This window comes from Cryptomeria japonica, chromosome 10 (assembly GCF_030272615.1).
Source record: "Cryptomeria japonica chromosome 10, Sugi_1.0, whole genome shotgun sequence".
Lineage (NCBI taxonomy): Eukaryota > Viridiplantae > Streptophyta > Pinopsida > Cupressales > Cupressaceae > Cryptomeria > Cryptomeria japonica.
In genome coordinates, this window is record NC_081414.1 from 200279521 (window position 1) to 200423699 (window position 144179).

Genomic DNA, 144179 nt, shown 5'->3' on the forward strand with positions numbered 1-144179 from the left:
CAATTCCAAGATGGGCAAGAACATGTATTTCCAATGCCTCGAGGGAGAGTCCCAAGATGGGTACGAACATGCATTCCAAATGCCTTGAGGGACCTTGCTTGTAGATGGTCTCTAAGCACCCTAGTACAATAATTTTCCCTCAATTTGGTTTGAGAAGTAATAGGGATAAGACCTTGATATATAGGGTTTTGGAATTGTATTCTTAAGAAGTAAATGCCTACTAATCTAGACATTTAATTTGAGATGTTATAATCTTTAATAATGCATTCAATAATATTGATTAATTGTTGATAAACAACTTGCCTCCAAGTAGGGGACATTACACCCCCCACCTCTCAGTAGTAAATTGTGTATTACTCTTCTCCACTACCATCTCCAAAGCAATAAGGCAATGGCCCTTCCAAACAAAAAGCCATTCTATTAGGTGGACAATTTTCTCCAAAGGATGCAACAGTGGACAAACCTTACGGGCAGAGGCTCTAGAAACAAGATGGAACAGAAAACAGTTCCGTCTAGCATATTTAAAAATTGAATTTCGACTAATTCTCTAGCAGGAGACTCTGCATCTACCCCACTTGCCCACCCCGTCTATTCTAGACAAAGTTTGGTCAAGTATACTTCTAAATCTCCAACAGAAGTTCTAAATCAATTGTTCAATCAATCCCTATTATGACACCGTTTAAAGTAGGTAACTCTTCTTGGTATATAGGTTTGGCACCCACAAAGGAAATAGATATTGGTGATAACAAACCAGATTCTATTTTGGACAAAATCAATTAATTGTGTTCAGCATTCTATTTTGGATGACAATTGGATGGATAAACAAGTCGCACGGGAAATATGGTTCTTGGATCTCACTTCAAAAAAGATTTGGTGTGAAATTATGTCCCCCACCCCTCTCTTGTGCATCTCTTTGATTGGTACTCCTTGCAGCTCATCAAAGTATCATGTATGAAGGATAGTTTGTGTTATGTTGTTTTCTTTAGCGTTCAATATATATTCTCAATGAATACAAAAAAAAAATTAAAGATAACATTAATAAGAAATAATATGAGATAACAATCAAACAAGAAAGAAAAAAACAAGTTCCACTTTAGAAACTCAAGTAAACAGCAATAATTATACTGAGAAGACTAATTTTAATGTTTAACTAAGGCCGTCTTCTAAACTACACAATAAAATATAATGGCGTTAGTTTCAATATGCAGTCAGAGAAATATTTCTGGCCTTTCAATTTGCACCAATTAACAACCTTTCCGCAAATCAGGCCAAGTTATAAATGCACATAAAGTTTATAGATATTCCCCAAAATTTACAAATTCACATCAACTTTCCGTTTTCCTGAATTTCTTGTGTAGCATATACATTTCATACAATGACAAAAGATTCACAACTCTTCTATTCTTGTAAAGGAAAATTCCAGCGCTCCAAATTTCCCCTGCCCACAGTATATAACATTGCATTTGCACATCAAACTTTCCTTGTCAAACAGTCAGCCCTTAGAAAAGGTTGAAATCACTGTCCCCAAATGATGATAATGACTTCTTAGGATTCGTTTGTTGATGTGAAAAACTCATACTTTCATCCAGTTTGTCTAACTGAGATTTAACCCATGATGGGTTACCATAACTTCCAATCCATAGTGATTCACCTGTAGTCTTGTGCTTGAAATCGGGAGCTTTTGGATTTCTCTGTAGACTCACATTGTCAGCATGCCTATCTTTTTACTGAACCAACACCAATGTGCGGGAAAAGAAAATCACAGAATAAAATATGATTCCTAAATTTATAGAACGGAAATGTGTTTACTTACCTTATCCTTTCTGTTGTCCCACCATTCAGTTGGATTAAGAAAAAATGCCTCCCACAACTTTTCTGTCCCCATAACCTTGCTGCCTGGAAACAAAGGTTTCATTCAAGTTTGTTTAGGCACCTTACATTCAGATTTCTTCTTAAGTAATAAAGCAATTGTTGAAACTTGAAACAAATGAATTCTATCAGGTGTTGTGGCAAAAACAACAATAGTATTTCCCTGAACAGAACTCAGCTCGGCATTCTAAAACAAACACTAACAAGAACGCATCTAGGTAATATATAGCTGAAAAAACAGCTTGCATCTCCTTATTGGACCTGAAAATGAAGCCACTTTAGTTTTCATTACTCTGATGTACAAGATTCTGCATTCTGTTGTCCTTCCAGCGCTCTCCATAGTTCAAAACCTAAATTTGTTTTTTTTTTTCTCTCCAAATTATGGAAGTAGCTAGAGGGAAGATGTTTAAGCATTTTAGTTAATAGGATATGTTTGTTCTGGATAAAAAGCACTTACTTTCATCATCCAGTTTGTCTAACTGAGATTTAACCCATGATGGGTTACCATAACTTTCAATCCATAGTGATTCACCTGTAGTCTTGTGCTTGAAATCGGGAGCTTTTGGATTTCTCTGTAGACTCACATTGTCAGCATGCCTATCTTTTTATTGAACCAACACCAATGTGCGGGAATAGAAAATCACAGAATAAAATAAGATTCCTAAATTTATAGAACGGAAATGTGATTACTTACCTTATCCTTTCTGTTGTCCCACCATTCAGTTGGATTAAGAAAAAATGCCTCCCACAACTTTTCTGTCCCCATAACCTTGCTGCCTGGAAACAAAGGTTTCATTCAAGTTTGTTTAGGCACCTTACACTCAGATTTCTTCTTAAGTAATAAAGCAATTGTTGAAACTTGAAACAAATGAATTCTATCAGGTGTTGTGGCAAAAACAACAATAGTATTTCCCTGAACAGAACTCAGCTCGGCAATCTAAAACAAACACTAACAAGAACGCATCTAGGTAATATATAGCTGAAAAAAACAGCTTGCATCTCCTTATTGGACCTGAAAATGAAGCCACTTTAGTTTTCATTATTCTGATCAACAAGATTCTTCATTCTGTTGTCCTTCCAGCGCTCTCCATAGTTCAAAACCTAAATTTGTTTTTTTTTTTCTCTCCAAGTTATGGAAGTAGCTAGAGGGAAGATGTTTAAGCATTTTAGTTAATAGGATATATTTATTCTGGATAAAAAGCACTAAGTTTTTGTAGAAAATCGATTATTAGAGTAGCATAGCAAGTTCTAATCAGGAATGGATTGGTTTCAGTGAATGTCCAAAAGGGTCATGCATTTGATTTGTGAGATCAATTGAACAATTGTGTGCACTCCGATTTTAACTTACTCATATTCTCTTGGGATATCTGGATCAACCATCAAGTACCATAAAATAGGACCGTGTCAATCAAACGACAGAATTCTCTATACAAAAAATATCTTTAAACTGTACCATTGCATCTATATTACCTTCCTCCAACAGACAGGAGTCCATTAGCCAAATCCTTATATTTCTTGAGAATCAACAACCTACGCAATCTGCCTAGGGGTGCCTTATATTATGTTTCCAATCAAGAGAACATTTTCTAGAAGTATTAAGATAATTTATAAGCTTTTGGATTTAAACTGTGTTGATTCTTTCTTTTTTTTTTGATAGGTCAACTGTGTTGATTCTTTTTATATCAACATTTTGGACCCCACACAATGATCTATGATCAGGTTAAGAAATGTAAGGAAGAGATATAAAATGAATTCCAATTTAGTCTATTTCAAAACATGAGAAGACAAGGATAGGAGAAAGCCTTCATCTCTATTGAAATTGCTATCTGAATGTTCGCTAATCCCTGTGGACTTCCCTCAAGTGCTTTTTAAATAGTTTTCTTTAGCAACTAGGATCTTGGTATCTTCAATACAAATGTGGTGCATATACTTGTGAGAACATTCTGCCAGGAACAATTTGTTAATTCATTCATTTTCAATGTCAATATCATGTTCTCTAACCTTAGTGGCCAAAGAGCGGCCAGTTTCCCTGATGTTGGGAACCCTGCAAGAACAATCCACTTTATAGAGCCCCGAGATATGGAGAGGGTCTTCTGTTGTGTGGTTTAAAGAACAATGGAATAAGTTGTCTTCTAGGGATTTTGGAGATCTTATTTGAAGTTTTCAATATAGGAAAGCAACAGGGCACAAGTGGATTCCTCGTCCTTCTGATGGTTCCTGAAGACAGAAATTAGCTTTTTTAACTGCTCTAGAGATTTGCTTGTGAGTGTATACAATCTTCCTGTAGATCACACATAAGTAAGCAAGTTATTGGTAAATAAAGTATTCATCACAGATCGATGAGCTTGAGTAATAATTTTTTTTAGGAACCTGGCCTTTTGAGCTCAATGATGATGAGATGATGCAAGAAAGTAAAAGTACCTATTGACGGCTTTTCTATATACCTAATGAGACAAGGAACCATCTTTTTGATGTGAGAGGAGGATATCAAGGAAAGTAAATTGCCATCAATTTCAAGCTCTTTGATAAATTTAAAGCCTTTTGAAATGTTGTTATGAGAACAGAATTCTTCCAATTTATTCAGGCCATGTTGTCAACAGTGTGTGTGTCATCAACATACCTTTTCCACTATTTTGATTTAAGAGGAAAAGAATCTTAAGGCTTTATCTCATCATATGATAAAAGAGTTAAAAAGAAATAACTCAATAGTATATAAAGTGGATTGCTCCTAAGAGTTTCTTTTGTCAGGAAAACTGACTGATCTATGGCCACTAAGATTAGAGAGCGTGATGTCAACAATAAACATGAACAGCTTAAAAAATTGACTCTCATGGAACATTATTACAGGAGTACGAGCCATAGATATATTGAAGACACCAATATCTTAGTTGCTTAAGACAGCTATTTTAAAAGGTGCCTAAGAAAAGCAACAAAGATCAGCAAGCATTTGAACAGTCTCAATAAAGATGAGGCTAGTGAGTAAACCACTCATTGCATCCTAACATTCGCTCCCTAAGAAACCCAAAGACCCAAGCTTCTAGTTTTTTTTGTTGCTCCGCCCCCAACCTCGCCCCTCCCTTTTCTACCTTTCTACTCTCCCTCATTATTTTCTGGACATCGGTTCTCTTTCAAGGTCCTATTTACCCTTACTTTATCTTTGTTCTCTTTTCTTCCATTAATTTCCTTGGCTTTCCTCACTCTTCCTCTTAGTTCTTCTCTATGCACCTCATGCTTCCCCATTTCATATCCATTTCCTTTCATATATCCTCCTTTTTTCGTTAGACCACAACCCCTTTTTACTTGCTCTTTCTTTGGTTTTCATCTCTCCTTTCATTCGTTTCATTTCTATTTTATTATGACTGTTCTTTATTTTGATTTTTTTGTTATTTTTATTACTTAGTAATTATTAGTTCTTGCCAAGGCAGGATACTATTACATCCATTCATTTTCATTTTTTAATTAATTCATCCAATCAATACATAGAATTAAAATTTCACCATAACATTATGTAGTCTGTGTTTAATTTTTATTTTAAATAATTGTAAAAAAGTCAATTTTATTTCTCCTCATTGGTTAGAGTAAGCACAAAATTTAATTTTACCTAAAAAATTACCCATTTTTCTGCATTTAATTCAATGTCGGCAATTTTGAATTTTTATTATTTAATAATTCTCAAATTTTGAAATGTAGTACATACTAATACAACGGAAGGGCAACATATCCTCATTCTTAATCTTTACTTTTTACGCAGAAGCTTGAAATAATTAATTTCGGTTCACCAGCATGTGGGAAAAGACCAAAATGGAATCTCATGGCAGCAAATGGGTTTAGCATTTAGAAAAAAATATTGTCAAAATATTATTCTCATTCCCCCTTATCCCTTCACCTTTTATAATTGATGGCATTAAATAGAATATTATAGTTAATGACAATTTTCAACTAGTGGGATGTGTTAAATAAGGAAAGTATTCATGATTTTTATTTTAGTTCATAAATATATAATATATATAGTATTTTTTTGGATTCATTGGTGTAAGTTTTTAATATATATAGTATGTTTGTTTCGGTTTTTAATATTTTTTTACCTAAAAAAAATTCTGATGGGTTTTAATATTTTTTCCCTTGAAAAAATCTGTGGGTTTTAATAATTTTGTCCTAAAAAATTATCTGTGGGTTTTTCAATATTTTTTGTCCCTGTAAAAAAAAATCATGGGAGGGTTTATGATTTTTTCCTCAAGAATTGTACTTTGTTGCAGTCTGTTTTTCGTCGCACCTGGAGTTGTTGTGCGAACATCTGCACTAGTCACTTATTTGCAGTCTATTTTCGGGCATCTTGCTCATTTGCAATAGTTTGGAGGGTTTGCCGATTTTTTCCTCAAAATCATGACAGTTGTTCTTGGTGTGTCTCTTGTTACAGGGAGGGACAGCTCTCCAACATCAGGTTGGATGGTTGGTGTTGTTTTGGGTATCTCCAGAAGTTCTGCAGTTTCTGGGAGGGTTGGTGGCAGACTCATCTCAAGTGGCAGAGTTAGTGGCAGGCTCGTCTTCTATTGCAACGTGTTCTGAGAAGAAGGGGCCAACCTTCTCTGTTATTTCTCTTGGTAGGTAGAACGATGACTATTAAGGGAGGATATTAGAATAATATCTTTCTCTTTGTGTTATTAATGGTCATTTAAGTTGTTTCTAATTTCGCCTCTAGTTAATGATTGTTTCTTTTAAAAACATCATCTTTGTAACTCTATTTAAAGGAGCTTTGTCTCCTTGATTAATTGAACAACACCAATTCTTTGAAATCCATATTCTTTTGCATCTCTCTCTCTCTCTCTCTCTCTCTCTCTCTCTCTCTGTGTGTGTGTGTGTGTGTGTGTGTGTCTTGCCTCTTCTATCTTTCCCAAGATATATATCCTTCCCATTCCTATCTCTCCCTCTTTCTACACCCATCTCTTCCTCCCTCCCTATCAATCCCTTTTTCTACTTTTCTCTGCTCAATTTCTCTCTCCCCCTCTCCCTCACTTTATATCTCTCATATACACACACTCTCCCTCTATCTTTTCCCCTCTATCTCTCTCTTCCCCTCCCTTAATAGCTCTCTCTACTAGTTGTTGTCACCTTCTTTCTCCCCCTCTCCCTCTCTTTATTTCTCTCACTCATATACACACACACTCTCTATCTTTTCCCCTCTATCTCTCTCTTCCCCTCCCTCAATACCTCTCTCTACTAGTTGTTGTCACCTTCTTTCTATCTCACTCTTGCCCCCTCTATCTCTAAACTAACCAAATCCTTTTCTATTTCTATTCTAAACTACTATTGGCAAGAACTATACGCATTGCTTCCCTTCTTTTATTAGTAACATTATTATTTATTATGTATGATAGTTTCTCTTCTTTAAAATATTATCATTTACCCTGAGTTTTGTTTTTAATCCATCCTTTCTATTGTACATTATTTTATCCACCTTTTTCTGGTATATTTTGCAACCCTTACCATGCTTCCTAAAGAAACGGAGAACCAATTTATAGGCAACTTGTACATTGTAAAGGCTGGGTTATTTTCTCCATTTTTCACTTTTATGATGAATCACAGAGTGTGAACTGCAGCATTGATGTTAAAAATTCTTACACAACTTACTCCAAAAAGCTTTCACACCCAGGTCTTCTTCTACATCAAGGCCTGAAATTCCACCTTTGTGTCATTCTCACATTCAGGTTTTTCCTTGGCCTTCGCATAGATGTGAGGTTTTGATGCAAAAAGTTGTTTCCACTTCATTATTTTCTCTCAAAGAATTATAGAAAAGAGTTTCTTGCTCATTTTATAAATTTCTTCTCTACGGAATGAATGTGAGTTATTTTGTCTGAGGACAAAAACCCTTATGACTATATAGTTTTAAGGATGAAAACCCTCCTAGCCATGTAACTGATTTCATCTAGAGATCACCTGAGATGAATGCATCTAAATTTTGGCATTCGGTGATTTAATATTGTGGGTTACAAATTTTAGAGAGTGAAGGGTTTCTAGTTCGTTTAGATTTTCATATTTATTTGTGAACGACTTTTACCATTGATTATATTGTGAAGGTTTCACTATTATATCATAATAATTTTTGGTTTCAGCATATTTCATTATCATTTACTATATGTTGTTGTAGCTCTATATTTATTTGTGAAGGACTTTTAATATTTGCTTCTATTGTGAAGGTTTCACTATTATATTATAACAATATTGGGTTTCAAAAAATAGTGTTGTACTTCTCTAAATTCCAAGTTGTACCTTGTTGGGCCGATGCTTTTAATAAGCTATGCTATTAAATTGAAATATTAAAAAAGTATCGTCCTATCCTTTAAATCGTGCCAATGCTAAGCCAAATAACTTTGAATCATCTTTTTTATTGGTTTGGCTTGTTCAATTTATATCGCTATCTAAAGGACATATGTATTGGCCTCTTACAACTTTTGTAGGGCAATTGAATATTATATTTGTTAATCCCAGCCGCCACCCATTGAAGAGGTTTGATCACTTCACAAAAATGTGAAATGTTATTGTACAGCCAAGCACTACCTAAGGGAGAAATTTTCTGACAGATCTACGACTTTATGAACTTTGGTCTACTGACTATTTCTTCTATTGCAGCCTGGTCAGTTAAAATTATTTAATATTATTTCTGATATACCTGCTTCATTCAGAATCTAGCTTACCGGGATCACCCCTAGACACCCCTAGTTCGGGTCTGGTACAGTCCGGGTCCGGTCCGGCCTTGGTTCGAATTTCCCAAAGGGGGTTCGACCTGGTTCGAACCCGAGTGGACCAAGATCAAACCAGGTCAAACCCGGGCGGTCCCAGGTTGAACCCGGACGGTTGGGCGGCCCAAAACGGGGTTTTTTATGCTTTTTTTTTTTTTCAAATCCGCCATGTAAAAAGTAAATTTTATACCCTAAAAGTGACTTCTAAAACATAATCTTGTCTCATTTCTCCTCATTTGTGTTGCAAACAAAAGTTTTTTGACAGCAGGATGAAGAAAGGGTGAACAAAATTTGGCTTCCAAGATCAAATAGGAGGAGTTGATGACTGATTTTTGAAGCTTCAACAAGTGTTGCAGCATCATTTCCATACATTTGCAAGCTCCCATTGGCTACAAGAGGTAGGTTTTTTAACATTTTTTTCCAACTATTTTTGTTTCACAAATTGTCAAACATGAAACATTAATTGTTTTTCATTATTTTGTTTTTATTTTTGAATATGTTTATGTTATTTCTTGCCATAGGAACTAGAATGGCATCTACCTCTTCCTCCTTTGGCAATGAACAAACAATTACAAAACAAAGAAATGATCCAAATTCTCCCTTATGGAAGTATGTTGACATTTTAAACCCACTTCCAAGAGGTGGGGGATTTCGTTGGAGATGCCAAGGATGTGGTATTGAACGTAATAGTTCATATTATCGGGTAGTAGGCCATTTGTGTGGAATAAAAGGAAGAGGCATCAAAAAATGCCCTGGAAAAGATGGTAAACCTATACCAAATGAGACAGTGATGAAATATTTTAAGGAGCATGAGGAGGCAGAAGAGAGAGAAGGTCGTAGATTGAATCAAACCGCAACAAAGAAAACAAGGGGAATGCAAGCCCCATCTAATCCCGATGTTGTAGTACAAGACCACCCCTTCTTTTCCACAAATGAACCTGAAAATGAACCACCCTTGACACACAAAAGAACAAAGGGGCCTTTAGAAACCGCATTTCAAAATGAGAGTAGAGACATTGCTGACCAAGATATAGAAAGGTGCATTTGTGCAAATGGGTTGGCTTTCAATGTTGTCCGCTCCCCATATTGGAAGCAAATGATAACAAGTGTTAATGAAGCTCCAAGAGGGTATAAGGGCCCAAGTTATGAGAAGGTACGTGGAACATTATTGGACAAAGAGGTGAAGAGGGTTGAAGATGCATTGAAACTCATAAGGGATTCATGGGCTGAGACAGGTGTAACAATTGTTTCAGATGGGTGGAAAGATGCTAAAAATCGTCCCTTGATCAATTTCATAGCGGTGTCCCCTAAAGGGGCAATGTTTTTGAAAGTTGTGGATTGTGAGGGCCAAGTAAAAGATTGCCAATTTATTGCAGAAATTCTCATCTCCGCTATTGAGTTAGTGGGACCCCGCAATGTTGTCTAAGTCATAATGGACAATGCAAGAAATTGTAGAGTTGTTGGTTTGTTGGTTGAGGAACGCTATTATCACATCTTTTGGACAACTTGTGCGGTCCATTCACTCAATCTTATGCTACAAAGGATTGGGACTAAAATAAAATGGATCGGAGATGTGTATGCAGAGGCTGAGGACATCCAGATGTTCATCACAAACCACCACATGTCTCAAGGGATTTTTAGATCCTTTTCGAATTTGGAGCTATTGAAGGTCAGTGAAATAGTAATTTAATTTTACATTTTCTAATTTTTTTAATTTCAATGTTCATTATATCATTGTGTAAGCTATATTGTGTATTCTTCTTTAAAGTTTGGGTTTATTTTTTAATCATTTTGGCATTAATTTGTGTTATAGGTAGCTGAGACCCGTTTTGCATCAAACACAATCGTCTTAAGACGACTTGTGAAAGTTAGAGTGGCACTATGCAATATGGTGATCAGCAACAATTGGATTGTATGGAAGCAGAGTAGCAGTGAGAGGGCAGAAAAAATTAGGGAGAGAATATTGAATGAGAAACGGTGGGATCTTGTTACATATCTCCTAAGTATCACTGAGCCCATTATGAGTATGATTCGCTATACCGACATGGATAGGCCTTGCATTGGTGAGATTTATGATGGCATTGACTCAATGCTTGAAAAAATAAAGTTCACTATAAATGCAAAAGAGAATGACCTCGAGGAGCAATGCTTCAAAGAAGTGAAAGCAATTATTGTAGAAAGGTGGAATAAGATGACCACTCCTTTGCATCTTCTTGCCTATGCCTTGACACCAAAGTACTATAGCAATCAGTTTCTTGATAAACCAGGAAGGATTTAACCATGGAGAGATCTAGAAGTATCTGATGGGTACAAAGCAGCATTTCTTAGACTATATCTTGATGATGATTTATGAGATATTGTTACAAATGAGTTCATAGAATTCGCAAATGGGAATGGTCTAAGTGTTGAGGCACTTCGTCATTGATCCAAGAAGGATGCTCATAGCTGGTGGTACTTCCATGGTGCATGCTTCCAACACCTACAACCCCTCGCTGTAAAAGTTTTATCACAAGTAAGTTTAATTAATTAAAATTTATCACAAGTTTATTTATAGTTTACTTTGTCTTCATAGGTTGCTCGTAATTTTTAATTTTAATTTTATTAATGTGTAACTTTAATTGTTTACTTTGTCTTCATAGGTTGCTAGTTCATTTGCTTCAGAAAGAAATTGGAGCACATACTCTTTCATCCACTCAGTGAAGTGCAATAGGTTGATATCAAAAAGAGCGAAGAATTTAGTATATGTGCATTCCAACCTACGTCTTCTTTCACACAAACAACGTGACTACACACAAGGGGAAACAAAGATGTGGGATATAGAGCCAGAGCATACTGATTTGGATGCTCCCGCTTCTTAGCTTCTTGTTGCATTGACACTTGATGACTTGGAGGGCGAGCAAACTTATAATGCAAGTGCAAGTGGCTTTGGCTCATCTAATGTCAATGTCAATGATGAGGAGGATGAGCAGGATGAGGAGGAGGAGGATGAATTAGCTGATCCATTTGATGATTAAACTTTATATTGTTGAAAGTTGAAACAATGATACTTGAATATTTTGTCATTTTGATATTAAACTTGATGTATATGATGCTATTATGGTATGATCATGATGCTATGATTACAAGTTTATGTTTGTTTTGTTGTTTATATGATGCTATGTGACGTGCTAATCTTAATTCATGCTTACAAGCTGCACAAATATTAATATATATTACATGTTTTTGTACTAACGAACCCAAATGAACCCAAACCCCTTTTCAAAATGTACCCAAACCCCTTTTCAAAATTTTGCCGAACCTATGTACCGGTGCCCGAACCCTGAACCAGAAAACTAGTTCAGAATTAATGTATTTTATTGCTATATGGGAATGCTTCACTGAAAGGATGAAGACTAACAATACTGTTTAAAAGACTTGGCTACTTATATATTATTCTCTAACCATCAAACACTTCTTCTTACTGGTCATATCTTGGAAGTAGGGTAATAACAAATAACTATTAGTTGGATGTCTTGCTATGAAGGAGCTACTGATTGCATAATCGATTACTTTTCAAAACTCTCAGTAATCATTTGTGAATTCTTCTAGTGTTGCTATGACATTTGCATTTGAAGCAGCTGTACCATGAGGTGCAGCTTGTTCAATACATCAAACCTCTTGCCCAGCATGTAACAACAGTAAATAGAAATATTCATGAGGCTCATCAACTAGTGATTGTAATTTGATATTGGTGATTGTTAGATATCATAATATATAATAAAATAATCAACTTTAATATTACTTATTATTCATCATAATTTGGGTCTATTTAGTATTTTTATTATTTATTTAATAATAAATATTTCATTTGTAATTTTGTATTAATTCTATTTTAATATGCTCTCATTCTATTTTAATATATTAATATTATATAATTATCAAAGAAACCAAGGGATGCATCCCCAACCTTTTTTGGCACAACCCCGTTTCCGAGATGTTCAACACCTAGGGGAGGTCCCTAAACCATCCCCAATTTTGGCAAAAACGAAGGGGATGTCATGGAAACATGGGGGCATCCAAGAGAAGAAAAGGGGATGGCCTGCCATCCCCAAGACAAGCAGGGATGTCTGTGCATCCCTCAACCATTCCAGGATGACTAGCCATCCCCAACAAAAAGCAACGATTAAAAACAAAAACACTCTCAAAAATTTAAAACAATATTATTTAATTCCTTGTTGGTGGGCTTCCACACCCTAGCTCGCGTTAAATGAGGAAAAACAACCTCATTTCACTTGCATTTCATTTTTTGTTTGCCTAAATATGCTGTGTTCAACTTAATAATTCTATGAATAATTCTGAAAAGAGACTTATCTTGATTTTCTACTCTCATTACTGATTTCAGAATTCTTCCTAATATTGACTCGTCTTTCTCTCCCTTGATAGATCCTTATCTATGATCCGAATTGCTATCTGCTTATTCAATTCTCATTCCCTATAGCCCTTAAAGTCTACAACAATCTACTCATAAGTCTAAAACAAGTCTCCTCATAAGTCTGAAACAAGTCTGCTCATAAATTTGAAACAAGTCTACTCATATGTCTAAAACAAGTCTTCTTATGAATCCGAAACAAGTCTGCTCATAGTGTTTGGAATAAATCTTCAAAAATTCTGCTCACAAGGGTTCCTTAGATCTGCTATGACCTCTGCTTAATTCTTCCTTGAATAGGAAAGATATTCAATTGATTGCCTGATTAAATGATGTCCTAAATGACCTCTTATTTATACCCATTATTACACCCTTCCACTTACGGTTGCATCTCCGCAAATAGGTAGGCCGAGGAGGAAAAATAATTCTTTCCTTTATTTGGATCAGCCTTGCACTTATTTATTTGCCTATATTTGATTATAATTTTTTTCAATACTGTGACTAGGGTTTAAGACAGAGCATGACAAAATATATCGCAGCAAGGTTTGAAGGAAAATGATTTTTTTTTAACCAGGTTTGAAAGAGTAGATTAAAGAGCAGTTGAATGTTGGGCATCATTGATAATGAGAACAATTTTTTGAAATAGGTAGGTCATTATATCATTTAATTTAGTTTTCAAATTTGCTTCAAAGTTCAGAGTTTAATGTCTGATTTTTTTTTTAATTTTTCCATTTAAAGTTGCCTCATATCTCACAAAAAAACGAGTAGCAGTAATAATGACAATAGTGACAACGAAGTAGAAACAAGTGAAATAACTGTAAGAGTTGCAACCTCATCAGACAGTGGAAGTGGTGTGTGTGGAGGTGAACAGTCACCAAATCCATTTGAGTGCCCTTCCGTTGCCTTGAAACCTTATACAAAGATTTCCTCTCACCCAAAGAAAACCTTTTCTCCAACTTGAGAAAGCCATAGATGCTAGATAAAAAAAATTATGAGGGAGTAGGGTATTGTTGTGTCACATTTGCAAGATAGAATTTAGAGAAAGCTATAGAAGGGTATGGTCTCATTTCCTGGGTGTTAGAAGCTGTAAAATTAAAATCTGTCTACACATGAAGGAGGATAAGAAGGTAGAGGTTCATAGATTGCATATGGCGGTGGAAACAAAGTCTAAAAGTGTAACAATGCCAATACATTCTTCTAGAAATGGACAATCATATATGCCTATGCCATCCATGGTTGGTATTGGTAGTAGTGATATTGCCACCAGAGGAAAAAGGAAGATTAGTAGTAGTGAGAGGCCAAGCGCAATTGCAAGTATGTTTAATGTATAGGTACGAGATGTGATAAAGGCTTCCACTAGCAAAAACTTTATGCCAATGCCATCCTATTTCATGTGGCTTGTTCCTCTTTGTTTCAAACAAATGATCAAAGATGTAGCCTTTATTGATCCCTCATTTGTCCCCTGTGCATATCATAAACTATGCATTGCCCTCCTAGGCAAACAATATTCTAAGGTTAATTTACGAAAGGAGAATATGAGACAAACTTGGATCAGAACATATGATGTCCCCTTCTAGTTGACATCAATCATCAAGGTAGATTAGCCTATCATTTTGACCCTCATAGGCTACTGAGTGTGGACAGAGGGTCTTCTTCCGTTGGTATCTTCCCAAGGATTTAGTATGCTTCGGTTTGGTTTTCGTTTGGCATTATTAGGACTTCATTTGCTATACTTACTATTTATAGCAAGTCTTGGGATGTTCAAGAAAGGCCCTTTCTATTTTTAGCAAGAGCATATGGTCACATGGGGAATAGCAAGTTGGACTTCCGTTTCAATCAGTATAGCGAAATATTAAGTGTTTTGGGAGATATTAATGTTTATGTGGCCAAATTAATAATAAAATCATTAAATGAGGTGAATATAAAGTTATAACTTAACTTTATATTGTTAATGTACGATAGCTTTGGTAAGATAAATGATTGAATGAAAGATAAATGAAGTCTCTCATTCAATCATTTATCCTATCGATAAATTATAATGAAAAACTTCAAGCTATTAATCCTTCATTTGATAACCATTCTTCATTTGTATATGATCAATCTACTTAGTTCGATCAAATGCTTAACTATCGATAATCATCCTATAGCATAGAATCCCGATTAATATCGGTTATATTATTTGTGTTCACCAATTATTAAATGGGGCTAACCAATGTATTCCGATTTATATCGGTTAATATATTTAACAGTGAACAATAATAATTATCGGATTAACTAAACACCGATTGGTATCGGGTGGCAATGTAAGCTTGCGCCAATTGATATCGGGTTAAGTATGCACCGATTGATATCGGGTGGCAAGGTAAATACGCACCAATTGGTATCGGGTTGTTAAGTTAAAGCATACACTGATTGGTATCGGTTGTTAAGTTAAGCATACACCAATTGGTATCGGTTGTTAAACATGCACCGTTTGTAATTACTGCGATAAGCAAAGGGGGACGATCAAGTAATGCCTCGATCGGTCATGTCTAAAGACATGACCGGTCCAGGCATTGCTTGATCGTACCCAGCTTGCATATACATATCAATTGGCATTTGTGAGAAGGACATCGAAATCAATAAATGCTCCTCTCACCTGGCATACAAAAGAAGATAGTCAGATTTATCATATAAATAGATAATACATAGATCAATAAAATGTACACTAGAATATAACTTGCATATTGAATTGAGAATTGAACATCATTTACATGGTATCAGAGCTATAGTTAAATCGAACCTGAGGCTGTTCAATTTTGTGGAAAAATTCAAAACAAACATATATTCAACATCACAATTCTTCTAATGGCTAGCACTATCAGATTTGAAGATAGACTCAAAGGAGGTGATGACTCCTCAGCATGGAAGTTCAGAATTCAGATGATTCTAAAAGAAAATAAAGTCGAATCATTTCTAAAAACTAAAACTGCAGAACCTGACAAAACAACTTGGAGAGAGGGAAATGAAAAGGCCATCAAAATCATAGTTGATGGGGTGAGAAATAATATTATGCCCATCATAAGGAAACATGAAACAACCTACAACATGTTCAAAGCACTTGAAGATGCATTTGAGATATCTAATGCTAGTAGAACCTTGGCTTTAAAAAGAGAAATAAATCACATAGCCATGATCAAAGGAGAATCAGTCAATGCCTACTTCATGTGAATATCATCCCTAAGGGATGACCTGGCAACTCTTGGATATGAGATCCAAAGCAAAGAATTAACACTCATTGCTCTAGATGGGTTGCCTAGCATATGGGAAACATTCGTCCAAGGCATCAATGCGAGGGATGAATTTCCAAAATTCGATAGGCTAAAGGTTGACTGTCTCCAAGAGGAATCAAGGCAAAATAAGAAAGGGATCAAGCAAAAGAATATAGATGAAGATCTCCAAGTTCTAAATACAAACTCAAACAAGAAAAGCAAGCAGAAACAATTTAGAAAGAGAAAAGGTCGTCATGGCAAGAACACCTTCAAGAAGGACCTTTCACAAATTCAATATTACAAATGTGACAAATTTGGGCACTATGTTGCCAAATGTCCAGAAAGAGCTAAACAACAAGCCACATTTGCCAAAGCAGGAAAATCTAAAAGGGAAGAAGACCCCGAGAAGTATGTACTCTATTCAGCACTCACAAACCAAGCATCAAACAAAGTTAACTCCTAGGTGATCAACAGGGGCTCATCCAGACACATTACAAGATTCAGAGAAGTGCTAGACTCCATGGAAGAGAATGATGAGGAAGTAACTATCGGAGATGGCTCCACACATCCAGTCAAAGGAGTTGGAACCTACACCATCAAACTAAAATTAGGTTTATCATTACAACTTAAAGGAGTATTGTATGTCCCAGGGTTCAAGAGAAACCTAGTCTCAACATCAGCACTGGAGGACGATGGATACAGAGTGACCTTCATGGACAACAGAGTATTGGCTTGGCCAAAAAAATCATCCATCAAGAAAGCTAAAACTATTGGTCAAAGGCAAGGCTACTTGTATGAGCTATGCACAGAGCCCAATTTAGTCCTAATCCATGAAACTACAGATGCTAATGAAGTATGGCATAGAAGACTAGGCCACCTGAATTTTAGAGCTTTATCATCAATGGGAGACCTTGTCACAGGCCTACCTAAGTTAAAGCAATATCATTCAAGGGCATGCAAAGGATGTGCCCTAGGTAAAAATACTAAGGGTGCTTTTCAAAATAGTACTAGGAAAACAAGTAAAATTTTTAAGTTAGTTCATCTTAATGTATGTGGACCCATGTCCATACCTTCTTAAGGGGGATTTTTGTATTATGTAATATTTGTTGATGACTACTCTAGGAAAACTTGGATCTACTTTCTGAAATGTAAAGATTTAAAAGAGATCCTCAATAGGTTTAAAGAATTCAAATCACTAACAGAGAACTACTCAGAAAATAAAATTAAAACCCTAAGAACTGATAATGGGGGGGAATACACATCAGAATTATTTAAAGATTTTTGTAAAAATTCAGGGATTAAGAGGGAGTTAACAATACCTTATAATCCTCAACAAAATGGGGTAGCTGAGAGGAAAAATAGGATATTCGGATGCCCTGTCTACATTCATGTACCTAGGGAGAAAAGATTAAAATTAGAGCCTTCTGGAAAAAAGGGGAATCCTTGTAGGATATAGTGAAACCTCCAAGGCCTACAGGATCTATATACCTGGTCAAAAGAATATTGAACTAAGTAGGGATGTGATCTTTGAAGAAGACTTAGCCTTCAAAAGAGCCCAAAGCTCACTAGAGCCTGAAGTCTATATCTCTACCCCTAGCATAGATGAAGATCCTACTCTTGAGCTTCAGAGGGAGAATCCTAAGGAAACTATAGGTGAAACTTAAAGTCCACCTAGAGAAAACCTCAAAAAAAGACCACTATGGGCCACCAAGACTGTAGCAGAAGCTCAGAAGTTTGTTGCTCCTTCAGGAACCTTCAGGGAAAGCAAAAGGCCTAATAAATTCACTAGCTATGTTGCCCTTATGAATGATCTCTCTAAAGCCGAACCAAACAATGTATCAGATGCACTTGAACATCAAGTATGGAAGGATGCCATGTCTGAAGAGTATCAGTCCATTATGGAGAATGATGTTTGGGAGATTGTTCCTAGGCCAACTAAGAAATCTGTTATCTCATCTAAATGGCTTTTCAAGATCAAACATGCTGCAGATGGCAGTATTGAGAAACACAAGGCCAGATTTGTAGCTAGAGGGTTTTCACAAAGGGAAGGAATAGATTATGAAGAAACATTTGCACCTGTTGCCAGGTATACATCAATAAGAGTTGTACTAGCCATTGCAGCAGCAAAGGGGTGGAAGGTACACCAGATGGATGTTAAGACAACATTTCTAAATAGTGAGATCTCAGAAGAAGTCTACCTAGAGCAACCTAAAGGGTTTAAAATTCATGATGCAGAGTCTCATGTGTGTAGACTCAAGAAAGCTCTCTATGGACTTAAACAGGCTCCCAGGGCCTGGTATGAAAGAATTGACACCTATCTCTCAAGACTAGGCTTCACTAAGAATGATGCAGATCCTAATCTCTACTTCAAAAGAAATAAAGGTGATATGCTAATATTGATTTTATATGTTGATGACTTATTAATCACGGGAAATGATCACCTTATAGATCAATGCAAGAAAGATCTATCCAAAGAATTTGATATGAAGGACTTGGGACTCCTTCATTACTTCATAGGATTGGAAGTATGGCAAAATTCTGACAACATTATACTAAACCAAGGAAAGTATACCTTGGACATTTTGAAGAGATTCGGAATGCTAAACTGTAGGCCTATGACCTCTCCTATGGAAACCAATTTACATAAACTTAAAGAAGCAGCAGCAGAGTCACAACCCACTGACCCTACTCAATACAGAAAGATGATTGGGTCCGTGATGTACCTGGTAAATACAAGGCCAGATATCTGTTATGCAGTAAATGCTCTAAGTCAGTTTAAGTGTGAACCTAAGGAGATACACCTGGTTGCAGTAAAACACATTATGAGATACCTACAAGGTACCCTGAACCTTGGTCTCAAATATGAGAAAGTGCATATAGACCTACATGGATTTACAGATTCGGATTGGGCTGAAAGTGTGACTAACAGGAAAAGCACTTCAGGGTGTTGCTTCAGTCTAGGTTCAGCTATGATATCTTGGATCAGCAGGAAGCAGTCTTTTGTAGCTCAAAGCTTCACCGAGACTGAATACATTGCAGCTTCTATGGCTGCCCGAGAAGCAGTATGGCTTAGGAAGTTGCTTGTGGGGTTGTTTGGAGAGCCTATGAAACCCACTGTTATACATTGTGACAATCAAAGCTGCATAAAACTCTCAGTAAATCCAGTGTTCCATGACAGATCCAAGCATATTGAGATTCCATACCACTATGTGCGAGATATGGTAGACAGGAATGTGATCCAATTAGAATATGTTTGTACAGGATATCAAACTACAGATATTCTGACCATACCTCTTTCCAGAGTGAAGGTTGATCACTTCAGAAAAGGTTTAGGTATGATAGAAAGGTAATTTGCTTTGTAATTTGTATTTGCATATCAATAAGATGTTTAATGTGTAAACTTCTTTGTCATGATAGGACATTTTTGCATTTTATCCCCTGGGTTCACATCTAAAGAGGTGACGATCTCTCAAGATAATGAACACTTGTATGAAGACATTATAAGGTGACGATCTTATGATGTCCAGACCAATTATCATGTTGGATCTCTGGTGTGTCATGGATGTGCCATGATTGTGTTGTGGTAAAACATTTGTATAAGATGATGGTGCACATACCACAACTTGGATAAGATGAGAATTTAATCCTTCTCATATGATTATCCTTAAGTATTGCATGTTTAGGCAATACTGATATCACATGCTTAAGCGATATCCTGTCATCACAAGATTGACGTGATAGACATTTGTATCACATGTTTAGGTGATACTTCATATCATGTGATTAGATTATATGATTTTCTAGAGAGTCAGATTGTGTAAAGAATACTAACCATCATTTGAATTGTGATGCTTGATATATTGTTTTTCATTTATCTTACCTAGCTAAGAGGGAGTGTTAATGCATGATAGCTTCGGTAAGATAAATGATTGAATGAGAGATAAATGAAGTCTCTCATTCAATCATTTATCCTATCAATAAATTACGATGAAAAACTTCAAGCTATTAATCCTTCATTTGATTACCATTCTTCATTTGTATATGATCAATCTACTTAGTTCAATCAAATGCTTAACTATCGATAATCATCCTATAGCATAGAATCCCGATTAATATCGGTTATATTATTTGTGTTCACCGATTATTAAATCGGGCTAACCAATGTATTCCGATTTATATCAGTTAATATATTTAACAGTGAACAATAATAATTATCGGATTAACTAAACACCGATTGGTATCGGGTGGCAATGTAAGCTTGCACTGATTGATATCGGGTTAAGTATGCACCGATTGATATCGGGTGGCAAGGTAAAGCATACACCGATTGGTATCGGGTTGTTAAGTTAAAGCATACACCGATTGGTATCGATTGTTAAACATGCACCGTTTGTAATTACTGCGATAAGCAAAGGGGCACAATCAGGTAATGTCTTGATCGGTCATGTCTAAAAAGACGTGAACGGTCAAGGCATTGCTTGATCGTACCCAGCTTGCATATACATATCAATTGGCATTTGTGAGAAGGACATCGAAATCAATAAATGCTCCTCTCACCTGCCATACAAAAGAAGATAGCCAGATTCATCATATAAATAGATATTAAATAGATCAAGAAAATATACACTAGAATATAACTTGCCTATTGAATTGAGAATTGAACATCATTTACATATATCGTAAGGGTCTAGTCATCATGAGGAGGGGGCCGAATTTATTATTATTTATGAGCACATAACCCAAAGTCAATTTCATTAATGATGCCAATGAAACATTATTACATTTTAATATTAAAAGGGTGCTTTTTTGGAAGAGGTTTGAACTTCTCCTTGGAGAATATATAAGCTTGAAATGAGAAGTTCGATTCATCATTATTGCATCTATTTTCGTTATACTTGTTTGAGAGAAGAGACCAAGGGTTTCAGACTTTCATCAGCCATTGGAGAACGGGAAAATCTTAAGTGTGCAGCCATTTGAAGGAGAGAAATATCTTCTGAATTTGGTATGCAAGAGGGCTTCACATCAGAAGCTCTAATTGTGCTCAAATTGAAAGGTGTTTCTTCAAACTACATCGATTGAAGGAGGGAATAATATTGCAGATTGTTTAAGGCTGCTTGGGCGACACACAACAGCTATTACACAGCATTCACAAGCCGTCCTTCATATTTTTTCTGCCGAATCCTGCAAGCTGGGCGCTCCATGTGTACGCAACGATTTTGGCAAATACGGGTGAATAAATTCCAAATCATTCAATAAGGGAGGCATCTCATTATTGGAAGGCCAGCGCTGCAATTTGGGAGCAAAGTAAGAAGTTATTGCAGCAGATCACCCATATACATCAGGTTCTTCATTGTTGTTACAGTTGCTTTTTTGGTTCCCTATTCAATAAAGACTCCAAATTCTTGATTCAAGGCTATGTCTTTGTAATAATTGCAAGCTGAATGTATCTCAGTCGATTTTCAATTATATGAGAATTTGTATATGTTGCATTTATTTTATATGTCAAAACCCTCATAAAAAGTTAAAAAATCAGAAAACCAAACACAAAAAAATTACACTTGCATTCAAAATATGAGATTTCCGGCATTAAGAACAGGGGTCTTTACAGAAAAGGCTGTTCTATTATGATGGATGGGTGGACCAATATTAGACACTGATCACCGATCAATATCAGTCACATGCCCAAGTGGCTCTTATTTTATTAGATTCGTGGACTATTCAAGGGAGCATAAGAAATTAAACTTTCAATTTAGCATTTTGAGAGAGGCCATAGAGGAGGTTGGGGTTTCAAATATTGTCCAAGTGGTAACTAATTCAACACGTGTACAAATTGGCTGGTATGATGGTGGAGGGTGCTTACAAGCACATCTTTTGGACCCCATGTTGTGTTCATGAATTGAAAGATATAGGGAAAATACATTGGGTGAAGTAACTGGTGGCAAAACCTAGAGGTATTCATATGTTCATTTACAACCACCACGGCCCACTTGCTCTCTTCAAAACGTTTTCAAAGAAGGAATTCCCCAAACTTTTGGTGAACAGATATGCCAGTTACTTCATTTTGTTAGAGAGGATGCTTAAGGTGCATGAGCCCCTACAATTGATGATGGTGAATTCAAAGCGGAGTAGATGGCCTAAACCAATCTCTAATGAAGGAAAAGGCCATCAAAAAAAGGATCCTTGACGATTGGTGGTCCATTGTTACTAATTTTACTAAATATGAAATTGTTGATTTTCTTATCTAAATTTCTAATTTATTGTTCAATGTTTCTACTTTCAAAGTTTCTCACAACACAATTTTTTTTTTCAAATTTTAGTTTTCATTTTGCATATATGTTTGCTCTTTCATCTCACCTATTATAGATATCATTAAATATGCTAATACGGACTCTCCTAGTCTTGGAGAGATATATGAGATATTTGACAACATGATTAGAAAGATAAAGCAAACAATTTTGGCTCATTATCCTAGTCTAGGATTATATGAGCAGCATATTAAGCTCATTGTGATGTGGAGGCAGAACACCATGAACACCCCACTTCATATGTCAGCCTTTGGTCTATAACTAGGCATATCCATGTGGCATTTAAAATACTTAATATATATATATATAATGACAAAAAAAATAACAAATAACAAATAAGCTGGCATTTAAATTGAGAATAAATTAATCATAAATTCCATATGGCCATGGGATAGCAAGAACTAAGCCTCTGTCAGGTAGGCAACCCACTGTGGATGACCGAACATCTGCCACAAGTTGGGCCAAGGGGGAGTGTACCGCTCTTGGGCCTGATAAGCGCTACGGGCATCCTATTGCACCTACTTCTCCTTGGTCTCACTAGGGAATGAGTATGGACTTATCTCATTGATAACAGTATAATCTTAAACAAATTGACTAATAATAGATGTATACTTTACATTCACCACTAGTGTGGGAGAGAGATAGACCAATGAGGTCAGCAGAAACTAGGCCTCTGTCAGGTAGGCAACCCGATGTGGATGACTGAAAGTCTGCCATCAGTTGGGCCAAGTGAGTGTACCGCTCTTGGGCCTGATAAGCACTACAGGCGTCTCATTGTGTCTAAATCTTTTCTCTTTCATTAATGATGAATAGGGGGTTAAGCATAGTCCATTTAATTAATACTTGAGGCAAGTATCCAAACATTGTGCTATCTATCCTCTTTGTCGATATGGCTAATCAGACTCATTATATTTACTCCATTTGAAATTCTTAAATAATCTACCTGAGATCACAAACTAGATTGAGTGTTTATGTTTTTGCATCAAGCTGGTGTTGATTTGTGTTTCTACTCATAACAAGAAAGAAATTTCAAAATGTGTGTATTCACATGTATACTCCGTGTTTGCATATATGTATGCTTCGTGTTTTTCATGTGTATGCTCTGTGCCTTCCACGTGTATGCTTCGTGTTTCCCATGTATATGCTTTGTGTTGTTTAACTCATGTTGGTAGATGACTTAGTTGAGGATATTAAAATAAACATTTGCTTGAGGACAAGCAAATTCGGGAAGGGCAGACTATATTGTCCCCACTTTGAAATAAAATTCAATAATAAATGATAATAATAAAATTAAAATATTTAAAATTAAATTAAAATATAAAATAAAATAATTAAATATAATTAAATATGATTAATTAAAAATTAATTAAGTTAATGAAAAGTCAAAAGAAATGAAAGGAAAGGTTGTGACTCCCTCAACAACGAGATATAAAAGGGAGAAGAGAACCTCATTTGAGAGGGGAATAATTTAGAAATGAGAAGTGCAGATCTGATTTAAATGATAAGTGCAGATCTGATTATGAGAGGTTGTGTCCCTTTCAAAGGGCAGAAATAATGAAGAGTTGCACTCTATCAAAGGGAATGGTGAAAGGGTGTGTCTCTTGCCAAAGGGCATACATGATGAAGAGGTGTGACCTCTCCCTCACATTGAGAGATATAAAGGAAAGGAATCAAAAGCATCTAGTAAGAGCACCATGGATCAGATCAGATCAGAACTGTTATTAAGTTACAGGCAGTAACATCCTTGTTCTTGGTGGTATGCATGGGGATGTGTTTAATAAGTATCCTTAATATTAAATATATGAAGCCCAATAATGTTCTTATGCAGAATTAATAGTAATGCTAATATGGACTGCAATATGTATGATAGTCATACTTAATTTCATATACGTATTCATAATACATAAGAAATATATATACTTATAGTCTAAATCATGTTATTACTTTCTGTATTTAACAAGATGGGATTGAGATGTTCCAAAGAGGGGCAGTCTAAATCCAAGCAATAGGTTAAGTCCCAAGATAGGGTGGCGATCAGCGACCAATAAGCCTTCAGGGTATAGACCCGAGATAGGTAAGGGCTTGGATCTGTAAACTTTGAGGGAACCTATTGTAGTTGGTCTATAAGCGCTTTGGTAACATATGTAAACTGTCATGTCCCCTTTCTAGAGTGGACATCGGAGACGGAGGAGTTGGCCTATCATTGGAGTCTCGTAGGCTAGCAGAGGTTGATTGGGACTCATTCAGTGCATATAGTGATTGGATTTTGGCTTTACAGGCAGTTTGGAGCCAGTTTGGAGCAGTTCCTAGATTTTAGGGGGTATCCCTAAATTTTAGGAGGTCGTGACAGTTGCCAGTCGTGAGGTTATTCATGACCTTTTAGATGGTTTCAGTTTCAAAGAGATTGGGCTTGTTTCCTAAATTTTAGGAACATCCCTAGATTTTAGGGATGAGACTACCAGTGAATCCTTGATTTCCGACTTCAGTCACAGACAGGTGACAGGATGATTTTAGGGTTTGTAATGTCAGTTGGGCATTTTGTGGCTATTTGGGTTATATTTTTAATATTTCCTAAGTTAGCGTTTAATAATTAAATAAGGCTAAGTTGTTAGCCATTTTGGAGTAATAAGGGGATTTTTGGTCTCATCTGGATGCGCATCCTATTGTGTGATAGCTCGTTGGAAAGATCTTGAAATTCTTTAAATCTTTCTCTTTGGTCTCAGGGCAATTCAGTGAGCGGATTTCTGTCTATGGGGAAAAAGGTCATTTTCTAGTAACATGACCACTTTAAAATAAGAAATTATAACATTTCCACTAGACCACGCCACTTGGAGACAATTAGGGTTCGATTTGCAATTGAGAGGGGTTATAAGGGGATAGGAGCTTCATTCTATGATTATCTTTTACACATTTTACATCTTGGATTTGAGATTTGGCTCTGGAAGAGCTTTTCAGCATCTGGGACGCCAACCCCAATGCCTTGCCTGTTTGGGACGTAGCCCCCAATACAGTGGTTTGGATTTGTTTGCAGCTATTAGCATCTTGGAGATTGTACGGCATTCTTTCTGGAGGTTCAGCAATTCTGACAGAGTTCAGCGTGGGGTTTGGGGTTTCTAACCAGTTGGGTGTACTTGGCAACCATACGGCTGTACCTGGCAGCCACTTTCCTTCCCACGTGCAGCACTTGGAGGGCTGGAATCTTGCCACAACTTCATTCCTAGTTATGTTACTCTTTCAGCATCCAGGTTGGAATTATTCCTGATTGTAATCTTCCTGAAATTATTGGAAATCTTCATCTGGTCAAATATTTGATTTTATATTCAGAAATCTGCCTTGAATCGAATTTGTTTTGGCTGTATATGAACTTCATTTTCAGTACTTTGTTCATGTACTTGTACTTCATTATTTACTTGTTGAAAAATCATCAAAATACAAAAAGAATTCAACCCTTCTGCAACTTCTGTCTATTTCTGAAAGAAAATATTAATAAGCAGGAAAAATCAATTTAAATAAATAAAAATTACAGCAGATTGGTAAAAGAGATCCATCAGGGATCTTTCATAAACCCTTCTCCCTTAAAACTGAAGTAGTAGTAGGGTTTGATATCTATATTAAGCACTATGAATAATGAAATTAATCAGCTAATGAGGAAAATAGACAAGCACTTGTTAATAACTTATTGAAGAAAATCTATCAATTTTAGTATATTTAAATAGATCAGGTAGGGGACATTACAGATCCTCAAAAATTAACAGTCTCAACCTCATTGATTCTATTTTGTCGTTCATCCCTACATAAAGAATGGGTCTAACAATGACATGCCACTCAAATTGTTGCAAATGGGAAGGGTGAGTACAAGGATGAGTACTCTTAAAATCTAATAGAATTCTAGCACCATCTCTTGTCTTAATCAAATTCTCAAATTCAAAAAGCTCAAGAAGAGGCATATGGTTCTTAATAAAATAATTCTCTAACTTACAAATTCAAGGAAGAAAAATAACTCCTATCTCAATTCCAAGCTTCCATTGTTGAGATGGACCAACATTATGATCATTGTCAATAAAACTATGACAAACATAAGCCATACCTATATCTTTCACATTCCAAATTTGCCACTAACCTAGTTATCGAGCCAAGAAAGACTAGATTGACAAATTGAACAACAAGCTTTGCACATCTAGATTCTATAACAACTAGGTTCAATTCTAGGCCGAGGGGCAAATTTCCTAGGGGGACTATTACAACAACAACTCGATTATTCTATGTAATGTCCCCTTCTCAGCTGTAGCCAGTTTAGTTGGCCATTAGCCTTATTCCGGAGACACGTAGGCTAGTTACAAGTAGAAATTAGGGTTTCCTATTTTCTAGGAGAACTCCTTGTTTTTCAGGGGTGCATTTGAGGGAGTTAATCAATTTGGATTTCGGATTCCTTATGGGTTTTCTGAGAGCTTCGCAATGATGTAACATGCAAGTGAGCCTGAATACATTTCCAAACTTACTATTTTTAGTAAGTTGCAAAGATCACTCAGAATGTGGTGAAAATGACTTTTGGCACATTTACTATTTTTAGTAAGTGCTATTTATAGCAGTACTATTTTTGGCAGGTTCATGTGTTCGAGCTCAAATATCTATTTTTAGCAATGCAGTTCGGTACCTTGGCCTCAGCTCAATGTAAACAATTGTCAATTTTTGACGAGGGCATATTTTAATGGCCGTGGCTTACATGTACTTCATCCAAACTTGGACGACTTAGAGAAGGAAATATTATTTTATCCTAAGTCTTTTGGTGAAATATTTCACCTTCATTTCGAGATGCCATAGTGCAATTTTACTAATGTTATTTTATAAGCCTTAAGTTATCCAAAAAGCGCCATCAATAAAGGTTTTTGACTTGGACGCCATATCCTAAGGGAATGAAATGAAATACCAAAGCCAAATTACGAGCAAATGAAAGTGCATTTGATTTGGGTGCCATTTGGAGTGAGTTTGAATTTGAATTTGGCTTGGTGAGAGGTTATAAATAAAGGCCTTGGGCTCTCATTTGGATCATCCATGAACATTATAACGAAGTACTGCCGAAATGTTGTTGGAACGCTTCGAGGAATGCTCACCTCCTAGATTGTATGCTTAGCTTCTCCCATGAAAGATTGTAACTAATTGAGATTTGGGACTATTCTTCACTGAAAAGAATGGATGGATTCATTGCAAAGTGTGTTCGAGTTTTCTGATTTTGGAGTGTTGTGTGTGTGTTCCAGGTTGCTAGTTTTGGTGTGGCTGTAGCTTATTTTCATTCATATCTCTCTGCACGTGCGTCCGTTCATTCTGGGTATCAGCTCATTATTTTTCTGTGTTATAGGTTGTTGAGACATGGAGCAGCTAGGACTCGAACCTACGACCTTCCATACACTACTGGAGTCCTCTACCACTGAGCTACTTGCCCCTCTTGGACCAGTCCATCGTCGGTCCAGGTGTGGCTTATTTCCAACACTAGCACCCCCCCTTAAGCCACTCCTCTCGTGTGCTTGGGGCTCCTAGCATGGACCTGGCTCTGATACCATGTTGAGACATGGACCAGCTAGGACGCGAACCTAGGACCTTCCATACGCTGTTGGAGTGCTCTACCACTAAGCTACAGGCCCCTCTTGGACCAGTCCATCGTCGGTCCGGGTGTGGCTTATTTCCAACACCAACATAGGCAATCATATCTGCAAGTTTTTTGTGTCTATCTTTGAGTCTTAAACTTTTAAATGCAAATCGAATTTTCTGCCCGACCGTACCCTGTTGTAATTGCCTTGGGATGCATGCAAAATAGTTTGGGGTTTGTTTGATGTGTTTTATCAGTCCTAGCTTCATCGCCTATCTTCTAGCTTTCATTTGTATCTGATTTGGGGTCATTCTGTTGAGTGTGAGCAAAGTTGTGAATATTTTGGTGAGTTTTAGGTTGCTGGTCTGCGTTTTTCGAGCATGTGCTTTGGATATCAGAATATGAAAATTGATAGTGGAGTGTGTTCTTGGTGTGGTTGGGCTGTGTTAGCTTTGGAGTGCTTATATTATCATTTGCAGTGATGGACACTGATGTTCTTCATCTAAAATCTTATGCTCTTAATTGTAAAGCTGATTAGTAGTAATAATAGCTGCTTCTTTCTAGATTGTAACATCAGCCACTGAATAAGTGGAAGAGGTTGGCTTGCCGCCTTTCTTTGTAATAGTGTCCTCCCGCTAAATAAGCGGACGAGTAGATTGTAATTCTATTTTCTGTCCTCCCGTTGAATAAGTGGTCGAGTAGATTGTAATTTCATTTTCAGTCCTCCCACTGGACATGTGGTCAAGTGATTGTTGCTCATTTCAATTTCTTAGATTTTGTAATTTGGCTGGTTGCACTGCCAAATTGCCGTGGAAATCTCTATCACCCGTTGGACAAGCGGTAGGGGCTGCCTTGCCGCTCAGCATTGTAATTTCAATTGAGTATTGGAGCTAATGATCCCTTATTCACCGTATGCTCTCACCTTTCCACATTGGGCTCTTGATGATCAGAAAGTGGAAGGGTTCTCTTTCAACAGTATTGAGTTTATATTTCTTAACCTTAACGGGTGTTTGTGAAAAAAAAAGTAAGGGGATATTTTAGTGGTATCAGAGTTGGTTTTCCTGCTAGCCTATGTGTTTAGAGTGATCCGAGTTCTCTGTGAGTGACAGAGACATCTGATACTACAATAGAGAACAAATAAGACAGCAGTATCAGATTCCACCCCTTCTAGTTGAAGAGACTTTTTCAGAGGTTTTGAGAAACAGAGAGATAGTAGTTGATTCGATTGATTCAATGGCAAAGAAAACATCAGATCCGAATGGGGCTCCAGAGAGAGTTGAACGAAAGTTTGACACTATGATGGACATGATGTCCCAATTGTTGGCTAAACTCAATTAGAACCATGGTGGGACTCCTAATCAGCCCGCAAATGGACCTAAGGCCAGCACCTCTAACAACCCTGGAGGAAATGCAAATGGAAGCAACCAAGGGAGTAACAATGGAGGAACACCTGTTGGGTCTATTACAAGACCTTTGCAACCCGTCTTCCTTCCAAGAGAAGCACCACCATGTGAAGTGGAAATCCCAATGGTCGATGAGATAAGGGATAGTTACATGGAGTATGCTTCTCTCCCAACAAAGATCGAGAATATTCTCACCCTAGACCAATTAATGAATCAAAAGAAGAAGAGAAGTCGAAGGTATGACAACCGTTCTTCTGCTCCGAGAGACTATCAACAAGCTCTTGGAAAGGTGACTCTAGCGCATTTTGATGGGAGTGATAAGTGTTATGCAGCATGCTAGAGCGTGGGTTCAAAAGTTGGACAATTATTTGTCTTTGAGACCGATGTCGGAGAAAGATGCAATCAAGATTGCCACCTTGCACTTGGATGGGGCTGCTCATGAATGGTGGTACCATGGCTCGGTGACTCTTGGTCATTCCCTTATTGTGACCCACAATGAATTTACTAACAAGTTCATTGAGAGATTTGATACCAAAGACCCTGAAGTGAAGTTTCGAGAACTCGCTCAGTTGAGGCAACAGGGATCCTTAGACACCTACATAGCTGATTTCCAAAGGCTAGCTGTGATGGTGCCAAACATTACGGAGAAGAGACTTGTGGTTCTCTTTATTGAAGGATTGGAAGAGCCATTAAGGGGTTGGGTGAAAGCATTTGATCCACCAAAGCTGCATGAAGCCATCAAAAAGTCAAGGAGTATGGAGTTGGCTGCCCCTAAATCTAAATTTCAGTCTAAGCCTTTCCCTTATCGAAAGGATAATTTTTTTTTTCAAATCAGACCAAGAAGTTTCCTTCTCAGATGGATGATGAGCTCTGCCAAGAGCTCCAAAGGAAAAATTTAGGTTACTCTTGCAAGGAACCATGGGCCCCGGGTCATAGGTGTCATGGAAAGGGCAATGCACATCAAATGGAAGCCTATTCTGTTGATGGACCAGATTTTGAAAATTCAGGACAGCAGACTGACATGGAGGAGAATGAGTATGAAGAGGTTTCTGAGACTGAAAGTGATCAAGATAGCGGGCGTGTAGTTGCACAATTGTCTAGCCTTCACAAAAATGAGTCATTCGGAGTTCGAGTAGTGCTTGGAGAGCACGGAGTCATTGCTCTTATTGATACTAGAGCAACTCACAATTTCATTGATGAAAGGATTGTTGCAAAGAGACGCTTGATACTCGTGAGGTTGAAGGATTCAAAGTCATGGTAGCTGATGCTTCAACTATCTCTTGCAACCGAATGGTCTCCAGTATGTCTTTAATATTGGGAAATTATGAAGTCAAGGATGACTTTTTTGTGGTGAGCATTGGAGGAACTGATGATGCAGTACTTGGCATTCAATGGCTACAATCTCTTGGTGAGATCACTCTCAATCTGCAAATAATCTCAATCTGCAAATAATGGAGCTTAAGTTTATGGCTAAAGGCAAGAAAGTAGTGCCAAGAGGGATGTGTAATGGAGGCCCTCAAATTGTGTCATTGAAAAGGATGGAGAGGCTGATCCGTCATGACTAAGTGGACTGGGCAGCAGAATGCATGACCATGCCATCCAACCCACTAGAAGAAAAAAGAAACTATCCTTCTGACATTCAAGCATTGATCTCCAAGAGGAGTAAGGTCTTTGAAAGTCCACCCCCTGGGAGATCTCATGAGAGAGGGACTGAGCATATCATTGAGCTAGAAGTAGGAGCCAAGCCGGTCATCACTACCCCCTACCAATATCCAAAGAAGCAGAAGGATGAGATAGAGAAAGCAATAAAAGAACTTTTGGATACTAGATACATTAGGCTGAGTAAGAGCCCTTTTGCTTCAGCAGAGGTGCTAGTGAAGAAGAAGGATGGGACCATGCACACGTGCGTGGATTATCGGGCTCTCAATCAGAAGACCATCAAGAATTGGTACCCTATTCCTAGAATTCTTGAGCTCATTGATGTTTTCTTTCCCAAGATTGATCTCAGATCCGGTTATCATCAGATTAGAATGAGGGAATCTTATATTGAGAAGACAACCTTCAGATGCTACTTTGGGCTTTTTGAGTTCCTAGTCACACCCTTTGGATGAAGTTCGTGTTTAGCTTCTCTGATGACATCCTTATTTTTAGCAAGTCATGGAAGGGGCACCTGCAGCATTTGGATGAAGTTCTCAACATTTTGTAGTCTGAGTCAGTGTTTGCTAAAGAGTAAGTGTGATTTCGAGATGGAGTTGCTTTACCTTGGCCATATCATCAGTGCAGAAGGAGTTAAGTTTGATCCTGAGAAGATCAAGGCAATAGTTAATTGGCCTCCACCTGAGAACTTGACACATTTGAAGGGGTTCTTGGGTCTATGTGGCTTCTACAGGAGGTTTGTGAAGGGCTACTCTCAAATGGTTGTGCCCCTCATGGATCTCACTAAGGAAGTGTTGTGACGTATTCACACATCGCCCCATTATAAATGGGGACCCCTGCTCTTTGCTTTCTAGGGTTTGCTTTCTTGGTCTTTTAGGGTTTTTGCCTGTTAGCCTTTGCGTGATGAGTGTTGTTAGGGGGATCGCTGCATAGCAGACTCTGCTTGAGCTAGGATGAGTCAGTAGATGCTCCAAGTTAGGGTTTCTTTCAAGGTCTTCCTTAGGCTTGGTTTTGCTGGTGGTGTCCCGTTTGAGTTCGAGGAAGTCAGTGAGTGGTTGAGCAAATTTGGCTAAGACATGGAAGGAATGAATCAAAGATCAAGACTAAGGCAGAGTCAAGTGGAAAAGGAGGTGAATTAAGCCCAAAATGAGGATTTCGCTCCTGACCCTTCCAAAGGGTCCAGGGCGAATTTCTCCACAAGACACTCCACCTCAACTCGGGCTCTGAGCTAACCCTTTCCTAGGTTTGAATGAAGGAAAAAACACTTGTTTCAATGAGGGGATGTGAAAATGGAATCAGGATTTGAGCTCAAACATGATTTTCGCTCCTGACCCTCCCAAAGGGTCTAGAGCGAAATTCATGTAAAACCCTATTTTCCACAAAAACTGCAGCTATATGTCGACCTAAAGGATAAAATTGCATGATCATGAGGGAAGGAGGCCTAATGAAGTTTGTCCAAGGTATGAGGAGGAGAAAATAAGTGAGAAATTGGCTCAAAAGGTGAATTTCGCTCCTAACCCTTCCAAAGGGTCCAGAGTGAAATTCATGTTTCCTCTATTTTGCTTCTTAGCTTGACTAGGTTTGGAACTTCTAAGGCATGGTTTGGTAGGTTTTGATGCATATTTGCCTTGAAGAGGAGTTTTTAGACCTTAAGATAATGAAAATCAACCTAAAAGAAGAATTTCGCTCCTGACCCATCCAAAAGGTCCAAAGCGAAATCTTCCTTTTTTGCCTTCCTTTGGCCTTAAAACCTAGTTTGACCTTGCATAGACCCAGTTGGATGGAGGTTTGTCTTGATTGCGATGAAAGGAATTTGAATTGACCAAGTTTGTGTGAGAATGAGTTGAAAGGAAGATGAAAATCAACCTGGGAAGTGATTTTCGCTCCTGACCCTTCCAAAGGGTCCACAACGAAAATCCTTGGAGACCTCAATTTCTTCCTTGACTAAGCCAAGTTCTTAGTTTCTAAGGCATGTTTGGAGGTGTTTTGAATGTTCTAGCCTTAGGAAGTGAGTGAGGGTGGAAAAACTGAAGGATTCTAGCCCAAAACATGAATTTCGCTCCTGAACCTTCCAAAGGGTCAGAGCGAAATTCTTGAAAGCACTCATTTCTCCCTTAGCCAAAGTCGGGATCTTGGTGGAGATGCATGAGGAAGGATCTATGTTTGCCTCCCAAAGAGGATGAGAGTTGGAAAAGTCAAGGATCAAGCTCAAAGCATGATTTTCGCTCCTAACCCTTCCAAAGGGTACAGAGCGAAAATCTTTGTAGCTCTCATTTCCTTCCTAATTTTGGCTAAGTGTTGGTCTCTAGGGCATGTTGGAAGATGAATTAGTATGTTCTTGCCTTGAGATGGAGTTGGATGATTTTGAAGATCAAGATTTTAGCCTAAAAGAGAAATTCGCTCCTAACCCTTCCAAAGGGTCCAGGGCGAAATTCCTTGCAAACCTATTCTTTTGACCTTGTTTAGGCTTAAGACCTTGTCCCTTGGGTGAAGAATGATGTTTAGTTGCCTTCTAGAAAGGATTGGAGTTGAAGAGATGAAATATCAAGTCAAGAATGAGATTTTCGCTCCTAACCCTTCCAAAAGGTCCAGAGCGAATTTTCTCAAAACCTCTCTTTGCTCTCACCTTTGTGCTAGATCAAGTGTGGGCTAAGGTATAATCAAGAAGGAGATGTCCCTAAGAGTGACTTCAAGTTGCTAGAAATCATTGAAATTGAAGGAATTGAGCCAAATCAAGAATTTCGCTATTGACCCTTCCAAAGGGTCCAGAGCGAAAATTCTACAATCACTTGTTTTCCTTGATTCAAGTCAACTTTGAGTTCTTATTGCTTGGATGAGTGTGAGGAGAGGTGTTCTTTCCCTTTTGAAGTTGATTGAAGTTGAAAGATGGAGGAGTAAGCTCAAACCAAGGATTTCGCTCCTGACCCTTCAAAAGGGTCCAGAGCGAAAATCCCAGGATCACCTACTTTCTTTGCAAGACAAGTTAAAATTTTGATTTTTATGGCCTAGATAGGAGTGAGGCGATGTGTCCTTAGTCTTGGAGGTGAATTGAAGTTGAAGGGATGAGGATAAACAAGCAAATCATGAAATTCGCTCCTGACCCTTCCAAAGGGTCCAAGGCGAAATTGTGCAAAACCTATCTTTTCCCTCAAATTTGCCAAGTCTAGTGTGGATCAAGATTAAAGGTGTCCTTAGGCATGTCCTTGAATTGCCAAGAGTCATCAAAGATGGAGGAATAAGCCTAAAACAAGAAATTCGCTCCAGGCCCTTCCAAGGGGTCCAGAGCAAAATTCATAAAAAGTCATGAGAGAAGTGTGAATTTTGACCTAGAGAAGGAATTTTGCTCCTGACCCTTCCAGAGGCTCTAGAGCAAAATTCCCAATATCACCTAATTTTGTTCATGAAGGTCATGTTGTGGATTCCTAGGCTTTAGAGGAGAGAAGACTAGTGTATGCTTGCCTCAGAAGGTATTTTGGAGTGGAAACATGATAGATTTTGTCCTAAAAGGTGAATTTCGCTCCTGACCCTTCCAAAGGGTCCAGAGCAAAATTCTTAAAAACCTCTCTTTTGCCCAAATTTGCATCAAGATTGGTATTGGTTGAGAATGAGGGCATCCTTGGGCATGTATCTAAGCAAGTACGGTCACAAAGTGAGAAGAATTTGAGCCAGGAATGCAAAATTCGCTCCTGACCCTTTCAAAGGGTCCAGAGCGAAATTCTTATAGGACCTGTCCCTGGGGAAAATCTTGAGCAAGCTTCATTTTAATATCTTTTGTTGATGATTTAAGGTGGAAAATGCTATGTTGAAATCAATTTATTATATGTACTTAATCACGTTTTGGTTTATTTTGCAGAATGAGAAGACCAGGCCAGGGCAAGGACGACCTCTTCCAATCCAGCATCATCAAGGACGACCTCTTCTAGTCCAGCATTTCAAGGGAAGGTACACCATCCATCTTGCACATCAAAGACAAAGGAGGTTAAAGCAAGGATTCGTTGAAGAAGCCAATAGTTTCAGAAGAGTTAATTAAAGTTATCTTCTCAACATCATCAAATTGAACATCTACCAAGTTACAAGTGTCAGACAAGGTGGCATCCCAGTCATCACTCCTCCAGTTAGATTGGTCCACCTCAATCTGTCTAGATTCAATGTACCTGACTCATCAAAAATGACACTAACTTCGATGTACCTACTTCAATTATCCATTGGTCAAATATTCCAGAGAAGACATGTGTCCAAATAATGCGATTATTTCATTGGCCAAAATTGAGTTTGTTGTAACAAACCCTAATTAGGGTTTTCATTGTAAAATCTCAGCCATTGATCTCAAATTGATCTAAGCCATTGAATTGTATTGAGAGCATTATAAAAGGCTCAAGCTCTTCATTTTGTAGAGGCTAATAGTTAGTCAATAGTTAATAGTGGGTGAATAGGTAGTAGAATAGCAAATAGAATAGCAATTAGAGTAGATTAAGAAGAGAAGGCAAGACATTGTTGCCTTAATTGTAAAGACTTATTTTCATTGAAGATATGGTGGAATATGTTGTTTCTTTGCAATGTGCATGGTCTCTTGTTGAATCTTCATTTTAGATGTTAGATGATTAGATTGAATGAAGAAAATTGTTGAATGCACTTGTGTGGAATCTATCTAGTCCATACCACTAGCCTCTTACTGATTGTAAGTGCGCCCTGCGTGGTCAACTGACATAAAATGAGCTTAATCTTAAGTCGTTACACATCTATTGTTCATGCATTATCTTGAATGGTGACCATTGTCAGATGGTGTACGATTTGAACGTATTGGAAGCATGCCTTAGAAGATCATACTGAGTTGGTGTCGGATTGTTCAAGCCTGATGGTGAGACCCAGCCCAGTAGGACTCCACCTAGTCATTCATCCATCTTCTCGCATTCTAGGTAGTAGAGTAGACTTCCTAAACCCTGCATCTTTTGCCATTTGTTTGTCTTCCAGTTAGTAAATAGGACTTGTGATTCCAGCAAAATCACATCGTACCATAGAGAGCTTATCCACGAGTAAAGATCCTACATAACAAAACCTTCGAGTTACTTCGACTAATCCTTCGGCGAGATCTTCAGCAGTCGGGAACTTTGTTCAAGAGAGGATAAGGTACCTTTAGGTATTTTATTCTGTGTTTGGTCGTGTACAAAAGACACATCAACAGGAAGGAGATTTTGTATGGTCAGAAAAGGCACAAGTAGTGTTGGACAAGTTCAAGGAGATTATGAGCTCGTGCCCTGTTTTAGCTCTACTAGATTTCTCCAAGCCCTTTGAGCTACAATGTGATGCATCAGGAGAAGGTGTTGGTGTTGTTTTGATGCAAGAGAAAACATCCAATTGTGTTTGCGAGTAGAAAATTAAGAGGAGCTGAAAGAACTTATTCCATCTATGACAAAAAGATGCTTGCAATCATGCATGCATTAGCCAACTTCAAGCAGTACTTGGTGGGGAGCAAATTTGTTGCCAAGACGGATCACAATAGTCTTGAACACTTCATGCATTAGAAGGATTTGAGTGAAAGGCAGCAGAAGTGGGTAAGTAAGTTGCAAGCTTATGATTTTGACATTGAGTATGTCAAAGGCAAGAACAACATCGAAGCTGATGCACTTTCAAGAAGGCCCCATTTGAGCTCTTTGTCTGAGCTCGCTGCTGATTGGAGGGACTCGTTGCTTGTTGATTATGCCAAAAATCAGTTTGCAACCAGCATTATCGAGGGTACTTTTCATGATCAAAGGTACAAGGTAGTTGATGGGTTGATACTCTACAAGGGTAGAATCTTTCTGTTACCTGAATCTTAGCTCAAAAAGAAGATTCTACAAACTTTCCATGACTTTCAAGACCTATAAGCAGATTTGTGAGAGGTTCTCTTGGAAGGGCTTGAAAAATGAACTGTTGAGCTACATCAAGGAGTGTCACACTTGCCAGATGAAAAAAAACGAGCACATTCAGCCAGCTAGTTTGTTGCAACCTCTACCTATTCCAAATCATAAATGGGAAAGTATCTCGATGGATTTCATCAATGGGTTGCTGAAAGCTAATGGCAAGGATTGTATCTATGTGGTGGTGGATAGATTGACTAAGTTTGCTCATTTTTTTGCCATTACCAACTCATTTAAAGCAGCTCAGGTTGTTGATGCATTTTTTCATGAGGTGTTTCGATTGCATGGGCTGCCCAAGAACATTGTAAGTGATAGGGACAGCAAGTTCCTAAGCACTTTTTGGCAAGAGGTTTTCAGATTGTGTGGCATAGTGCTTACTCCAAGCACTAGTTATCACCCGCAGATTGATGGGCAAACAGAGATTGTGAACAAATGGCTGAAAGGCTATCTCATTAACTATGTCTCGAAACAGCAAAAAGCATGGGTGAGATGGCTACATTTGGGGGAATATTGCTACAACTCATCATATCCCATGTCCATCAAGATGTCTCCTTTCATGGCACTGCATGGTTACGAGGCCCCCAGCTTTGTTGATTTAATGTTTGGTGATAACAAAGCCCCTCAAGATAGGGATATGGTGCAGCAGTGTCAGGATATCTTGAAGAATTTGAAGAACAACCTCTAGCTAGCGCAGAATCAACAAAAGTTGTACGCTGATCAGCAGCGTGTAGAGCGTTCATTTGAGGTTGGAGACATGGTCTATCTTAGACTTCAGTCTTTCAGATAGTCTACTCTCAAGAAGAGTGGAGTAGAGAAGCTTAAGCCATGTTTCTATGGGCCATTCAAAGTCATCAGGAGGATCGGTGTTGTGGCTTATGAGTTGGAGCTAGCAGTGAGTAGCAAGGTTCATAATGTCTTCCACGTGACACACCTCAAGAATGCACTGGGACACAATGTTGTAGCCTCTTTAGATTTATCTCCCTTGGTTGAGGAAGGATAGTTGGTGTTGATTCCATAAGAGATCATTGATTTCAGGGAACACTACTTGAGGAGAAGAACAATCAAGGAGTAATTGGTGAAGTGGAAGAATTTGCCTGTGGAGGATGCTACTTGGGAAAATGAGGAGATTCTGCAACATACTTGCTTGCGGTTGCTTGAGGACAAGCAAATTGGGGGGGGGGGACTGTAATGTCCCCTTCTCAATTGTAGCTAGTTCAGTTCGCCATTAGCCTATTCCACAGACTCGTAGGCTAGTTGGAAGCAGAAATTAGGGTTTCCTATTTTCTAGGAGAACTCCTTGTTGTTTTTCACGGGTGCATTTGAGGGAGTTTATCAGTTTAGATTTTGGATTCCTTCTAGGTTTTTTGAGAGCTTCGTAATCATGTAACATGCGAGTGAGCCTGAATACTTTATCGAACTTACTATTCTGAGTAAGTTGTGAAGATCGCTTAGAATGTGGTGAAAATGACTTTTGTCACATTTACTATTTTTCGTGTAGCAATGCAAATTTTAGGTAGGTTCTTGTGTTCGAGCTCAGATGTCTATTTTTGGCAATGCAGTTCAATACCTTGGCCTCAACTCAATGTAGGTAGTTGTCAGTTTTTGATGAGGGCATATTTTAATGACTTTGGCTTACATGTACTTCATCCAAACTTGGACGACTTAGAGAAGGAAATATTATTTTATCCTGTCTTTTGGTGAAATATTTCACCTTCATTTTGGGATGCCATAGTGCAATTTTATTAATGTTATTTTATAAGCCTTAAGTTATCCAAAAAGTGCCACCAAGGGAGGTTTTTGACTTGGACGCCATATGCTAAGGGAATGAAATGAAATGCCAACACAAAATTAGGAGGAAATGAAAGTGCATTTGATTTGGGCGACATTTGGAGTGAGTTAGAATTTGAATTTGGCTTGGTGAGAGGTTATGAATAAAGGCCTTGGGCTCTCATTTGGATCATCCATGAATATTATAATGAAGTGTTGCCGAAATGTTGTTGGAATGCTTCGAGGATTGCTTACCTTGTAGATTGTATGCTTAGCTTCTCGCTTGAAAGATAGTGACTAGTTGAGATTTGGGACTGTTTTTCACTCAGAAGAATGGATGGATTCATTGCAAAGTGTGTGTTCGAGTTTTCTGATTTTGGAGTGTTGTGTGTGTGTTCCAAGTTGCTGGTTTTGGTGTGGCTGTAGCTTATTTTCATTCATATCTCTTTGCACGTGCGTCCATTCATTCTAGGTATCAGCTCATTGTTTCTCTATGCTATAGGCGATCATATCTGTAAGTTATTAGTGTCTATCTTTGAGTCTTGAATTTTTTAATGCAAATCGAATTTTCTGCCTGGCCATACCCTGCTGTAATTGCCTTGAGATGCATACAAAATAGTTTGGGGACTGTTTGATGCATTTTATCAGTCCTAGCTTCATCGCCTATCTTCTAGCTTTCATTTGCATCTAATTTAGGGTCATTCCGTTGAGTGTGGAAAAAGTTGTGAGAATTTTGGCGAGTTTTGGGTTGCTGGTCTGTGTTTTTCCAGCATGTGGGTTGCACATCAGAATCTGAAAATTGATAGTTTTGGTGTGGTTGGTCTGTGTTGGCTTTGGGAGTGCTTAAATTATCATTTGCAGTGATGGACAGTGATGTTCTTCATCTAAAATCTTATGCTCTTAATTGTAAAGCTGATTAGTTACTAACAGCTACTTCTTTCTGGATTGCAACATCAGCCACTGAATAAGTGGAAGAGGCTGGCTTGCCGCCTTTCTTTGTAATGCTGTCCTCCTGCTAAATAAGCAATCGAGTAGATTGTAATACAATTTTCTGTCCTCCCGCTGAATAAGCGATCGAGTAGATTGTAATTTCATTTTCAGTCCTCCCACTGGATAAGTGGTCAAGTGATTGTTGCTCATTTCAATTTCTTAGATTTTGTAATTTGGCTGGTCGCAACGCCAAATTGTTGTGGAAATCTCTATCACCTGCTGGACATTGCCGCTCGGCATTGTAATTTCAGTTGATTATTGGAGCTAACAATCCCCTATTCACCATATTCTCTCACCTTCCCACATTGAGCTCTTGGTGATCAGAAAGTCGAAGGGTTCTCTTTCAGCAGTACTGAGTTTATATTTCCTAAGCTTAATGGGTGTTTGTGATATTTGAAAACTGGAAAAATTGAAAAAAAAAAAAAAAACGGGGGCACATTTCATTCTAGACACCTACCCAAGCCTAGTTGCATTGCTTGAGTAGTGCCCTAGACAACCCATAAGGCACAAATCCTCAAAATGCTAAAAATTCTATATTTTAAACCATTGTTCATCTCTACAAAGTTTCTATCATAAATGTTTGTGAGTTTTCAAATCATGGGAAAAGAGGAATAAAGAGTACTCAAAGGGCATTCAAGAAGTCAAGGAAAGAATCATCATTGTCCTTTCACCCCTTTGATAAGGATAGGAACAACTTTTGTGATATTGCATATTGGTTTGGTATGATAACCAATAAAATAGACGGAGCCTTAATGGAGCGTATTGGTTTGGTATGTTATATGGAATCCATACTCATGCTTAGAAAGGAGAAGTCTACTACAAGAACTTTGTGACATCTTTGAGTGATATCCCATAAAGAATCTAGAATGGTACTCTTCCATTCAACCTATTTACCAATTTGTATGCAAAATTTGCTTGCACTGACATTAAGTCCCACTATATCCACTTATCACTCATCCTCCAACAAACTTACATCTTTGTGCAACTCAAGCCAATACTATTGCTTCTCCAAAATAGTCTATCTTATCCCAAGATTCCCAACCCACTACTATGAAATTCTTTGATGAGATACACAACTACTATTTCCAATATAGATATTATCTATCTACAAAGTAAGTTCCGAATGGGCCTCTCTCTTCAACCCAAGTCTTTTTGCATACCTTCCATGCATATGTGAAATCTCAATCTACCATATGCAAATCCTTCATGCTTGCACACCCATTAATTCAACATCTGCCATGGGCACCAAAACTTGTCTTCTCATCAAAGCATTTGTGGCTTGACTTGACTTGTCGGATCTATGTTTCAACAAAAAGAAATAACCCTACAAGTATTTCACCTACCTCATATGCCTTTGGTTTGGCTTCACTTGTACATTTTTTTGGGCAACAAGTAATGCCTCTACTTCCATAGATCTTGAATGATGGTATAAAACACCAACTTTTATACCAAGCACTTCTCAAAATCATTCAACTTCTCACTAAAGAATGTAATTAGTCTTCCTTCATAAGTACCACATCAAATATATTTATGCAAACATTACAATCAACTTGAGAAACCCTATTAAAATTAGGGAGCACCAACACAAGCCCTCTCTCACCTTGTGGAGTTTAAAACTCTTTGATGTGGCAATAATCCAATCAAGAACACCCATCTACACATAGTTAGTGGCATGCACACCACTAAAGTTTTTTATCATCTTCCTATGTGTTGACGTGGATGAAATCGCATCGCTGCAAACTCCATATGGCCAACGCAGAATAGAATGAACTCACTGAGTATCCTACCCTCTCTTGAAATAAGGAAATCCCTAATGCTATTTTCTACGATTTGATCAATGGGGATAACCTCAAGGTTTCTTTTGTCAGGTCTTGACTGCGGGATCTCTCAGTGGTTTGATGTGTTTTTTGCTGGAAACACAAGGGGGCTTACGTTTGATTGGCAATTCCATGTACGAATTCCCAGGGACTTCTTTTGGTTTTCTTTCAGGTGATGTTGGTTAATTTGAAGCTGATTTAGCAAGACTGCAGATTTCTAAAAAAAGGGGATAAAATTGGGAGGAAAGAAAGGAAGGGTAGGGAGAAAGAGAACTGTAAATGTTAACTAGGACAACAGATTTACCCAAGCAGACAGACACCTCCAGGAAACTAAATTAAGCATCATCAGTCATTTAGACACAATGTTTGCATAAACTTAGTGCAATCTTCAAAGGAGAAACCAGATTTTCATATTACCAAATACCATATTAGAACTTCTACATTCATGATATGTATATATTTGATAATCGAACTGAATCATAAAATAGCCCAGATTAACCATGCAGAAAGGAAAAAGCAATCAGCTATCCTCTAATGGTATGGACTGTGAAGGTTCTATCAGATGCTTGGTAAGAACTGCTATGCAAAATGAACAGACATAATTTAAAAGCTTTCTAATTTGAATGAAGAAGGAGACCATGCACTCACAAGGAAATTTGAAGGTAATTTTAATCCATTGTATTAATTCCTGCAAAATTTCTTCAGAGCTTTCGCAACAATTCAAGAACTTCCTCCTAAATGAGGGAAAACCAGTCCCCTTAAATAGGTTTCCAAAAATGGATGAATGGCCAAGATCTAATCTAAACAAGTGGCCCAGATTCATCCTTACAAAAAGAGGGACCCACACTCATAAATAGGGGGATAAATATCTACAACTACCCCAAAAGGAGCAATAACTACCAAAGGATAATTACAACTTTTGAAATAATCCAAAAAGGGGAGGTGCACAAAAAACTTTACAATATGTTGACCAAAAGTCAACTGTCACCTTTTTGGGACAAAAGTGCACTTTTTAAGACTTGGAGGGAAAAAGGCATTTTTGAGAAACTACTTTCTCTATCCTGGTTTCACATTCCTTTTGCAGAAACTGGTCTTCGCCATGCAGGTATTCTCGCCATAAATCACGACCTGCTGCTCGTTCCTCGCGGACATATTCCTGAAACTTGATGCATAATTGGAAGAGGGGATTAAAAGGCGGCATGGGAGGGTGGCGAATTTTGTATTGCATGCCTTCGAGATACTGGTCCACGTGCCTTAAACCGTCCTTCCAGCTGGAGCGATTACGCTCGAAGCACAATATGTCTGAATGGAACTGACCAGCAAAACTCAAGTCTTCGATGGAATAAGAAACCTTATCTGCTCCCAATCTTTCCTCCCAATCCGGCCGGATTACACTGTCGGACAGGTCATTTATCCACCCCGAAACCATTGATCGGAGGATGGTCTTGCCTAGTTCTTGCATGTTCCCCAGAATTGCCTCGCATGCATCATTTTCTTTGTCAATAATTTCCTGGCCGTCGTTCTTCATGGTGACGGTCCAATACCATTCCTTGAGAACACTGATGCTATGGGGATTCAGGATGTCAGGCAGTGTGGGAATTTGTGTATGTGTCCAGAAAAGAGCTCTTAGGAGGGGAAGGGTAGAGGCCGCTACTTCATGCATGTGAAGGGATTCTCTCTTTACTTCCAACAGCCTGACTAGAGTGAGCTCTCGATGGAGAGCCATTTCCTTTACTTCTTTGAGGATCTGTTCTCCCTTTTTCTTGATGTCCTGCACCCATTCCTTAACGGCCTTTGCGGTATCCCGGATTCCTTCAAATTCAGTTGTGGTCCTCTGCGCCAATGCCATTGGGGGAATATGGGATTCAGAGGGGTTGTGTAGTGGCCGTAGGAGCTTATCGATGTATCCCTCGGCTTGTTCAGCACGGGCCCGATACATGTCCTTTTCAGCCGTGATTTCCTCGAGCTGTCTGAGTATGTTCTGCACTGAGTCCTTAAATTCCTCCTTTTCTTGCTCTTTTGTAGCTCGTCCGATGGGGACAGTCGTAATGCTATAATCTGCCAGGGTTATTTGATCTGCTGGCTTGTTTACGGGCGGGGTAGCAATACGAAGAGTGCGGTTCCTTTGCTCATCCTTGGTTATCTTAGAGTATGTTCTTGGTTTCTTCTTCCCTTTTGCTTTTGCTTGATCCATTCGTGAGAAGATGTCCTCTAGATCAATGGGTGCCTTGGTGGCAGCCCTACGCTGAGCTCTGGCGATCAGCCACTCTTGAGGCACTGTCTGAGTTGAGGATAGGGTTAAGTTAGCACCTTGTGCTCCCATGCTTTCAACCGGCTGATCACAAATTAGCAGCTGTCCCGCCACCGGAGGGGTGGAAGAAGGAGGAAGCTCCTTGTTTGCATCTGAGTTCTCCCCTATTTCACTGAATAATTGTCTGACATCTTCCTGTGATGGTGGCCCCTTGGTTCCTTCGAGCTCATGGATCTCGTCTGTTCTTTGTTCCCCTTCGACAGTTGAGTCGTCCTTGGCTACATGGAGGAGTAGCAATTCGTGGCGGCTCTGCTGGGTAGGTTCATGCACTTCGATCCCCTGGGTGGATGGGATTTCTCCTTCCTCTATCTGGTCACCCGGCTTAGTCGGATTGGGGCCCTTTTGCTCGGTGTCCGGCATATCTGGAGCAGGAGAGTCATTGGCTTGGAATGCCTCTATGTCGCTCTGGGAAGGCGGAGCAGGTATGCAATCCAAATCTATGGCATCATCGGACGAACTGGGGTCCCTTGAAGATGAAGTGGTCTCTGGCCTTCTTATGGGAATCTTCTCCCTCCTTGTTCTCTTGGACGTCCGAGTCCCTCTGCAAGCCTTAGCTTTCTTCCTTTTCTCTGGTTTTTCAGCTGATGTCCTTTCATCTTCGGAAGACTGAGAGTCGAAACTGCCCATCAGATGGTAAGTAAACTGGACCCCTTCATGGACTAGCCTCTCGATCTGGTGTTGTAACCACTGATCTGTGTATCTTGCCGGGGCCGCCATGACTGCTTCGAAATCCGTGATTGGGTCTTGAGACCAATCAACGCCTGGCAAGAGATGCCTTACTGCTTCGAATTCTCGGACTTGGAGGCAGTTCCCCGAGTCTGTGAGCTGATCCGGGACCCGACGGTACTCAAAGAGTCGCATTTGCTGCACACTCAATCTAGAATATTCCCGTCGCCTGACTTCGTAGTCATCGGAGCAATTTTTCCAGTAATCTTCAATTGACTCCTTTGCTCTGTAGCGCCTACCGTAAGCCCTCTTTGCCAAATTGTCATGATCAAAACATTTTCTTGGAAAATGTTCCTGTAGGCCATAGGAGGCTAGCTCTGCAAGGGACTCTTCTGCTAGGGTGGGAGTTCTCAATTGGACATCATGGTTGCCTATGATCACTGGAAATGCGAATCCAGCTTGCTTGCTCTCTCGTAACAATATGCCGACAGGGCGTGATTGTCTTGCCACCTCCATGAGGACTACTTTATCGGTTGGGTACCGCGGAAGTCGAAGGGGGGCACCTTCAAAGCTAGCAATTCGGATGTAGGAGAATCTTGGGAACTGAATAAACCAGGCCCCATACCTCTGCACTAAAATGGTAGCTTGCTCCGAGAGCCTTATGTGTAACCCTCCCTGCATTAGCCTGACTAGGCGCATTGTGAAGGCGTCGTTGACATGTTCGTACTGTCCAACCGCGTAAGCCGGGCTACTCTTTTCCCTTTGAGCTATATCCTGGTAGTGCAGCTGCGGGTAGCAATCATAAACCTTTACCTGACCAGGCCCATTCCCGATCTCACCTTTCATTATTAATCCTGGCAGTGGCTGATTCTTTGCGAACATATAGACCAAATAGGAGGTCATGGCGAAATACTTCTTTGTCTCAAGCTCAATTAACTGAGCGTGGATGTTATCACTTATGATCTGGGCCCAGTCAAACTTAGACTTTCCGGCAAAGACCTGTTCTGTAAAATAGAACATCCATTCTTCAAAGTAGTTGGACTTAGGAAGTCCCATGACTCGGCTAAGTAAGGTGACCATATCGCCATGTTCATTATGAAAGTCACTTCTGGGGGTCTTTTTCACAATCCTGGTGCTTGAAGGCCTTTTTTCTTTGAACCATTCTTCGTTAATCAGTGCCTTGCATCGGGCTGGGTTCATATCATACTCCCCCTGTGCCTCGTCCATTGTTGTAGCTATGGGATTATTTGGAAAGGGGATATCAAATGCATCACCGATAGCCTCAGGGGAGAAGTCGGCGATAGTGATATCTTCCAGAAGCACTAATCTGGACTTTGGCTCGTAATGCCGAGCAGCTTCCACTACTAATTCATAGTTCTGGATTGCTGGAGGAAAACCTGCTGCTTGGGCGATGCCACTTTCCAGCATTTGCCTAGGCCTGCCATATGCATTGGGCGAGAAGACCCGATCCCTGAAATCCTGAATATCAATGTGGCCAAGGTCGGTGTCACCAATGTTGTCCCAGATGCTCTGGACCTTTGACTCTCTTAACCCTCCTCTCTGATACTGATACTTCATTCTTTCAACTTTCCGTGGGACGTCTGATTTGGATGCTCGTGAGGTTTCTGCTGCAGCGGGTGTTTTTGATGATTCTGCCGCTGATTTAGGCATTTATCCTGCACAGCCAGACATGGATTACAAGGTGATACGAGAATGACGATGCGGGTTAGATAATAACAGAAGTGTTTCAACAGAGCGAGATTAGTTTAAATATCATTCTAACAAAAAACAATACTTGATAGTGATTTTGTTGATTATTCTTTAATTCATGTGCATTTTGCATTCTCCATTCTCCTCCGTTCTTTGGTACAACTATTACAAGCACCACACAAGGGCTCAAACTTACTTTGATCAAACATAATTTCTACTATTCTTCTACTTATCTATTGAATTTAGACTCATTTTATGCAATGCCTAGACCATGGAATCATATCAATGCAATGTTATATGCTCTACATTAGCAGCAATCCCTCTAGCATCTCAAATCTGATGATGTCTATGAACTCCTCAATTTCTAACTCTTTTGAGTTGTGTAGCATCTTCTCTAGCACAAGCTCATGCACTATTGCATAAAACTACCATAAATTCCACACTACCTTGAGAAACTCCTTGTTGCTCAAGAAAATCACCTTGCTTGTCATTTCTCCTTCCTAAATTGGTAAGAACTCAAACTTTTTACCTTCATGATGGTGAATATGTTCTTCCACTCATTATAGATAGTGCTTTTGTCATATTTCCAAAATCCAAAGCATGCCCAACAACAAATGACATGTGTCCATTGCAATCACATCACACCATACTTTATTTGCAGAACTAAAAATGTTGAATGCAACTTGCATTGCTCAAAGTTTCAATCAATATAAGTTGTCCCTTCTACAACCAAGAGACTCTATTTGGTGTGGGATATGTGATAGGTTTTAACTCCAATTTCTAAACCATATCTCTCATAATTAATTGTGTGTGCTAATTCAAAAATTATCAGCTTAAAACACATACTAACCTTAATTGTACTCGGTGCCAAAGACGCTCTTCCTTGGCCATGGTTGATTTTCATCCTTGGCTGCTTTGATTAGCATTTTCGCATCATCAAATTTTCTCCATCTCTAGAGCAACACATGCTACTTAGCTCTCCTATTCAACTTTTGCAATATGCACTCTTTTTCCCAAATAACCTTGCTCACACTTGACTTCTCCACATTCAAATGATTAATGAAATGCTTGTCCACATCTAAAACAGGTCCCTTTGAAGCCACCACCTTTTTGGCCTCTCCTACCTCTCAATTTAAGAGGCCATGATCTGTATTCATCCTTGGCTTCTTTGATTAGCATTTTACACATCATCAAATTTTCTCCATGCTATAGAGCGACGCTTTCTACTTCACTCGTCTCTTCAACCTTTGCAAAATGTGATCTTTTTCCTTAACAACCTTGCTCCCACTTGACTTCTACATATTCAAATGCTCAATGGCATGCTTTTCCACATCTAAAATAGGTCCCTTTTGAAGCCACAACTTGTGTGGCCTCTTCTGCCTCTAACATTTAGATTTTTATCTCCTTTAGAGCTCTATTAGTATTGTTTGCATGCTATCCATCTCTTTTTGCACATACCTAAGTCACTCGCTTCCTTGTTTGCTATTTTCACCCCTAGTCTTGTCTCTTGCACTCCATTGTTTGCATGACAACTTCATTATTGAGCACAACCTAATAGGTATCTTCTAAGGAAAGTATACTCAACAAACATATCTTATCTTGAATTGAAATATGCAACCGATTGACATAATCCAAACCTTTCTTTGCATCATTGTCTTTGTGTGTAGCCCAAAGGTTGAGTTCATATATAAAATCCTTCAATACACTCTTTCATAGATGTCTCTCTTTGGGAAGAATTTTGGAGTCTTTTGAATTAGTCTAATGCGAAGTTTGGTAGCATAAACTTCCTTTTGAGTTTCTTGACCATGTGAGCTCACTTTACACAAAGTCTCACCCAATGCGACATGTCCCTTCAACTTGTGCTCATGTACTTGACTTTTGGAAGCCCTAAATTGTTTCAAACTCAAGCCTTATTATCTAGTCTATAAAATCTTCTCAATTCAAGTTAAACCTTGGTTTGTTTCTTCCTCTCGCTAAGGCTTTAAAAAACTTGTCTTTTGTGGCAACTTTCTCGTCAAATTCAATTTTGCCACTCCTCACATATCATCTTCTCTCTCATCCTCATTGATGTCCTTTGTCACAGCCATTCATCTTCTTTGCACAAACTCCATGACATAAAGCCTTGCACTAAGTGCTCTCATCATATCAAGTTGATCTAACTGCTTGATGTCTACTTCTCTTTTGCCTCTATGGGCAATAGTGCCTTCGATATACTTGCAATACAACAAACATGCACAAATGTTCTTTATTTTGTAGCTCGCACAATTCTCACTCACAAGAATTGACTACTTTGACAATGGTCAAATGAACAAGCATCTACTAATTTCCCGAAGTACACAATGAAAGCACCAAAAATAGGAAAAACACTATTTTATTAAATAAAAAAGATTTACATGCCCTATGGATACCTACAAATTGTATGCAACCCATTATTATATTAACCCAACTGCTACCCTCAATCTGCTTGCAAAGACTATCTGTTACAATCCATCGCCTTTAATTAAATTCAATTATGCCTCACAATGCATGCCAACACTCCTTCCATTGCTAACTTCAACCCCCCAATGTAATATCCCTTGGCTAATCTGACCCTATTTCACTTATTTGAGCCCCAAGGAATATTGTCAAACACTTGTCATGCATCCCAAAGTACACCTACAGCCATTAGGCATTTAAGCAAACAATTGGCATGAAAGCTAAATGGCTGATCAATGTTGAATGTTACCATGAATGTGGAATATGCAAATTATATCTCCATTAAACATATGCAACCTCCAAATATTTCATGATATAATCATAATAGAAAATGAGGCAATGAAGTAATGATTTTCTAATACAATGACCATAGATAGAAAACCTGGTATTTCAATGGCTGCCTTGATATATTGGTTTGATTCTCCTCATATGCAAATCCCTTGTCAAATATATATAGCTGTTCAACCTTTCTAAATCCCCTTCTATAGAACTCCAACTACTGTAGCGCACTGTTCATGCGCACTGTTCACGGCACTGTAGCGCACTATTCACGGCACTGTTCATGCGCACTGTTCATGGCACTGTAGCGCACTGTTCACGGCACTGTTCATGCGCACTATTCATGGCACTGTAGCGCACTATTCACGGCACTGTTCATGCGCACTGTTCATGGCACTGTAGCGCACTGTTCACGGCACTGTTCATGCGCACTGTAGCAGCAAGAACAAACTTGCAATCTGCTCTTAAAACCTTGAATAATTTGTTGCCAAATAAGGATGATTCACAACCAACTATAAATGTTCTTCAACAATAAACTTCAAACCTTTGTAGAAAACTTCACCAATTTGCACAAATGAAAGAACTGAAGTATTCTTTCCCACAACTGCAATAATTCAGGTGTTATTTCACACCTTCAAAATTGCTATCAATAGGAAGTTTTCGTTTCCTATGATCAAAGAAGAAAATTGCGAAAGCCCTAGGCTCCACAATAAAAATCAATTAAAATACTATTCATCAACTGGATGTCGAGAATGAACTCTTGCCTTTCCTTTTATTCTTTCCTTAAGAGAGCTCAAACACCTTCCTGGCCAATGTGGGATAAAAGATTTATTCCCACATTAAATTATTCACTTAACGCACTTTATTATATTAAAGTGACTTTATTATTATAAAGTTACTTTAGAACTTTATAATAATATTAAAATATTAAATAAATCACTTAAGTCACTTAAACTTTAATATCTCTTGATGTACTTGTCTAATTGCTAAACCGTCTGAGCCAGGAGTCGACTCTCCCTGTTCTCCATGTGATTGGATACCTGTCTAAAAATAGAAACCTTGAATAGTCACTTACTATAAATAGTAAGTATGTGGAACTGAGTCTAGAAATAGCTGCAAAGGCCCAATCAAGGTCGACACTGCCAATAAGCTCTACTCAGGTGTCTTTCTATTAATAGGAACCCTGACTCTCCCAAAATGGTAACTTACTATAAATAGTAAGTGTGCCAATCTGAGTCAAAAAAACCTGTGCAAAGGCCAAAACCTGAATCCAGCTGAAGAGTAATGTCTCTAATCACCAAGTAACTGCCACACGAGGCCCTCTATCAATAATTATTAGCCTATGAGGGTCAAATGATAGGCTAATTCTTACAAACTCTGATGCTCGCAAAATGGGGACATTACACCCAACACCACCCCTTTCCAAAAAAAATCCGATCCTTTATGTTGACACACTAATGATTGATCATACAAATGTGGAAACTGAAAGGTCACTTTTGCACCATGGGTCTGTAGTTGAAACTCCAAGATCCCACCTCAATTTAGCTTCTTTTGAATATATGTTGATTCCTTGACTATTTCAATAGTGCCTCTAATAATTTTCAAATCTCACATAGCCATAAAGAGACGTTTGTCGTTATCTACCAATCAACCAATAAGAAACTTTTGCACATTTCCACCTATCAAGCAGTGAACTGGATCATACTTGGCTACGCCTAGCGTACATGCAAACACACAACATCAAATTGACATGCCCTAAATGGCACAATAACTCTGTCCGAAACATAGAATTCTACTTCAGCCTATCTGCTTATGTGGCACCATTGTTTAAACCTCTGGTCTTCACATTACTATGATAGATTCCTTTAATTCCAAAATATAAACACTACAAACAGTTATAATAGTGGTTTGAGATTACACTCTATAACAAAATTGATTAATCACAATCACACATTTCATACAATACAATATGAAATTATAAAGCCTTTAAACTTTTCAATTACCCAAAACCACTCAACAAACTAACTAATATTATTAAATACCAGTGTTCCACGAGTGTTAGGGAAGGGGGGACGCAGGGATGCGTTTCCGGGATGGGGGAACCAAGGGCCTAAGTTTGGGGACGGTGGGGGGACAGCGGCGAGGGGGGTGGCAGGGTGGTGGTGCTGATATAGTTATACATATACATATAGTACTTGAAAAACTAGTTTTGAAAAGATGTATGACAGTATAACAGTATAAGAATTAGATTTCAAATGAAACTATAGGAAATACCAAGATTAGTAATTAGTAATTGCTAAATAAAATTTGACAAATGAAATTGTCAAATTGGAGATTTCTATTATATCGAAAAAGGAAAACGAAAATATGAATACCTGATGCCGTTGCAAAGTCTATAATAATAAAGATGATTACATGCTTCATGATTAAAATGAGTTGCCAAATACAAATACGTGTAGCAATAGCATTACAAAAGAGACTAGAGTCAAAGACAAAATGACAAAACTCAAAATGTAGCTAATGGAGGCCTCTAACCATCTGCGAACTCCTCCTCACTAGAACTGTTGGACTCCTGAAGATCAAGATCCCTCAAGCTCACACCAACTAGCCCTGCATCTGAAGTGGTAGCATCATCCTCATCAATCTGTGAAGGCTCCTCTGGCCCTACATCCCATCGTGCCGCTGGACTCTCCTTGTACACAAGTGTCTTGCGGTCCATGAGACGCAAAGCACTGTGTACAGCCACAAGCTTCTTTGCTCCCTTAGAGGTAAGTTTTTTCCTCTTAAGAGAGTGGATGAAGCTATATGTAGACCAGTTCCTCTTAGCACCTGAAGAACTGGAAACCTAGGATAGCAGACGGATGGCTAGAGTGGTGATCAAAGATTTCGAGCCATGACAATTCCACCACAAAAGTGGGTCCTCTTGTGCCATAGTGTCTATATCCATCTTTGCCGCATCTGAATAACCTCTAAGAGTGGCAAATCTTCCCCACTCAGTGCAAATTGTGCGGACATCTTTGGAATCAAACATCTTCTCTACGCACCTAAAGAAACCCGCCTTCACCTCATCATCCTGAATCGGTGTCACTCTACCCGGTCTAGCCTTGTACCACTTAGGATTCAAGGCAACGACAGCCATATGCAAAGGAGTGTTCAACTTGTCCCATCTACGTTGAATGATAGGTCGGATTTGCTCATTGTAGAATGCTAGAGAGGGGTCCTTCACTCACACAACAGCCCTCATCTGGTCAAGCATAGAGTCAATGCACTCATACACCTCTCCAAGGTTAGGTGCATCCCCATCCCCATATCTGATCACCTGGAATATTGGAGAAATGATGGAGACAATGTATTTCGCATCAATCCAAAACACATCACTCTTCACTATCTCCTTCAACCTTCTCCCCTGCTCTGTCTTGGCCTCAGCCCACCTATTCCACTCATTAGTCATAGCCATGAGTTGCAATGCCTCTTGCAACTCAATCATTCTCTCCAAGAGAATGAAATAGGATGCATATCTAGTCTCAACTGGTTTCAAGAACTCCTTCTTCGCGAAGGTCCTGAAGAGTGCATGTGAAGTGTGGTGGTTGCAGATAAACATCTGCACATCTCTCGCATTGATGACCACTCCTCTAATCCAGTCAATCTTCCCCATGTCCTTGAGTGCATTGTTCATGGCATGCACACAACATGGGGTCCACCAAATGTGTCTATAGGCTGCCTCAATGAGTCTCTCTGTTGCTCTACACACATGGGTTGCATCTGTCACTACTTGGACCACATTTTGTGGCCCAACCTCCTCAATAGCCTCCCTGAGGACCTGAAACTGGAAATCGACATCTTTACGATGCCCTGTACAATCAACTGCTCTAAGGAAGTATGGGCCCTCTACACATGTGACTATGACGTTGATGAGTGGACGATGGCTAATGTTCGTTCACCCATCCATAACTATGTTGCACCCCGATGCCACCCAACATGCCTTCATCTTATCCATCAAAATATTAATCTTGGAATAGCATTTATCCAAGATCGAGGTCCTCATTTTCGTCTCCCCTGGTGGCACATAAGATGGTCCTCCCTTTGCCACCATAGCCATCATCTCCCTATAATAAGGAGATCGTATAACATGAAATGGAATGCCATTGGCAAAGAAGAACTTGTCAATGGATTCATCTATCTCATCTCTTAGCTGCACATTAAACATATCAGCAATGGGGTTGCTCTGTGGTGTCTGCAACCTATATTTCCCAGACCTGGTGGCAGTAGAAGTGGAAGTGGATAGAGATCCAATCATCATTCCTCCCGTTTGCGAAGCATGAGAAGTATGTGGCGGACTCTGGTTGCGCTAAAGGGCTGCCCTAGCAAACAAAGTAGTAAGCATTGAAATATTTGTGTCATCTGGAACCCCCCAAAGCCTGTTAAACTCAATTCTGTACTGTATATTTTTAGCTTCCTCCAAAAACTTACAATGTTTCACGCCTTTTCCTCTCCAAAATAGAAAGTGTGCATTCACCCTACTAATGCTACTAGACCATTCAATGTCACAAATGTTGCACTTCCACTTCCTTGTTCCCCCACTTGAATGTGATGTGCCTTGTAATGATATTCTTGAAGCAAACTGTTTTAGAGGAGACTTAGGATCAAAATGACCCCTAGCATATGATGCCAACAACTCTGAAGGGCAACCTGTACTAGCTGGTGCACTCGCCATAGAACTAGATTGGGCTCCAAGATCAGCGCCATGGTCACCCCCCTCATTTTCAGGTTCATATTCTAAATCATTCTCACTATGAGAATGGATTTCCATCTCATCTTCACTCATGCCTTGGGAGCTCATTGTGAAATTGACACTGCATTTCACAAAATAAAAATAAAAATAAAATCAGCCTAGTTTAACAAAAAAAAAAATTCCCTATTCATCTCAAAATGAGATTTGATGTTGAATCTTAAGGGCAAAATCATTCATCATTTTGCCCTCAAGATTCAACATCAAATCTCATTTTGAGAGGAATAGGGAAAAAAAATCCAAAAATGACATAAAACAATGAAAATCAGAAAATAAAACCAAAAAAAAAACAAGAAAAAGTTGAAAAACCCTACCTTGTGCTTGAAAAATCTCTCCAAAATGCAGTAGAAACTTCTGCTTCCTCTTCTTCTTGCTTCTTCTAGCTCCTATCACACTTGCAATCAATTTTCTCACCCCTTCAATCAGTCTTCTTCAAGTTTTTCCTCCTCTTCAGCTTGCTGGAAAAAAAATCAGTTTTTCACAATGAGAGTGAAATCTGAAAAAAACATGGTTTTGTGTTGTTTTGGGGTAAAGGGTGGGGCCCACGTCCAATTAGGGTTACCCCTTAACCTCTAAAAAAGTCACATTTTTATAAAAATTAACTTTTCTTTATTGCATTTGTTGTAGGGTGACGGGAGACGTCTGGGCATCTCCCCATCCCTTGAGAGACGAACCTCTAAAAAAGTCACATTTTTATAAAAATTAACTTTCTTTATTGCATTTGCCGTAGGGTGACGGGAGACGTCTCCGAGGGCGATTGGGTGGTGATGGCGGGACTGCGGGGGACGTCGCATCTTCGTCCCCCCGTCCCGGAGACGTCCCCCTCAGGGAGACGTGGCCAAAAAGGAGGGGGACGCGTCCCCGTGATAAATTAACAATAATATGTAATTTAGGATTTATTATCTCACACACAAATGTAAACTATGTTCAAGCACTAATTTCTAACATTCCCCCCTTTAGTGTTGACGTGGGTAAAGGAATTAGACCACAAAATCTCATACAAGGAAATATTTAGGACAAATATTATTCATCACTTCGATAAGCGAAGTCTTCATCACAAGAAGTGTATTGTTTTTCTTCAATTATCATGGCCATGTACTACAAAAGCTCATACAAAGAAATATTTAGCACAAATATTATTCATCACTTCAATAAGAAAAGTCTTAAGCTACAAGAGATAAAAATGATGTTACACAGATTATAAGTCTGCATAAATCATCTCAAGAGTGCATTATATTCAATGCTCTTGTTATAACAGGAAAGGACATAGGAGACAAATATGTTGGGTCCGAGAAATCATTCCAAAAAGATGTGCTGGAACAGAGAGTGGAAGAGTGAATCTATGACAGATTACATGCAATTAAATTGTGGATAGGTTGATGGACAGAATTGGGGACATTTACAGGTATGTTCAAAGAATTGTATAGGCATAAGTATTCATGTGTTGAAGAAGCAGCAAGGAAGGATACATGGTGAGCATAACAAAAAGAGTTTCATGCTGCAATAAGAGAGGGATGATAGGGAATTCTACCACAAAGGGAGAAGCAATAAATCATACCACAATAAAGGGAGTACTAATAAAGAAACAGAAAGAAGCCCAAGGGTAGCATGTGCGAAGAAAGAGCCAAATAGATACTGTCTCCAAAAGGTAAGTTGACAAGGCATGTTAAGGTTAACATTTCTAAAACATTTGTTCTAGGGATGCAAAGTGATGTACGGCCAAATCTGAGGGATAGGAAGCACCAAAGAGAGAGTTCAAGGATGTTTTGATTAATTAAGTGCTAAATTAAAGTAGCTTACAGAGAGGGGAAATTTACCAGAGTTGGTTGTTCCTAAATGTGGAATCAGATAATTGAAGAGTGGAAGTTTGTGCTAATTTTGTGAGGTTGTCTGCTCACAGGTGGTGTTTGCACCAAGCAGTATCATAGCGAATTTCGATCTTGAGACAGCTTGTAGAGAGACCTGTACAGATTGCCAACTATGAGGCACTGCAGTGATTTGTGAGCAAAACACCGAACCTATTTTGAGGTAGCTTGTAAAGGAGTCTTGTACAAACCACCAACTATTGACGCAATGCAAAGATCTGAGTTAACTATCTAACTTGTTGAGATGATGTAGAGTCAAACCACTGGCAGAGAAGCAATTGAGGATGGATACTTGAGAATGTGGGAGAGCCACTTTTCAATTACCTCAAAGAGTTTGATGCAGGAGCATCAAGGAGTATTCGAAAGGGAAGTCAATTTAGTTATTGTTATTGCTAGGTGTTGTGTTGTTGGTTACTAAGGAGTGTCATTGGAGTGTACTGCATTCCACCGCAATTAGTTTTTTGATCTCGTAATTTGGACGATAGACAGAGTTAGTTAGGAGGCATGTTAGATCTCCATTTTGGAAGGTTTTCGTTACCACAAAGATATTTGGAGGCATCTCAGTGGAGACTGCTACCAGTTTGCATAAAGGAAGACTATAAAAAGGTTCGGGAGTTTGCCCCAGCAAAGAAAAACGTGCACAAACAAGAGGAAGTGTATGTAGGCAAATTGAGTCCAGTATAGCTCATGATATGAAGCATATGATGTTATTTCATTCTTATATTACTGTAGCTGATTTGGGGCCAAGGTGTGTTTTGTAAAGTTAACGTTATATGTGACCTAGAGTTTAGTGCCAACCTATGGCCGGCCCAGTTTGTCTTGGAGAGTTGCAGATGGTATATAAACATGACTTCCAATTGTCTCAAGAACGACGACAAACAAGTGAGAAGCAAGAAGGTAGCAAAGGAAGAGTAGCAAAAGGGGGAGAGCAGAAAGCATGCGAAAAGAAAAAGTTGATTGATAGAGTTGAGAGAAGCAGTGGACTAATTAGGATAAGCGATTAAGTGTGAAGGGCATGAGCATATTATGCAAGTGTGATGTTCTGTTTTATACCTTGTGCATTAGCTTATTGTAATCTTGGGTTGCAGCCTAGCATGTAACAAGCCCTAGTGGTAGATGTAATGAGTTTTGGGAATCTAATATAATCAATCTTTTGAGGTTAGGTTTTTCCCTTTAGGTTTTCCCTAGGATAAATCTTGTATCTTGTGGCTATGTTATGTTGGATGTTCTTCTATTCTCTATGAGTCCTATTATATTTTGTTGTAGCTATGGTGTTGGATGGTTAAGGCTGAACGATTGGACAGTCCTATTTCTTGGCACCCTCTGTCCATGATAGCATCAGTGAGTGAGAAAAAGCCTCCGAAAGTACAATTGGTTGTGGGAATAGGAATTGTGGTACCAAAAGTTGATATGGGCATGGCAACAGGGAGATGTTTGTACCAAGCTCTATCTGAGATATTTTTAACTATTTTTGTAAGAGGATAAGTTGTTAAACAACAGTCACTTCTAGTAAATTGCCCTCAACCATCATAAGAGAGTCATATTTTGGTCATTCAAGCTTGGCCAACTGACCATACATATGCTTTATTTCTTTCCTCCTCTCAGTGGCATATCTGTGTTACTTCAGTTTGTTTCTTTCATTGGCTGATTATGTATGATATTTTCTATTAATGTATCTTACATTTGGCTTATGAAAGAACATAAATATATAATCAATGTGCTGCTCCCATTCAGCTCCCCCCAAAGCTCAAGACAGAATCTGGCTCACTTCATCTTCTTCGGCAACTATTCACTTGGCCTTGATCCCAAGTCACAGTTCCATTGACATATTGGTCCGGGGTGCAAGTGGCCATGGCCTCCCTTTTTACAATCCCTAGTAACTGGCAATCCTGTCTTCTTTAGATGACATAATATACTGAAATTTATGCCCAAAATTTCTTAAATTGTGCTCCAGATTTATGTGTACTGGAGCTGGATTCCTATAACAAAACTTAAATTCATATGGAATCGAATCTCCCCTAGGAAGCACACTTAAACATTTCATTTTTTTACCTATATTTTAGAATTGACATTTGTGTGGGCATACTGATAATACAGCTAATGAAGAAAATTTACATAATTATATATTTGTAACTCAATTTTCTCTTTTGCTCTTAGACTGGGCCTTGCCTCCATACTGCACTCAAGCCTAGAGTGTCACATTAGTGTAGGTTCATGATAATCAATCTACTACATCTGTAGTCAGAAGATTCATTTAAGCTAACTAAGTTTGCAAATGAAGTCATCTAAAGGAAATTAAGAAGGCCGGAAATCAACCCACATAGAACTAAAAGTTGAGTTTAATCTTTCCATAAGTCAGACTTGATTGCAACCAGTGCAAAGGCAGGTGGTAACTATTAAGACTTCTGTCCAATAACCAGCATCAATTATTAGGATAGTTAATACTAAAGGCATAATGAGTTGTTAAATGCTTAACCATTACTAAGTCTTAACATGTCTAATAGCTGAGAATCAGTTTATCTAGTTAATATAATTGGACAAGTCTATAAATTTATTGGCAGCTCCCAAATAGCTATCGCATTTAAAAGGATAATTTGTCAACAGAAAGAAAAGAAAGCAAGGAAATCAAATTATAAGAAATGAAAACTATGGCAAAGCAGCCACAACCATAAAAAGTGGCCTGAAGCATATAGTTTGATGTACATTATTTATGAATGCAGATACAATATCTATGTTCTTCACTATAATAATGTTTTTTTGTAGATGCATATTCCTTAGATTTCCATATGCATGGGTTAGGATGTGGAATTTATTGTAAACTCACTTTCCAGGTCTGAGTAGAAATCTTTTTAAGATTCTAACTAGGCCATAAGCTTTGAGTAGGAAATGAATAATGGAAAACTTCATAGCCTCTTATTGGGTATAAGCTTCATCAAAATCTTTAAGGCAATCATAATTTGGTAAAGAGCCTCCTAAAGAATTCAATATTCTGGAAGGGTGGAAAAAGCAAGTACGTATGACCATAGAATTAACTTTCACTCGTTACAATATTAATTGAAAGCTAGAACACCAAACAAACATACTGATGAATGAGTAAACTAGCTAGAGTGATCTAGCTAAAGTGGTCAGTGAGACCAGAGGGAATGCTATTATGTAAAAGAAAATTCACACACATACCACAGACAAAAAAATGAAATTTAGCCCTGCTATTAAAAGGATATATCTACCACAAACCCAACCTCGCATAGAGTACCCATGTTCAGCTGGCTTACTAACAATCACCAAAAGCATTAACTCACATTATTTTTATCACACAAAAAGTTAGTTACCCTTAACTCGTTTATCACACATAAAGTTAGTTACCCTGAACTTGAGCATACCCAAGTGCACAATGCAAGAGACTATAAATTGCATATACTTGACAAAGAAATGGAGATCCAAGCCAAAATCAAAAATTGGAATTAAAAGATCAAATAGGCTATGCAATATATATCAAACAAAGTGGCAAAAAGAGTTTCCATGCATGTCCACCATTTCTGCATGCAGTCTACACAAACTGAAAAGAAAAACAAACAAACCTATGGTTTTCCAAAACTTACCTGAAATAGCCTGTTTCATATTTGTACTCTCTTGCGGTGGACCCGTAATAGCTTGTTTCATATTTTTACCCTCTTGTGGTGAACCTGAAATAGCATGTTTCATATTTATACCCTCTTGTGGTGAACCTGAAATAGAATAATTCATGTTTGCATCAATGCATGGTGAACCTAAAAGAGAAGAATTCATGTTTGCATCTGTGTGTGGTCCAAAAGAAGGGTCTCGTTCAACAAAATTCAGCAAGCTAACCACAACCTGCAAATTCATGATCTTATTAGTAAAATTATACAAAATATGTATAGCAGTGAAAACAAATTTTGCTACTTGTATGTTTGCCAATTTATGGCTGCAATTATAAATGGATAAGAAAGCAAGGTTATTAAAACTCAAATGACATTGCAAGGGCAATCCACTAACAGTGAATGATTTTTCCATTCCAACATGAACTAACATCAAAATACTTATATAACTCAACTAGAAAATTCTTAAAATGTATACAGCCATAGAGAAAAGACACTTTTAAAATAAATATTTTTCTGCAACAGAGGTCACACCTTTCATGCACACATGGTATGCTCTCACCCTTGCTCCAATTCTATTCCCACTTAAAGGAGGAAGAAGAAATTTATTTGAAAAAGGAGAAGGAAACATCATTTGGTAATGTGCAACTACAAGAAGGGAAGAAGAGGACATTATTTACTCAACTGTAGTGAGTTGGGCCCATTGTGACAAGTTACAAATTCTAATCCTCGGCTTACAATTTGGCATGATCACTTGCGAGCATTTATGAAATAGATCATACTTAACATGAAGTTTATTATGTCAATCAAAATCTTACACAAGTGGCAATTTCACTGGCACTGTCTTGAGCATTAGTTATATATTGTTGCATGACCCCACTGAACACACTAATTCTCTCTCAAGTTTAGGCTATTTTCTGCATCTCTCTTAATGCAAAATATAGAAATTTAATTTAAATTTCGTAACAATACAAACTTGATCAAGCCATCCACATTGAGCAACTCTTTGTCATCCCTATCAAGATTCAATATACTCTCAAAAATTGAAATTTCTTAGTGTCCTCCTTATTCATTGTCAATGGTAATACTCTCACTAATGTAGTAACTTAACCACTCCCCTACAAGCATGAGCACACTTAACAAATGCCTTTGATGTTTTCTTCTAGAGCCTTTAGAGAAATAAGGTTTTATAAATTAATACGCCCAAAATATCATGTGAAAACTATATTATCATATGCGTAAAGAGGTGACAGATATAGTGTCTTTCACAAAAGCTTTATAATCATGTCACTACAAATTGTCACCACTTCTAGAATTAATTGGTCCATAAACTAGAAGCAATAGTGCATTGCCCAATTCATCACAAACAAGTCCTTACTCTAAAAGTGTTGTTACAACTTTGTGAACAATTAAACAACAAAAATGCTTGAATTTTAGATGTTTCTTCAACCGTTTTAATGTTTGTCATCTACTTCATTCACATGCTACACCACCATTCACATGAACAAAAACATCTTGTGAACATCGGTTAGTATTGTAAACCTTCTTGCCTTCTCTCTAATGTATTGTACTTAATATAGATGCAAAAGCATATGGATTTCAAAGAATCGATGTTGTTCAATTAATCAAGGAGACAAAGCTCCTTTAAATAGAGTTAGAAATACGATGTTTCTAAAAGAAACAATTGCTAGCTAGAGGCAACATTAGAAACAACTTAAATGACCATTAATAACACAAAGAGAAAGATATTATTCAAATACCCTCCCTTAATGGTCATCATTCTAACTACCATGAGAAATAACAGAGAAGGTTGCCCCCTTCTTCTCAGAACACGCTGCAACTAAAGACAAAACCCTGCCACTAACTTTGTCACTTGAGATGAGTCTGCCACCAACCCTCCCAGAAACTGCAGAACTTCTAGAGATACCCAAAACAACACCAACCGTCCAACCTAATGTTGGAGAACTGTCCCTCCCTATAACCAAAGACACACCAAGAACAACTGTCACGATTTTGAGGAAAAAATCGGCAAACCCTCCAAACTATTGTAGATGAGCAAGATGGCCGAAAATAGACTGCCAACAAGAGACTAGTGCAAATGTTCGCACAACTACTCCAAGTGCGACTAAAAACAGACTGCAACAACGTACAATTTTTGAGGAAAAAATCATAAACCCTCCCATGATTTTTTTTCAAGGACAAAAATATTTAAAATCCATAGATAATTTTTGAGGACAAAATTATTAAAACCCATAGATTTTTTCAAGGGAAAAAATATTAAAACCCATGAGAATATTTTTTAGGTAAAAAAATATTAAAAACCGAAACAAACACCAATTCCCATAAGCCATCTTCATGATTTTTGAGGCACGAAAAATGAGGTACTGAGAAGATGTTTAGTGCACAAAACCTGAGGTACGAAGTTTAATGCACTGAAACAAGTACAGGCACAAATTCCAAGGCAAATTCGCTTGCACAAAATTTGAGGCACGAAAAACAAGGCACCCAAAAAAATATGAGACCAACCCAAAAAAGCTCTCGAAAAACCCACCAAGAATTTGAAATCAGAATGCAGATCTGACAGCTCAAAAATCGAGGCATGGAAAACGATGCACCCAAAAAATCTGATGACGACCCAATTGAGGTCTTGAAAAACCCACCAAGAATCTGCAACTAGAATAAAATTTTGACTTGAACTAAAGGGTCAAAACACTAGTCTAAAATTTCAGAAACCCTAGGCGGACATGAATGAACCAGATCGAGCAAAAACACGTGGAGAATAGATGCAGATCAAGGGCAAAGACGAGACGCGACACGATTTGCAGCAAAAAATCCACAAACTGGAAGCAAACCACTTCAAAACACTTTTGAAATTTTTCCTAAAAAATTCCTTTCAAAATTTTTTAGAATAACAAAGAAATTTCAAAAAAAATTATTTCGCTGCTCTGATACCATAATACAGATGCAAAAGCATATGGATTTCAAAGAATCGATGTTGTTCAATTAATCAAGGAGACAAAGCTCCTTTAAATAAAGTTACAAAGACGATGTTTCTAAAAGAAAAAATTGCTACCTAGAGGCGAAATTAGAAACAACTTATATTTAAACTTATTAAACCCAAATTGGGAGCAAACACCAAAAATGGGAAGACTAGCTTCCTCAAATCCTCTTTAAGCTAGGTCTTTATAGATGCTAGTCAATAACATCCTAAACCCAACATACAACCTATGCAATTCAATGGAGAAGTGTTGATCTCAATGACAATTTCACAACTAGCAGTGTGCACATTAAATTAGTTGGTCCAAACTCCCAAGAATGTTCATTCTCAATTCCAATGGCTCAAAACTTGAGTTATCAGCTAGTTTTGGTCCACTCACCCAAACCGGGTTCGCCCGAGGGTTCGCCTAGGTACGCCCTAGGTATGTATCCAAGCAATTTGGTTTGCAATGTACAAACTTGAGGGTATCCAAAGGTGTTGTGCGCCAAAACATAACAAAATAGACATTTTTGCCGTATCCAAAAACTCTAAAAAATGTCCCTAAAAGTACCCATACTAGCATTGGGTTTTCCTCATGCATTTGATAAACGATGAAATCACATGCTATTAAATATCTATAGTTTTATAATTCTTTATATTTCTTTAAATTTTTGCACACACACACACACATATATGTATGTATATATGGGTGTGAGTGTATATGTGTGTGTGTGTGTGCATATATGTGTGTATATCTATATATGTGTGTGTGTGTGTGTATGGACGAACCCAACCCACAAACCCAAAGGGCAAAAAAATATTTACCCAAACCCACGAATCGGGTTCATGTACCTAAACAAGTAACTTAGCTCAAAACATCTCCCATTAACATCTAGAAAATAACATGCACCATAAGACATGTTCAGGGCTATCAAATTGGAAGCCCAAACAACAAGAATCTGGACAACAAACACCTTCCCAACACTTTGTCTTCGTGCACATTCAATATAGACAAAACCGGATTTGGAAAATGCCATAGATAGAAACAAAATCACCACTCTAGTGCTCAATGTGTTCATCTTTTGGAAGCCATGACTTTTGCACATCAACTTAAAACAAGGCATTTCTTTCTTGAAACTGGATAATTTTTTGAGAGGAAGCTAAATATGTAAAAACATTCATTTTTTTATGTCATCAATGTATCGTTTTGGCCTTTGCAATACAACTACATTTATGAGGCCAAATTTTGGGGTAACCATTCCAAAAAATTGTTGAACTCAAATGTGGTCTAGATAATGACCTAGATCCATTTATTGATCACATGCCCCAAATTGCAGGCTTTTGGTCCCACAAAAGCTATAAAAATGAAACAATACAAATTAAACTTTAAATATTCTCATGTTGGGATAAATGACAAAGGGGCAAAAATTTGTAAAGAGATAAGTGACAATGAGAGGGTAGAGAATTATAGATTGTTGGAGGCAGAATCAAACTTTACAGAGCTGCCAATGCAAACACAATCCACACAATCAGCTATGCATATGCACTCTATGTTTGGTAGTCCTAATGATAGTACCAGTAGCAATATTCATGTTTCCACACGAGGGAAGAGGGAGACTACCTCTAGTGAGCAGCCAAATACAGTTGCAAATTTGTTCATATGCTTGCATAAGATGTGGTAGAGTCCTCCATAGCCAAATTTTTCTATGCCCGTGCCATCCCATTCCATTAACCACATTCTCCCTACTTCAAACAAATGTTCAAAGATTTAACTTCTATTGGCTCCTCATTCACCCCCCTGGAGATCATAAACTATGCAATACACTTCTTGACAAAGGATATTCCAAGATGAGTGTGCTGATGGAGGACATGAGACAATGTTGGATTGTAATGTCCCTTGTAGACTCACTTGGGTTATGGCCATTATTGAATAGATTATTTTGTCAAATAGGTAGCTTAAATGACCAATGGAGCTTGTAGTCTTAAGAATCTAATTTGTATTGCATAAGAGAGAGATGGTTACATATGACTTTTATGCTAATATGAATTAAATTTTCAATATGTTTGATAAGTGAGCAGCCTTATATTAAATGGATGTTGAATTGTATCAATATTGATACCAAATATAACTCTCCTTGCATTGAAATGATAAGTCTGTTATAAATTCTGATTCTCCGTCAATAAAGAAGGTCAGATATGACCTCTAGAATATAAAATTCTGAGGCTATAATCCTTCAAGTGTATTTGATCTGATATAACCTTCAGCTTTCCCACAACTAGTGTCTCATTGGTATTAATATGACTGCATATGTATTATTGATCAGCTGAAGTACACTTGTCTATGAAACAATAACTAAACATATCTGCTATGGTATGTGATTTGAACAGAACTTCAGTGTCTTGCAAAGTCTGATCGCTGTCTCAGATGACTGTCAATGTATTCATGTGGTCTGTGACTTAATGGCGCTGTCCCTGATTTAACTCTTATTATTCATGCATCCATTCATAGTACTGTTGTGGCTCTTCTGAGCATTTTAGTGTGTATTTAATATTAAAATAAAATCTTTGCATTCCCTCAATCGATTCTTGCCTTATGAATAAATATCTTCCACATACCCCTTCGTGAAAGGTAGTTAACGGACACAACCTTTGGTCGATTCATGTAAACAATTCTTCTTAACTTAATACATCAATGGTTCTTAACAAATCTTTAAGCACTGCCTTTACAAACATAAGCGCTACCAATAACATGGTTGACTTCTTCCTTGAATTCTTTAGTGAATGTATAACTTTTATTTTATGGATCGCACCAACTTTGACTCTAATCGCTGCTTTATATTATTAGGAAAGTTGGTCATCTTTACTAATCGCAGGTTTAGTGTTTATTTATACTGACTATTAGTTATTCTCATCACTGCTATATGAATGATTATCTCCCTCAAATCGCTGATCCATCTCTTAAACAGATCACTGACTATTATCCTTGATCACATTCTTTAGTTATTGCATTATGTGTATTTCAATGTTTGTCTTTAGTTGCTGCTGATAATGAGGAAGCCATCCAGGCATGAAGTCCACAATATAAGGAACTCTAGTCACCATTTTATTGTTCATTAATATCTCTTGCAACAACTCTAAGTATTCCTCATCGTCATAGTTATTCCCTGCTTATTTGGCCAATTAATATGTGTGCATTTGATTTGTGTAATTAAGAATGTAGTTGGTGAGGACTAGTTAATATACTGCTTTTATCTGCAAGGTCAGTCAGCTTAGGAAACTTGTCTACTAATCATCTTGAAGTAATGTAATCTGTCTTTGAAACAAATAGTGGCCTTTAGCCTTTATGCTTCTTTGTTAAGCGATAGGGTTATTACATGGATTAGAACGGGCCACTCTTTTGTCATGAATAGGTGGACCAATATTAGACATCAACTACTTATCAACGTCATAGTCACATGTTCAACTGGCTCATATTTCCTTAAGAGTCAATGATTGTTTTGGGAAGCACAAGGATGCAGAATTCCAGTTTCATATTTGGAGAGATGCCATGGAGGAGGTTGGGCAGCCAATGTTGTGTAGGTGGTCACAGATTCAGCACGTGTGTGCAAATTAGCAGCCGGTGGTTGTAGAGGCTAGAGATATTCAGATGTTTATTTGCAACCATCAAAGCTCACTCCCTTTAGAACATTTTCAAAGAAAGAATTCTTCAAGCCCATAGAGACAAGGTATGCTAACTATTTTATTTTGTTAGAGAATGACTAAGGTGCATGGGGCTCTACAATTCATGATGTTGGTTAATTTAGAGTGGAACAGATGGTCTACTGCAAGCACTGAAGAAGGGAGAAGCATCAAACAAAAAATTCTTGATGATGATCGGTGGTCCAAAGTGAGGTAAAAAATTGTTACTAATTTTATTATTTTATGATAATTTGCTGATTTTCATTTTATTAACGAGTTTTAAAATTATAATTGGATTGCTGATTTATTATAAAAAATCTGACTTTAATTTTCTAACTTGTCTTTTTCAAGTTTGTATTTCTAGGTACATTTGCTCTTTCATTTCACCAATTGAGGATCTCATTAGATATGTTGATACAGACTCATTTGACAGCATGCTTGGAAAAATGAAGCAAGCAATTTACAATCGGGATCCTAATTCAAATAATTATGACCAAGAACTTAAGCATATGGTGATACGGCAATGGAATGCTATGAAAACCTTACTTCATATGGCAACCTTTGCTCTCAATCCCAAATGGTATGTATGCACCAAGACCTAGTAGAGTGCCTCCTTCTGATGACGAAGAGGTGAAAGAAGGGTTTATGAAGGCACTTGCAAAAATGTATTCAATTGAGGAGTCGAATGTACTTCATATACAATGGTTTGACTTTACTAATTTTCGTGGTCCAACATTCAGCAACTAAAGGCCAAGATACATAGAACTAAGTTAGCTCAAAAGGATCCTATTGGATAGTGGACATGGCATGGAAAGATGCACTAGAGTTGAGGACACTTGTTGTTCGCATCCTTTCACAAGTAATACATTAACATAATTTATTAATTCGATTAATGTTGAACATTTATTTAATCATGAAACTTAAATGTTGTAGTTCCTTGCTTGCAGAGAGGAATTAGTCCACATACAACTTTATTCACTATATAAAGAGGAATAGGCTAACCTCTAGACGTGCAAAAGAAATTGGTGGACATGCATAGTGTTTTGCGACTCCAAGATCGTCAAACTTTAGAGATCGACAAACTCCAGTTTTATAGTGGAATGTTGATCCTGAGGACGCCACCTAGATTGATGAGGATATGCATAAGCGATTGGTTGGAGTTCCATTACATGAGCCATGCCCTCATAGTGATAGTGACTCGGGCTCTAATTTTGACGCAACTTTGGCAGATGCCGATTAGAGGCAGCCATCATACTTTCCATTGCTATGCTTTTGACATTCATGACTTCACCACTTTGACATTTGTAGTGCAAACTTGTAGCCTTTGAGCATTTTAGTGTATGTTGTATTACTATTTTTCATATCCACATTGACATGAATTAGGGATGCAATTAAGTATTTCTATTAATTTGTTTGACTCTCATGTGAAATTTTTTTTTGTGTTTTATTTTTTATTCTATAATGCATATCAATATGTCAATATGATTAAATTTGCAACTTTATCAATGTTATGATTTATCATATGAATATCTTAAATTTCCCTATATTTTAAAAAAACATATATATATATATATATGCCCTTTGTCGTCCCCAAAAATGGCCTAAAAAAATCCCGTTCACAAAACACATCCCCACGTCCTAAAAACTTTGTGGAACATAGTAAAATTCCCAAAACTCTTGATAGCTACCAAAGACCTACAAGGACAATTAAATAGGTGTCCAACTAGATGTTGATGAAAATAGCTTCGGTCGATATCCTTCATAACTAATGACATAACTAATTTGCCTAATTGGCCTATCGACCTTAGACAAATTAAATAGTTGAATATATAATGATTAAAGTAAAACATGATTTGCATAAATCTAAATGTAATCATTCATTAAATATATCGAGTTAATCCTATCAACCTTTAGGAGTCCTGATTAATAAACCAATGTGTAATTAACTTAACCAATGCAAAATTATAACATGTGATTGGAAACCGACTTTTGGAGGAGTTGCGATGATTGAAGGCTCACTCAATCGGGTATACATATGAAGGTTTGTATTCTTATCCAATGAGAACAGATATAGATAGTCTGTGAATATCAGATTATACACAGCAGATAGTTCGTGGATATTGTATATCACACAGCAGACATTTCATGGAGATTGCATAGCAGATCGAAGATATATATAATAGTTCATTGATGGTGTATGATTGAAGAAGACAATCTACAGCAGGTTGAGGATCAACAAAGGAATTCCTATTCCTTATTGCAGATCAGATATTCTCCACTTTGAATTATTATCATTTATAGCTTCAAGAGTGAAGCAAAGTCCTTTGTAAAATCTCTCGACACATTTCAAAATTAAAGTCATATTTAATTGCTGGGTTTTTTCACCTTCAAGAGGAAGGTTTTCCCAAGGTAATAGTTGTGCATTTGTGTGAATTATTGTATCACCTAATCTGATCTTAAAATTTAACACTAGATAGGTGCCCAAATTTGAATTATCAATTTTGGCACCCAAATTGAGAAAACAGACTCCAACATCCCTTATTTAAAATCTAAAAACTTTAATTTTAATTTATATATTTTAAATTAATAATTATTAAATATTATATATTTTAGTAGTGTTTAAAAACACGTTTCCAAAGATGATGTTGGTCAGCCTTAGGTAACAAGGAACATGACATCAAACAATAAATCAAAAGCCTCTCATCTCGTGTGGAAGTGCAGATTAGCCTTGTGACCAAAAATGAGAATTAAAACACAAGTTTACATTTAGTTCATTTGCTTCACATGCTTGAAGAAATCCCACTAGTTCTATGTGTTTAACCTCACATGACATTTGGGAGGTTGTTAGACAAACTTGAAGAAAGGTTTCACCTCACATGACATTTGGTTTTGTGTTGTACTGAAAGGTAAAAATTAAATTGCTAACAATACAAAAGCACATTCATCAAACCCAATAAAAATATATTGAAGAGCACTCAGTCATATAAAAGGGGGATGAATCAACACAATAACAAACTTTAACTTTGAAACACATGCAAGATCGAGCAATTAGAAACACGAGATGAACACATGATTTACGTGGAATCCCTTGCAGGAGAAAACCATGATGAAAATATTTCTTATTTTAGAATCTTCTTACAATCTTTGTAGAAACCACAACTGAGCACCAACTCAGCAAGAGAAACCAATCTCCATGAATACGAGGCACCAACCTCCAACCTCCAAAAGAATGATGTGATGAGTACTTGATCCTCTTCTTGAATCAGAGCTAAATCTCTTCCACAGATCTCCTCTAAAAATGCATCTTTATATCTGCATATATTCTTCAATATTTTCTGCTTTTAGGTCAGCAAAAATTTACCTTAGAATCTGCTCATAATCTTCAAAATTTTCTGCTCATCGATTTGCAATAATCCATGTTAAAATCTGCTCATACATGCACCTTAGGTCTGCTCTAAGGTCTGCTCTAGATCTGCTCTAAAATGGGAATTATATTTCAATGAAATCTTGTTGAAATAAACCCCAAAAAATCATCCTTTTATACATGCTAATGCACCCCTTTACCAATGGATGCAACCCTCCAAAACAGGTCAGCAAGGCAGCAAAATATTATTTTATTTTATTTTATTTGCATCCCAAGATAGGGCACTCATCTCTATGGGGTTGGCCCACTTGTAAATATTCGTTTATTAATTATAAATGCTGGGTCAGCCAACATAAGAAATAAAACAAATATAAATTTATTTATTTATACATTTTGACTTCAAATTTAGGTGCCAATATTCGCATATGTAGTCGGCCTAACTTGATTGGAAAATGATTTACTTTTAAACTGCCTTACATCAATGACAACTTTCAACATATATATGAATAGATAAAAAACATTTAAATTCGATAATACCCTACAGAAACACCAAATAGACCAAAGTAGCGTTTATACATCTTCTCAAAAATCCAATCTAATGAACCTGAAAGGAGTGATTGTAACCAAGAAAGAATGTCTCCAATTATTATCTCAAAGCCACATAACCATATGACCATAAAAAAGCAAAATATAGTCCTTTGAAACATCTCAAACTTCCAGTCAACTGAACATTGGAGAAATGAATGTAGACCTTAATCATTGTCCGTGTATTCTTATCATCCTCAGTTGCATCATGATTCATGTAACCTGAGACATACACTTTATCACCTGTCTTCACATGTTCAGCTGCAATTTCTGCCATCTCGTGCCAAAATTTTAAAGCAAACCTGCAGACAAAAAATGTTTGGTGTAAAATTTACTGTAGAAATTCACTGCTACTTACACCTGATCTTGCATATTCTGGCCATAATTATGTTCACTATGTGAATATTTAGCAGATTAAATGCTTCCACAGAAACTACGTATCAAGAATAGTTACAATGTTAAAAAAACAAAAATCAGTTCAGTTCAGAAAATATATATACAATATTTCTAAAAATTATAATATACCAAAAAATGAAGAGGTTTTGAGGGCATGCAATGTTCAAATTTAGTATAACTAATGCTATTATGAGTGCAATCATTTCCTATATTTTAAAACACTTGTTTAATGTTACTGTACCCAAACTTTTCAATATTTCTAGGTGTAGATGGCTTAATTTATATATTAGTCATAGTTTACACATTGGTTATATGATACTCTCAGGTCAATAAGTATGGTTATTCCTTGTCAGCACATTGAATTAATTTTGGGTTGTTGCGAATGGTTGGAATTCCTTGACAACCATTGGCACATTTATATAAAATTATAAATCTTTTATACTTAGGAATGTTAAAGTTTGGATCAGATTAGATATGTAAATAGTTTTTTTTTTAATACTTAATTCGTACTAAACTATATGACAATGAACTCTTGAGTGCAGGTTGCTGCACATATGAAGGGAACACAACTTAATGCATAATTTATATGGGAGTCTGCTGAATGAAGCAGATCGATATCTAAAAGGCTTGCACTTATGATTACTGTACTCGCCTATTAAACTCGAACTGCACCATGATATATACCTTACGGTATAGGCATGTCAATGGACAGACATGCATCTACGTACGTGGAAACATGTCAATGAATAGACATGCCTCAACATGTTGTTTTTATCACTTTCAGATTAAATAAAACTCAGAAAATCAGAATTTGTTTCTAACTAGATTAATTAGATTAGAGATTTATAGTTTTCCAGATTTAAGCATAGCAAGAAAGAGAATGAATAAAGACACAGTTACCCTGGGAAAACCTCCTAGTAGGAAAAACCCAACCAGAAAAGATCCTCAGATCTGATTATGGTTTTAGATTCATATGATGATTACACACTTATCTGGAGTACAGATGTTGCTGTCACAAGAAAGATGGCATAGCAATCTACAAGATTAGCTCACTGACAGAGATCATGATTTGCAGTCCTTCTAAATTGATTTCCTATGCATAACCAAGGGTTCGCTGCACCTTTCAACTGGTTCGCAGTCCTTCTATAGGGTTTGTTGAGCCTTCAATGGAGTTTGTTGTCTTCTAATGATGATTTGCTGCCTTCTATGTGTATTTCGCTGAACATGAAGATGTTTGCTAATGATATATGTAATCGCTACCTCAATGTATATATTTCGCATCCATTTGAAAACTGAATGATTGAATTGTTATGTGAGGTATATGCTTATTTATATGAGGAGCAATACTTCTAAACATGTCGGCTTGCCTTGTAAATTAAAACCTTTTAATTTATTTAATTTATTTAATGCGAAATGGATAGGGTTGGCCCTATCATGATGGCGTGTTGGACTTGAGTGTAGCGTGGAGACTTTTAGGAGAAGCCGAGAGGTATAGGGCCTAGCCCTACACGTTGGAGAAGGGGTTGGCCCCCTTAGGCAGATTCCAATGTTGCCCAAGGCAATTGGAATCCGCCATCCCTAATTACAAACAACGCTCCCTCTTAATTAGGGAAGAGAAACATAACCATAACCTTCCATCTTGCACAGAAGCAAAGTATGTAACTAAAGAATTTTAATCTTCTAGCTCGCACACAAGCATAGACTGGATCCACCTTACATTGCCCATAGAGGGTGGAAAGGATCTTTTCTACCATCTTACATTGCCCGCAAAGGATGGTCAACAATTACACTTCTCCCTGAGAAGATTACAATACCATCTTACATTGCCCGCAAAGGATGGTTAACAATTACACTTCTCCTTGAGAAGATTACAATACTATCTTACATTGCCCACAGAGGATAGTTAATAATTACACTTCTCCCTAAGAAGATTACAATACCACCTTACATTGCCCGCAGAGGGTGGTTTGATACAACACAATGTATCACTGAGATTGAGACTCCCTCTCAATTAGGGTTTCATTTTCCACAACATCGAGTCTGTCCCTGAAGTACACAAACTTCACTTTGGACAGAGGCTTGGTAAGAATATCTGCAACCTGCGCATCAGTGCTGACATACTTCAGCTGAATAGTGCCTCTTTGCACCATATCTCGAATGAAGTGATAATGAATTTCCACATGTTTTGACCTGTCATGAAACACTGGATTGATAGACATTTTGATGCAACTCTGACTATCACAATGAATAACTGTAGGATCCCAAGGCTGACCAAACAGCCCAGCAAGAAGCTTATGAAGCCACACTGCTTCTCTAGAAGCTACACTTGTTGCAATATACTCAGCTTCAACAGTACTCAATGCTACTGAGGATTGTTTTCTGCAAGCCCAAAAGATCACTGCGGATCCCAAGCTAAAACAAATACCGGAGGTGCTTTTCCTGTCTTTGACGCTTCCAGCCCAGTCTGCATCTGAATAACCTTCCAAGGTTATTGAAATGTTAAGTGGATACTTCAGCCCAAAACCAACTGTGTCTCGCAAGTATCTTAGGATGTGCTTGGCTGCAACAAGATGAACATGTTTGGGCATGCTCATAAACTGGCTGAGAGCATTCACAGCAAAACATATGTCTGGTCTAGTGTTAACTAGATACATCAGTGATCTAATCAACTGCCAGTACTCTGATGGATCTGCAAAATCAAAGTTAGCTGCAGAAACACTTAACTTCTTTAAGTTAGATTCCATAGGAGTAGACATAGGTTTACAGTCCATCATTCTAAATCTTTTCAAAATGTCAATAGTATACTTTCCTTGACTTAGAAAAATTTCATTAGATCTTTGTCATACTTCTAGACCTAGAAAATAATGCATTAGACCTAAGTCTTTAATTTCAAATTCTGAAGCTAGTTTCTTTCTTACATCTAATGATAAGTTCATCTTTACCTGTAAGAAACAAATCATCCACATACAAAACTAGAATTAGCATTTCATCATTAAATAACTTAAAGTAGATGTTAGAGTCAGCATCATTTTTACAAAAACCTAGACATAACAAGTATTTGTCAATTCTTTCATACCAAGCACGAGGAGCATGTTTAAATCCATACAGACCTTTCTTCAACCTGCACACATGAGTTAATCTATCTTGAATCTCATAACCCTCAGGTTGTTCAATATAGACCTCTTCCTCAATGACACCATTAAGGAAGGCAGTCTTAACATCCATTTTATGTAGCTTCCAACCTCTAGCAGCAGCAATAGCTATTATCGTTCTAATCGAAGTACATCTAGCAACAGGAGCAAATGTTTCTTTATAGTCTATGCCTTCCTTTTGAGAAAAACCACGAGCTACAAATCTAGCCTTATATTTTTCAATACTACCATCAGCATTATGTTTAATTTTAAATAACCATTTAGAGGAAACAACAGATTTACCTTTGGGTCTGGGCACAATATCCCAAACATCATTCTTGCTGATTGACCGATACTCTTCATCCATAGCAAGCTTCTAGGCATGATGATTCAAGCCTTCTTCAACATTGCAAGGTTCAGTTTCAATGAGATTGCACATCCATGCAACGTAGTTGGAGAATACTTGAGGTCTCTTAGTTTCACGAAAGGTGCCACTGGGAGCTGCAAATCTTTCGGCTTCTTGAATGGTTTTTCTTACCCAAAGAGGCCTCTTTTTGGTAACGACAATGTCACTAGGAATATCAGTGGGATTCATGGGCTCTGGTCGATCATTATGTTCTTCTTGAGGTGGAGGTTCAACAGGCTCCCTCTAAATCTCAGGGTTAGTATCAACATCCATATCTTGATTGTCATTAGCTTCATCAATAACACAAGAACCTTTTGATTTCTTAAAAGCAATATCTTCTTCAAATGTAACATCCCTACTAACCTCAACATACCTTTGACCCGGGATGTATATCCTGAATGCCTTGGAGGATTCACTGTAACCGACTAGCATGCCTTTCTTCCCGAAGGGTTCCAACTTGGTTCGCTTTTCCTTGGGCACATGAACATAAACGGGACTTCCAAAAATTCTGAGGTGACTGATGTCTGGTTTGGATCCTATGAAGGCTTCTTCAGGGGTCATGTTCTTTAGAACACGGTGTGGACATCTATTCTGGTATATACTGTTGTTCTAGAAGCCTCAGCCCATAGGAAGGTCTGCAAATCTTGATCGTGAATCATAGCCTTTGCAGCCTCAACAATAGTCCTATTCTTTCTTTCAGCAACTCCATTTTGTTAAGGATTGTATGGAACACAAAACTCCCTCTTAATTCCTGACTCAACACAAAAATCATAAAAGCTACCGAAGGTGTACTCACCTCCGTTGTCAGATCTTAGACATTTAATTCTTTTACCAGAGGAGTTTTCAGTTAATGCCTTAAACTCTTTAAATTTACTTAATACTTCATCAAATTCTTTAGATTTCAAGAAGTAGATCCACGTTTTCCTAGAAAAATCATCTATGAAGATTACGTAATAAAGAAATCCACTAGGAGATGCTATAGACATAGGACCACATAAATCAAAGTGAACAAGTTCTAGTTTGTCTTTAGCTCTTTTTTCACTTTTATGAAAAGGACTTTTAACATTTTTACCTATAGCACAACCTTTGCAAGTATTATCATGAATTTGACTGAGTTTAGGCATACCTTTGACTAACTTTTCAAGAGAGGGAAGAGCTTGATAGTGCAAGTGTCCAAGTCTTCTATGCCATAGCTCACAGGATTCGGGAGCCTGATTAATGAGGGCTTGAACAGGGTTAGTAGAGAGCTTATAAAGACTATCATATCTATTACCGATTACCCGAGCAGATTTAAAACTAGATTTCTTAGGCCAAGCAAGAACTTTTCCCTCAAAAAATGCAATTTGATAACCTTTATCTTCTAGAGCAGAAATGGAAATTAGGTTTCTTTTAATTCCAGGAACAAACAAGATGTCACTAAGGTGCAATGAAATACCAGAGTCTAAATTTAAAGAAGTAGTGCAAGAACCTCTTACCGAATAACGAGCGTCATCACCAATTACCACATGAAGGCAGGTATCCTTTTCTACTAAGTCTGAAAGATGATCAAAGTAGCCTGTGATGTGTCTGGAAGCACCACTGTCAATCAGCCATGTATTACCATCTGTAGGAATACTGCTAGACAGAGCAGAGATGGAAGTCATCATTTTGTTCTGAGACTTCATTTAGGTTGGCTTCTCTTTGGGTAGGGTTATTCTGACATTCTTTAGCATAGTGACCAAACTTGTCGCATCTAAAACATCCAACACGCGAGCTATCTCTTGGTTTCTTCCAAGAGTGTTGGGAACTAGATGGTCTGAATTCCCTATTTCTTTTTGGATAAGGCTTCTTCCAATTTCCACCTTTCTTGCATTGGGCTGCAAGCATGTGTTGATCATCTACATGAGGACTTTTGGTTTGCCCTCCTGTGATGAGGCGAGACTCTTCTTGGATGCAATCATTCTTAAGGCGATCAAAGGTAGGGAACTCAGTTCTACCACTTATGATTTGGATAAATGACTCCCATGAGTGTGGTAAACCATTTAGGGCAATTATCACATGGTCTTTATCTTCCATGTTATGACCAATTATACCTAGCTGATTCTTTAGTTCTGAACTTCTCATAAAATAGGAAACAACAGAATCTTCTTTTGACATTTTGATATTAAGTAGTTGTTGTCTTAAGGTAATTGCCCTACTAAGATTGTTAATTTCATATGTACCTTGTAGATGACTGAACATTTCCCTTGCAGAAGTAAATGTGGCAGTGGAGGTGACAAGGTGGTCTTTAACTGAATCAATGAGGAGTATTTTGGCCTTGACAACATCCTTCTTGAATTGTTTTAGCTCAGCGCCATCTGTAGGTTCAGTTAGCTCTTTCGCTTCTATGAAGTGAAGAAGATCTTCTTCTTCTAGAGCCAACATGATTCGAACCTTCCATGCAAAAAAATTGGTATTACCATCAAGCCTATCTTCAACTTTAAGCCCCATTGACCTAACCTGCAAATGAGACAACAAACTGAAATAAAGGAGTACTAACTTCTGAAATCTGAAAGTCGATCTAGCCTATAGCTCTGATACCATGTTCTTTTTAACACTTTTAGAATAAATAAAACTCAGAAAATCAGAATTTGTTTCTAACTAGATTAATTAGATTAAGAGGTTTATAGTTTTCCAGATTTAAGCATAGCAAGAAAGAGAATGAATAAAGACAAGACACGGTTACCCTTGAAAAAGCTCCTAGCAAGAAAAACCCAACCAGAAAAGATCCTCAGATCTGATTATGGTTTTAGATTCATATGATCATTACACACTTATCTGGAGTACAGATGTTGCCGTCACAAGAAAGATGGCATAGCAGTCTACAAGATTAGCTCACTGACAGAGATCATGATTTGCAGTCCTTCTAAATTGATTTGTTGTGCATAACCAAGTGTTCGCTGCACCTTTCAACAGGTTCACAGTCCTTCTATAGGGTTTGTTGAGCCTTCAATGGAGTTCGATGTCTTCTAATGATGATTTGCTGCCTTCTATGTGTATTTCGCTGAACATGAAGATGTTTGCTAATGATATATGTAATCGCTACCTCAATGTATATATTTCGCATCCATTTGAAAACTGAATGATTGAATTGTTATGTGAGGTATATGCTTATTTATATGAGGAGCAATACTTCTAAACATGTCGGCTTGCCTTGTAAATTAAAACATTTAATTTATTTAATGCGAAATGGATAGGGTTGGCCCTATCATGCTGGCGTGTTGCACTTGAGTGTAGCGTGGAGACTTTTAGGAGAAGCTGAGAGGTATAGGACCTAGCCCTACACGTTGGAGAAGGGGCTGGCCCCCTTAGGCAGATTCCAATGTTGCCCAAGGCAATTGGAATCCGCCATCACTAATTACAAACAACACAACGTACATGGAGACATGTCTCTTCATTGAGATGTCTCTACACCTAAGGTTATGCAAGACAACGATACCTAATCGTTATTTATTCGGTTAATAATCAAACACCGATTCCTCTTATTGTTTAGCAGTTTAACGATTCTTCAAATCGTTAATCATTATTGTTACATGCAAGTAACGATTTCCATAATCGTCTTTGAAAATATATCGACTTAAGTCGATATGCACAACGATAAATATATATCGAATTTATTTCATGTAGAGAGTCGATGTATATTGATCAAATGAAATGATCAATATAATCGATACTTATAGATACGGTGCTCATATTCTGATATATATAAACAGTAATAAATATAAATTATGTATATATAGATATTCGTATATATAATAATAATGACACATTATTATTAAATATATTAATATGTATATATTCATATCAACGATAATATTCATTACTTATACATATGAGACTTCTCCGACCGAAGCTATATAACATCAACACTCCCTCTTAGTTAAAGAGGAGGATTATAAGGTTTTTATAGAAGAACTACACATAGTGTAGTAGAAATCATTATATGATATCAGGAGCAATAGTCTACAAGTATCAACACTTATGATACTTACCAGAACCCAACATGTCCAATATGGTATGTGCACTACCATCAGCCATATGATGCCTACCATAGGGATGTATGAAAATCACGGCATACTCACAGCTATTAAGCACTTAATATCCACCATGATATATCTCAACAATTTCAGGATATCAACCTTATGATAAAAATTGTTCTAAGGGATATGCACTATCAAAACATGTTCACAAATATCAACCATATGATATCTATCATGATAGATTGTAGAGTTATTGTAAAGTCGTCACCTTCCAATAACTACTAGAAATACAAGTGATTATCATTCAGAAGTCGTCACTTAATGATGTACACAGGTGTCTAAAATGACAGAACGAGTTTATATTAAACATCTTTAGAATATATTAGTACAATAATAATGCTGAGACTCAAAACTCGGAATTTACATTTCAACCATACCAAGCTTACCTCTGAAGTGTTCTACCTTTGTTTTGGCTAGGGGCTTGGTGAGAATGTCAGTTGTTTGATCTTCAGTACTAATATATCTCAGCTGAATTACCTTTCTCTCCACCATGTCTCTAACATGGTGATAAGGTATTCCAATATGTTTGGACCCGTCATGAAATACTAGGTTTACTAAAAGCTTTATACAACTCTGGTTATCACAGTGGATAATAGTAGGACTTAAGGATTGTCCAAACAATCCTACAAGGAGTTTTCTCAACCATAGATGCCGCATGTACTCTGCTTTTGTGGAGCTCCGAGGAACTGAAGATTGCTTTCTACTAAACCAGGATATCATGGCTGATCCTAAACTGAAGCAACACCCTGATGTGCTTTTACGATCTACCACACTTCCAGCCCAATCTGAGTTTGTATATCCGTATAAATTTAGATCTATATTTTTATATTTTAAGCCATATCCAATTCTTCCACGAAGATATCTCAAGATGTGCCTTCCTGCAACTATATGTAACTGCTTTGGTTCACACATGAACTGACTGAGTGCACAACATAACAAATATATCTGGAGAACTTCCAGTTGCTTCTCTTAATTTGTGTAAGTTTGTTTCCATGGGAGAGGACATAGGCTTACAATCCATCATTCCAAACCTTTTTAGACTGTCAATAGTGTATTTCCCTTGATTTAGAATGATCTCATCAGTTTGTTGCCACACTTATAAACCAAGGAAAAAGTTTAGAGGCCCTAAGTTTACTTAGGAAATGCATTTCCTAGTAGTTTGGGTATGAGACACTTGGGTGTTTGTGCCACATTGGGATAGTGTGTGTAGGAGAATTTCCACCTTTTATGGTGTTGATCTTGTTACCACTTTATCATATCCACTTATTGTGGAGTGATAATTCCACCTTCAGTGGGTGATCCACCTCATGTGGAATATTTTATCGTTTCTCCTACCTACCCACACCTATTTCCTACCTACCCTTGTTTCTTATTGAGCCACATGTCATGTTTGTGTGCTCACATATCCATATAGCCTTGCCTATATAAGCAGGCTCATCTACATTGTATGTAACAACAATCTTTTTTATCTATTGATGAGAATACAGTTTATTCTTGTCCTATATTTTGTCTCTATTTGTACATTTCATTCAGATCTTGATCTTGGCAAAATCTCACATGGTATCAGAGCCATTAGAGCATCATTGATTCGTCCTTGAAAGGCATTATTGCGACGTCAAGAGGCAGATCTAAGGAGCAGCATCTTTTGGAGGCGTCCTAGACCATATCTGACCTCGCCATTGCATCCGGGTGACCGTTTCCATGAATTTTGACTATAAAGTTGGCTTATTTTTGTGAGAGAAAAATTTTTGCCAATTTTGCTATATTTGTACGGATTTCGAAATTTAAAAAAAAATATAAATATTTTTCTAACAAAAAGAATTCATCCTCCTTGCATAGTGTTGCAGTTGCCGCCATGCATCGTCCTTTCTGCACCCCGCATTCATCTGGCTAGCCGGGTCCCGTGTCCTGCTCCCCTTCGGACTCCCTGCTGTCGTCATCTCCCCGACACCTCTGCCACCGCTGGCCGGGCCCGGCCTCTCCGTTGGCACCTCCGCCTGCCGAGCACCCGGCTGCCTGCCACCTCCTGCAACTCCGGCTCCCACGCGGACTTCCGTCGCCGCCGTCAGTCCCTGCCACACAGGCTGCCAACCATTGTCGGGCCCCCTGACTGCCAAGTCAGCCACGCATTCTGCCACGTGGCACATCCTGACAGCGCCATCATCTTTGCCACGTCAGCGTTCGACACGTCACCTGCCACATCACCTCCACCACCTCAGCAGTGCCACATCATCCATATGTACTATACGGAAGCCACATAGGCGAGGAGGCGAAGTTTTTGGGACAGCTAGACGACCGTCAAATTTAGGCACACAATTTGCTAACGTAGTCAATTTTTTTGAAATTTTTGCAAGCCCCTCTCATTGAGCTTTTTGATTTTGCAGTTCAACTTCAAATGGCCATATATTGCTCATTTTTGCTCCTTTTTTGGTGCAATTTTTTTTGAAATAGGCTAAAATTTCGTGTACTTTCTCGTGGTGGCATTATTTTCAGATTTTGATGGATAGATTTTTCATAAATCTCAATTTTAGGTGACTGTACCAATCCAATCCTCGTTTCTACAACTTCCAGGACTCTGTTCGGGCTCATACGAACTCCTTTTCAGGTGCCGTTTTTTTTTAAAGTGCATATTTTTTGATCTACTATCATAATATGCTATCAGTTTTCAATAATTTTGGGTAGAAATTGTACTTTCAACATATGGTCTTTTTTGGCCAATTTGGCACATGAATTACATAGATCTATCTTGCTGGTCTTTTGCATTGTAGTTCTCAGCCTATTGGGGCAGTTGTAAAACAAAATCAGAAGTCCACCTTGCCATTGTTTGCAAGTGGCCTATTGTACATGCACTACATATAAAGTGCCAAAATCATCATTTTTGGGGGGGTACTTTGATTGATTGATTTTGGGGGGGGGTGTCTCTTGTGCTTTTGTGCTCATGTTCCTTCCTTTTTGCTGCTATGGGTTCTTCTAAGTTTCCTCTCTTAACTCCTCATAATTATGCTACTTGGAAAATTGATGCATGGAGTAAACTTATGGAAAAAGGACTAACTCATTACACTGATGGAACTATTGTTGCTCCCGTTGATCCTAAGTTTGATCCTGTTGGTCACTTGGATTGGCTCACTAAAAATATCATGGCAATTGGTACCTTAAGAAAGTATGTATCAAAGGATCTCATTTTTCATATTGAGAAATGTACTCTAATCAAGGATGTTTGGCAAAAGTTTCAAGACTTGTATGGGCAAGTTGATGAGATTAGGGGATATCAGATTAATAGTGATCTCACCATGTTAGATCCCAAGAACTTTGATACTATACAAGATTATGTCACTAAGGCAAAAGAGTTGAGGGCACAACTCAAGGATTGTGGCATTGATAAGAAGGATACTCAATTGATCTTCAATTTGATGGGCAGACTTCCACAAGAATATGCAGCATTTGTTTCTAGTTTCCAGACCCATAGGATGACAATGGGTTCAAGCTACACAATGCCTACATTTGATGCTTTTGCTGAAATGTTGATGATAGAACAAACTAAGTTGATAAGCATGGGCATTCTTAAGGCTTCTAAGTCTCAAGCATTAGTGGCAAATCAAGGGAACAAAGGAAATCAAGGAAAGGACAACTCAAACAAGAAGAAATGGCAATCAAAGCCTAAGGACAAAGCATCACCTTCTCCACAACAAGGAGATTCATCCTCTTCCAAGAGGGACAATTCACCAAAGAGGGAGAGACCTACTTGTGCCTATTGTAAAAAGTTTGGTCATGAGGAGCATCGTTGCCATTCTAAGAAGATTGATGAGCTCACACACATCCTCAAAAAGCATAACATTGATTTGCCTAATGTCTACAAGAAGGATGATTCATCAACTTCCACTTCCTCACAATCAAAAGGGAAAGGGAAAGCAATCATGGCTTCTACAAATGGGAAGACTCACTCTTTTGGGACAAGAAAAGGAAAAGCTCTTTGTGCTACTACAAGTCATGATTCAGGGAGATGAATTCTAGATTCAGGAGCTTCTCATCATATGGCATCTTCGCAATCTATGTTCTCTACATTTGAGCCTTGCACCATGCCACAGATTTTGATGGGCAATCATACATACATGGATGTGATTGGAAAAGGATCTATTGACATTGGGGATAACTCCTTCAATGATGTGTTGTGTGTACCCCACTTGACAAACAATCTCCTTTCCATCTATCAAATCACACATGGCGCAACTAAGAGAATTGTGGAGTTCACACCTGAGTTAGTTTTCATTAGAGACTTGGAGACTAGAGCTAAAATTGCGACTGGGGTGGTTGATCATGCATCTCAGTTATACTCCTTTTCAGATTTTGTTGATGATGATGATTTCACATCTGATGATTCTTCACATGATGATCACACTTCTTGTGATGGTTCAAATTTTGAGGAGAACTTTAGGTACTTGAACTTGGGGATTCTCACATGTGACCCCGTTCTTGAGCCTTGCGTTTCATCTCCTCTTATTGATATCACATCACCTATTCAACCTGATGATGCGGATAGTGCGACAGTTTTGCTTTCATGTGATTCAGTGTAGCAGGATATATCTTGTCTTCCAGCTTCAAATTCATGGGATGAGTACTTGACAGACATTGCAGGTTTGTTTGTGGAATCCTACATTGCAGATTTAGGAGACACCATTGATGATATTCATCTTCTCTTTGATGAAGATGATCCTTCTTCGTTTGTTGCGAGGGAACACTCTGACCCTCTTGTTCATTCTCTACATTATCATTCTTTCAAGGTTGACATGATTGTGGATTCTTATGTACATCAGTTGGAGGAGGTCTCTTTATGTTTAGAGGAGACATGTGAGTCTTTGGACATTGTTCTACATCCATCTCCACTACATCTTGGAGTACCTTTTTCAGCAGTGTGGAGCAGTCCACCACCTTTGGAGGGGGTATCTTTCAGCATCGACATGGGGACACTTGAGCAGTTTTCAGAGATTCCTTTCATCAGGAGTCTTTTTTATACATCTTCCCTTCATGATTGGGAAGACTTCATGGATACACCTTTGGTTTTGTTTCTTCCTAAGGGGAGAAATGTTGTTTGGCATTCGTGGAGCAATTTCTTCATACATCATCGAGCTTCTATCCTTGGTGTAGATTCCACAATGAGGGGGGGCTTGTTCTGACGTATTCACACATTGCCCCATTACAAATGGGGACCCCTACTTTTTGCCTTCTAGGGTTTGTTTTCTAGGTCTTTTAGGTTCTTGTCTATTAGCCTTTGCACTTTGAGAGTTGTGAGAAGGATCACTAATATAGCAGGCTCTGCTTCAGCTAGGGTGAGTCAGCAGATGGTACAGGTCAAGGCTTCTTTAAGGCCTTCCTTAGGTCAAGTTTTGCTTTTGTGTCTGGTCTGAATTCGAAGAAGTCGGTGAAGTTTTCCGAGTCAGTATCATCTGTGAGGGTTTAAGATTGATCCAATAGACGAAAGATGAAGTCCTAGGCATGATTTGATGTGAAGATGATTTGGGAACGCCTTGGACAAGGCCAGACTTGGTGAGATAAGCAGAATAGGTCAAGAAGCTTGAGCTAATTAGGAATTTTGCTCCTGACCCTTCCAAAGGGTCCAATGCGAATTCCTCTCTAAGACACTCCACCTTGACCCAAACCAGGAGCTAGCTCATTCCCAGGCATTAATGAAGGCAAAAACTTGTTTGAATGAAAAAATGCGGAAAATGAAGTCAAGATTTGAGCACAAGGGGGAATTTCGCTCCTGACCCTTCCAAAGGGTCTAGAGCAAAATTCACATAAAATTCATTTTCTTCCTTGTTAGTGGCCAAGTTTTGGATTTCTAAGGCATGGTTTGAAGTGACGTTGATGCATATTTGCCTTTGAAGGAGGTTTGAAGCGATCAAATGGTGAAAATCAACCTAGAATGAGAATTTTGCTCCTGACCCTTCCAAAGGGTCCAAAGTGAAATCCTCATTTGACCCTTTATTTTGCCTAAGGCATTGGAAAGACCCTCTTTTGAACTAAGTAGATGGCAAATTCACTTGAATGTGGCAAAAAGAGGTTGGATAAATCGAGTTTGAAGTGAATTGGGGAGAGAAGAAGTGTGAAATCAACCCAAAATGTGAATTTCACTCCTGGCCCTTCCAAAGGGTCCAGAGCGAAATTCTCCCTAGACACTATTTTCTTCCTTGTTTGGGACGACATCCTTGTTCCTTGGACATGGTGGGGGTAGATTGATATGTTCTTGCCTTAGGAAGTGATTGAAAGCTTTGAAAAGTGAGGATTTTGTCCAAGATTGAGAATTTCGCTACTGACCCTTCCAAAGGGTCCAGAGCGAAATTCTCCATAAACCTCATTTTCTCCCTTGTTTAGGCCAATACTTTAGCTCCTTGGGCATATTAGGAAGCGAATTGACATGTCTTTGCCTTTTGAAGTGATGGAATGCGAAGAAGTGAAGGATTTTAGCCTAAAACTAGAATTTTGCTTCTGACCCTTCCAAAGGGTCCAGAGCGAAATTCCCAAAATCCACCTTTTTCTCTCAAATTTGTGTCAAGCCAAGTGTGGATCAGGGTGAATTAAGATTGAAGATGTCCTTAAGCATGACTTTGAGTTGCTTGTGATCACCAAATGTGAAGGAATTGAGCTAAAACTAGAATTTCGCTCCTGACCCTTCCAAAAGATCCAGAGTGAAATTCTTGAAGAACACCTACTTTTCCCTTGGAGAAGGTCAAAACCTTGGTTTTTATGGCGTGGATGGAAGTGGAGTGATGTGTCCTTGCCTTTTGAGGTAGATTGGAGTTGAAAAAATGAAGAAATGAGCTCAAGACATGGATTTCGCTACTGACCCTTCCAAAGGGTCCAGAGCGAAATTCCTAAAACCTATTCTTTCTTCCAAATTTTGTGTCAAGACAAACCTTAATCAAGGTGAAATAAGTTTGGAGATACCCCTAGGCATGCCCTTGAATGGATTGTGGCCACCAAAATTGAAGATTTTGAGCTAAAACATGAATTTCGTTCCTGACCCTTCCAAAGGTCCAGAGCGAAATCCTCTAAATAGGTCTTGTCCCTGGCCATGGTTTTTAGCGAAAATCTCCTTTCATGCCATTTTGAGGTCAAACAAAGTGGTCTTCATAGGAGAAGGATCCAAAGATGAGAGTCCACGTATAGAAAGTGAGAAGGATAGATCTAGGTGAAGGAAAACAAGCAAATCAAGAATTTCGCTCCTAACCCTACCAAAGGGTCCAAAGCGAAATTCTCAAAATCACCTAGTTTGCTCATGATTGAGATCAAGAGATGGATTCCTAGGCCTTGGTGGGGAGAAGGCTAGCATGTGCTTGTCTTGGGAGGCAATTTGGAGTAAGGAAATGATAGATTTTGTCCTAGAATGTGAATTTTGCTCTTGACCCTTCCAAAGGGTCCAGAGCGAAATTCTTAAAACCTCTATTTTGCTCCAATTTTGCATTAAACCTAGTATTGATTGAGATTAGAAACATCCTTAGGCATGCATTTGAGCAAGTTGTGGTCATAAAATGTTAAGAATTTGTCCTAACATGCAAATTTCGCTCCTGACCCTTCGAAACGGTCCAGAGCGAGATTCCTAGGAGGTCTAATATTTTGCCTAGGTCCTTGAGCAAAACCTATTCCTAGACACTATTGGAGGCGAATGACTTGATCTTGGTAAGGTAATGATGAAATGAGGTCTAATTGAGCTAAAATGCAAATTTTGCTCCTAACCCTTCCAAAGGGTCCAGAGTGAAATTCTTATAGGGCCTGTCCCTGGGAAGAATCTTGAGCAAACTTCATTTTAATGTCTTCTTGTTAATGATTTAAGGTAAGAAATGCTATGTTAGAATGAATATATTATGTATACTCGAACATCTTTTGTTTATTTTGCAGATCAGCAAAATCAAGTTCGAGGGAGACCAGGCCAAGACAAGGACGACCTTTTCCAGACCATGATCATCAAGGACATTCCAAGTGCATAGAGGAGGACTCGAGGTGTTTTGAAGCATTGGAAGACTTCAAATGTTCGAGGAGTTGCAAGCTAGCCTCAAGACCTCATTCTACCACACAAAGGAATCATATGATGACAAAGGAGAACCTTAGAGGCTCTTCAAAGTAATATGAGCTACCAGAGGAGAAAGAAGACTTGACAGTAAGGAGGCCTCATCAAGCACATCGAAGTCATGGAGATATATCATTTATCACATCAAGGACAGAGGAGGATCAACCAAGACACAGACGTCAAACAAGGTGGCATCCCAGTCACTGCTCCTCTAGTCGGATCGGTCCACCTCTGCATGTCCAGATCAATGTACCTGACTCATCGAAGACGGCACAAACTTTGGTGTACCTACCCCTACTTCCTATTGCTCCTCACTCCTTGAATGTAATTTTCTCATTGGCTAGTGAAGTTTGTTATAACAAACCCTAACTAGGGTTTCTATCTTGTAATCCTAGCCATTGATTCTAAGTCAATTAGAGCCATCAATTTGCAAAGGGCTCTCTATATAAAGCCTTGGCTCCTCATTTGTAAAGGTTAATAGATAATAGTCAGAGATTAGTTAGGAGTTGGCAAGAGAGAGATAGTCAATAATTAGTAGCTCAATAGTAGATAGCATTTTAGAGTAGAGTAGAAAGATAAGGCAAAGATTGTTGCCAAGACATGGTTGCAAAAGACATGTAAACTTCATTGAAGGAATGGTGAATTCTATGTGTCGATTCTACAATTTGCATGGTCTCTATACTTCTCAAATTTAATTTCATGTTATTAGATGAATGGAAGAAATTTGTATGATCAATCGTGAAATTTGTATATCCATACTACTAGCGGTTTGTTGATTGCAAACTTGCCTTGCGTAGTCAACTGGAATCATTCAACTTAAGCTTAACTTCAATTATCGCTTCTTCATTGATATGCATCAAACTGACAGTGTCTATGCTTGTAGCGGTGATCTGAACATCATAAAGTTGTCCTTAGAAGATCGCACTAGCCTTATGGAGATGATCATAGCATGCCAAAGCAAGACTTAGTTGGAGTTTCATCAAAGGTCATCCATTGCTCCTACATTCTTAGTGTTAGAATTAGATTCCTCTCCAACCCTTATCCTTTCTTCCCTTTTTAAAAAATCAAGGACCAATGAAATTCCACGTTCCAATGATATCTAAAGCAAATCAAATGCTCAGGTCGTCAAAAGTAAGTCCCCTTGTGATTCCAGCAAAATCACATCACACCGCAAGAGCTTATCCACAAGTAGATAACCTACATATAAGAACCTTGGAGTTGCCTCGATTGATCCTTCGGTGAAATCTTCAGCATTCGGGGAATCTTTGTTCAAGAGAGGATAACATACTTTGGTAGGGGGGCTTTTTCTTCACATGGGGTTTTGTTCCTCATATACTTCTATGAGAGTTCTCTTGTATAGCTTTCATCTCTCTTTTGGGGGAGGGTCTTTTTCCATTGGGTTTTTCTCACTTTCCCCACTTTGTGAGAGATTTCATTGCATTGGTTTGCATGCATTTGCATTTGTACATGGGTACCTAACATGGCCTAGTAGCAGGGACCCATCTTGCATTGCTTAGTTGCATTGTAGACTTAAGTGCATTCCCCTAAGTTGCACTTAAGGGGGGGTGTTGGTGTAAATAATTATTCATCATGGATATTATTACACCTTACTTAAGTTTACTTAGGAAATGCATTTCATAGTAGTTTGGGTATGAGACACTTGGGTGTTTGTGCCACATTGGGATAGCGTGTGAAGGAGAATTTCCACCTTTTATGGTGTTGATCTTGTTACTACTTTATCATATCCACTTATTGTGGAATGATAATTCCACCTTCGGTGGGTGATCCACCTCATGTGGAATATTTTATTGTTTCTCCCACCTACCCACACCTATTTCCTACCTACCCTTGTTTCTTATTGAGACACATGTCATGTTTGTGTGCTCACATATCCATATAGCCTTGCCTATATAAGCAAGCTCATCTACATTGTATGTAACAACAATCTTTTTTATCTATTGATGAAGAATATAGTTTATTCTTGTCCTATATTTTGTCTCTATTTGTACATTTCATTGAGCTCTTGATCTTGGCAAAATCTCACAATACCCAACAAAGATTCTCTTTCTCGCAGCGGGTTCTAATTTAGATCTTTTCTCTTTAGGGATATGAATGTAAATAGGACAGCCAAAAATTCTTAAGTGACCTATGTCTGGTTTTACTCCTATGAATGCTTCTTCAGGAGTTTTGTTATCAAAAAAGGAATGTGAACATCTATTTTGGATATACACATCAGCACTAGAGGCTTTAGCCCAAAATGAGGTATGAAGGTTTTGGTCATGCATCATGGCTTTGGCTACTTCTACTATAGTTCTGTTTTTCCTTTCTGCAACCCCATTTTGTTGAGGGTTGTAAGGAACAAGGAACTCCCTCTTAATCCCAACATTATTACAAAATATTTTAAAGTTTTCAAAGATGTATTCCCTCCCATTATCTGATCTAGGAGTCTTTTTACTTTTACTTGATATGTTTTCTACTAAAGCCTTGAATTCCTTAAACCTTTTAAACAGATCATCAGACTCTTTACACTTCAGAAAATATATCCATGTCTTCCTAGAGTAATCATCTACAAAAATAACATAATATAAAAATCCTCCTAAGGAGGGTACTGACATGGGTCCACATAAATCAGAATGAACAATTTCTAATACAGTTTTGGATTTACTTTCACTATTATGAAATGTGCCCTTGGTATTTTTTCCTAAGGCACGCCCTTTGCAGATTCCTTCATGTTCTTGAGTCAGCTTAGGTATCCCTGTCACCATTTTCTCTATAGAAGGTAAAGCACGAAAATGAAGATGCCCTAATCTTCTATGCCATAGTTCACAAGTGTTAGAAGATTCATGAATAAGTGCTTGTGAAGGAGAGATGCAAAGTTTGCATAGGCAACCATGTCGAACTCCAATGAGAAAATTACATTCCATGACTGTGGACCAATAGGAAGCAGGGGTAGGTACACCGAAGTTTGTGCCATCATTAGTGAGTCAGGTACATTGAATCTGAACCTGCTGAGGTGGACCAATCTGGTTAGAGGAACAGTGACTGGAACGCCACCTTGTCCGGTACTTGCTCGTATCTCAATTTGATGATGCCGAGAAGCTAAATTTGATTAACTCTTCTGAAACTATCTGCTTCTTCAATGTACCCTTGCACTGACCTTGGTTGATACTCCTTCGTCCTTGATGTGATGAATGATATAGCGCTTGATTCCCTATTTGCTTGATGAGGCTTCCTCACGGTCAAGTCATTTCTTTCTTCTTTGGTGGCTCATATTCCTTTGAAGTGCTTGTAAAGCCTTTCTTTGTCATCTTGTGGTTTCTTCATGTGGTAGAATGAGGTCTTGAGGCTAGTTTGCAACTCCTCGAACACTTGAAGTCTTCCAACGCTTTAGAAGCACCTTGAGTCCTCCTCCATGCCTTTGAAGTATCCTCGATAATGATGAAACTTGAAGAGGTCACCCTTGTCCTGGCCTAGTCTCCCTCGAACTTGATTTTGTTGATCTGCAAAACAAACAAAAGATGATTGAGTATACATGATATATTCATTCTAACATAGCATTTCTTACGTTAAATCATCAACAAGAAGGCAATAGAATGAAATTCGCTCAAGATCCTCTCCAGGGACAGGCCTTATAATAAAATTCACTCAGGACCCTTTGGAAGGGTCAAGAGCAAAATTTGACAAAGTTGCTCAATTAGACCTCATATTCAACATTACATTACCAAGATCAAGTCATTCGCCTCCAAAATTGCCTAGGAATTGGTTTTACTCAAGGACCTAGGCAAAATATTAGACCTCCTAGGAATTTCCCTCTGGACCCTTTGGAAGGGTCAGGAGCGAAATTTTGCATTTTAGGCTTAATTCACATTCCTTTAGCCTTGAACTTCACTTGACCTTTGAATCCCTTTCTCCTGAAGACATCATTGATTTGACCCCCAAAAAGACCAAAAAGAAGGATTTCGCTTTGGACCTTGGCCAAGGACAGGTTCTATAAGGAATTTCACTCTGGGCCCTTTGGAAGGGTCAGGAGCGAAATTTACATTTTAGCTCAAATTTCATCACCTCCTTGCCTCAAATCTCTTCTCAAGGGAAGAACACATTAATCCCTTCCCAACCATGCCATAGGAACAAAAATCTTGGTTTCAAACATAGAGCAAAATAGAGGTTCTAAGAATTTCGCTCTAAACCCTTTGGAAGGGTCAGGAGCGAAAATTGCATTTTAGGACAAAATCTTCACATTTTGTGACCACAACTTACTCAAATGCATGCCTAAGAATGGTTCTAATCTCAATCAACACTACGCTTGATGCAAAATTGGGAGCAAAATAGAGGTTTTAAGAATTTTTCTCTGGACCCTTTGGAAGGGTCAGGAGCGAAATTTGAGAATTTGCCTTAGAGACCACTCAAACATCCAAACTTCCACCTCAATCACATTGCTCTTACCTCTAACAAACCACCTTGAGGAGTTCCTGGCTCAAAATTTTGGATTACAAAGACATTTCAAGCATTTCGCCCAAGTACCCCCGGAAGGACAGGACCTATCCTAGAATTTCGCTCTAGACCATTTGGAAGGGTCAGGAGCGAAATTGGTGAATTGGGTTAGAATTTCTCATTTTTTCCTCAACTTTGCCCTTTGAATTGGTTGTTAGATCGTTCCTTCATCTTTTCAAGTCAATTTGCCTTCAAGGTGATATCATTTCAATGTTTTTGATGACAATTTAGGTCTTTTCCAAGGATTTCGCTATGGACCCTTTGGAAGGGTTAGGAGCGAAATTTCTTCTCTAGGCTCAAATTTTGACCTTTTCATCAAATCTCCAAGTCCAGACTTGTCCAAAGTGTCCCCAAAGGATAAATAGGTTAGCTACTCATCAATCAATGCCCAAGATTTCATCACTCATCAATTTGAACAATTTCAAACCCCCAAATATGATTTTCACACACAAAGCTTCACATACCTCCTCGAACTCAAACAAGACACAATTAGCAATAAGAGTAAAATTTGACCTACGGAAGACTTTCAAAGAAACCTTTGACCTAGAGCATCCACTCACTCACCCTAGCCCAAGCAGAGCCTGCTATCTAAACGATCCCTCTGACAACTCCCAAAATGCAAAGGCTAATAGACAAGACTAGGCAAACAAGCAAATTAAACTACCCTAGAAAGCAAAAAAGTAGGGGTCCCCATTTGCAATGGGGCGATGTGTGAATACATCACAACAGGTTGCCAGGACTTGCCACTGCCGAACGTAGCGAAGGACAATCTCGCTGACCAAGCCGCTCACTCGACGTCGAGTGAAGTCTGAAACTCAGCCCGAGAGCAATCTATTAGAGCACTTCGACCGCGACAAAGGGGTTGTACGGGACCTGTAGGGTGAGGTCGTCGAACTCTTTGAGAATAACGTGTACCAAATTGGGAATCTATCGCTCTGGGAAGACTCAAAAATAGGAGGGTCAGACCCAAAAACCCCAGGAAGGAGGGAATATAGGAATGAGGGTGACCAAAGCGCGGAGTGTTGGTGTTGGAAATAAGCCACACCTGGACCGATGATGGACTGGTCCAAGAGGGGACAATAGCTCAGTGGTAGAGCACTCCAGCAGCATATGGAAGGTCTTAGGTTCGAGTCCTAGCTGGTCCATGTCTTAACATGGTATCAGAGCCAAGTCTAGGAAAGGAGCCCCAAGCACACGAGAGGTGTGGCTTAAGGGGGGTGTTGGTGTTGGAAATAAGCCACACCCGGACCGACGATGGACTGGTCCAAGAGGGGCTAGTAGCTCAATGGTAGAGCACTCTAGCAACGTATGGAAGGTCCTAGGTTCGAGTCCTAGCTGGTCCATGTCTTAACACGGAGGATGCAGGTGGACGCGTAGAAGGGTCATAGATAGAGCAATACGGTCATACGGTACCTTCCAGGCATATAGTACCTTCCATGCGGTACATAAAACCCTCCAGACGAAGACAATGGCACACACCCCAGAGAAACAGAAGCTTCCAAAATTCATGGGAGACGAGTCGGAGGACCCTGCATGACATTGCAAGACATGCATAGCCATCTGGGAGGCAAACGACAAAGATGACCAGGATTACTGGTTTAAGGCATTTTCGGCCACCATTCGAGGGATGGCAATTGACTAGTACACGGACCTTGATGCCCACCATAAACATCATGGAACAATTTGAAGAAGCCCTTCCAAGAGGAATTCAAACACCTACGTGACAACAATGAAATTGTGGCAGAGATTTACAATAACAAACAGGGAAAAAGTGAAAGTGTCTAGGCTTATAACCGAAGGTTGAAGGAACTACTGAACAAAATGGAGGACCAGCAGGTAGATGGGCTGAAGAAGAGATGGTTTGTCGAAGGGCCGGTACCGTCCCTCAAGCAGAAGATGAAGGTGGTCCCTCCGCCGTCATATGATGAAGCTTACAACCGAGCGATGGATATTGAAAACGAGAGCAAAACATCAAAAGGGAAACAGAGGGCAAGTGACGATGACAGTACAGACGGAAGTAGCAACGACGAGTCCAAAACCGTACAAGCTCTTCGGAAGGACATGTTGCAAATGATGAAGGAGTTGAAGGCTGATAAAGAAAGTGGCAAAGACGGCAAAGAACTTTGGTGCACCGACTGTAAGGCAGAAGGGCATATGAAGGGGACATGTTCAAAGAAAGCTTTTTGTGACATCTATCAAGTACTAGGCCATTCCACCAAGGAATGCCAGTACAATTTAAAAACACGGAGCACACAAGTGCTCTACACTCAAGGCGAGCAAGCTACTCCACCAATCACACCACCTAAACAATCAGCAAACTCGGAGGCTTCACTAAGAGGATACCGTAATAATCGGCGCGGGAACAACCGTTCCAATAAAAACAAGCCAAGGACTAAAATTCAATACGATGCAAAAGGGCATCCCATGATCCAATGTCGGAAATGTAATGAGTGGGGCCACTTTGCTCGGGAATGTCAGAACGAGAACAATGGTGGAGGTTTGTTGTGCAAATGGTGTGGTCCTGGAAACCATGAGGACACTAACTGCCCGAAACAGAAGGGAATAAATATGTTGGACGTAAAGGAGCCATAAGAGGAGGTACTGGCAATCACACGATTGCAAAGTAAGAAGGCGGTATACCCTAATCCCCGTACGGAGAAGGAGAGACTCCCGGAAGCAAAGGCCAAAGTGGAATGGGCGATGGTGGAAGAACATTGGGCCTCACACAATACTGCCAGTAACCCACTCCGATCAGAGTCCGAGAAAACTATCATCAAACAGATGTTGCAAACCATCATACCCGTACGCGTGTCTAACCTTCTGCAAACAATGCCACAATTGAAGATGGCTATTACAAACATAGTCGGTGACAACATTGCCAACCAGGAACACCGTCCGATGGCAGCAAAACCATCTGGCACAGACACCATGGTGGCAATAGAATTACCTAGTATGTCTGCTATAGACCCCATGCTGCTCACTGTAAGCATTGGTCGGAAGTCGGTCGTGGTCGAGATGGAGATAATGGGACAGAAATTGACAAACACCATTGTTGACGACGACTCCAAAGTGAACGTGTTACCGAAGGAGACATGGAGGGGTATGGGCAAGCCAACTCTCTGGCCACCAACATTCCATCCAGTCAGTGCCGACCACCATGGAATCAAGCCCTTGGGGACACTCATGGCACAAAAAGTTGTTGTCGGTACCCAGCACTTTTTTCTTGACTTTGTGGTCATAATGTTGGAGAAGAAGGCCTATGACGCCCTTCTGGGAAGGGGTTCGCTGATTATCGCAAGGGCGAACCACAAATAGAAGAAAAACACACTCCCCAACGAGACTGAAGGTCGGAAGTACAAGATCGACTTGAGGAATCAAGCCATGAGCGAGGAATTGGCGTCCTCCCATTCAGACTCAAACGACTCACATAATTGTGAATGGGGCTCACAGAACGGCCAAGAAAGGATGGAACCTGATGAAGAGGGCGTTTTGGAACTAGAGGGATGCTCAAAGGATGAAACAAGTTCCCTCGTCGGACTCTTCCATTTGCAGATGGAAGACTATGAAGTATTTCACCCCAATTGCCACATGTTGCGGATCTGCAAGATCGAGGAATCAAGTGTAAGTACGGAAGATGCAACTTTTCCTCCTGAATATGGGGAGTACCGTGAAGGGGTAGCACAGGTGGATGATACACCTGCACACCGGTTTGAACGAGACAAAGTCATCAAGTACGAGGAATGCAACGTGAAGAAAGTGAATTTGAGGAATGATGTCGATCCGACGGTAATCCTGGTCAAGGACAATTGGAACCCCATGCTGAAAGCGGCGGCATTTAAGATTTTACTAGAGTACAAGGATGTGTTCGCGTGAACGTACAAGGCCCTGAAAGGGATACCCCTGGAACTGTGCATACATAGAATACCTCCCATACCGGGTGCCCAACCCATACGAAGGAGGCCATATAGAATGAACAAGAACTATGCAGCAAAGGTGAATGAAGAAATGGAAAAGATGTTGGAGGCTGCCATCATCTTTAAGGTAGAAACCAACAAGTGGGTATCACCAATTGTCATCTCCCTAAAATTAGGAGGCAAATCAAATCAGGATATGTGTGGACTTCCGATGCTTGAATGTCGTGACTATCAAGGATCCGTTCCGAATTCCATTCACTAACAGCATTTTGGAGGAGGTAGCAGGCCACGAGATTTACTCAATCCTGGACGGATTTTTTGGATACAACCAGATCAGCATTGTCGAAGAAGATAAACTGAAAACAACATTTATAGTGGAGGATGGAGTATATGCATACAATGGCATGCCGTTCAGATTGTGTAATGCTTCGGCCACCTTCCAACGTATTATATTGCACATCTTTGATGGGATGTCGATCAGAAGCTTCAAGGCATTTTTGGATGATGTCTATTTACAGCAAGCAGGAAACTCATTTGAATGCACTTGAGGAGTGCATGGAGAGGTGTAGGTGGGCCCAACTGGCCCTGAATCCCAAGAAGTGTCGATCCATGGTACCGCAAGGTAAGCTGCTGGGGCACATTGTGTAAGGAAGGGCTGAAGGCAGACCCCGACAAGGTAGGGGTAATTATAAATATGGAAGGTTTGACGGATGTCACGGGGGTAAAATCCTTCTTGGGACATGTCGGCATTACAGGAGATTTATCAAAAGTTTTGCACAGATGTCATGCCCTCTGGATAAGTTGACGAGAAAAGGTGAATCATTCACATGGGGAGCAAAACAGGAGGAAGCATTCAAGGAATTGAAGTCCCGATTGGTGAGTGCACCAATCTTGGCGTACCCAGATTGGGACAAGGAGTTCCATGTCCACATGGATGCCTCCAACTTCGCCATCGGCACCACTCTGGCACAAGTAGGCGTACAGGGGTTGGACCACCCTATCTTCTTCACTAGCCATCTGCTCTCTAAGGCCGAACAAAATTATAGTACGACAGAGAGGGAGACACTTGGGATGGTGTACGCAGTGCAAAAGTTCCGCCACTACCTCTTGGCGACACCATTCACCTTCTACGTAGACCATCAAGCCTTGATGTACCTAGTGAACAAATCGATAATCCAAGGGCGGGTGAGTTGATGGTTGCTACTACTCCAAGAATTCACCTTTACAATCATTGGATGCCCTTGGAAGAATCATGTCATAGCGGACCAGCTATCAAGAATCAAATCCGGAGAAGCTAGGGAAGGAGTAAATGAGGATTTTCCCAATGCTCACTTGTTCCAAATAGCCGTACTACCTCCTTGGTACGAGGGCATTGGCGAGTACCTATCTACCTCTACGCTTCCACGGGACATGCCACTAGGGCAACGGCGTAAGATGGCACTGAAAAGTAAAACCTTCCAACTGATCAATGGCCTATTGTACAAGATGGGACCAGACCAAATCCTGGGAAGATGCATGATACAAGAAGAAATTCCAAGTGTACTGAAGGAAGCTCGTGACGGATTGGTCGGGGACCACATGGGGCCTGATGTTACCACACGTAAGGTTTTGTTGGCAGGACTGTGGCGGTCGACCCTGCACACTGATGCACGCGAATGGGTGGTTGGATGTGACACATGCCAGCATACGAAGTAGCCTCTTAAACGGGACTTCATGCTCCTATTCCCCTCCCAGCTGTGGAAACTGTTTGAAAGATGGGGATTGGATATGTTGGACCTCTCAAGCTGAGCAATATGCATAGATGTCAGTACATTGTGGTAGCCACGGAGTACCTGACAAAGTGGGTTGAGGCTGGAACTCTCCCAAACAATACTGCCATAAGTACGGCGAGGTTCCTGTACGAACAGATTGTGACTAGGTTCGGGATCCCAATTCAAATCACAAGTCATAGAGGGGTTCACTTTGTTAACCCGGTCATCTGAACAATGACAACCAAGTTTAAAATCTTTCACAACCTTTCAAGCCCCTACTATCCCAGAGTGAATGGCCAGGCGGAAGCCACAAATAAGGTGTTGGTGTCTATCATTTATAAAACTTGTGGAGTTGAATGGGAGGATTCGGAGGAACGTCTACCAGTTGTACTACGAGCATACCGTACCACGTACAAGGTGACCACGGGCCATACACCGTTCCAGCTCATGTACGGAGAAGAGGCGGTGGTACCAGTGGAGTACACCGCACCAAGCCTACGGATTGTTGTTGATAACCGGTTGGGAGATGAGGAGAACTTGCATGCTTGACTTATGAACCTCACCAAGCTAGATGAACATCGAATGATGGCAGAGTAGGCAATGGAAGTGGCCCAACGTCGGCAGAAGTACTGGCACGACAAAAATCTTCGGCGAACAAACTTTTATCCCGAAGAGTTCGTCCTCAAGTATAACGGTCGCAACGAACTTCGCCCTAGGAAGTTCAAAGTTCATTGGTTGGGGCCCTATAAGAATAGAGAAGTGGGGAAGAATGGAGCAGCGAAACTGTCCACCCTTGATGATAATCCAATTTGCGACCCTGTCAACAGCTCAAAATTGAAATTGTATAGGGAATGTGATAAACCAGTCCTATCAAACATGTTGGGATACGCCACGAAGGGAGACTGGACCATTGGAAGAAGGAAGTAGAGGAAGATCTCATGGTCGTTGCAGAACCTTACAAACATGATGAAGACTGGGCTAAGCCGCTTATGTTCATGGAAGAGCAACTACTACCGAAGCAAGTTGAAGGCATTGTGGTGCCCAAAATTCACAAACACCTAACAAACGCCTATTTTGGTGATCCAGCAACATGGATAAGGATCACGAGACACTAGAGAAAGAGGGCCCCATATGAAGGACCCCACAAAGGCTATATAGCGTACAACATTGATGAAGAGGCGGAGGCCAAACGGAAGGCAGAACTTGCCAAAAAGGAAGAGGAGCCAGTCAAGCTAGAGGAGGTAGACTTGGAGGAGTACGGTGCAACTTTGGGACCGTGTCTGAAAATGGTACTAAAGGTCGAAGATTTGTTCGTGATAGCGCTACAACCGAGCGAGCAGGAAGCGGGCCCCAATGCAATTTACAGGGTAATCCCTAACCCGTGGGCCCACCACAAGTGGATGGCAAGAAAGCGACATGGTACCAACAATATGGAGGTTGGTACGTAGACGGAAGCTATAAAGGGGTAGGGCCAGCACCATTGGTAGATAAAATATGGGACTTGGAATAAGTGGGCACGTGTTGTCTTGAGGAATGTTACAAGAGACTACCACACGTGTGTGCATGGCTGCACGACTCGGAGTTTAGAATCCGACCTCAGGAAGATCGGACTGGGGTAAAGCGAAAAATGGTCGATTTAGAGAGTGAAAGTGATGCTATAGGACCAAGCAAAAAATTGAAGAAGGAAATTGGCAATAAAGCAAAGTCGAGAAGAATACTGAGATTGGTGGCATAAAAAGCTAAGTGGCGTAAGCAAAAGAAGGCAGTCAACATGCAGGGAGCAAAGGTGGGACCTGCCAAGGTACAGCCAATCAAAAAAACAAGTTGCCAGGGGAGGCAAGCGGTTCAGTACCGTAGCCACTTAAAGGTATGAGGATTGAAATTTAAAAAATATTTGCCAAGTTAAAAAATTAAAAGGGTATTTTAAAAGGAGAATACTAAAAATAGAAAAAGCAAGGCATGACTTAAAAATTAAAAGGTGGTTAGGAAAAATCAAAAAATTAAAAGAAAGGGTGAATATTATAAAGTTAATGAGAGAAAAATTGAATATGGTGGAAAAAAGATTATTTTAAAAAAAATTGCTGAAGTATGCCCGAACCCAAAAAATGAAAAAGTTCTATAAGAATCCATATCCAGCCATTTCAAGCACATTGCACAGAACGGAAGTAGGAGGAATTTGGAAGCAAGTAGCGAAGCATCCGTACAAGAATATTCGTGCAATTGTGCAGATTACCAAGCAATCCTGTACGGACCTATACAGGGAAAGGAATTGTCGACGGTCATACCACCCATACGAACAATTGCAGAAGATCGCGTGGTCGTGCTCAACTCTAATCTCATCTTCACCATGCCAAAAGTGATAAAGCCAACCAATGGAACCCACCCAAACTACAACGGTAACCCTGTCATCACTCGGTTCCCAAAGCAAATTGCACTCACATCCATCTTTGATAAAGAGATACAAATTCTTGAAGGTATCTGCAACTCCACAACTATCTCTCACCTCTGCTAGACTCCCACAAATGTGTTGACTCGACAAGTAATCCAGCTTGCAGCTACTGACACCATAATCACCCTGTAACCATGTATCCATACAAAATCTCAGTGAGTTAAGAGTGACCAACCCTATCGGATACACATCAGTATGATGGAAAACTGACTGGTGTCCCTGCAAATAATTTCCTACAACCATCTGAATCAAGTAGTTGCAGCGTCTAGTCCCATCTTCTGTAGATGGTGACCCTCCATCCCACAAGGGATGATATAATCCCTGAGCCAATCCACACCTACGCATTATCAAGTCATCCACATGTGGATCAAAAGAAAAATGATGAGCGTTCCTCACTGTATTGTTGCGATAAAAGGCACCAACCTCAGTTAATGGCTCATCACTAAACACAATTGGCCTCCCGAATGTAGATGAATCATACTCATCCCGACCAACCCACGTGCTATCATCAATGACAACCTCAGTGATAATAGAAAAATTGGCACCACTGGATATTAGACTCTCAGAATCATTAGTCACAATATAGTATGATTCATCTTGTTCATCACATGAAGAGGCATGATTGATATCAGGAAGTAACACCAAGATATATGCTTTAATCCTTCCTAATGCATGCCTAATGGTTTGTAAGCTTGTCATGGAAACTCCATCTTGAGACCAATGTTGTATGAAATTATCAACAAGTGTAGCAATCCTATCAACTTGACCCATGGCTTGTGTTACCGCCTCCACCTCTGGATACACATTTTCATAGACTACAGCAAGAGATTCAACCCGATGAAACTGATTTGCACTCCATGTTAAAGTCTTAACTTCAAAGCTACTATTTGTATCGCAATGTGAGACAGCTGATTTACAATCAGCATCATGCTCATGTGCATCTATCTCTTTGTTGTTCACGAAACCTTCCTGTACCATCTCATCCACCCGGAGTTCATCAACTTCAGTTACCTGTTGGTCCTCCTCAATTGTTACATTTGATTGTTGACCTGAAGTAGAGTGTGACAAATTTGATTTCTGATTAAGCTCAACAATCTGATTTCCAGCTATTCGAAGTGCCACTAAGGTAGCCTCTAGGGCTTCCTTAGCATTCTTGAGCTCATTAGTGAGTCTACTTCTTCTTCCTTTGTCCTCAATGCATCAGAATATATAACACCCAATTCAAGTAGGTAATCTCTATTGAAAAGAAGAGTTAAATGATTATTTTTCATAATCTCCATGGCTGTCTTAAATGCTTGCAAATCAAAGATAGATGAAACCTCCTCAACGCCTCCATATCTCCCTTCAAGTTGGACCTTCCATAGATGAGTTTCCACCATCTTGCGGAATTGATCAAAATGGGACAACGCTGTAATAATCTTATCTTCACCAACCTTAAGTTGGCTCTGCAAATCAGACTTACGGCAAAGGAAAATTCATTAGTAGAAGTTGTGGGCTGTCAAAGGAGAGCTTGACTCTCATCAACATATTCTTCTAAAGTGTCCTCTTGTTGGTTTGGTACTAGAGCAGCAGTTGTTACCAACCCAAACTCCTTATCAACACTCCAAAAAGTACTCAATGGATGGTGAATTGCTAACCTCATCCAGAGAAGTAAGTTCACCCTTAGGAGTATCAAAAGAGTCCCCAATCATAACCTCCATGTCACCAACTAGGAGACTCATGCAACCCTGTCTTGTAGAATCCACTGTTTCTTCCTTTCTACCATTTGTAACATCAACTGGGTGAAGATCAACTAAAATAGAACCGGTCTCAATACTGCTGGTCCACACTTCACCTGTTACTTTTCCCTCTGGATTTTCGTGAGTGCATTTAACATCAGCCCCAAAGGAATTGTGAAGCGACTCATCATCAGCCACTTCAAATTTTACCCTATTTTTTTTGCTCTTGCTCCTTTTCACTCTTGGAGTCATCATGAAGTGTCTTGTGCTCAACATCTTTCTCCATGTAAGTCTGGGCCATAGTTTCAGCTGTATGCTGGTCACAAGTTGCTAGAAATTCATTACAGAGGTTTCTAGATACTTCCCCTTAAAAATAGATGTCATATACTGAGCAATTCTATCAAGTTTTGCAAGGTGTGAAATCAATTCATCCAGCTTCTTTTGGTTTTGTTTTAACTTTTCCAATGAGGAATACACTTGCTTCATATTTTGGTCCCACTAATTCTAGGTACCTGAAGTAACCATGATTAACTAGCTGAATCAATCTACCCAATAGGTTGGCAGGAAACCGCTCTGATACCACTATAGTATCCCTTGCCAAATCTGATTGAAAATTTCTGATTTAGATGCTCAAGGAATATTGTCAAACACTTGTCATGAAACTTTTGTACTTGCTGATTGTGGTTTCTTTTTTAAATTCTAATTTAAGAGATGATAATATGCATTCATTGAACTCAAAAGGACATATATCAAAATCTGAAACTAAGCGAGAATGCAATGTAACACCTACCACTAACCTTTCAATGACAATGTGTGACTGAAATCGTATGAAATATGCATCTACAGCTGTTAGACATTTCTACAAACATTTGGCATGCATTCTAAGAGACCAAAATGCACTTACAGCAGATTGTCATTTACACAAACACTTGTCATACATACATGTAATTCCCACGTGCCAATGAGTGGTACTAACAGCAATAAATGTAGCCTCCAACAATCTGAAATCACTCTTCAAACCCCTTTGAATTTATGTAGATTAACTCTTCCAAAATGCATTAGTACTGTAGAGTTTACTATTCATGGGTACTGTAGCGATTTACTATTCACGAGCACTGTAGCAGCAAATAAATCTCTGAATATAATCCCTTTCAATCTGCAAACAAACTCTGAAATAAACCCTCCAATCAGCTCAATATTGACTCCTGAATGAAGCCAACTCTCACAAGCATAATCGGATGATATCGCACACTCTCTATATGCTACTACAATGAAGAAGCCATGCTCTCTAATGCCGACGAGCCTTGAATCCTACAGAAACCCTTCGTACTCTACACTTCAATGCTCTAGAGAAACTTCAATCAAAAACTCCAATCACATAATGAAGTTCGATTCCTTTTGCACACTTATATTTCCTCAAGAAGTTCGAACTTCTTCAAAAAGCTCTTAATTAACATTAAAATGTTATAATATTTCATTGGCATCAATAATGTAATTAAACCTTGGGTTATGTGCTCATAAATTATTAATAAACTTAGCCCCCTTCTCATGATAAATAGACCCTCATATAAGTGCTTTATAATATAAAGTCATTTTATAACTTAATAATATAATCTCCAGATAATTAATGTTTAATTGAACCAATTAAACATTAATATCTCCATGAATACTCTGTATTTTCGAATGTCGTCTGAACTAGGAGCTAACATGAGGAGACTACATAAGATCATACCCCCTTTACTAAAAATAGCAGGGGTCCATCTCTAACATCCCAAAACTTACCAAAAATAGTAAGTAGAACAAATGATATCCGAATGTTGCCAAACGAAGACCAAACTGAAGCACTCTGAACACTAGAGATGATACCAATCCTCATAGCTCTGACTGCTGAAGAAACTACATCCCTCAAAGGACCCTCTATCCAACCTTATTAGCCTACGAGGGTCAAGATAATAGGCTAATCTCACTGTGAGATTGATACTCACAAAAATGGAGACATTACATCAACTTAAAAACCTTACTACCAATGTAAGTTTGGAAAGGATTATGATCTTGAAATTATGTGTACCTTGGCAGGATTGCAGCGGAATTCATATAAACTAATCTTAGACGCGTATTCCCGACCTAAAGAAATTGTATGCAGTGGATGTCAACCAATGGCTAGTGATTAGAGCAGCATATATTCAGACTAAAGTCCAGACATGATTTTTCCTCAGCGATTTCCTCCCCTTTATATCTCTCAATTTGAGGGAAAGGTCACACCTCTTCATCATGTATGCCCTTTGGCAAAAGACATACCCTTTCACCATTAGCACCCTTTGAAAGAGTGCAACTCTTCATTATTTCTACCCTTTGAAAGGAACACAGCCTTTCATAATCAAATGTGCACTTATTATTTAAATCAGATCTGCACTTCTCATTTCCAAATTATACCCCCTCTCAAATGAGGTTCCCTTCTCCCTTTATATCTCATTGTTGAGGGAGTCACAACTTTTCCTTTCATGTCTTTTGACTTTTCATTAACTTAATTAATTTTTAATTAATCATATTTAATTATATTATTTAATATTTTAATTTAATTTTTAATGTTTTAATTTTATTATTATCATTTATTATTAAATTCTATTTCAAAGTGGGGACATTACAAATGATGAGAAAATACAAATCCTCCACTTATTCAGTGGGAACAAAATAACTCTTCCACTTATTCAATGGTGAGTGATTATTACAATATTGCCACTTGTTCAATAGAGTAAGTACATCAGCAATAAGCAAAGATCAAACCCATTGGTGATACTACCATCCAGTGTTTACAATATAAATGCGTAGAAATATCAGCTTTTTGGCAGTATGACCATCTGAAGCATTACAAGGTTAGTTCATATGCATCGTAAACAACAAAAATAAAGGATTAGCTGCTGATATAAAGTGCTGGCAATAAAAGAACTGCTGTAACACTTCAAAATAGTTGGAAAATTGTGAACAATCACTCAAATATGAACAATTAGTAATATACCTTATGTAAATCATAAGAAATATGCAGGTGCGGGTCTAATTTTTCTCTAGAACATCCTGCAATAGGTTTGACCAGCAAGGAAATCACTCAAAAAACACCAACATCTCATGCCTAACACATCACAAACTAATTCTAAACTGATTTATCACCTCTTAGCACATTCAAACTCCACCACAACACACTAGTAGAAGATTATGTACGGCAACAATTTTCAAATCAAGTGGAGGTCTCGTATGGCACTAATACAGCAGGTTCAGCATCCAAAATGTCTTCATAACACATCCAGCACTGATTTTTCCATTTCCCAAGGGCCTGGGAACTGCAAACAGGATTAAGGCGCTCCCTCACCAAGTGGAATGAGCTCCCAAAACAAGGTGTTCCGGCCTATAGTTCACACACCCTTCTCTAACACCATGGTTTGGACTGTACCAGATTTGTGCAGCCTATTCCAAACTTGTATGGCCTGTTTTTTTTACTACAACACTTTACGCCTGCAAATATGAGTGTGCAAATATGAGGAAAGTGGTGCCAAAAACAGCATACAAAGAAAATGAAATACTCAGAAAATTTAGCCACAAAGAGCCACCAGCAGGGTACGGCCTACACCAAGGGTCGTATCACCCAGTAGCAACAAACTTCTTCACTCGCCTTCTGAACACAGTAAAATCTTCATAAACAGTATCAAAATCTGCAACTTCAAAAGACTTCAAAAACCTCCAAATCTACAACCCAGAACTTGAAACTTTAAGTTGTAGCACAATGGTGATTCCTAGATAAAATCACACCAACTAACTAGGGAGGGTTTCGTCCACAAAACTAGTGATCTCAAGAGGATTTTGTCCTCAACCGATTCTGGAAGAGCTTAAGTTCTCTCCAATAACAAAACAAATTCATTACATGGCTAAACTCTCAAATGAGCCCTCAACCTCCTTTTATAACTTTTCTGTAGGGAAATAACCAATTTTAAAATATCATAATTTCTTTTTCCCTCACAAAGACCCTTTTGGAGAAAAAATATTAATTTTCATGAGCAAAGACCCCCTCCAGCTTGAAAAACGAACAACTTACTCAAAACATACGACATCAAATACAAAATTGAGAACACAATTGATATTTGTGTGTCTCTATGTGTGTCTGTGTACATATACATATACACATATAATGTGTATATATGAGTGTGTGTGTGTATGTAGTATGTGCATAAATGTGTGTTCATACATATGTATGCCTATATGTGTGTGTGTAGCCTCATGCTTTTATCTGGAAGGCTTGCCGATTTCAGATAGTGAGGTTGATAAAGGACTGCAAACAAATGGTAGACTAAGTCAAGATAGTTGAGATGAAGAGCAATTGCAGAAAGGAAAATTTTTCTGCTCAGTTTCAACGCCTTTTCAACATCTGAAATTCTATGTCTGAAATGGCAATTATACAAGAAGTGGATGTAAGGAGGCTTATGGAGGGACACGTGCATGATTCTGACATCATTGTTGAATTTCTGATGCTTCATGCAGAAATTATGAGATGGAAAATGTATGTGAAGTTGGCTACTCAAGCTTTCCCTGAGGAGATTTGAGAGAAGCAAGCACATGTGACTGTCTCAAACTACAACCAGAAGAATTCTTCACGAGATATTCCTAGTGCCTTTATGCACAGCAATTTGAGGAGTAGTGCACTACTAAAGGAAAAGCCAAGGTTTATCCAAAGGCATCTTATTCAAGAACCTTGCTGAATTCAATGCGCTGCTGAAGAAACACCCAGATTTGAGTCCTACTAAGTAGGAGTGTTTAGAGGAAATGGGAAAGGCTTTATTTTCTTGAGGACAACAGAAGCGTTATGCACTTCAATCCATGTATACCTTCATCAAGGGATGCTTTGAAATAAAAATAAATAAACAAGAGTTGCCCCATAGGCAACACTTGCTTGTCAACAAAAAAAGTTTGTATATAATTGGCTTTTTGGTTCTGCTTAGTTATTCCTTTTCAATTCATGGTGTTTAGGGTTAGCATATACACCCAATTTTCCATGATAACAGTGAGAGATTGTCATGTGGCAATGGATCTGTGCGCAACCCTACTTCTCCTTACTTACTGAATGCATAATTAGCATTTTACCATTAACCAGCTGAATAATTAGTACAATGAAACTGCAGCTGATTCTTGTATGATTTGTCCGTCAGGATTGCATTACTGAGTTGCATATCCCTCCTGACTGCCGTGATGAACCTGCAATATGAATATGTCATTGATGTGAAGGGGAATTAATGGATGTTAGGGTCAGTACCAGCTAAGAAGACATACTTAATAGATTTATTCTAGTCACTATAGTGTGCTGTTGGGCTGAGTGATACACCTAATTTTTACTTGATAACTCTATGTTGGATCCTGACCATAGCCCACTAACTACTGAAAAGTCCATGAACTTGAGTGGTATTAAAACAATTAGTAGAGAAACCAGATGTGGAAGTATATTTAATGCCATTCAAAAAGGTTTTGTTGCTACTTTATTATTTGACATTAATTTATTGATCCTTGTTGTTAACCTTAAGTGAATGTCCTGATACAATGTTCAGTAGTCAGTTGAGCCATAGAATTGAGATTGATGCATGAGTGATTGGTTTGAAAGCTTTTATTTAGCCTATCGAGTGTGTGCTGGGTATCTTTAAATTCCTTGGGAAGCTTTGGGCTCAAGAAATTTGTAGTTGACCCCTATTTATTTTGTATCTTGAAGACTTCTCATGGATTTTGTGGTTATTAACTGTCATGAAAGGGATCAAACTTTCTTGGGTCTAGTGATTGAAAGGATTGTATCAGTTTTTTGCTGAAGCATGTATAATTCATACATGGATGGTTTTTCTTGATTTCATATTCCTACAGTATAACTATCATCATCAGTATTATGTACTATCCTTAACGGTTACCCACTTTTGAACACTTCATAAAGTGAAGGGTAATCTCTCATCAGATAAGTTATGAAAGAAAACCTGCAAGATTTGCGGTTGGAAGCAAAGTGCTTTCATGGTGCCCTTTCTGGACTGACCTTGTACCATTCAATGCATCTCTCACCCAACTTGAATACTTATCTTTTAGGTGAAAGGACACAATGGAACATTGAGAAGATTTCATAGATATTCGCATAACATTTAAAATAAATATCTTGAACAAAATTATGAAGGTCATGACTTAATTTTTATTATAATAGTCAGTTATGTTACCAAAATGGAAACCGATATGTATTCCATCCATATAAAACTGCTACCAAGGGTGGCATTACTGGTTTTCAGAAATCTTTAAATGCAATGTTCTAGTTTGATTGAAACCTGTTGATATCACAGTTATGAGGGTCATCATGTTAAGTAATAAGTGTGTATGGATGTTGCAAAAGCCTGGAGAGCATCTCTGAAATCACAGTTATGAGGGTCATCATGTCAAGTAATAACTATTACTTTTGTTGTTGGTAATGAAATCTAAATTATGGGTTCTCATTGTTAAAAGTACATTAAGGCACTTTTATATGACTGATATCAAAATGCTGCTTTCGAACACCATGAGATCTTTTCAGAAAGGTTTTTAAGTGTCATAGGGGCCTGATGTAAGAAGAAAGGTAATCTTTATTGCAGAAACCATTAATAAACGTTGTAACACTGTTTTGCTGCAGATCTTAAACAAACCCTTAAACCTTAAGGAATATAGCAATAGAAACTGCAATTAGAGGACTGAGATTTATTTCCGTTACAGACTACTCTTTTGCAGTTTGAACATTCTATGCTTTGTAGAAGCTATGTAAAAACTTAAAACCATAGCAATTTAGTGATTTACTTAGCAAGAAACAGTAATTAGAGGCCAGAGATTTATTTTTGTTAGAGGCTACTCTTTTGCAGTTTGAACATTCTATACTTTGTAGAAGCTATGTTAAAAATTAAAACCATAGCAATTTAGCAATTTACTTAAACAAATGTGACTTGTGCTTAAGTAGTTTCTAATAAGCTATGGTACGGGATGTCAAATTATATTCCATTTTCCACAGGACATGCATTAAGTGTAAAGATATGATTGATTCAGTCAGATTTTGAAGAGAATGCTCTTGAAAGAATTGTCTTGGTATCCCTTGAGCATCATGAGACTTTGTGCTGATTAAACCTTTACTTTTCTCTTTGAATTTGTATGATTGCTATGCCAGATAAACAGGGGAAATCATGCAAAGGTGTTTCTTAATTGTATAGCAACATTGACAGGTATGAATCAGAATTGAACAATCAACTAATCATGTCTTCAAATGAGTTTAGCATGCATGAATTGGTTCAGAATAACTTGCTCTGTAATTTTTATTTACCAAAATGTAATGCATGTCTTGGGACAAAACTAGCAATGCATGTCACAGGATAGACCCTAGATTTTGAGTTCTATCTCATATGGGATTACCATGCTCAGATAAACCGATGCTAAATGAATAGTATCTGTTTGAACTTCAAACATTTTTATAAATTGTGATAACCTGTACATAATCAGTGGGAAATATGAAATCCTTGCATGTGTGAAGTCTTAAAGTGGGTGTTTACTTTGGAACTTGAGTATGCATGTTCTAGGTATACTTAATCAGTTTGAATGTATTAAACTGATATGCATAGCATATATTAATAATCAGGGTTACCTTTAATGGGCAATATTAGAGATGAGTATGGTACAAAGAGTATAAATTGTTGAAATATCTAGCTAGTATCGGATTCTACTATGCTAAATTTTAATGTTGCCTTTGGCAATTAAAATTTAAGTAATATGTGAGCAACTAGCTATTGTAATTTTAAATTGGGCCCTAAGTCAATGTTATGTAAAGTGTGGCCCCAATTGTACCTTATTTGTAAATTAAAAGGTGGCGCCAAAAGCAAGGAAATAAAATAAAAGATAATATTTATAAGTCGGCCTTATAGGCCCAGCCAACTCATGAAAGAGAGATTGAGTCTTGTATATAACAAGACTCAATCTACACATTCACAAAAACAAGCATTCCTTTGTCATGCGAAATTATCAAGCAATCAAATTCAGTCATACAAGCGATCTGCCTCATGAGAACTATCATCTTCAGCGAATATGATGCTTTGCTATCACTAGCGAATTGCTCTCATATGGTGCGAATCTGATCATCATTGTTCAGGCGACTTTGTGCTCGATCCAGGCAGCCATTCTCCTAACTTCAGATCCGAATCTGAACCTGATTTGCAGCATACTTATGTGAACTTGTGATCATGTCTTGATGAGCAATCTGAGCAAACTTTGATGATCTAATTGCTGGAAAAATCTGTGCGACTGAGAGCAGCAATCAAGTGCAGCAATCATACACCATTATGATGGCGAATCCTTGTGCTCAAGTTCAGTAATTAGGGTCTTCATATCAAAGGTTTGACTGGGCATAATTCTGCCCTAGGTTGAGAGCTATATCAGATAAGTAATCTGATCCATGTTGTTATTGTAATCAGCTCATAATAAAAGTTTTGATCTGAGATATTGTTGTTGGGTTTTTCCTCCAAGAGGGAGGTTTTCCTAGGGTATATTTGTGTTGTGTGTTCTTCTTTCTGTACATAGTGTTTTCTGCTCATTAATTGTTAATCTGATCACTAAAAATTAACATGGTATCACAGCTTGGTTCGTAAATAGTTGTGATCAGATTTATCAATTTTTCAATCTAACCTATTGTTCAAAGTTTAGTTTTCATGGCTTCTTATCTTAGGACTGAAGATAGGTTGGAAGGTTCTGTCAACTACACTCTTGGAAGGTTAGAATAATGATGGCCTTGAATGACCTTGCTGAATATGTCAATAAAAATGCTGCTGAACCTAATGGCGAAGAAGAAAAGGAAGCTTTGAAGAAGAAGGACTACCAAGCGCGAAGGATAATAATAGACTCCGTCAAAGATCATATTGTGACAAGCATCTCCAAAATGAAGACTGCAAAAGAAATGTTTAGCACTTTGGAAAAGATGTATGAGATCAACACCAACAGTCATAAACTATCATTAAGGCAGCAGCTTAATCACATCAAATTAGAGAAGGAAGAACCTGTAGCTGCTTACTTCATGAGGATCTCTGAGCTAAAGGATCAGCTCTCTACTGTTGAAGATAGTGACCTAACTATGATGGCTCTAAATGGTCTTCCTCCATCATGGGAACCTTTTGTTCAAGGAATCAATGCAAGAGTTGAGCTTCCTCAATTTGATCGATTGAGGGGAGATTGCATTCAAGAAGAATCACGCTTGGCTGCTAAAGCAAAAATCAGAAGCCCTCATGACAATGTTCATCATGTCCTCACAGCTAAGAAGGAAGGTGGCCATTCAAAGAAGAATAACTTCAAGAGAAACAGAGATTCCAGACCCTCTACTCCTGATTCAAAGAAGAAGCCAAGGGACTTGTCTCACATCCGATGTTTTCAATGTAACAAGTTTGGTCACTTTGCAAAGGATTGTCAATCTCAACTCGAGCAAGGAGAAGCAAACCTAAATGAAGTCTCAGAACAACAGAATAATGAAGATTCCTCTTTATCTTAGCCTTGTCAAGCAATGTTCAGTCAAATAGTAACACGTGGCTGATTGACAGTGGTGCATCTAGACACATCACAGGCTATCGGGAACATCTCTTAGATTTGGTGGAGAAGGAATCCAACCTTCATGTGACCATTGGTGACAATGCTCGTTATGCAGTAAAAGGTTTTGGCTCTACTTCATTAAAATTAGATTCTGGTATTTCCCTTCATCTCAGTAATGTTTTGTTTGTACCTGGAATAAAAACGAATCTAATCTCTATATCTGCTCTAGAAGATAAAGGTTATCAGGTTGTATTTTGTGATGGAAGAGTTCTTGCATGGCCTAAGGAGTCCAACCTCAAATCAGCTTGTGCCATCGAGATTAGATATGAAAGCCTATACAAGCTTTCAACTCTCACTTTCAATTAAGGATATAGTTGATAGATTTTTTTATTTTTTTTTAAACTATGCTATGGGTCCATTTCGTAAGTAAGAGTAAATCAACAAGTTTTGTGAATTTATCACTTAGATAGGGATTAAGAGGGAGTTACATATTCCCCATAATCCTTAGTGAATGCATTATATTTAGTAAAGCTTAAACATATTGTTGTTTTCTAATCATTGATGTTGAAATCTGATTTACATCTCTAGTGTTGGATTTGAGAGAGTATGGCTAAACATTTGAATTCAAATCAGTTCTGAATTTATAATTGTTATATGATTATTACAAGGATGTTCTTGATCATGATTCTATGTTTTACGATAGAACTAACATGTGTTCCTTGTTTCTTTGGAATATACTTTGGCAAAGAGGGAGTTTTCAGCTCCTATGATACATTGTGTGTATCTTCCACCCTCTGCGGAGTGCAAGGTGGTAGTTTATTCTTCTCTGTAGAGAAGTTTTGAGGTGTAAGACCTCTTCCACCCTCTACGGGCAATGCAAGGTGGATCCATCCTCTGCGGGTGTGCATGATGGATATCATGGAAGGAATCCATGACCGTATTCTTTGAATCCATCCTTTGCGGATGTGTATGATGGATATCTATGGTTGTATCTCAGATCCATCCTCTGCGGATGTGCATGATGGATATCATGAAAGAAGTTCATGATGTGTATTTATATATATATTTGTGTGTTCATTTCTTGCAGGTGTGCATAATGAAAATTTTTGGATCCATCCTCTGTAGAAGTGCATGATGGAGCATGGTCATGATATGACTCAATTATTCATAGAATCCTCTCTAGCTAAGAGGGAGTGTTAAAATACCCTGCTAGTATCGGATTCTACTATGCTAAATTTTAATGTTGCCTTTGGCAATTAAAATTTAAGTAATATGTGAGCAACTAGCTATTGTAATTTTAAATTGGGCCCTAAGTCAATGTTATGTAAAGTGTGGCCCCAATTGTACCTTATTTGTAAATTAAAAGGTGGCGCCAAAAGCAAGGAAAAAAATAAAAGATAATATTTATAAGTCGACCTTATAGGCCCAGCCAACTCATGAAAGAGAGATTGAGTCTTGTATATAACAAGACTCAATCTACACATTCACAAAAACAAGCATTCCATTGTCATGCGAAATTATCAAGCAATCAAATTCAGTCATACAAGCGATCTGCCTCATGAGAACTATCATCTTCAGCGAATATGATGCCTTGCTATCACTAGCGAATTGCTCTCATATGGTGCGAATCTGATCATCATTGTCCAAGCGACTTTGTGCTCAATCCAAGCAGCCATTCTCCTAACTTCAGATCCGAATCTGAACCTGATTTGCAGCAGACTTATGCGAACTTGTGATCATGTCTTGATGAGCAATCTGAGCAAACTTTGATGATCTAATTGCTGGAAGAATCTGTGCGACTGAGAGCAGAAATCAACTGCAGCAATCATAGACCATTATGATGGCGAATCCTTGTGCTCAAGTTCAGTAATTAGGGTCTTCATATCAAAGGTTTGACTGGGCATAATTCTGCCCTAGGTTGAGAGCTATATCAAATAATTAATCTGATCCATGTTGTTATTGTAATCTGCTCATAATAAAAGTTTTGATCTGAGACATTAGTTGCTGGGTTTTTCCTCCAAGAGGGAGGTTTTCCCAAGGTATATTTGTGTTGTGTGTTCTTCTTTCTGTGCATAGTGTTTTCTGCTCATTAATTGTTAATCTGATCACTAAAAATTAGCATAAATAAAGTAATGCTACATGGTATGTTGTTTAGTTTGGAAAGGAAATTTAAAGGAATGAAGTAGCCCACTGCCCCATCTCTCCTTATCAACAAACAAACCTATTTTGTGAAAAGCCACAATGTCAGACACCAGTGTCGTAAAAAGGGTAGAACTTCATGAATTCCTAAAATAATGTTCACGGATTCATTTACTCTTTTCTTCGTATTGTGAGTAAAACAAGTATAGATGAATTGTCTTCAAACACTCGTCAAAACTCACGGTCTGTGTTGGTATATTAACTTGAAGAATCGTTTGGTTCAATGCTACTGTCTTGACTTGAAGAATCTGTTGGTTCTATCATATGAATAAATAGCATTGTTAATATATATCATCTCTGAAAAATAAATTGAATGAATGATTCAATAATCAGATAATCTATTCAACAATATACAAGCGTATATAAAGAGATTACAAGGACGACGTTCTAAATTAAGAACAAGTCGTTTAAAGTGAACTACTAAAAAGCTAAACACTAAATAAAGCTTAAAAGCTAATTACCTAAAAAGAAAAAGCTAAATGCTAAATAAACCTTAAAAGCTAATTAACTAAAAAGCTAAATGACCATTAAACAAGGAACTAAATATAGGTGACTAAAATATAATTAAATATTCTAATACCCTCCCTTAATGGTCATTCTATCTACTAACTACGCTACAGAAGACACTACAGATCTTTTGATCACAAATGAAAATAACACTCTGTCGCGGTGGAGACCCTCCCTTGATCTGAAAAGTGTTAATGACCAAGAATACCAGAATCCATCCAACCTGACGTTGGGTAACCAAATTGAAACCTGAAACCATGATTTTGAGGAAAATCGACAAACCCTCAAAAAATAAAGATACAAATCATCATTTTTGTGGAAAAAATGGTTAAAAACCCTAAATCGATTTTTGAGGAAAAAATCGAACAAAACCCTGAAACTTCGCATGGCAAGACCCAAAATATCACGTGATAAGACACCAAACATCATGCGGTAAAACATCAAACATCACGCGGAAAAACACCAGACAACATCACATGGTAAAATACCAGACATCACATGGTAAAACCCTGATTTTTGAGGAAAAAATCAAGCAAAACCCTCCCATGATTTTTTATGGTGAAAAATCAAAAAACCCACGCAAGCTTTGCAGATGACAAATAATAATTTTTAAGGAAAAAATTATAAACCCTGCGAACAATTTTTGAGGAAAAAAAATGTGAAAACCCTGGGACCTATAAGACGAGGTATGGCCTAAATCAATCTGATCAAGGCAACGATATTCAGATATTGTGAACATGCACTATTTCCAGGTGTTGTGGTAGTTGTGGAACTTCTGTCTGTGTTCCAACATGATGCTGGTCAAAGATGCCATCACGGAAACTGAGGTTATTTGAGGTCAACTGAGTGAAAGCAAGAGAGAAGAATCTGATTTTTTTTTAAAACAATCACAATATAAGTAACTGCACAAAAATTTTGAAACCCTGGAGGAGAATTCTGGCACGAATTCCAAGGTGCAAATTTCAAGGTTTGGAAGAAACCTAGAAATTAAAATTTTCTGCAAACTTAAAACCTGAATTTTTTCTTCAAAATAATCAAAAAAAATAATAATAATTTACAAAAAATAAAAAAATACCTCTGATTTTTTTATAAAAAAACAAGAAAAATATTGACAATTTTTTCCCAAAAAAAGGCAAAAAAATAGGGGCAGAAACCCTAGGTCGGATGTACAACATAAACGGTGCCCAGAAGACACCAAAATTCCTAACGTCCACAGAATTAGCAAAAATCGCTGGCTGTTTTTAAATTCCAAGGCAAATTCGCTAACACAAAATTTGAGGCATGAAAAACGAGGCACCCAGAAAAATCTGAGACCAACTCTAAAAAGCTCTCGAAAAACCCACCAAGAGTCTGAAATCAGAATGCAGATCTGATGGCTCAAAAATCAAGGCACAGAAAACCATGCACCCAGAAAAATCTGACGACGACCCAATTGAGGTCTCGAAAAACCCACCAAGAATCTGCAACCAGAATAAAATTTCGACTTGAACTGAAGGGTCAAAACCCTAGTCGAAAATTGCAAAAACCCTAGGAAAATTTTCAATCTACAAAAAAAACCTCTAGGTTGCAAGCCCAAAAATCTCCAGAACCCTAAAAAAAACATGAACTGCTGCCCAGCACAAAGAAATTCGCCCACGAACCAAAAACACTCAAAAAACCTTCAAAAAAGCAAAATCATTTTTTATAAAAAAACAATTAAAAAAAAATCTAGAAAATATTCCAGAAAGAAGACCATGAATTTTTATTAAAAAATTCACCAAACTTTAAAGAATCCTATCGACCCGCTTTGATACCATGAAAAATAAATTGAATGGATGATTCAAAAATCAAATAATCTATTATATTTACACATATAAACTGGAAATATATTTACATAGTTGTTCATACATAGAAATTTACAATTCAGACTTATAAATACACAAATATATTAATATATTGATGATTAAATAAAAGTTATCATTTATATACACTCTACCCAACGGATTATACATTTCACCCTCCAGAGTAAATGTTAATCATTAGTTCTCTGGACGGGGATACTCATATCTAAATATATACAAGTTTAAAATAATCAAACCCCTAATTAAAAGCGCCTGATCATCATTATAAATATAATCTCCAAGAAATCTTAGCCATTATAGCGGGTTAGTGCTTCGATGAAATGAGCACTAGCTGGCTATCTGAATCGGCAACCCGTTAGATCACTTGTCAAAATTAAATTTGGCAACTCAAAATGATTTTCCCACAGGCGGATCATCATCTAAAGATATGGCATTTATACTAAGCCAATTAGAAACACCCAAGATGGACACATGGTACGCATGAATTTAGAAAGGATGTGAAAGCTCAGACTTTAACATAATTACCTTACACGGCTATTAAACTAAGCTTTTATGTTAAAATTCATAAACTCTCTAACCAAGCTTATTGAGACCTCCTGGACTGCAGCAGAACCTGTGATGGATACCCCGATCAAACTAAGTAGTTCAAAGAGGCAAATGGCCTTTGATGGAGCTATTACCAGGGATCATCTCAAACGCATCAACTGCCTCCCTCATACCTTAGTTATAGATGCTGTAGAGACTATCCTCGGTCCGGAGTATCTTACTAATACAGACTGCACCAGAGCCAACTCGGACGTGGCCGCCATGTTCCTAGCTGTTGCGGTAACCTCCACCAAGAGAAGAGATGACACAAGAGCTCTTTGTAAGGAGGTCTTCATCACCTCAATCTTAGGCGATCTGGAGAGGGTTCTAGTCAACATTGACGATAACTGGACAATCCCAAGGCCCAGAGACTATGATGTCCTCATTCAAAACAATAGGCAGATTCCTCGACACCCTATTATCACTATGGAGGTTGCGGCCTTCACCAGGGAAAGGAGTGATGCAATTAACAGGAATGTCAACTTTCTGCTGCATTGATTTCATGTGAGAAACCCACCCAAGCCTACCTGGTTTGAGGACTTCCTCAAGGAAGAGGGCTTGGTTTTGGACAACGAGGGAGCTACGACCCGTCTTCAAGTTCGGAGTGAGGGGGCTCCGGTTCCTGGTGAGATAATGTGACAATTTTGATCGTACCTGGCCACCATATATTCGGCTTATACTGGTTATTTAGCTTATTACTATATCTAGTAAAACAATGTTGATTTTGGATCAAACACAAACTTCGGAGGAGATAGTAATCTTGCCAAATCCTAAAAGACAAACATAATCAAATGATATTAAAATAGCATGCTTTAACTGTTAATCTTAAGGCTTACTTAGATAAACATCATAAGATCAATATGAAATTGTTGTTTTTAGTTACTATGGAATGTTCTGTTTATTTAGGCCCACAGAGGTGGAAATATGGCCATTATATTCGTACTCTGGACAATCATTAATATGAATATATACTCTATATATGATTATAAGCATCTGGCTGCATTCATAGGTATTTATTCACATTGGTGGAATTCTGATCAGGGCGGGAAATATTAGTTACAATTTTTACATGTGTTTGGCCTATTTGAACTAAGCAAACCAATTGTAACGCTCAGGTGCCCTGCCATATACTCATTTGATATTTGTTGACGAGTTTTCTATAAATGAAGGGCCATCTGACAATTCTCAGACTAAGGTTTATATGTGGCACATATGCAAAATATTTTGGGAAAGGATATAGTTTAAATTCAGCCTTGAATACTCATCTACCCCATGACCCTCTCTGAAAATAATCTACAGGGATGAGAGGATATGCTGGCCTCAGGCATGACAGAATCTCATTTACCCCCTCTTGTTATTGTAGCCTGGATATCATCCATCATTAGGGATAGCATCCGGGTACATAAACAAGAGGTGGTAAATAGGCGACTCATAACTTTGGATGGTCAAATTCCAAAATAGGGAGGGGTAGTATCTACAAACTAGGCTTATGAATGATATATCGACTACTTTATAATTCAGAAAAATGAGGTTAAGCAATGTCTAACCACGCTGTTTATAATGTTCTGTTCGCATTTCTTTGGATAAGTTCTGTAATGACAGGCCTTTTAGGATAATTGGCTGAGGAAGTTTTCTAGCTTGATAGATAAAATTTCATCTGAAATAGCATACTAAATGTTACTAACAATTTTGGCAAGTTATTGAAATACTAACCATGCAGGAGGAGCAAGGCCATCTCTAAACAAATAACAGGAACTATAAGCAATCTACGCTCAAATCAGAGCCAGGGTTCAAGGAGTCCGGTGATAACTGAAAATTGTAATCAAGGGCTTGTAAGGGAGAGAAAATATCCTCCCACCTGCTCACCCTAGCCTGGGGTGCTGATGTATTATTTAAAACCTGTGAATATTTGTATTTAGATGTAGAGATTATCTGGACTATGGTCCTGGGCAAGGCCAGAGGTTTTCTCGCCTCCACTCTTTCCTACCGGCGCCCGCACGATTGGAGTAATGTAAAATTTCAAAAATGATTAATAAAATTCTTGGCTTCAGCCTCTTACCGATCCAAAAAAAATAAAAATAAAAATAAAATAAAATAATCAGATAATCTATTCAACAATATACAAGCGTATATAAAAAGATTACAAGGACGACATTCTAAATTAAGAACAAGTCGTTTAAAGTGAACTACTAAAAAGCTAAACACTAAATAAAGCTTAAAAGCTAATTAACTAAAAAGAAAAAGCTAAATGCTAAATAAAGCTTAAAAGTTAATTAACTAAAAAGCTAAATGACCATTAAACAAGGAAATAAATATAGGTGACTAAAATATAATTAAATATTCTAATAATCTCTAAATCCTTTTTGTTGAAGAATCTTCTAGTTCTATAACATTAATAACTATGATTGTTAATATATACCATCTCTAAGTCCTTTTCATGTTGAAGAATCTTTTAGTTCTATAACATGAATAACTAACATTGTTAAAAATATATCATCTCTAAGTCTTTGCTAGTTTACAAAGATAAATTATGATTATTTATAGTCAAAAAAGCAAGTCTAAGACACATAATTATACATCCATCTGACTTGAGGGAAAAGGCATCTTTTATGAAGCTTCTAGGAAGGGAAATTCTTTGACATTTTTCAATGGCATAAGAGGAGAGGGGAAGGAAAGGCATTTTTTAAGAAGCTTATCGGAAAAGGATTTTTTGGATTTCCGGAAGAGAAGAGGTGACATGAAAAGCATTTTTTAAGAAGATTGTAGAAGGGATTGTTTGGATGTTTCATCCCTCGAAGAGAAGAGGGAAAGAGAGAGGATTTTCTTTTACGAGCTTGTAGGCAAGGGATCTTTTCGAAAATTTTCAGCCATGGAAGAGGTGAGGGCATGCTTAAGAAGCTTAAGGGGATATTTTTGAATTTTTCACACCGAAAAGGAGAGAGGAAGCCAATAAGTAGACATACCCATCTGCAACTAATCCATCACTACGTTAGTAGAAAGACCACCTCTATTATAACATCACTCCATTAACATAAAAATCATGATATATTAGACTGTATGTTGCCACAGACCAAGCCTTACATCCAATATGAAATGGATGTTAAGATCAAATTTAATGCTACTCCATCTCTTGTTATCTATCATAGAAAAACAAAAGAATCAGCAAATGAGAACCAGATAGGAGTACATTAAAACGCATTTAAACATATCTTAACAATGATACTATATCTGAACAGACAAAATGATATCGGATTAAAAATGAGCCTGACCTAACATGAACTTCAAAAGAAAAAAAGAGTGGGACCCCTGTTTCCATATTCGATGGTATCACTCACTCGTCCTCAAGCGTAGAAAAAATAACAGTATCTCATGGCGAGAATTGAATCGTGTAGGTTTTATGAAGAACAAAACAAAAACCGATTTAAAAAACATTCAGAATAATTCGAAGAGACTATAAAAACATTATTATTAGGCTCACTAAATATTCAGAAGCATACCAAGTAGGTTCCGATGTCTTGCTATTTAATTTGGCTGCAAGATTAGTCGAAACAAAAGCTTTCCCTGTACTCGTATATCTCAACTCAACGGGGCCACCTATGAATCCTATCAACTGGACCTTGTTGGCTAACTCCTCCTGCCATGGTATTGTTTCTGGCCGAGGGAACTTTTGGGCCCCCTCAAATTTTCTAGCATCCCTTTGTAGGCCGCTAAAAGTAGCCGCAGGGTTAACAGCAGAAGAATTTCCGGGCGCCGAAGCGAATGAAAATGCAAATGCACGTTGTTTATTGCCAAGGAGACAAAGGCGTGCAGAGGTATGAGATAGTGTCGTGCGCGGAATCACTAGAGAAGCCAACGCCATGCCTGCACTTGAAATGCTTTCACCTTGCAGAATGAAATGGGTTATTTACCCAGACCTTCAAATCAGGGTTTTATGCGCTGTCCCTTCAAAACGGTACTATTCTCTTCGCTACATTTTTTTAAAATGCTTCAAAAGTTCTCTTATATAGTACTCCCCGCTGCACGGCAGCAATCTATGACGATAAGGATTTTTAAATTTTCGCGAAAGCTATTCAAATATTTATATTTATTTTTCTTCTAAATAGAATTCCAATATTATTCGATATATCCCACTTTCCTCTCCATAGTGTAATATATTAGCATTTGTATCTTAAGTAGGTGTAAGGGTTAGGGTCATAGGAAAGTATTTGTAAGTTACAATACAATCGTGGAAATGATCAAAAATATTATAAGCAAACATGATTACATTGATATGTAATTTCTCCACAAAAATAGTGTAGTTTTAAAGAGAAATAGTTAAAGTATTTACATACAGTTTTGTTTGAGATATTAAAACAATATCAATATTACACATTTGGTCATATTGAATGAGAAGAATGTTTATTTTGAGAATTTTAATTTTTAAGATTCTAAAGTTGGTTATTTTGTGTGGTTGCATAGTATGAGCTTGAGGAAAGCTTTTTGGTTATTCCTTAATTTCGTTATGCACATTGAAAGAAGAAGTTAGTGAATTTTTAGGAGGAATGCATGGATGGTCTTATGTAAAAGGTAAAAAACTGTAGAAATGGTAAACTTTGTGAAAGGAAAGGAAGCATTAAGCATTTGACGTAGCAATTTGTGAATATCAAGTAAGATCATGTACACCATGAAATTAATAAGATAGCAGGTTTTTTAATTTGTAATCATTCCTGTATGAAGACAGTAACAAAAAGAGAAAAATTGAATTATTTTGTACAAAATCTTAAACTCAAATTTGTGTACCTTTACTTATTACAATGAGAGTTGATGTAGTAGGGACTCCTTTTTCCTAATAATTATGTACGGATTATTTTTCATTCTTGAATATCGATGAAAGCAGAATGGTGGTTCTATACAAAGGTCCTTTATTGATTTAACTCTCGGTACAACTGTAAAAGTTAACCCTTGTCTTTTTGTTTTACCTGTATCAATTGTTGCTTTGGGTAGTGATAGTCCTTGGGATTTATGTATGGTGATCGCTCATGCCATGGATAGTAGTATTTGTCTATTATTACCTCAGGATATCGGTATTATAGGTATATTTTTTGGGTCATCTTGGTTCCAAGGTACACCATTGTAATTATCAAATCAAACAACTACATACAAACAAAAATCTGGAGGTTTAGAGCCAATTGTGTACACAATATCTAGCACCTCTCCAAGTGACCCATTGACAAGGCCTACTTGAATCCATAGGTTTTTTGTTGGCATTGTTCATTGGCCCCCACGTAGGAGGAGTTCTTTTGGAAGTTGGTCGACATCATTATCACTATAAATGGTTTAATGTGTGTTTGTATTGCAAAACTAAGTGCAACAAGAAGATTTAGTAGTTTAAGGATTTTTTGTTGTGTGTCCTCACTAAATCATTAGTAGAGTATAGTTGCATTGATTGGTCAAATTCATTTTGTTCATCAAGACATAGTGATTTGTTTGTGATGTTCATTAGTAATTCCCAATGTTGTTCAGTTGGTTCTACATCATGCATGTTTTATAATATTTGATGGAAGCCAATTTGAGTTTGATTGTCACCTTGTTGACGAATATTATTTGTAGTGTAACAATTGTAGTGAATTGCTCCCATAAGAATCTAGCATTTGAATGTGATGCATAGATAGGTTTGTCCATAATAGGTGGTAGTTGTGCCAAGTCACCAACAAGAACGATAGATGTCCTGCCAAAGCACAGGTGTTGTTGGTGGGGGAAAGCCTCATGTAATCTATAATCTATTTTCAATAGTAAATTTGGACCTATGAAGCTCATCTCATCAACAAGGAGGTCTTTTATGTGTCTCATATCTTCTTGAAATATTAATAGTGACCGTCCCTTTAATGGTAGCATTTCTCTTATTGGAATCTTAAGGACCATAGAATGTATAGTCGAGGCATGTATGTTGAATGTTGCAATTCCTTTAGGAGCAACAACAAGGAGCGAGTTATATTTTTTTATGCTAAAATTCAAATTGCATGTTTAATGCAATGTATTAGGTAGGATTTGCATGTCCCTATTGTTCCTTGTATGATCACGTGAATGACTGCTTGAATAAATTATCATTATAATGTTCTTTAATAATGGTAAGTGCTAATTCTTATTTGGAAGATAGTGGATATACTGGATCATTGAACTGTAATGTGGATTGTTCATCTTGTTGGGACATCTTGTTTGTCCTTATGAAATGTTTTGCAATGTTATGTAACTATGGAGGAATTGAGCATTCACCCCAATTGTTCATATTATCAAAGACACGTCTACCAAGCATTTCAAGGACATTTAGATATCCACCACTAGCAAGCCCAATTTGTTATAGAAACTCCTATTCATTCATTTGTATTGTATTTCTTATATCTATCTCATTGTCAATGTCTTCATCTTATTCTTGGTTATCATCTATATCAACTAGGTGATCAACATGCCACACATAGTATTTATTTGCATTCTTTGCTTCCAATTTGCAATGGTGTCATCTTTGGTGAGACCTATATTGATATAAATCTTACAAAAATTCTTGTAGAGAAGTAGCTCACTCCAGCAAAAAGTTTCAAATTATTTAGAATCTTCATCCGGTATAGCATAGAATCAAGGAAAGACATTGACAATTGCCTTTTCTTTCCTATTTTTTCATTTGCACCCTTTTTGAGTGGAAGAAAATTAGAATGATCTAGTCAATACAATCAATGTCATTGTTTCTATGTCAACAGGGAATTGTATGTAGGATTGTAGATATCTCAATTGTAATGTATTTTCATTTTGTTTTCTTTTGATTCAATGGAATACTTTCCTTCCAACATTTAGTGTCTATTGGTAAACAGATTTGTCATTGTGTTCGTTTACTTGAAACTGACCCTGTTTGCCCGATGAGCAGTGACAAGCGTTCCAACAGTTGGAGAGATCGTTCTGTGAAACAAGATCTTCCTCTGCGTTTGAGAGGGGCAGCTCCCTCGTATGATAGGGATGTTTAGGATTTTCGTGTACTTTTAACCTAAAAGTACATAAAGGAGAAAACATAGAACTAAAAAGAAATAAAGATAGAAACCCCAACAATAGACATACGACCATCAACTAAGATTTCTCAAATTCGCAACAAATTACAAGGGGAGTTTATAAGGTAATATGCTTAGCCATGAGATGACGATAAAGAAGAATGACAAATCTCAACATACAGAGAGATAAGATACTTCAAAACATTCAAACTAAGATACCAAAGGTTGCTTGTGCATCATCACATCAATTGTACAAATCACATATGCATAAAAAGACTACCAATTTGACATACGAGAAATCAACAATGATAACACATTAATACATTTAGAACACACGAACTAAGACGTATTCTTCATTATCCTTTTGAAAATATACAAGTCCCAAATACTTTCTATACATAGTGCAAATCAAAATGTCATTACAAGTTTCTCCTAGAATTCCAGCAGAGTTTTCCCCTCTGTAAAAAGTCCCCCCTGTACACTAGAAATAGCCTTGTATTTATAGGCTTCCCAGAATAACCACCTTAGTAACTAACTTTATTCCTGGGTTGATAACTAACTCTTTTATGCGTGAATTTCAATGAGTTAGTAACCTACACTTTTATGAGCAAAAGAAGTCAACTTTCTAACCTTGGGTTACAATAAGTGACATAAGTCACTTTTTTTACAAAAATTACAAAAAGAATTTCAAACCCATTAAATTGAACAAATAATTTGTTGTCAATTTTATCAAGGTGGCCTCCATCTTCATTTGCTTCATTTGATCTTGTAATCACTTCACCATCTATTCCATATGTCGGTATCTTGATCATTGAAATAAGGTATTCATCTGCCAATATCTTTTGTTTGAGGAGACACCCATTGTGATCACATCAACTAGAATCCTTTACTGCCATCTTGCATGTTTGCCAATTATCTGTGAAAAATTTTTGTTGTCATAAACTAACCCACATGTCATCTTTTACAAAAATACAAATTCAAACTTGTAATATCGATGAAGAACCAAGTCATAAGCTATGTTGAGGCACTTCTATATCTTTATCCACTTCATCTGAAGTTGTCATCATCTTGTCATCTAACCATTTGAGATCACAACATGTCCATACATTAGTGCATTTCTCATCAAAATAAAGTAGTCATCCGTCCTCCAAAGACATAGATTACAACTGCATTAGCTAGATATCCTTCATGGTCACCTTGCATATCTGTGAATCCTCTTTGAGAAATTTGGCCATCATATCACATCCTCCATGTCACTCACACTTCCTTGGAGTTATAGAGCCTTTCTCATTCTGCAATCATTTCATTTCATTGTTTGAGATGATGTCTTTTCCTTTTGAGATACTTGAATAAATAGTTCATGCTCACTGTCTGATCCAAGCTTCCAGAATCACATGCATATCCATCAAGATGAACATGTCATTTTTTTTATGCTTCTCATTTGAATGCATGTTTACCATAGAGATGGTCAGTTCAATAAACTTTTGATAAAATCAAATACATTAGGCTTTGATGAATGGCCATCCCGTTGTTCTAAGCTTTCATGATCTGTACTTTGTAAACACGACATGCTATCAAATAACACATGGTATTGGCTATGCTTCCACCATTTACAGTGGTTGCTACTACAACATCTAACGCCTCAATCCTTTATGCTTTGCTGAGTACCGTGACTAAATTTGTGCATATCCTACGATCATTGCATTAAATGAGACCACATTTCTTTAAGGTGTCCTGTCAAGCAATTCACTGGATTAGATTATTATGGAATGACTGAATTGAAAGAACCTCCCAAGGGTCTACGCCATATATGAGTAGAAAGAAAGAACAATAATGATGAGACAACCGCAGTTGAATTTGTGCACAAGCACTTGAAATCGAGTTCACTTGCTATGTAAATGAGACCACCTTTCTTTAAGACATTTGTCAAGTAATTCACTTGAGTAAGAATAAGGGTGTTAACGTTCACTATTCTTATGGTGAGGGAATCACGAATGATATCCATGCAAGTTTTTCCTACCACTAATGTACTTCTGCTCATGTTGCCCCTCCCTCTTTAGCATTAGAGTAGGGTAGTAATAATAATTCTAAGAAATAGACGGGGTAGTGCTCCACCTCACATTGGTTCGTTGTGGCCTTGAGTATAGTTCGACAATTAACCAACAAGCATGCAGACCATAAATGAAACTTTAAGACAAATTGAACCAAAGCTATTCTTAATGGTGTAGTTTCGTTGACCTAGAGCCCCATTTCTGACTATATGTATTTGATCTTCGCTTCATTACCCAAGGATCAAGGCCCCCTCCCTATGGGCCTACCTACACATTGGTGGCTCCCTTATCGATTGATTGATGTTTCTCTAGGTCTAGATCTGCATGTACTAAGTTTGGCTTCCTCCTCGATCAGGAAGCAGAAGGGGGTTAAAATCATACTGCTCTTTACTCGCTCGATCGACTATACTCCCCCGCCATGGTCCACATTCTGCATATATATCTACCAAAACAGTTGCAACTACATGACTGGTGAAATTTTTTTGTCCTCTGCGCTTTGATGAATGTCATGACAAGTTTGAAGGCTTTCACTGGAACAGTGGGCAAAAAGATTGCAATGTTAAGGTTATGAAATGCCTACACCTTCTCTGAAGCATTCTATCAGGCAGTTCGCTTGTCATGTCTAAGCTTCACGACTTATGCTCCACGTGCATTTTCCACACTCCACATTTTGCCTGGGTTTTCTATCAAACAAATCAGGTACATTGCCTATGCATTCGCTTTATGGTTCGAACATTCCATTTTATCGTTGGCAGGGAGGATGTTGGCAAAGGTTGTTGAATTCGACCTTACAGTTGTGGATTGCACTTGCTTGATAGTTTCAAAATCATTTTCAATCACATACCATGAGACCACATTTCTTTGAGGGATTATGTCGAACAATTCACAAGCTATCTATGCTCTACGAAGCATTCATGTCTACCAAAACAAATGCAACCACAACATTTGACAAAAATCTTCTATCTCTGCTGCTTAAACGGTTTCCACCTTGGTTCGCTGGCAAGAGTATAATATGTAGCTTAATACCTTCTTTGATGCAATTTGTCAGATAGTTTGCCTGTCGTGATTATACTCTGCAATGCACATGTATTTTAACTGCTGTGTATATCTATCGAAACCATGTTTCTTTAAGGCATTTTGTCAGATAGTTTGCAGCCTATCTATGCCTTCCACGTTCTACATACATGTTTGCATTTCACGGCATAAATATGCTTCTTTATCTATGTTTTATTAGCATGCCAATGCGTTATTTATTCTTATTCATTCTGCAAACATAGCAGCCAAAAACATTCTCATAACACTTTGGTGGATGTCAATACTTATTCCAGAGCTTCCATTTCAGCACGGGCAGGGAGGATGCTGGCATGAGTTAGAGAGTCTACCAATGCAATGCGTGATTGAATCTTGACTCCACGTTGACATGTGTATTTCCTTAGCAACTACAACTTCAACCTCTGATGAAACCATTTCCTCTCTCCAATACATTTGATGAACATTCATAACCTGGTATTTGAAGCTTCTTTCTTTTTTCTATTCTTTCCTTTTGATTAAATTCATAAGAGGTTAAGAATGCTCAAAAAATGAGCATTTCTAACCTTCTTGACAAAGTGGGGCCTGTGAGGTTAAGAAATGAGGTTAGAAATGCTCACTTTTTGAGCATTCTTAACCTTTTTTGTGAGAGGTTAGAAATATGGGTTAGGAATGCTCAAAAAGTGAGCATTTCTAACCTTCTTGGCAAAAGGTTAAGAAATGAGGTTAAGAATGCTCAAAAACTGAGCATTTCTAACCTTCTGCTTCAAAGACTGTGATTTTGAACTCGGAAACCATTGATCATGGAGGGGACTAAAGGAGGAATGCAACGGATGTTTTTAAACAACTTTTTACCGCAACTGACCAGACATATTAAAATAATTTAAAATATTAAATTATTATTTGAAAAATAATTTAAATATTTTAAATTTATTGCTTTGGCTGGAGAAAAATGACATAACTTTCAAACGGTAGGGAGTTAGGTCCTGAAATTTGAAACACGCGTCAATAGTAGGAAAATGGGTCCACACAATTATTTACACCTCATGACGAATCCTTAAATGAGATATTTTAATCATTTTAGGGCAACAGACACCAAAAATTGAAAGTTTAATATTTGACAAATTACGAACTGGGTTCAAGCGAAGATTGGCCAAATGACACAAAATGATGCTAATGACATGCCTATCAAATGGTTTCCCTAAATTCTTGGTAATTTCCAAAATTCATCCATTTTTCATATTTTAACTGGCAACGACCTTGGATTGTGTGTTCACTGTTTATGCATAAAAACCTATTGGATCTTCATTCAACATTGAGACCAATTTGAAGTTTCAAATTTTAGGTATGCCAAATATGGGGGCAACAGTGTTATAAATGAGTAATTGTAAATAAAAAGCATTAGTTTTTGTAGCACATGGCATGTCTCTTATACACCTATATTGTAGTCTATAATGATCTAGCCATAAATTTATGATATGCTACTATTGCATGGTCTTCTACTAGTTGTTTTTTACATATATGTATTAGCATATCAATACAGGACTCTGATTTTCTTTCTGCTTTGGATGCATATTTTGCAATATACTTAAGAAAAAGTGCTTTTGATACAATTGGTTGACAATTTATATTAGCTCTCCATGTTGAAATCATTTTTGGGTCATGTATATTCAACATATCACTATTTCTTACAGGGGCATGTATTTTATTTCCAATTTAATCACATGATAAGGAAGAGCTAACACATTTGGTCCAACGAGCTTTATAATGACACTCTAAAAGTTGGCATTGCTTGTGTAGACATGTTGCTTCAGTACATTGTTGTGTGCCTTTGCACATAATTGATTAAATCTTCATATTCAACAACTGTACTTCTAGAGAAGATATTAGGTGTATTCAACAAGCAAGGATCTTCATGCAAAGATCGGTGTCATGTGTTGTTTCCATTTGTTTGAGTACATAGAGATCCTATTTTTATTAAGCTAGTTTATGAAATGGATGATGATGTTGTTCATGCTAACAATATTGATTCTAATGATTCTAATTATATGTATGAGATTGTTGATCCTAATCATGATTTATCTTCAAATTTTTCAAAATCATTAACCATAGCTCCTAGTTACAAACAAAGTGACTCATCATTAGAGCATGGTCCTTGTTTGGAACTTACAGTAGCTCCATCTATTGTCTTTGAAGTAGCTCCTCTTGCATCTTGTCCACCTTCCCAAAATAAATTTCAACAAGATTGGGAGGCAGGTGATTTGCTTGATTAGCTTCATTTGTGTCATAGATCCTCACTTGTATGTTCGTGATGTGTTTTTGTGTTCTGTAAGGTTCACTATAGATGACCCTTGTCACTTTGTTGCTACAAGGTAAGAAAGAGGTCGAATATGTTGTGACATTCTTTTATTTATAGTTCAAGTTTTCTATATGTTTTCCCTTGTGTTGTCTACTTGGGGATGATGCAAAGCGTTGAGATCTCTTTTGGTCTCTTACATGTTGACTCAAAAGACACATGTTCCCTTCTTTCATTGTCTTTACAATTCCACTACCTTTAGGGGATGAGATCAATTCCATACAAATATTAATGATATACATTATTTATCATATGAGCATACTAACCTCAAAGCTAGTGGATCTCTTATGTGCTTTTATGTTTTGTGACCATTATCCTTTGATTTGTCCTTTCTTGGGGGCATCTCATTATAGTAGCATGCTTGTCTTTTGGATGCATTCTACCTGAAAGCAATTGCTCCCGATAAGGCATATGCAATCACTTTAACATGGGGGCTTACACCCTACTCAATATTACACTTTATATACACAACATGGCATGTTTTGATACTCAAGTTACTTTGCAAACCGAGCCTTTTACTTTGTAATTTTGTATTTTTCTTTTTCATTATTCAAAGTAAGAAAATCTTACTAGGTTAGTAGTCTTGTGTTCTCTCTCTTTCCCCTTTTCTTATGATGTTCCTTTTATCTTGATATTAGAGTAGTAAGATCCTAAATTCCTCTGGGGCTTAGTGCATCTTGTTTCTTTGATATCTTGATGAAATTTTTCAATGCAAACCTTTGTACTTTACTGTGAGTATGCTTAATATCATACTCCCTCTAAAGTGAGGGCTAAATGTAACATCCCAAATTGTACTCGCCTACAATTTTGTCCTCACTTTGGTGTTTCATCCTCCAAGGATTGATTGCAATACCGATTTTGATCACACCACTCATTTACCTCAGTCTCATTAATTTTCTAGCTTAGCCCTTAGTTTGGAACACTTGATATGTAGGACCAAGATGTAACACACCCTGGTCCCAAATCAAGACCAAGACGTACCATGCCCTGGTCCTAAATTAGGACCAAGGAGTATACACCCCAGTCAAATTGGCCCCCTCTAACGGTCACCTTTGATGAGTAGGAAATCTAGGCCCATGTCGGCCTGTTGCGAAAATTCAATAGGATTTTCGACAAGCAAGTATAAAAGGAGGTCTACCCCTCTCATTTTAACCTTAATTCAATTCCTAATGGACTTCATTCAAAATCTCAATTACACTCTAGCTAATTTAAGTGAGCAAGCAATCAATATTTTATCAAGCATTGGAGTAGAAGTGAAGTCAAGATTCAAGCATTGGAAATGACATTCATTTTCTATGCTTTATGAAGGCAATCTACATGAAACCATAATTCCTTTATGGAGAGAAACAAAACTTCATTAAGGTATATAATTAGTGTTTCAATCATTTTCAACCTTTCCCTCAAAAGAAAAGTATTTTGTCGTAGTCTTTCATTTACATCTTTCAATTCAATTTCTTGGTTAATTCCAAAACCAAGGTTTGACCTAAAGTAAACCCATATTCCTAATATATTTCTCCTTTTCTCTATATGTAAGAACGGGTATAAAGTTGTAATCAGGAGGATTGATAAAATTCATAGAGAGGAATAGGGTTAGCTTTTGACGGCAAGAAATTTGGAGGACCATGACGAATTGATACTACCTGGTCTTAAAAAATCAGCCCAAACTTCTAGGAATAGATCCAAAACATATTATTTTGCTCAAATCCAGGTTGGTGGCTTTGTATGACAATTGTAGCTCACTATTTCTATCAGATTGCTTTAATAGTTCACTATCTTGTCCTAATCGTCAACAATTCAGTTTAATTCAATTCAAGGAGGAGAAAGCCCTATCCAAGGAACCTAATATCTGATAAGAATCTTGGTATTTCGAGGCTAGATCTATTAGATTCCTCTCCTCTTTAATGTAATGGTTAATTAGGTCTTTTAATGATTTTCTTATCTTAATTTATCCCTAACCCTAACTTTCCACCATTTACAGTAGTTACGCATGCAAATATTTGTACTTAACTCATAGTATCTTATGTTTGTGTTTTATAAAATTTAATTTTTGTGTTGTAATCATCTTTTTGGTCTTTCCTTTTAGCTAGAAAGAGGTCATTTTCTAGATATTAAAGGTCATTTTCTTTAAGTTCAATTATTAACAAATAAAATTTATCTTGTGTAAAGATTTACTTAGCTTTGTGTCCATACTTGAAAACTACAAATATGGATTATTTCCATGGTTTAAATATCTAACGTTTTTAGTTAAAGTTTTCTTTTTTTCAAAGGAGCTTCCCCTTTCTAATTTGAAGAAATATTTGTCTTTACATTGATCCATGATTTCATCAAACAATTAGTTACAAACTAAAAATCACTAAAATTAGTCATTTTGGTTTGAACTATATAAAAGTGCTTGGAAGCTAATTACAATGTGCACATAACTAGAAAAAATGAATTTAATGTCACACAAATTGACCATCTGATACTTATTGTTGGTGTAAATAATTATTCATTTTGGATATTATTACACTATACTTAAGTTTACTTAGGTACATGCATTTAATAGTAGTTTGGGTATGAGACACTTGGGTGTTTATGTCACATTGGAATAGTGTGTGTAGGAGAATTTCCACCTTTTATGGTGTTGATCTTATCTTGTTGTTACAATCCATCTCATGTGGAATATTATATTGTTTCTCCTACCTACCCACACCTATTTCCTAACTACCCTTGTTTCTTATTGAGCCACATGTCATGTTTGTTTTCTCACATACACCTAGCCTTGCCTATATAAGCAGGCTCATCTACATTGTTTGTACAGACAATCACGGGCAATCATTGAACAATCTTGTAACGATCCAATTGATCATATTTTGCATCTTGATAGAATACAGTTTATCCCTATCATATATTTTGTCTCTCTTATTTGTGTTTTCCATTGCCTCTAGATCTTGGCAAATTCTCACATGATATCAGAGCCATTAGAGTGCCATTGGTTTGCCAATTGAGAGAAATTTGGGGTTTGCATTTTGGAGTTTTCTATTGAGGTTATTATTGGAGCTTGTTGGGTCAAATCTAAGGTCACCATTGGATTGAGGAGGTCCAAGAAAGTCATTTTTGCCTTTTGTTTCATCCAAATCGGACTTCGAAGGCCAAATCTAGAGGCATTTGAAGTTTGAAGCTGCAGCGGAAATTTTCCAGACAATTTTCAAACAGTGATATCTCACTCATCCAGACTCTTTGTTTTGAGCAATTTTTTTTGTTTTGGAGTATAATTTCGTGATCTATACAATGGTGCAAGATTTTTCTATTTTTCGAATACAAGTTTTTTGGAAATCATGAAATCCTGATTTTTACAACTTTAGAGGCTTCATTTGGGCTCATATGGACTCCTTTTTAGGTGCCGTTTTTTTTGAGAGTGCATAATTTTTTGTCTACTTTCGTAATCTACCATTAGTTTGCAGTGATTGTTAGTAGAAATTGTACTTTCAGTATTTGGTCATTTTTTGGCCTATTTGGTACTTGTATTTTGCTTGGACCTCAGTTTAGATCACTGGCAGTATTTGTTGAAGTCTCTTATATCTCATTTTGAGAAATTGTAATCATTGAAATTAGAAGTACACTTTGCCATTAATTGCAAGTGCCAACATGATCTTTTTATGGGGGGTCAGTTGTTCATTTATATCTCTTGGTGAAATTTCATTCGAAGGCATCTTCATCTACAGTATTCTACAGGGCTTCTTTGTTGGTGGCATCATTTTCATGTTTCCACATTTGAATATTTTATCATGATGTATGCTCTTGCTTGAGCAATGTTGTACTCGCACTATCATAAAGTGCCACACCTCTTTGTATCTTGTCATTGTTGACTATTTGATGTAATCCTCTTGTACACGTAGATTAGGAATATCTTGTGAAACTTGGTGCATGGCTCCAGTTGAGACTTAGATTGTACACATTTGTGCATGGCTCTATGAGACTTGGATTGTGCCAGTATTTTTTTTATTTATGAGTATCCAGATGATGCTCAAAGCAGGTTGTCTCCATGCCTGATCTTCATTTTGTTGCAGTGAGTGATTCATTGTCATCGACATGGTAACTAGTTTTGTCACACTTTAACATTATTGGTGCATCATAGGCTCTCTTTCTTCCTTATGGGGAGGTATTTTGGTCATCATCATTGGACCATCTTTGCAGGAGATTCGACATTGAGGGAGGGCTTCATGGTCTTTCTTCTCTCTTATGGGGGGACATAATTTTTGTTCTTCTCATTCATCATTGAGAGCATTGTTTTGTTTGCTTTCATCGTCTCTCTTTTGGGGGAGGGTTTTTTCCCATTGGGTTTTTCTCTCTTTCTCCATTTATGGGAGATTGCATTTGCATTTGTACATGGGTACCTAACATGGCCTTGTAGCCGAGACCCATCTTGCATTTCTTAGTTGCATTGCAAATTTTAGTGCATTCCCCTAAGTTGCACTTAAGGGGGGGTGTTGGCATAAATAATTATTCATCTTGGATATTATTACACTATACTTAAGTTTACTTAGGTACATGCATTTAATAGTAGTTTGGGTATGAGAAACTTGGGTGTTTGTGTCACATTGGGATAGTGTGTGTAGGAGAATTTCCACCTTTTATGGTGTTGATCTTATATTGTTGTTACAATCCACCTCATGTGGAATATTATATTGTTTCTCCTACCTACCCACACCTATTTCCTACCTACCCTTGTTTATTATTGAGCCACATGTCATGTTTGTGTGCTCACATACACCTAGCCTTACCTATATAAGTAGGCTCATCTACATTGTTTGTACAGACAATCACGGGCAATCATTGAACAATCTTGTAATGATCCAGTTGATCATATTTTGCATCTTGATAGAATACAGTTTATTCCTATCATATATTTTGTCTCTCTTATTTGTCCTTTCCATTGCCTCTAGATCTTGGCAAATTCTCACACTTATACCTTAGAAAATATCCATTAATGGACCAAAAACTTCATGCTAGGTGTCAATAACATGTACACTCATTTATAATTAAAAAACAAGTACAAATATTAAAACTCAAATGTTGTTCTAAATTTATGTCTTTTTATCAAACTAAGTTTTTTCTTATTTTGCTAGAGGCCTATAAACATTGATATTCTCTTGGAATCTAATTACAAGCTTTCTCACACTAACTTTTGCTTTGGGAAAGACCTTATGAATTGAATTTTTTTTCATATAAAGTTGAAGCATCAAAATTTGCAATTGACCACTTTGTTTATTTTTATATCATACACATTGAAACCACCGCTTTCTATAATTGAATAAATACCATGACTTTTTTCAGATCACTCTAGTGATTGCAAGACTACCAACATATTTTAGATTTGTCTTGATAGTTGTAAAACCACCACTATTATTTTCAGATATGTTGTTCTATCATACACATTGAAACAATCACTTTCTACAATTGAGCTTATCATGACATTTTTGAGATCACCCTAGTGATTGCAAGACTAGTAACATATTTTAAATTTGCCTTGATAGTTGTAAAACCACCACTATTATTTTCAAATATGTTTCCTAAATATTCTCATAAAAATAGTGAACCCTTGCCCTTATAAAAAATTAAGAAAAAAAATCAAATTCCTATTCTAGATTCTTTATGATTACCCTTCCTTCTTAGATAGGTTTTTTATCCTATAAAATATTATTGAGACATTAAGAGAGGAAACATTTCACACACCTACTTGAAGTACCACCAAGGTTATTCTATTGTTGGTCTTTTTCATCCCACTTGCAAAAAAATCTTAGGCTCCTTCTAGTTTCTCTTTGTTTTCACTTAACACCACATCCCTAGGATGCATTATTGTTTATCATGTACCGGTCTCCCAAAAACAATAGTACTAGAGCTTCATATTATTCATTCACTAGGGGAGATCATACAACTAATAGTACTCATAATTGATTACCAAATGGAACTTTAGAAAGGGACATAGGTATAATATGAAAACATTATTTCTAACTACCTCAAAGATAGTGATTGTTCCATATTCTAGAATTTTGAATTTTTTTTTACTTCACCTTGTATTTGTTCCTTAGCTAGGGAAAACTATAAATTATCTCTCCCTTTAATATTGTGTTCCATATGATGTTGATCATATCTTATTTTATACCTCAATTAAGACATCTCTAGTTATACTTTTAATTTGAGTTGGGTTTGATGAATCCCACCAATAAACTTGCTTTAGTCACAAGTGTGTCCTTTTTTCAATTACTTATTTCAAAATAATGTCAAATGTTTGTTAGAAAAGTATCTTAGAAACACACTTCAAACATTAGATAATTGGTAGAGGAATGTATTGTTCTATTAGATGCATGTTGTACTCATGACAAAGACTCATCCCAATTGAAATTAAATATCGTTTGTTGATAAAAATGTAGGGATATCTAATTTAGGAGTTAACTTGTATTATATTAGACTACATAAAATTATTATCACTAGAAATATAAAACGTAATAACAAATAAATGACAAAGAAGATTGAAGTAATCACATAGAATTGTTAAATAAATAAAAAATACTTTGGGAAAACCCTCTCCAAAAAAGACCCAGCACCAAATTATTACCACCCAATATATTCTCATTAAAATGATATTACAATGCAATGAAAAAGTTCATTTTAGTGTCTTGATTCCGTGCTCCAAATTTAGCAAAATGTTGATAGATTTTCCATAGCATCTCCTTTCCCAAAAGTGCCATTGTGACAAATCATTATCTTAAGCTTCTTACTAATAGAGTTGGGAGATAATGGAACTACCAATGGTATTTACTAAAATCATGGTTACACATGCGAAGGGATCCCAAATATTACCTTTCATTTTCCCATGACCCTTCACCTACCACTTGTGAGTTTTCACAATCTCATGCCAAATACATCCACCCTGAGAATGACACCAAGTTTTCAACTTTATATTCAATCTTGAAGAGGTCCCCTCTTGTCTTGATGCATGTCCTTACATGCCCCCTTCATCAATTAAATTTTTCAATATTTCATACAACAATTACATTGAAGAACGTTAAAATTTCTAAATATGTCATCCCATACTCAACCACTAACATTGAAATGTTTCATAAATTACGCAATAGATTCCAATAGCATGTCTATCTCATCCACATTGATTAGAAAAATAAGCACAAAGAGAGATTACAACCGAAATGTTGCTATGAATCCTTGTTAGATTTTCTTCAAACCTAGGTTTTTCTTTGTTTTGTTGAATGCTTATAAACATTTTGAACCTCCTAGAACCCATATATAGGTTTTCTCACACTTACTCATGCTTTTGTGAAGATCCTCCTATGCATTAAAGTTTTCACATTTTAAATCAAATCATTAGAAGTAGTGACTATTTATTTCACCTTTGTTTTGCCATGCATATCAAAACCATTTCTTCTATTATTGAATTTGTTGCAGCATTTTTTAGACTGCCCAATGCTACATGATTGTTGTATTTCAAATTCATCCTAGCAATTGCAAAACCACCCATGAATGACAACCAAAAGTTTTAACTATCATAAACAAAAATGAATACTTGCACACATATTAAAACTTGGAAAAAAAACTCTCGATTCCTATGAATTTAGGCTTCTTCTAGAACTTTTATTGATTATACATACTATTTCTTTTTGCAATGTTCTTAAACAAATAAATTAAAACACTCACACCCCTAATGTAAACAATCTAACAAATTTTTAATAGAGAATTTCCTCTCCCATTCAAAGTTTACACAATTAATCTACCTTAGATACATTTAAATTTATAATCTTTTAAATTAAATTTTATCAAATGAAAACATAAATGAACTGGTTGCCCCAAATATATGTAGTTTTAGAAATTATATAACAGGATAAACCTTAGAAGCTTGCAAGTTTGCTCACATGTGCTCTTTACACTCAATTGTTGCTAAATTTTTCACACGCAGATACACAACACTTCCTCTAACAATCACTCAAAACATTATTCTTTCTTTGGATGAGTTGTTTTTGTTCAAACTGCTCCTCCTCTACCCTCAGCCTCATCACTGTACAAAATTATGAGCATGCATGGTTTCTAACATCTGTTGGGTTGTGTAATTCAATTCGTACAGGCCAAAGGAACGTAGTTCTTTGCTGCTAAATATATGATGAGGCTTTAATTGTTATATTGTATGGATCTATATACGATTGGGTTGTGTAGACTGTTGCAACACATTTCTATGGTGAGACAAATCACTGGTTCTCTCCCTCTATGTCAAGCTATTGTTGTTTATCACTCTACTGATTAATTATTCTAGTGTGTTTGCGAATTTCTTCCAAACCCAAAAACTAGAAAAGGCTTACACAAGGTCTCCAATAGTGTAAAAACATTATAAACTTGAGCTTTTGAAAAATACATTGAAGAGAGGATTGTTAAGTAAGGGTGAGTATTCATAAATACTTCCTCAATTTTAGGGACAACTTTGCAATTTATTTATGATTGTGTTAATTTAAATATCAGTCTTAACAAATTTACATCTCATTTACATTCATCTAATATATGTAATGACTTACATCAAAGAACAATGACATTTACAAATATATCCATGCAAGTCACCAATATGCCTCATCCATAAAATTCAATTTGAAAGAACTTCATTTACTCACTCTTCCTCTCTTTGCCCTTGTTGTACAAGACTTGTTTAATCTACTTAATACTCTATTTGAATTTGTCTTGGTTGTCTTATCGAGAGAGGACTAGCCATTATCCATGGGTACGTGACATCTTCTCTTTTCAACATTTGTCTCTTTGTTTTAGGCAAATGTGGATACATATTATAGACTATTTAAAAAAATATTAAACACAACACACTAAAGTTTATTATCAAAATATTCATATTCAAGATGTTAGGATTAGGCTTATCATTCACTTAGTATATCTTAAATCATGTTAATTCTAATTCAATTGCATAGATGATAAATAATGAATAATCTCCAAATGTGTTGGAGTGGGCTAAATGAGACATTTATGTGTGGGTAGAGATTATTTATTTATCATTATTTTTTTGAATAATTGGGATATTATGTAACGAGTCATTAAATAAGAAAGTTGCATTGAAAATGCTAAAAAATGGAGTTAGAAAGTATCTCCTTGATTTGGTGGATATAACATATGTACTAAATGCTCTTATGGAGGACCAAGGATCTTAGGATCTTGGTCAATGTGTTGCTATTATATAATATATGACATCTGTGACATATAAGGGATGTTGAAGTAGTCACCACAAATGTAGCATTAGAAGTTTGAGGGTTTTGAATCGAACCTTGTTTTTGATAGAAGTTAATGTGGTCATTGTGTTTATTTACAATTAGTGGTCAATTGCTATGTTGGAATCATTTACCGTTGTGCCAAAAGCTCAAACTATCAACACCAGATAAAAACACTAGATTTAACCCTATCCATGGGAGGCAGTTAAGCCATGTCACGAGTCCCCAAGGAGGTGTTGACCACCAAGTCAACAATCTTCCCTTCAGCATCGACTGAGCCTTCAACACCCATTGAAGGGAGACTCGAACCCGTGACCCAAGGCTCTAATACCAATTGTTGGAATCGTTTGTCGTTGCGCCAAAAGATTGAACTATCAACGCTTGATAAAAATGGCAGATTCAACCTGATCCATGGGAGGCAGTTAAGCCATGTCACAAGTCCCCAAGGAGGTTCTCACCACCAAGTCAACATTCTAATCATTGTCATGTATGTTGATGACATGTTCATTATAAGTAGTGAGAGAATGATTAAAGAGCTTGAGATTTGGTTGTCTAATGCCTTCAAATTAAATGATTTATGGGCTATGAAGTGTCTTCTAGGTATGGAGATTGGTATGGAACAAATTGACCAAAGGATTTGTCCCAATTAGAGTAAGTATGTCCAAACTACTTTGCAAAGATTTGTGATGCCTACTTGTAAGCTAGTTAACATTCATGTTTACATATTGGTAGTAAGTTATCACTGGATTGATATTTTAAAGCAAATGATGATTTTAAGGATATGTAAAATGTTCCTTATATTGATGCCATAAGAAGCCTAATGTATGTTATGGTTTGTACAAGACCAAACATTGCCAACATAGCGAGATTTTTTTGTAAGTTCACATCTAAGCTTGGTAGAGAGCATTGGACTTATGTGAAAAGGATTTTAAAATATTTGTGAGGGACTTCTAATTATTATATTTGCTTTCATGTGATTGATGATATAGACAAGTTGTTTAATATAATTTAGACTTTGTTGATTCAAATTAGGTTGGTGGTTTAGATATTAGGAAGTCCATTAGTAATCAATGACATGAACAAGTAACAACCTATAATTGCATTGTCCACTACAAAAGCAAAGTACATGGGAGTGCCACATACATGTAAAGAGACCACATGGTTACAAATATTGTGTTCAAATATTAGCTTGGAGCAAAGACAACTCAGGATTACATGCGTGAAGCATATTGATGTTCAATATCACTTACTACATGAAATGATTGAATGTGATGTTCACAATACAAAATGTTGATAGCTTGCCTAATGTCTCACTAAACTAGTGAGCACGGAGAAAGTCAATTAGTGTAGAGAAACCAAGGGCCTTGCCTCTTCTAGAACTTGATTTATTTTTTAATTTACTTTTTACGTCTTGTAATGTAAACTAGTGACCATGGAGAAATTCAATTGGTGCAAAAAAAACCATGGGACTCATCTCTTCTAACACTTGATTTATTTTTTAATTTACTTATTTGTCTTGCAATGTAAATGTCAAGTGAAAAAAAAGTTTAAAACAAGTTTCATTCACATTGCACGTCCTACCTTATAAATTGTAATATAATAATGTAAACAATAGTAAATGTATGATCATTGAATATGTTAGAACGAATCAAATGAGATGCCCATATGTGAGTGGAGACATCATTTATTTATTATTTATTATATTGACTACTTGAATTATTGTATAAGAAAACATTGAATAAGGAGGCTATACTGAAAATATAAAAAATTGGGAGGTACAAAATATCTTTTCAATTTAGTAAATATGACAAATAATGAATGTCCTCATAGAGCACTTAGGATTGAGATCCTAATCAATTTGATCATTATGGGATAATCTATGATATCCATGTTGTCTCAAGGGTATGTAAAAAATGTAAAAATAACTACATATTATTCTAAAATACTTGAACATGACTATAGGGGCATTGAATATTTGAGTCAACTCATGTTTTAAACTCATTTTTAGATATGACTTGATTTTTTATTTCCGATTTGTGAAACTACAACTAAAGGAGAATAAACAAATTGTATTATTGTAATACATTGTTGGAATAATATAAATTTGGATATCTTTTGTTTGGAGTTTTTATCCACAAGGATTTTTCCACATGTATTTAGTGTATATATGGTTCACATTTTATGATTCAATAATTTGTTATATTACTTGTCCATTATTTAATGGACTACATGTTATTAGTTTAATCACATCATAATCAATTCAAACCTCTATTATTATAATATTTATATTGTTCATTATTATGCTAGATAACTTGAACTTATACTTTCACAAAATTATACAAGATATAAACATAAAAGAAAAGCTTTGCTTGCTTAATTGTTTAATTGATAAAGGCTTAATGCAAGGGCAGTCTTCAACAAGTATCTTGTTGTAAGTATCTCAATTAGCATAATCACATTTTCAAAAGCATACCATATCAAAGATAATGACACATCCACCATAAGAACCTATTTTACTTATTGTGGATTAGTACACTACTTGGTTCAAAGACGAGAAGTTGTGGATGATTTAGGTTCAACAATTCATTGAGGATATAAATGATATCATCTTCTTGCATCATCATCAAGATCCCATCTTGGCAAGAATATTTCCAACTAATTAATATGTAATAGTAATTTGAATTTTAAATAAATTTATTTTAACAAATATAAAACATTTGTTTTAAAATGTAATAAATATTTTTTGCACATAAATATGCTCCATCTCGAGACTAGACTAGCAAGGAATCTTCAAAACAATTTGGCAACTAAGGCATGATTTGAATCATCAATTGCTTGATGTATGGGCTCTCCTTAAGGTAGTAGGTAGATACAGTCTCCCATGTTACTAGAGGGATTTGTATTCTACCTTGCCAACATCCCTATGTTACAAACAAGATTATATATTTTTTAAATCCTAATGGGCATTTCATAAACCAAACAAGCATCAACAGGTTGTAAGTTTTTTTTTCAAATTAGCTAAAATTGTCCTTAGACATGTTAACCAAGACAAATGGGGGAACATTTGGACATCCCTAGGTCGTCTCCTAACATATCCTACATTTTTTTTTGACATCCCAAGAACATTTCTTAAGTTATTACAACAAAATGAGATAGGGATATGTTTCCTAAGCATAAAAAGGTAGGGAACAACGTCCCAAGGAGCCCTATTAAAAAGAGAATGGTAGTAACCAAAGGTAGTTATTACAAATAAACATAGCACTATTAAAAAGAGAATTGTAGTAACCAAGGGTAGTTATTACAAATAAACAATTTACCTTTGCCCATGAAATAGACAAATAGCTCTTTTCCTTGACAATGCATTAATCAAGGTTCCAAACATTAGTCATCAAGCAAGATAAATAGAGCACTGTAAAATAAAAGAAAGGTAGTAACCGAGGGTAGTTATTACAAATAAACAATTTACCTTTGCCCATGAAATAGACAAATATTGCTTTTCCTTATATATTAATCAAGATTGAGAACATTAGTCATCAAGCAAGATTTCCTTAGAGAAATGGAACACAATTTAGAGCATGATATATTAGTCAATTTGAAAAATTAGGATTTCACATTTGCATACAAAATGAAGGATAATTACCTTTCACTTTAGTGAGACAAACTAATGATCAATAGAGGAAAATATTTTTTATTGTTATTCCTTATCACTCATCCGAATGTCACGTTTAGTATGAACAACCAATAGCATTATGTGTTTGTTTTGTTTTCAATATACATATAGTCTGAATGATTGCTAAGAAATTTCATTGTACACACTATAACAAATGTTTCAAGCTAATAACCAAATCAGATACAAAGAAAAATATTGTGTTTAAATTTAAAAACTTGACCAAACAACAATAGTCATATCCAAGAAATTACTCAGACTCTTTAATAAGAAACATCTTCTAAACTAGAGACTTTAAAAAATTGTAGAAAACACACTCTTTCAACAAGCATTCACATAAGTATTTCTAGTTTAATTACTTAATTAACCACCTTTCCCAAAACTTTTAAAAAGTAAATTTGTTAATTAGTAAGATTTTAAAAAAAATCATCACTAGCAGTTGTATATATTCGTAAGTTGATATTAAAAAAAAAAAAAAATTCGTAAGTTGATGTATATTCCACAAAATTTACAAATTAATACTAGGGTAAATACATCTAAGTAACATATAGCTGAAACAAATAGTTTGCATCTATTTATTGCGCTAGAAAATGAAGCCATGGTTTGCTTTTTCATCAATTTGATCAACCAAATTCTGCTTTCCATTCACCTTCCACCCCTCGCAATGGTTTAGAATTATAAATACAGAAGCACAGCACCGTTGAAATGTGCTCTCTATAAAATATGGAAACTAGATAGAGATAAGAGATTTTTAGGCCTTTTAATTCATAGGGATATATTTATTTTGGATGAAGGGCATATATTTTTGGTAGCAAAATGGATTACAAGGGTACCATACCAGATTCTAATCAGACTTTAGTGGTGTGGGTGAACGTATAAAAGAGTCATGAATGTGAGATCAATTATTTTATTTAATCTGTTCATAAGATAAAATTGTCTTAATTCTTCCATCTTGTTGGATCAATTGTTGATTTTACAATTCACTGATCATATTATGTGAGAGATGATGGATCACAATGATCTAGTGAGGGTGGATCTATGGGAGTTTATCATTGCTAGATATTTCAACCTTGCAATCAATGCATCAAGATCTCTTTTATTATTTTCTATTTGACATAATATATTTTCTTGCATTCCTAGAGGATGTTTATGGATTAAATGAGGGGCTTGTTGTGGTTGTTTTTCAACAAGGTTTCGATGAGGAGGTGAATCAAGGATTTGATCATTTGGTGGTGCATTCTCAACTCTTGGAAATTAAACAAAGTCCACTAAAAAACTAATCAAATCTACATATTTCATCCTAAATTTACACTAAAAACTAAAAATACTTACCTATTCAACCTCAATGATGTTTTCGTGGCAATTTGGTGATGATGTGGTGAATAAATGATGATGAGAAAAGTACCCAATTGCGAGTGCACTTCAAAAAATTTACAAATCGTGGTTTGGTTTAGGGGAAACACAAAAATGAAGTTTTGAATTCATTTTTTATTTTTTGGTAAAAATTGGCCATAACAAGAGCATGTTATAATGATCCTGTGTTATGTTTTCAATTAATCTAGATTGATGCTTGATCAATCCAAATCATAATGTGAGTACGTTCTAATGCTATATAAAACACTCAAGTTATGATTTATGGGAGCATAAAAAGTGAGGTGACCACTTTTTGGTCCACCATCTTTTTGCACATACCATAGTATTACTTTGTCTTTTCATATGAATGGACCTTGAACTATGGAGATGTTAGAATTGATGATGAGTTTGTCTTGAGATACACATGAAGTTTAGTGGATAACATTGATAATTATAGGGCATATTTATTAGCTATGGTTTGATTTCCTAGATGTGAAAATGATCATTTGAAGGAGGAGATTTTTTTTATCAAGCTAGTGTTACAATTTTGGTTTATAATAGGATACCTTTGTGATATTTATGATAGTTGGATTGAAACTTGTTATAAAGAAAAATAACATGCATGATCAAAGCGCATAATTATATAGCTCTCAAATTTTAGTTTCTTTGCTAAAATTTTGAGCACAAAGAAATTGAGATGATCTGGGATGGTTTTTCTTGCCCCAAATAAATATTTTGTCAAAGTTTGTCCCTTATAGAATGTTGGGAAGGTGTTGCATACCTTGCCCATTATTTAATGTATTTATTAAGTGATAGAATGTTGGTAAATGTGTTGCATACCTTGCATAAACAATAAATATGTTGTAATGTTGTGATTGACTTTGGTGTAGAAAACCATACTTTAGGTAGAGCAATATTTTCCTAAGAAGTTTTTGTTGGCAAGAGACACTATTTCGGTGAAGATTTATGCATGAGAGATGTTTAGGAGTTATCATTGATAGCAACTAATTTCAAAAATCATATCCGATATACGTAGATTTGATTTACTCAAAGTTGTATAATCCATTAGGCATAAGTCTGGAAGGTGGAATACAATATCGGACATAGTATGAGTACATTGTGCAGATCTTGATTTTGGTTGCAGTAATAGAGGTAGATGATTCGAGGTTAGAGGTAGCTTATTTTATAATCCTAGTATCCGATGTTTCTTCATGAGCGAGATTGAAGGTCCAGTATCCGGTAATTCAAGAAGAAAAGAGCTATTTTGATGTATTATGTGATCCAGAATCTTTGGGATGATTTCGGTGATTGGTTTCGAGTTCAACAAATTTGAGCCAACATATGTGAAGCTTGTTATCAATTTATTTAGGTTTGCAGATGGATTGGTAATCAGATTGAGTTGACTTATGGTTACACATTTCATGTTGCGTGTTATGCAATTTTTGGAAGCCGACACGAGAATTGATTTATTTTGTTGATGCAGATATATAACTAATTCATTTGAGCATTTTGAATGATGGTATGAGTGTGAGAAGACTCTATGAGAGAATGTGCGAAGTTTTGTGAATGTGATTGAAGGTTTTAGTGCTCCAGTATATGACAGAGCAACATAACAAGGTAGAGAGATAGAACATTGGTAGAAGAACTCTTGAGCTTAACTAGAACTACTATTTGGCATTAGTAGATGCCATTCTTCAGTTCAGACATTATTGTAATAATTTGTAGGACAGTGAGTCCTCCAAGGTTGTAACCCTCTTTTGTATTTGAGCAGTGAGCTCTAGGCAGTGTGCTTGAATGCAAGTGCATTCCCCTTTTGTAATATTATCATACTCCTGATCAAAGTATAATAATATTGTGGGTTCAAATCCCACCATGGTTTTTCTCTTTCCGGGTTTCCACGTAAAAATTATGGTGTTATGGTTTTGTGGTTTATTGGTTTATGTTTCTACACTTTAATTTCATTCTTATGCATACGGTGGATTAAGACAGTTTAATAAATTTGTGAATTGCAGAACACTGATTCACCCTCCCTCTCAGTGTTCGTTGATTCCAACAATTGGTATCAGAGCTTACTTCCTCGGAAGAACCCTAACAACTTGAGGAAGATCCAGATGATTGAATCAATGGCCTTCGATTTGCAAAAGCAACTTATTGTGGCACTTGAAGATTTTGATGCAACGATGAAAGAAAAAACTAGCCTAAGGAGAAATCTGGATGCTACTGAAAATATCATTGAATCTTTGAAAGATCAAGTGAACATAGCTAGAGAGAAGAGAAAAGAACTGATGGATAAACTTAGGGAAGAAGAAGAACTAAATATTGACAATCAAGCCACAAGACAAGACAAATGAATGTGAGAAGCTTAC

General features: G+C 37.5%; 1 protein-coding gene across 3 annotated transcripts; it reads right to left on the reverse strand.

Moving 5' to 3' along the window:
- Positions 1–1069: 1069 nt before the first annotated feature.
- Positions 1070–119078, reverse strand: LOC131044455 (protein OSB3, chloroplastic/mitochondrial). 3 transcript variants are annotated; one of them, XM_057977783.1, is made up of 8 exons: positions 118591–119078; positions 70164–70299; positions 59544–59628; positions 59376–59459; positions 2564–2646; positions 2327–2441; positions 1814–1896; positions 1070–1691 (listed from the first exon to the last, which is right to left on the reverse strand). In XM_057977783.1, exons 1-8 carry the CDS (start codon positions 118950–118952, stop codon positions 1500–1502), a joined length of 1140 nt encoding a protein of 379 aa, XP_057833766.1. In that variant the 5' UTR covers positions 118953–119078; the 3' UTR covers positions 1070–1499. The 3 variants fall into 3 exon arrangements, with proteins under 3 accessions (XP_057833766.1, XP_057833765.1, XP_057833764.1); XM_057977782.1 differs by having other exon boundaries at positions 59376–59501; XM_057977781.1 differs by having other exon boundaries at positions 59376–59628.
- Positions 119079–144179: the final 25101 nt, after the last annotated feature.

Coding starts and splice junctions, on each gene's coding strand:
- LOC131044455 (XM_057977781.1), bottom strand. CDS start 118,952: ATGGCGTTGGCTTCTCTAGTGATTCCGCGCACGACACTATCTCATACC. Junction 70,300..118,590: donor AAGACATCGGAACCTACTTG/GTATGCTTCTGA, acceptor TTTTGTCTGCAG/GTTTGCTTTAAAATTTTGGC. Junction 59,629..70,163: donor ATACACGGACAATGATTAAG/GTCTACATTCAT, acceptor ATGAATTTGCAG/GTTGTGGTTAGCTTGCTGAA.